This window comes from Phragmites australis, chromosome 8 (assembly GCF_958298935.1).
Source record: "Phragmites australis chromosome 8, lpPhrAust1.1, whole genome shotgun sequence".
NCBI lineage: Eukaryota > Viridiplantae > Streptophyta > Magnoliopsida > Poales > Poaceae > Phragmites > Phragmites australis.
In genome coordinates, this window is record NC_084928.1 from 32,328,028 (window position 1) to 32,459,367 (window position 131,340).

Genomic DNA, 131,340 nt, shown 5'->3' on the forward strand with positions numbered 1-131,340 from the left:
CTCTTTCTGGCTGCTGAAAATGACCATAAAGGTGGAAACTCAGTTGTGTAAATTTAGACGTTCACGTCTCTCCTAGCGCTTAATTTCATACAAAACACATTATTATTTTTCGAGATCTCTCTCAGTGATGTGGCTAATATGTCGATGTAAAGAATAGAGTCTCTTATTTTATAGGTCTACGTCAGTAATAACTTGTTGGTAGTAGATAATATTAAAAGTTGACTCTGACGCGCACGTCTGACAGAGCTTGTGTGACCAGTCCCTATATCGTTGAAGTAAACCCCACGACCAACCTTGCTTTACATCGATACTGATCGTGAAACAAGTATTCACCTAACCAGTCTAATCTCATTTAATGCTACCTACTCAAGTGTTTTCATTCCCTAGACACCTCATTTCGACGAGCAAAGTCGTGACCGGCGCAGTGGTGCAATGGATTGTCTCATTGCAATTAATGCTATAGGAGGACCCTGCAGACGAGAGCGACAGTCTCGTAAGTGGGCGTGGCGACGTGCGGCTGATAGGACAAGACGCGCAAGACGACCCGACAGAGCAGCCATGACCACTCTCTGTAACAATAGCCTCGTAGTAGGGGTTTTCGATAGGAATGAGACTGCCATAGTTCCGGCATGTACTGATTGTATATATGACTCTCCTCTTATACTACATAAAGGAGAGAGGGCTAGGCTTGTAACGAGAGAGACTCTTTCTGTATCCAATTGATCCCCATCATAAGAAAATACATATGACATATGACTGTAATCCCACAAAAGGTCTGAACCTGGATAACCTCTTGTATTCTTGAGTTCATTCTCTTTGGCCACCAGCCTCTCCAGGTCCGCCACTTCCTTCTTGGCGATCAATCTTCAGATGGAGGCGGGAAGGCTGGTGACCAAGGAAAGCAGGTCAGAGACTGGAGTAGGCTCCATGATCAGCTCCGCAAGTGTGGATGCCACGATCAGTGCTCTCGGTGCCAGAACTGCTGGAGGCTAGGGGGCTAGAGCATCTTGCTGAGGCACCGAAAGAGTCACAACCAGGGTCTGTGGGGGATTTGAGGACCTGCAGCGACAACAAATTATAGAGTTAAGAAAGAAAAGATAAATCAGAGCACCTAAGCCTAACCAAGAAGCTTATCGCATGGGAGGAGGGATGAGCACGAGCCTTGTCCTTGTGAAACCGCCCATGACCGGTGTCCCACGAGCGCATTTGGACGCTTCCGTGAAAGCATAGTCCTCTGCCACTCTCTTCCTTGTTGACATAGAGCATTGGCCAGCATCAGTCTTATCTCCCCTGGCTTGGTCGGAGCTAGTTTGGTCAGGGCAGCTCTGGTTAGGGCGGACCTGGTCGGTACGGGCTTGGACGAGGCGACTCTGGCCGAGGCGGGTCTGATCAATGTAGACCTGGTCGGTACAGACCTGGTCAAAGTGAGTCTGGACCGGGCAGGGTTGGTCAACCCTCTGCTGACCAGCACCGCACGTAGGACCTCCACCCACTGTCGATATCTGGCTCCGAACAGCTTAATCATCATCGCGACCAAGTTGATTGCCAACCAAAGCGGCACTAGACGACGGAGGGGGTTGGGTGGTGTCGGTGATATGGGATCCAGGGGTTCCCGAGTCCCGAGGCCAGGACAGCGCGGTGCCACATGGCACCTTCCCTCGGGGACCCGAGGGAAGCATGATCCAGGAGTGGGTGCTCGGGGTCAAGAACAGGTGGTCCCCGAGCACTCAGAGAGCCCCGAGGACCCGATGGAAGCAAGGTCCGGGAGTGGGTGCTCGAGGCCAAGAACAATTGGTCCTCGAGCACCCAGAGAGCCCTATGCCGGTGGACCCCGCAGGGACTCCACGATGAGGTGTCGGTCGGTGGGAGGCCCGATGCCGCATTTAATGGGGAGTGTGGACGGTCACATCCAATTACTCTCCCCCATGCCTACCGTTCTGAATACGTCAGTCCCTGTCGCCACCTGACGGGAAGACGTGGGGACAATTAATACGGCAGGTCCCATCGCATGTCCCCTCGCGGGGCCCATGAAGAAAGATGGCTTGAAGATATCTCTGATGGGCTTGAAGCTTATCGTCCTGTTACATCAGACCGCGTCAGACCTGCTCTGACCAAACGGGCTTGAGAGAGTACTCAGAAGCTGGCCGGTGGGCGCCCCTGTGCCTGCTAAAGCTAGAACACGAAGACCGATGGAACCGTTCGAGGGATGTATTTTCAACCCTATGTAACATCAACTGTAGACCAATGATTATCATATTCCATTTATTATTTATGGGAACTTGTGCCCTCGTTCTGGGCACTCCCTGAAGGGCCTCCCTCCGGTAGATAAAAAGGGGGGAGCACTTTGAGGAAGGGGGCTTGATAGAAGAAAAAGATAGAGATGAAAGGAGAGGAACATTGACAACATACTGGATACACAGGAGTAGGGTATTACACCTCCGTACGGCCCGAACTTGTCTAAAATTCTTGGTGCATTCATTTCTACTAGCTGACGACGATCCATCCTGCCTAAGTCCCACTCGTATTAATCTCGCGTACGAGGTAGTTCCAGGACCAGCCCCCCGACCAAATCTTAAAGGGGGTCCCTTAGGATCCCTGCTCGCGGTGTTCATCCACCGACAGGTGGGCACCAGAGTTGATTTCCCGGATGACCCCCAAGACCTCGTCAATCACAGGATGTAGGACGTCGACCTCAGGGAGATCCTGCAACAACGCGGACCATAAAACCCTCGCCCAGGAGAAACCTTGGAGGTAAAAATTATGAGAAAATACTAAACATACCAGTCTGATCCAAGTCCTCTCCGACGAAGGGAGATCACACAGTGGAGGTGTATCATGAGGAGGGCCACCCTTCCTCAGGGTAGCCGCCATTAGGAATTTAACGTGTGAATAGATGGCCTCGTTAGGGAGATTTGGGTAAGAGAGGGGTACTTGAGATGTCGCACGGCTAAAACAAAAAATGCTTAGTATGCAGCTGTGGTATTACCTGCGGAGCTCTCTTGGGCGACGTCATCGCTCCTGGTGTACTTGTATGACGGATGTGCTCTCCTCCGCAAGAGGCACAACCGGCGTTTGATGTAGTCACGGACAACATCTGAACCCGATAGCATGGCATCCGCAAGTCGCTTAACCTGTGCCATGAGAACCAACAACTTTGAAGTTGCCGCCGGAGCGCTCCCCCAGTGCTCGGTGGTCTGCACCGGTCGGCTCGGAATGCGAATGTTGTCCAAGTAATCTTCCATCGCAAGATAGAACCATTACTCTCTCTAGCCTAACCACGACAACTTAAGACCCATCTCGAGATAGGCAGGGATTCTATTCTAGTATAGAGATCACCACTTGTTATGCCATGGTCTCCTTTTTCTAGTTGAACGAGAGTTGTTGAAACTAGCATATTGGAAGATTAATCGACCAAATAACCGTGAGCAGCAACAATATTATAAGTCTCTTCCTCTCGACCAAATTTGTAACCCTCTCGCGACATCGTCACAGAGGCATAATCTGTAGCTCCCGGTGGCCGCCCCGATCTGTACCCTGGCCGTGTAGAAGAACCTGAGATGGTTGAGGCATGGCTTAACCCCAATAAAATTTTCACACATATGAGCAAAGATGCTCAACTGATGATGGAATTAGGGTTGAGATAGAGGTGGTAGATATCATAAAAGGAAATGACGGTGGTGAAGAACTCGAAAAAGGAAGGAATGAGGTCGGCCAAAAACAAGGAGACGAACATCACGATTTTCCCTTCACGGGGAGCAGAGAGGTCCTCCCCAAGGCGGTACCCCGAAGACAGGTGACAAGGGAGCTGATGGTTGTCACGCATCTATTTCAACCTCGCTGCGTTACACTTGAACTTGGGAAAGTCTAGCTCTTTGCATGTGCGCGGTGCCATCAGGATACGACGAAGTGGGCAGCAAAAGCATGAACGACAACGAAAATAAGGGGCTTTGGGTGCGAAGGCGTGGAGGCTGGGAGAGATTAGAAAAAGGTCATGGGAAACCTTTAGCTTTCCAATTTGTAGGGCCGGTGCGATATCCCAACTATCACGGAGTTCACCGTTTTGATATGAAGGGGCACGCGTGGGGAACCAAAATTCTCTCGGGTCCGGTGTCAGTTAATGTTTTCTCTCCCACGATTCTCTTCCACTTACATCTTTTTTTTTCTCTCTATATACATTTAAACTCCCCTCAGGAAGCGGTTTCTTGAGCCAATCATGTGAGGTGGCGGCGTCGATGGTCATCCCCTAGGTTGAAACTTATGTTCACCTGGGCCCAAGTGGTACAACCAGACCACGACCACAACCACGTGACAAAACCACTTAGTCTCCCGCATCCTCAGGGGAGCTTGGGGGCTACTGTCGATGTAAAAAATAGAAGGATCCCCTGTTCTATGGGTCCACACCAGCAAGGCCTGCTGGCAGTAGATATTACCAAAAGTTGACTCTAGCATGCACGTCTGGTAGGATTTGCGCGACCAGTCCCCTGATCGTGGAAGAAAACCCCACGACCAACCACTGGTCGTGGGGTAGGTAATCACCTAACTAGTTTAATCTTATTTAATGCTACCTACTCAAGTGTTTTTCTTCCCCTAGGCACATCCTTTCGGCGAGCGAAGTCATGGTCGGCGCAATGGTGTAGTAGCCTATCCCATAGCAATTAATGGTACGGGATGGCCCTGCAGGTGAGGGTGACAGTCTCGCAAGTGGGCATGATAACGTGCGGCTGATGGGACAGGACGCGCAAGATGACCTGGCAGATCGGGCATGCCCACTCTCCATAACAATGGCCTCATAGTAGGAGTTTTCGACAGGAATGAGACTGCCATAATTCTGGCATGTACTGTTTGTATATATGTCTCTCATCCTACTATATAAAGGAGAGAGGACCAAGCTTGTAATGAGAGTGACTCTTTCCGTATTCAGTTGATCTCTATCATAAGAAAATACACAGGACGTAGGGTTGTTATACCATTAAAGGTCTGAACCTGAATAACCTCTTATGTTCTTTAATTTCATCATCACACATACACACACTCTCACTCATAGGAAACGTTGATTACACTCTCATCGACCGGTATACCTTAGACACATTATCTGGGATTAACCATCGACACAATACTTAATACATTTCTCTATGTAGCCTTACTATGAGTAAGGAGAGAAGAATACTAAATAACTCCTATGATACTGGCACAAGATCATTTGATTCATGCATCCTTTAACTTTCAATGAAATTATTAATGATTTCAACTCTGGTTCAGAATGACTACAAAAAATCTGGTTGAAAATGTTGTCGTATTCTGAGATAAACCTTGGCAAAAGTTGATTGCTTAAACCACTTGAATTGACATTCCTGCAAAAGTGAAATCTGATGGAAAGAAAGTTAAAAAGTTACCTTTTCATCAGAAAATCCTGCTTAAATTTGATATTTGGGCTACATGTGATCTCCAGATAGAGCCATAGAACATGTTCTACTAGAGTGCAATCTATGCACTATCTCACTGCAACTGCTTGGACAACTGGTCACACTCACAAGTCACAGCCATGGGAATTTGTGTCCTCCAATGGCTTGAGGATAAGACACAAACGGAAGGAGGAAAATGCCTGAACCAGATTGCACCTTGGGAGCCTGACAGGGACATCCTCCATCCACAGAATCACACCCCTTTTCTGTTCTGGAGAATACACGATATATATCTCCAACCATCCATGAAGCTCCATGTCTTGGGGGTTTGGATATTTGCCTCCTGGCATTTTCTTTCCATGTTGACTGTTTTTCCGAGCGCGAAAACGCTCCAAATTATCACCCATTTTTTGTTGTCGAGTTTGGAGATCAGATGAGCCATGATTCTTGGGACCGTGATCCTTTGGTGGTCCGTGCTAGCTAAGTGCAAGCGAGATATCGTCGTCTTCTTGGATGACGTCCCATGCAAGCTAAAGCTACATGCAAGAGGAATTTGGCATTTCTTCCTCTTCTTTTGCATCCCAATTTGCCTTTTTTTTCTTTTATTGGAATCTGTTCTTGAGAAAAAGATCAGAATAATATAGAAATGTAGGAAAAGAGAAGCCCACTTGCAGCAGTAAAGGCTGTGATAGGAAAGGAAAGGAAGATGATAATAGAGAAAGGGCTATTTGAGCTGTACCAACAATTTCTTCAGGCCACTTGCCGTGAACCGACAATGCACATCATAAACTAGTAAACTACATATTTTGGGGTTCCTTTCTTTTGTTCCAATCAAGAACATGTCGGTTACATTGGCACTTGCTATCCAGCAACAATAGAAATTTTTCATCGAATTCTGTTCTAGAGTACTTCCATTTCAGATCCAAGGTTGCTAATCAGGCTGAATGGAAGTTGTCTAGTAATTAATAGCCTGTCATATTGCAGTGTTACTGGACACTTTGCCCATTTTTTTTAGCGAATCGGACATCACAATTCTAATCAAATTTCGAGTTGTATTTTACGTATCTAAATTTTCTTTACCGAATCAGGCACCTGAATTCAAGTTAGATTCTGATATCTATGTCTGTGTCAGATAACACTATCGTATTGTTCCTCCTATGTTTTAACCATGATTTACTGTAGGTAGGTTTCCCTCCAAATGTGCCTAAACTGAGGCTAAAATAAAATATTAGACAACATACCGTATCGTATTTATCGAAATAGACAACATATCATCATATTTATAATTTTAGTATCCGTATTCAGCACCTTATTTATCGAAACTGACTTTCGGTACACCATATGTTGAAAAAACACGGGTCCAGTCATATTCGGCACACGAGATACATAATATGGCATTGTAGTCCATATTTAACACCTGATATGCCAAAAATTAGATATATTCAGCACACAGAGTGCCGAATATGACATTGTAGCCTATATTCAGCACCATATATGCTGAAAATCAGATGTATTCGGCATATGAAGTGTCAAATATGACCTGTACCGGCACATGAGGTTTCCGGCATAGAATAACAGCATCAAAGTGCTCGCAGCAGGTACATGCCATATTCGTCACACGAGGTGCCGAATACGGTACTGTAGCCCATATAAGGTGTCGAATATACCTGACTTCTGTCATATAAGGTGTCGAATACGGCACTGTAACCCATATAAGGTGCTGAATATACCTGACTTTTGTCATATAAGGTCCCGAATATGGTCGGGCTCGCGTTTCTTCGACATACGGTGTACCAAAAGTCAATTTTCGGTAAATAAGGTGTCGAATACAAATACTAAAATTATAAATACGATGATATATTATATATTTCAACAAATACGGTCATATATATTATCTAATTTTAGATTTTGCTCTCAAACTGATGTGCTGTATTTCCCCTTTGTATATTTGTTCCTTGTAGGGAAGAAAGTGCCGGCAACACCGTGATGGCACTATGGCAATGTGCTGCTCCCATGAATCTAGAGAGTATAGCCAGTATCACTATCAAGTGCCTCACCTACCATTAGATCAAGACAAAGTATGATTAATAAATTAATAAAAATAAACATGTATTCATTGAAGGAAAAAAATCTGGACCTGCCTACCTTACCTGGTTGTGCGTGTGACAGAGAGACCTGCCTACCATCCATGGGTGAGAGAGAGAGATAGGTCATCTTTCAACAAATGTGAATCATATGCTTGTCACGAACGGCTCTTAGCCCAGGTGACATGAGCTTTGCAGCGTTACCGGTAAGACCTGGGTTTGAGGTAGTGGTGGGGCATGGATAGCAATGCCTCACTCGCCTCGGGTTGAGTTTTAGGGAACTTGGTATGCGCACGGGTTTAGATGGTAGGGTACGCGTGTGTGTTTATATAAAAAATAATAAAGAATCATATGCTAATTAATTATATACTAGAGTTTACTTAGTGTTGAATCATTAAATAAAATATGTTAGATGTTAGTACTAACTAAGTATCTTATAAGCATATGCTCACATGTAAATAGGATCTTCTTGATCCCTTTTCTTGCCCCCAACTACCTCAGGAGTGTTCCAGCTTGTATTTATTGTGCAAAACTTTTCGTGCGTTCCTTTCTGCACAGTTCCACTACAGATTGTGTTCAGGGCTATGCACTGCAGAAAACGTTCTTGTTGATTGGATCAATCAATTGTTTTGAAGGCGCCATTGGGTCACATTCTGATCAGATGCGTGAAAATGCAACTTACAACTCAGTGCCAACTACCATGAGAATGCATTCATGCTACAGATTCACATCACAAAAGTTCTGTTTTTAAAACGTTTATTTCATAAAGAATTCCAACCAAGATTTCTTTTCGTTCTTCTTGCTTATCATTTTAGCTTAGGAAAACCACTGTGCATGGTAGAATAAGTGATACTGGCATTGCAAGAAAAAAAATGGTTTGGGGAGATGAATGAGCATGATAGATCTGCTAATGTTGCTGCAAGTACTATTTGAGCATAATATAAAACATCTTATATATTAGTCATAAATATCTGGACCTGGATCAACCTTCTGTTAGGACAACTGTTGCTATTCCAGTGATGCAGTTGATGTTTCCTCCAAACCAACCAACCAACAGCAGCCTTTTTAAAATAATTAACTCCTCACCAGCATGTGATTACATCTTCCCATCTCCTCACTACTTCCCCTTGATAACCCCTCAGTAATCCTATTGCCAGCCCATTTCTGCTATACTGTGCTGCTGCTCTTCACTAAGTGTTAAAACCATGTACCATGTCACGGCATGCACACGTACAATCTCCTTGATTATGTTGTTTTCTTAGCTAACAACCATAGTTTAGGTAACCATGTATCTCTTTGATTTGATTATGATTGTTAGGATCTTTCTTGTTGTATAAGTCTATGTCTGCCTATATGTAATTGCAACATATCAATGGAAAATTATTGGCATGAAACTATTTTCACTTTCATGGTATCAGAATTCCTATGTTTATGCGTCTAAAACAGAATGCCAACAACCAACCTTGTTGCCAATCTCCATCCTTCCACTACTTTCGCCATGGACGATCCCAAGTCATCCACTGCGCCCGCCTCCATGTCGTCTGCCATGGCCATCTCCTTGGTCAATCCTACTACCTTCATCCCCAAGCTGAACTTCCAACAGTCCAACTACGCCCAATAGCACAAGCTCCTTCTCGGCGCCGTGAGAAAGTTCTCCCTTCGAGGGGTACACAGACATCACATCCTCTATCACACTGATAGAGCAGAGTCCTTTGACCCTTCAAGAATCCACCTCTTGACTTACTAGTACCAGTGGCTCCTACCAATCCATCACCGCTTACCCTCTTCAGACAAGAATCATTCTTAACGGAGAACTCAAATAGTCACATACTTAAGATGTGACCGATACAATACGGTTGCCATCGTAACATCAAGTTTTCTTTATATAACGATTATTCATATCTATAGTAATTTATATACCATTTAATAATATTTAGAATGCACGAAGGTCATCTTCACCAGATGTCACTAACTTTGTTTGTACAAGTGGCACCCATGGATACAACACCTCATACCAAACCAAAGCAATGAACAAATATGATGGATTCATATATTGAGAACAAAACATACTATTATATGTCGAAAATAATTAGTATATCGACAGAGATTCTTCAGTGCAATAGCTCCGTGTATTTGTTGTTGTCTTCCTCGTCATCCCCTGTTGCATGCCCTCCTCACTATGACACCATCTCCGGAGCTTTGGCATCACCACCTTGGCCATCTTGGTCAGTGTCCACTTTACCATTTGATTAGTTCGCAGGCTATCATATGTAATACACCTAAGAGTGACACACCATGTCATGCGTGTCAACTTGCGTTGAATGCACACCTACTGTTCACATAATTTATTTTGTGTTCCAATAAAGCTTTTGAACTCATCCATTGTGACTGGTGGACTTCCCCTGTGCCAAGTATTTTGGGTCATAAGTATTATCTTGTTTGCCTCAATGATTATACACATCACGTGTGGATTTTCCCATGTGTTTGAAATATGATACATTCTCCACTATTTTTAATTTCATGCATATGTGTACACTCAATTCAATAATAAAATGCAGTCTATACAAAACGACAACGGCCGTGAGTTTGATAACTGCACCGCTCGTGCTTTCTTCCTCCAACATGGCATGGTCCTTCGCCTCTCGTGCCCACATATTGAAAGGACAATGATGTCGCCTAGATAGTGGGGGAGGGTGAATATATGTTTTTGCAAAACTTCGGTCCCTTTTTCAATAGTTGACCTAAACTCACAGCGGAAATAAACTACAGATTTTTCACAAATGAAAAATATATAAATATGCTAGGCTCGACTAGTGTATAATCACCATAAACAAATGTGAAGGTTATAACCCTAGGGTGATAAAGACTATTCAAATCTAGCAAGATATGCAAGAAACATTAATCAAAAGGTCTAACACTATTCATAGAATGGTCTGATTCTACTGTTCATCGGATGTTCCAATATATTTAAAAACAGCTAGATTGAATATCATGAAATTGACTCAATGCACATACAAATAAGCATACAAACAATAAAATGAATGTAATGCATAAGAGTAAGAAAATATGGAGACAAATGATTTGTTATTGAAGTTCGGATATCCACCAATATCCTACGTCTCCGTTGAGGAAGCTCGATCACACTTGAACCGGGTCACTTTCAATCCTTTTCCTCGTGAGGTTGTACAAAGCACTCCTCGTGTCCAATATGACCAACTCTTCCTCCACTCAAGAGATGGTGAGTTCCACTACTACTTCTGAGCCTCCTCACAATCTTCACTTGAGGAGATCATTTACAATCCACCACCGAGCCATCTAGAAGACGGTGGTCTCCAAGAGTAACAAACTCCAGAATTCGCGCACGATCAACAACGATTGCTCAAACACACACAACTAATGCGACACGTGCGAGCAACCCAAGCTCCACACACCTCACTCTACCTCACTAAGCCATAAAGTCTTGATTCTCACAAATTCTTGATAGAGAGGGGAGGAGGGCACTCAAAGGTAGAACACCAAGTTCTAACACCTCTCACAAGCACCTCAAAGATAGCCAAGTGACTTCTAAAGACCTGCCCCCATACAAGGAGGCAAAGGAATATTTATACCCTACTCTGAAAAACTAGTCTTTGGACAGACTCTGCACTGATAGGAACTTCCGATCCCTATATCGGAATATTCGATCCCATGTACCCCAACAGTCGAATCCTAGCGAAACTCGCTCCCAGACCTAGGAAAAACAGCACATCGGAACTTCCAATGTTTAGATCGGAACATCCGATTCAAAAAACAACTCAAACCCGAGAGCCCCATGTTCCTGAAAATTGGACGTTTTGACACATCGGAACTTTCGAAATCCGTACAACTGACTTTATGAAAAACGACGATAACTTTTAAACCCGATGTCCGATTTCGGTGATCTCGGATTCTATGGAAACCTTATTCAGAGGACTATACATTCTAACTGAATTCATGATCTCAACCATATTGGATCAAAACTAGAAACACTATGAAAAACGATGTAGACACTTTCACACATTGTACAAAGCTTAATGTCTCAAGATTAAACTAGGTACCATATGAAATATGCCAAACATCACTAAGGCTTGACCACAACCACTTTTCATCACTAAGGCTGATAACAACAAATGGTTAAATCTAAAACATCTTGTAGATACTTCGGACTCGTAAAATGAACTCTCAATATAAACCTATCTCGCACTAAGCACATGGTTTGAGCACTCGACATAACAATCAAGCAACGCTTTCTGTAGTCCCTCTTGATAGTACGGCTACTGATCATATAACCCGGTCTCTCACCAAACTTCTTAAGACTGGCAAAACTAGAAAACCTATTCTAGCTATACCTTTGCCTTGAGCAATCCCATCGGACTTAACGAACACATCATCCAACCACGACGCTTCTCTTAGTTCTTCAAGACTTGTCCTCAACTACTCTTCTCTTGATGACGATGATTATCCTCGCTTCCATCTTGATCCTCTCTTGATATTTCAAAAGCATGATGAAGCTCACTTGATTGCGCGACCGACCAGTTTTAGGAAATATACACCTCTAGATGTTATATCCCTCGCGTGACCCGTTTGTCAGGTTACCCCTTTACTCAATACACCGACATCAATAAATTCATACTCAATCTTCTATACATCACCTATAGAATAACCTACTAAAAATTCTCAACATAATTGTTAGTTTATAAGTATTATCATTAATTAACAAAACCACACTTATAGGCTAGATAAACCTTCACATACTTCCCAGCACAAGGAAAGGCAGAGCGCATGATGCACACCATTAACGACATCATGTGCTCTCTCTTGTTCCAAGCTTTCATGCCACCACCGTATTGGTACAGACCATGACCACCGCCACCTATCTCCTAACTCACCATCCCGCAAAAACCCTTCACTTTAACATGTCACATCAAGCATTACATGGCATGTCTCCGTCTTACACGCATCTTCGGGTTTTTGGTTGTCGATGCTATCCAAATCTCTCTTCAGCTGCCGCTCACACCTTATGCGTCTTATCCTCACTCCACCTTATGCGTCTTCTTGGGTTATCCCTCCAACCATAAGGGCTATTGATGCCTTGACTTGTCTACCAACAAAGTCATCATCTCCCAGCATGTTATATTCGATGAGCAATGTTTTCTGTTTGCTATGCATTCTAAAACTGCAGGTTCTCCTCCTAATGGCTCCGTGGCCTCACTAGTGCCTCCCACTGTTTTCCTCCCATTGGATTAGGGGTGGAACCAACCCTGGGCTAAGCCCTAGGCTGGCCCATTCAAATTTGGGCCAAACCTTAAAAAAACTATGTTTCTACAGTAAATACAAGGGTGATTTGGGCCCATGGCCCGGGCTGAAGCCCATCCTGCCAGGGGCCTGGGTCTGCCCTTGCAATGGATAACACAAAGCTACATTCTTCAGCCCTTGCACCCTTGTTTCCAGCACACCCCATCGCCTAGCATGCCGCATGGGGAGTCGCTTGATGTATCGATCAGTGTAGCTAACCTCCCCATCGTGCCTGGCAGGGCAGCCTTGGGCACAACCTCGGGTCCACTTACTCCACTTGGTGGGCCTTTTGGCTGTCCCCACCCCCCGACGCGACCGTTGCACCAGACAATCCACCTGACATGGCCTAGGGCGTGGCTACAGTGATGCCTGATGTGGCCCCTTGATCGGTGACTACACCCGTCTCATTGGCTTTTGTACAAATCATTCTAGTGATGCCTTCAGACAATGCACATGCCATGAATACTCGAGCCAAGTATCGTTTCCGTGTTCCACAGGTGCTCTACAACTTCATGGCATCCATGTCTTCATTCATCTCTCCCATCCTAAACAACCTGAACTAGCATGCGACAATGGTGGAAGAGCACAATGCTCTGATGGCAAATCATACATGGGATTTAGTACCTTCACCACCATGTGCCAATGTGGTCTCTAGAAAATGTATTTACCACCATAATTTCAAACTACACAGTTCGTTTAATTAATACAAGGCACGTTGGGTCCTTCACAATTTCCCCTAACAGCTTGACATCAACAACGACGAGACTTTCAACCATGTCATTAAGCCTGCCACCACCTGCATGGTGCTCTCCATTGTCCTTGCTTTGTCTTGGTCAATCCACCAGCTTAGTGTCAAGAGTACCTCTCTCAACAATACCCTTAGCAAGACGGTGTTCTATCAGCAATCGTCAGGTTTCATCTGCACTGACCATCCTCAGCACGTGTGCTACCTCAATTGGCCCTTCTATGGCCTCAAGCAAGCTTCTTGCATGTGGTTCCATTGATTTGCCTCCTTTATCACCACGCTCGGCTTCACCGGCCCCAAATGTGACACGTCGTTGTTCATCTACAAGCATGGCCTTGACACCGCCTACTTGCTTCTGTACTTCAACGATATCATCTTGACATGATCCTTTATGGCTTTTCTTCAATGCATCATCATGGCCCTTCATCAGAGTTCGTCATGACTGATCTTGGGAATATGCACTACTTCCTCAGCATCTCCTTGCTTAGAATGCCCATGAATTGTTTATCTCCTAGACGAAATATGTCATAGACATTTTGGAGTGTGCCAACATGACATCATGCAACCCTTGCACTATGGCAATTGACACTCGTTGCTGGCTTCCACACGCCCACTATGACCACGTCTTGAACTCAATAGAGTATCGTGGCTTGGCCGGTGCTTTGCAGTACTTGACCTTCATCCAACTAGACATCTCTCACGCGGTCCAGCAAGCATGTCTTCTCATGCACGACCCACATGAGCCTCACTTCCAGCTGATCAAACAAATTCTTCGCTATGTCAAGGGTTCAACATCATACGGCCTTCAACTCATGTTGTATGGTCCCTCCGACCTAGTTACCTAGATCTACGCTGACTAGGCTGGATGCCTTGACACACGACGGTCTACCTCGGGCTATTGCATCTTCCTCAGTGATAACCTCGTGTCCTGGTCCTCCAAGCGCAAAAACATGGTTTCTCGGTCTAATGCTGAGGTTGAGTACCATGCGGTGGCAAATGCTATGGTTGAAGCATGTTAGCCCCATCAGCTCCTTGTCAAACTGCATCGCCCTCTCCATAAAGTCACCTTGGTCTATTGCGACACTATTAGTGTCCTATATCTCCACAATATCGGTGCAACATTAGCGCACTAAACATGTGGAGATCGATGCTCACTTCATTCGGAATCAAGTTTCTCTCGGATCTGTCCGTGTTCTACATGTCATGTCATCTTCATAGTATGACGACATCTTCACGAACGGGTTGCCATCATCACTCATCACGGAGTTTCATTCTAGCTTCAATGTTTGTCCTTCTCCCGATTGATATTGTGGGGGAATATTAAACCATGTACGTGCATGTCACGACAAGCACACGTATGGGTCGCCCAACCCAATGCCCTCTCCCTCCCTAGCCCACCCCCCCACTCCCACATGTCGGCCCGCATGCTCGCCCCGACCGTGCCCACTCCCGCCCGAATCGGCCCCACCCATTGGCTTCGTCCCTTACCTCTCGCCTCCCTTTTCTCTTCTCTCCGTGCCCGACAACTCCATTCAATTTGCACCCGGCGAGGAAAAGGGATCACCGACAACTGTGCGTCCACGACCGAAGAAGGAAGGAGGATCCAATTTCGCGCCTGAAATTAATCAGCAAAGATGAAATTACAGTGCCAATCACACCGACCACCGAACCCTAACCCGCCCTAGGCACCCCCTCCTCAACCTATAAAAGGCACCCCTGACATCCCCTCTAGCCTCACACGCTCCCCTAAGTCCTTTCCCCTCTCTCTCTAGAGCCCCAGCACCGCCCAGGAGCTCCTATGAGTAGCTCAGTCTGCCGCCATGAAGCTTCATCGTCGCCACGCTTCTGGAAGCCACCCCGACGTTCATATATGCTCCAAATGAGATTGTCGTCGTCCCAGGAGACTTTTTCACCGCTCATCGGAGTACCTTGGCCACCACGGTGACATTTTCATATACTCCAACCATGCGCCGCCACCATCACCACACCGAAGCACAAGTAGATTCCCCCTCGCTGTCTGATCTAGCATTTACGGCCGCGATTAGATGCCTCGTACCTTTTGCCTAAGTTAAATCTCGGGCATCCACCCTGAGATCAACATCATGGATTTAAATAGCCTCGGTCCAATCAATGTGCCCATGTTAGCGAGCCACGTCGATGTTTTGCCCGATGTGGTAGTCCTAGTCAGCGCAGTCGAGCCGCGTCAGCATCGGAGTCGGCCTAGATGACATCAGCACACACAATAATCCCTTTTTCCCTAGAAAAATAATTCTCGAAAACCCGATAATCCGAAAATAGGTTTTTCTTTAAAAATAAAATTTGGTAAATTCATTAATAATTTAGATAAGGATTTTAAAAATATTTTCTTTGTTAAAATAAATAAAATAAAATGTTTTATTTCTGTTTTAATATGTTTTCATGATAAGAATAATAAAAAAATTTGAATAATGTTTTAATGTTTAAATAAGTTTTCTATAATGGTTTTAATTCTGAAAAAATAGGAAATAATTATGATAAATAAGAAAATAAGTTTTTTCTTTAGTAAAATAATTTTTAAATTCTTTTTAGTGTTTCTTTAATTCATAAAAAATTGCTAGTAAATCCCCAAAAATATCAAGAGCCTCCAAAAAATCACAGAAAATAAATTGAGTTTTTTTTGTGTGTTTTTGGCTTTTTTTTCGTGGTGTTTATTGCCTTGTTTCCTTTTGCGATTAGACGCCATCGTCCCGGAGGAAGAATTGTAGGTTTCCAGGATCAGGAGTTCGAAGATCGCACTGAGCATTAGGGTGAAGGCAAGTTATCCTTGATGCATTTTGATCCTATGTTTCTAAATATTTTTGTTTACAAAATTCCATGCTTATAGTTGTCGTTGGGAAACCTAAGTAGGACTATACGCTAGTTTTCTCATATCTACCTTGTCGCCTTGGTTTTGGTGGGATCAAGGGTAGTATTGCTTAGCAATACTTGGGAAAACAATGTAACTTGATAATGATTTTATGCAACAAGATAAAATTGTGTTTTTAGCAACATGGACTAGGGAATTGAGCAAGAGGTTAGATTGGTTGCAAAGGGCAAGTGGATAGTAGTCTTGCTCAATTCGATTAAGGATTGATTCATGGTGGGATCAGACTAAGCTTTACAGTACAACTATAAACCTGGTATGGGACGGGTCTAACCAATTAATTAGTCTCTCCCAACATAGTGTACACCAAATGGTGGAATGAGGAATGGATGAGATTTCCTTGGAACCTTAAGGTGCAAGATGAGGCTTCCGTTGTTGAGGATATTTATGTCACGTGGTAGTGAAACCTCAGTGGGAATACACTTGTTGGGTTTGTAAAGGCCTTGCAGTGAGAATCCTAGTCGCATACCTCAGAAGTGTGTAGGTGTTTGATCAACATAGGAATAATAGATGATCATGTCTTGTGGGTAAAATACATAACCTCTGCACAATGTAAACTGATATATCAGATGTGCTCACAGTCATGAGTAGCGAGGAATACCACACATGATTAGAATATACTGTTTTGGATAACTTTAGATTGGTGGTTCATTCATGGTTGTGGGAATCATATTTGAGTGGCCAACTTTGGTTGAGGTCAAGAGGATCTACTCTTGAGGTTATTTACTTCTAGTATTTACATTCATTTTTATTAAATTCTATCTTTATGCAAATAAGCCCATAAAAACTTTATTATTGCAATTGCCTTTATTTCATTACTTTACCATAACTTGTGGAATACGAGTCCTACTCACACTTGTTATAACCACACTGCTCAGTTAGAAAAATTCTGAAAATTACTCTACGGATGGAAGATTCTAAGATGGTGCTCTACATTGACTGCCTTTAGGAGATGCGGAATAAGAAGGCTGCGCTAGTTACAGTGTTTATTTGCTTTTTATCCTCGGAGGTCCTTCCTATAAGAATGACTTTTCACACTAAGTTAATGATATTATTGTTTATTATCATCTATGAAGTCTCCGTATATATGATAAGGGTATTGGTCTGTTCTTAGACCGGTCCCGACAATTCCACTCCTATGGATACATAGCACCATGTTTGTCTGAGCCGCATGTGGATTCCAAAATATGTAACACAATTTAACAAAAATTAACACATTTTATAAGCTAGCACAGACATTGATTTGTGAGCTCTGTCCAATCCAAACAATGGAATAGAACAAAAATGATGCACGTGCAGAGAGACATAGCACTCGAAAGAGCATTTGGTGAATGCATGCAAATGCAATCATAGAGCACGCTTGTTAGGCCACCCAGGATCATGCCCCCAGATGGACTTCTCACAAACAATTATGGAGTACCTAGATCATAATCCCTGCAAATTAGCAAGTGAAAGACACCATATCATGTGGAATTCGCTCTGCGGGCTCACCTTGGCCATTATAGATGCCTCTGTTTCTCCTTTTCCTTTTTTTTATGATGATTTCGGTGGTAAACATCATGATTTGTATCTCTAATCTCTTCTCTATCTCTACTAATATAAAACACACTCTGTCTCTCTCTAGACTCCCCTCCCACCTAACTAAAAACCACAAAAAAAACTATCTAATAAAACCTAGAAGAAAACCAAAACTACCCTATGTTCGCTCGGCTGTTCCGAACAGATCTCATGTGAAACTGATGACTTCTCCCTCTTTCCCAACACATGGCCACTACCCCTACGGTGCAAACCGCCCTCCCTTGCAATCAGCACTGTACGGCGAGGCACGAGGGAGAGCCGGAGAAGAATGAGGGCGATGTGGTCCTGATCAGTGAAAGAGAGGTCGGGCGGTAGGTTTGTGCAAGCGATCAGACGGGGAGCTAGGGGCTGAAGCGACCTCGCCATCGCGACTGTGATGAGGGGGAGCGCCGTGCCGTGCCGCCATATGTGGCTGTAGTGATGCGACGAGCCAGTAAAGCTAGCCAAATGCATTGATTGAAAATTTTATTCATAAGTGGCACTAACTAATTTTCTTTGATTATTGTAGTCCGTGCCAACAAATTGTGACTCTCTTACTTATCTTGACGGGTAGTTATCTCGAAGGTTAAAGAACTGGCAGTAAGCTTTTTATATTATACCCTTTTATTGAATTGTGAGAGCATGTATCAATCATACATCGGCATGGTGTTTCGAATGCTTAGTTGTCATTCTTTATGCTTTGGTCAAGTTGGTTTCAACAAATCATAAATTATGTAAGTTCTGAACCTTAATTATCTTGAATTTGTGTGCTCATTTTTTGTTTCAAGGGATTGTGAAAAGGTCTCACATGTTGCCACCCTGTAAGCGTTGGAGCTTCGAGGGCTAGCATGTTCTTTTATGAAATATACATTTTGTAGGGAAAACTGCAAAGGATTTGACATCATTATTGGCAACCTTTTGCAATGAAAAAGGTTTATCATTCAGAAATCATTGTAATACATGGTAATGCATGGGTAACTTTCTAGTAAATTTACTTTTTATATGTAAGTTATTCCTCTTCACGAGCTCCACAATTTCTGTGTGCTATCAGAGTTGTACATTAAGAGTTCTATATATCCCATTTTGTAAAGGAAAACTTGCGCTAATAATTTTTTATAAAATATTATAAAATAGTATATACATATCAGAAAATAATATACTCATATCAGGAATTTGTATATACTTTAATTATAATAGAATCAACTATGATTAAGCTGGGACTAGTTTTCAGTTCTCAAATTATATATATATTTATGTGTGTGTCACGTTTAACACGCTCGTTTTCAAATTAAGTTCGTCCCAGCCGTTCAGGCTTGGCTTGCTCGGACGCATCTGACGTGGAGATAAGTGTGATCTGCTCAGCACAAGAGCCGCCTTCACACGGGATTAATTACTACACGTCAGCGCCATGCACAGAGGTAACCGTCGCTCCCGAGTCCCAACCACTTCGCGGCGCAAGCGCAAGGCAAGGCTACCGTTCTATGTGGTGGTCGGACGCACCCACCCGTCCCTCGCCGCCACGTCGGATGCCCTTTGCGCCTGTGAGTGGGGTAACCCAAGAGGAGAGAGATGTACGTGGGTGCACGCTACCCCATGGAACTTGGAATGGATTGCCATTACTGCCACGTCACTCCGCCTCCAGTGCTTCTTCCGTTTTGCGTCGCGTCTTCAATGGATCGATATTAAGACCAACTCCAACAGTGGCTTCAGATGTGCAGAATTAGTACTTTGCGGTGGTTCTGTAGCATTAGAAATAGTACTACAGTGTTACAGAGGAGGTAGAACTGTAAATTTGCGGAGTTACTACAGTATCTGTAACACTGTAGTAATACTGTAGATAGAAGTAGCTGGTGGAGAAGAAAAGAGTAGTAGAAGGTAAGAAATAGGGTAGCTGTTGGAGATGAAAAAATAAGGGATACTGTAATAGTGATAGAGGATGCTGTAATAGTGTTTTTAGGATGAAAATTTAAAGTAACTGTTGAAGATGGTCTAAGATCCCGTTCGTTACAGATCTGCGTCTAAGTTTTTAGAGCTGGTCAAATCTATTTTAAAAAATAAAATTTTAAATCACTTTATTTTATATATAAATTTTAGATTTTTGAAACTTGAGCTATGCTAAACAGCGTTGGAAAAAATAATAGGCTATAATAAATTGAGTACTCCAATTTTTCTTGGATGCTTCAAGTGACAAGCTAGTTCAATTCACGCTAAAAAATGGAGTAAAATTCATCGTTAGGTTTGCCGTTATCTAACATGAGGAAGTGATAAGTCATCGCCTTTTTTTTCGAACCACTGTTTGAATATTGTACGAATACTAGCGCCTAGCTTGCTGCACGTTTTAGGCTTGGCCATATATTAGTGGTAGTCAGATCGTATGAGCACGGCATTAAGCGCTAGTGAAGGATTTTATATGGTACTTATGACCAGCGGCGGATCAAGGGGCCAGGGGCTCCAGCCTCCTCCGACACGAATCTTCTGATATAACTATACGACTACTGCACACTTGTTGATAGGTAGGCTCAGACCCTAATCATCCACTTACATATATAGTTTCGTAATCAATAGAAACTTTATAATATTTTTTTTACCATAGATAAAAACTTTAAAATATTTTTTATTATAGATGAGAGAGAGTAAGAAGAGAAAGAAAAAGATGAATAAGTCCTTAGGCAATCTCCAACGGACTCCGCATCTGTACCTTTTTCGAGTGCTATAGTAAAATACTGGATGGTGACATCCGGTTTTCGGCTCCAACAGAATTCATATTGGGTAAAGAGTGTTACGGATGAGAGGTGGACGGTGGTATTTTTGCGGATGGATACAAAAGCCTCTATAACTGTTTATAAGTATGCACATGGATTTAAGTGGAGGAAGAGAGTAATGAAAGGTAAAAAATAGGATAACTGTTGGAGATAAAAAAAATATGAGATACTATAATAATATTAGAGATTCTATAATAATATTATAAAAGACAAATTTTTAAAGTATCTACTGAAGATGACCCCATACTTAAACTCATCTGCATCCGTCATTAGGTATGGCGCACCACATTCACATCATCAGCTTTGAAAGTAAACAAACCTTGAAATACCCTTCTCAAACAAGTTTGAATACTGTACTAATACTACTGCCTAACTTGAAGTGACAAGTTTGATTTCCGCCAACCGCGTGTTATTGTAGTTTTTGCTTCATTTGATCCGTCGTTGGGATCCACAATCTTAGGATATCTGAGATAACGAACTGCTATGAATTAATTAAGCTCCTAAAAAAAATTGTGATGGATACACTTCCTCAAATATTTATTCCCAAAAATAAATTTACAGGTATCCTCAGACGTCTGTGGACCACAAGGGGAGGCGACGTGCTCGTCGCTAGCGGAGCTGGATTCTTCGTGAATCTCTGGTAGACGTGTGTTGGTATAGGTTCTAGTTCTAGCGTGCGCTCTAGGGGTGTGTTAGTGTGTGTAGGGTGCGTTGTTTCAGGTGTTCGTTCAGATACTACAACTTGTCCCTAGATCTGAGGAATAAAAAAAATCCGTGCCGATGAAAAAAATTGGAAAAAAGTTACAGGGTATATCCACTTTGTTATCTTAATCCTGTCCTGGCAGATGGATAAAGACGAGGTGAATCCAAGGGAACCTGATCCATGTGAAAACTTTTTCACCGCGTGATTGTTGGGGGTAACACTCCATAGGAAAAAAGTATTTTTTTAATAGAAAAAAATTCTAAGTACATAATTTACAGACATTAATTAATTACAATGTCTACTAAAAGAAGCCAACTAGAATCACAAGATGTTACATATGTTACCAATACGATCGATCATATCAAGAGATTGACCAGAAAACGGAATTAAAAATTAAAAAACAAATTTACATGCAAAACAAATTGATAATGAAAAAACAAATTTACACTACTCCCTTCAAACCAAAATAAATATCGTTTTATGTTGCGCGCAATCAACCGCTTCAAATTTTGATTGTAAATTATTTTTAATGTATTAAATTTGAATATTTAAAAATAACACGAATATATTTGTTTTAAAAAACTTTCATAATAATATACTTTTACGATATTTTATCGATATATTAAAAAATAATAGTTAAAGTTGTATTTTATGGATCGTGTTGATGTCCAAAATAACATTTATTCAAGATCGGAGGAGGGAGTTAAAAAAATTTAACACTACAAAACAAACTAAAACGGAAACAAAACAAATTAAAAAACTACCGTCAGGATAAACACGAAATTGACCAGAAAACGGGGAAAGAACGAGAACCCGGACGGCCCCCCAATTACAGAAACACCCTTCACCTCATCCACATCACTTGAACTTGCTCCTCCTCCAGTGGCCTCGCCTCCCTTTAAAGCCGGCGACTCCTCTACCCTCTCCTCCTCTCTCCCGTGCCACGAATTCTGCACGAAATTCTCCGAGCGAAGGGAGGAAACCCTAGCGCGCGCCGGATCTCGCCGCGGGGGGGCAATGGTCGCGTCGGCGTTACTGCCCGAGCTGGCCACGCAGGTGGTCGTGCCGGTCGCGGCGGCGGTGGGCATCGCGTTCGCAGTGCTGCAGTGGGTGCTGGTCTCGAAGGTGAAGGTCTCCCCAGAGCCGCGGCGCGGGGACGGGGGCTCTGCGGGGAAGAGCGGCGGCGGCGCCAGCGAGTACCTCATCGAGGAGGAGGAGGGGCTCAACGAGCACAACGTCGTCGTCAAATGCGCCGAGATCCAGAAAGCTATCTCTGAAGGTGAGAACTCGGGGGGTAGCGCGTGTTTCGTGCGTACATCTGGTGGTGCTTAGTCGTGGATCTTAGGCTCTTGGCGGTTTAGCGGTCGGTAGGTTCTACTGCTTCGAAATTGGGAGCTAATTTTGCTATTTTGTTTGCGTGCGGAAAGTTGCTTATTGGGCGCTAATGTTACCTGTGAGGAAGTTGTTTTTATATGAGGCATGCGAAGTAGATTAGCTTCTTGCCTTGCAGAGTCCGTGTTATTGCGAAAAATAATCGAATTTTCGCGTTTTTAAAGGGAATTTAGGCTAAAATTATGCTTTGGATCAACCGGTGTGTTAAGTGTTGAGTTCAGTCTTTTAGTTTGTTGCACGGATTCCTCCGTGTTCTTTCTGCTGCATGTTTTGTGTTCTTGTAGTTGTGTGCCTGGTTATAGATATCAACTGTTATATTACTCATACACGTTAGTTAGATCTATACAAACATTAAACTACTGATGTTCCCACTTTACCCAACACCTGTTATAATAATTCTTGAGTGTGCGCTAATTGCGGTAAATTAATCGTTTGTTGCCCCCCACCAAAAAAATTTTGCGAGATTTTTGTGGTGGGGGCCGGAGGTGGTCATATACCAGAACTACTAGTGCTCTGTTCTTGAGAGGTCCCCGTATTCCCTGCGGTGCCCATGCTGTGGGGATAGAATAAGTTGCTGCAGGGAGCGGATTTGTTATCGCTGCACCTGTGGTCCTTGCTGGCCGATGTAGGATAAGAAGATAACGAACTTTCTGTGTACCTGCATTATTGTGGCAGGTAGGAATTGGTTTTGTTTGAGCCTCATACGCATTCGCTTAGCTTGGGAGGAATCCTAGAAACGACGCACATGGACCAGAGATCCTGTGGTCCATTCAACAGTGTTTCATGTAAGGTAATTATTGGAGCACAGTTTCAGCCTGAAGGTGCTTGCTGATTTAAGCAGTTTGTCTTGTGTTGGGCACCTGCATTATTGGCTGGTTCACTTTGTTTTTTATATTGGTTGGGTTCTTTCTATTTCGGAGTTGCTATGTGTAAAAGCATAATTTGGAAATATGTTTTTTTAATCAGGATTGGCTTCTGATAGGATTAGTAGGCGTGCTGTGTGCCTTACTTGTGGCACCCCACCAAACACATTATCTGTTTCACAGGAAGTGCCACAGACATGCCATTAAGATTTTCTACGGCTCTGATCTTGTGATTTGTTTGTTCTAGATATTTTGGCATTATTACTGTCTTCTTGGCTTCTGTTTCTCGTGAAATAGCAGGGAACCTTTGTTTCCACTGAATTTTCAGGGGACAGAGGGTTACAATCTTTATTACTTCAATGCTGTCTTTGTTTAGAAATAGATTTGACTGGTGACCGGATCAATTCCTCTTTTCTTTAGTGCCCCTATTAATTTTCATTTACTTGTGTAGTCTTTGTTTCAATATATTTGATGTTGATGTGCTTCTTGAGTGACTCAGTCTAATTGGGTTGTAGTCAACATCACTACTACAAAATTGGTTAAGTTCTGATCAAAATCATACTGTACATTTTCATGGCCACGATGTGGAATTCTTCAGTATTTGATATTTCTGTCGTCATTTTAGTAATGGTTGATTTCTTCTTTTATTGCATAGTTTTATATGCATTTTTTGTTCTAAGTAGCCTTGCTTTGTTTTCAACAGGAGCAACATCTTTCCTTTTCACCGAATACAAGTATGTTGGACTATTCATGAGCATATTTGCCATCCTGATCTTCCTCTTCCTTGGCTCTGTTGAGGGGTTCAGCACCAAGAGTCAGCCTTGTCACTACAGCAAGGACAAGATGTGCAAGCCTGCCCTTGCCAATGCTATCTTCAGTACAATTGCTTTTGTGCTTGGTGCAGTCACCTCTCTTGTATCTGGTTTTCTTGGAATGAAGATCGCAACATATGCAAATGCCAGGACAACTCTTGAGGCTAGGAAGGGTGTTGGGAAGGCATTCATTACTGCTTTCCGCTCTGGTGCTGTGATGGGCTTCTTGCTTGCTGCAAGTGGCCTTTTTGTTCTTTACATTGCAATCAACTTGTTCGGAATTTATTATGGTGATGACTGGGAAGGCCTTTATGAGGCTATCACTGGCTACGGTCTTGGTGGTTCTTCTATGGCTCTTTTTGGTCGTGTAGGTGGTGGGATTTACACCAAAGCTGCTGATGTTGGTGCTGATCTTGTTGGGAAAGTTGAAAGGAATATTCCTGAAGATGATCCGCGAAACCCAGCAGTAAGTCTTTTCTCAAGACATCTTAAATATGCTTGAAATCCTTTTGTTTTGAAGTTTTGTAATGACTTGTTATCTCAACAACAACAACAAAGCCTTTCAGTCCCAAACAAGTTGGGGTAGGCTAGTAATGACTTGTTATCTACCATGGTAATATCTTTTTTTATAAGTATTTGATTGGCATGCTAAAATGAGCATTCCTTCTGCTCTTGCAGGTCATTGCGGACAATGTTGGTGACAATGTTGGAGATATTGCTGGAATGGGGTCAGATCTCTTTGGCTCCTATGCGGAGTCTTCATGTGCTGCTCTTGTCGTTGCCTCAATCTCTTCTTTTGGGATCAACCATGAGTTCACTCCTATGCTGTACCCACTACTAATTAGCTCTGTGGGTATCATAGCTTGCTTGATAACCACTCTATTTGCAACTGATTTCTTCGAGATCAAGGCTGTAGATGAAATAGAGCCGGCCCTCAAGAAACAACTTATAATTTCCACTGCTGTGATGACTGTTGGCATTGCGCTTGTCAGTTGGTTAGGACTCCCATATACCTTCACAATCTTCAACTTCGGTGCCCAGAAGACGGTGTATAACTGGTATTGCCATTTCTTATATGGACTTTTCATATTTTGTTCAGAAGTTTTTAAATAAATGACCTCACTTCGATCTAAATTTGGTAGGCAACTATTCCTATGTGTGGCAGTTGGTCTTTGGGCCGGACTAATTATCGGATTCATTACAGAGTATTACACGAGCAATGCATACAGGTGCTTACAATTTTGATCATATTTAACAGTGGCTGTAATCTGTAGAATTGCTTCAAGCATCTGATAACTTTAATTCCCTTTCTTGCAGTCCTGTGCAGGATGTTGCTGACTCCTGCAGAACCGGAGCTGCTACTAATGTCATCTTTGGCCTTGCTCTAGGATACAAATCGGTCATTATCCCTATTTTTGCTATTGCTTTCAGTATTTTCCTCAGCTTTAGCCTTGCTGCAATGTATGGTGTTGCTGTGGCTGCTCTTGGAATGCTCAGCACGATTGCTACTGGTCTTGCCATTGATGCCTATGGCCCTATCAGTGACAACGCTGGAGGAATTGCTGAAATGGCCGGCATGAGCCACAGAATCCGTGAGAGAACTGATGCTCTAGATGCTGCTGGAAACACCACTGCTGCCATCGGGAAGGTACGAATGCCAATCTCACTGTTGGTTGCAATGTATTTCCTTCAGAGTTGGACCACAATGCCTTCCTTGTATTCATTCACTTTTCATTTTTCTTTTCTTACAAATGTACATTTTTGAAGCACTAAATTCGCACTCCTATGATTTGTACCTGTAGGGTTTTGCCATTGGTTCAGCAGCCTTGGTGTCTCTTGCCCTCTTTGGTGCTTTTGTGAGCCGTGCTGCGATCTCGACTGTTGATGTTCTGACGCCTAAAGTCTTCATTGGATTGATTGTTGGTGCCATGCTCCCGTACTGGTTCTCTGCAATGACCATGAAGAGTGTTGGCAGTGCAGCTCTCAAGATGGTTGAGGAAGTCCGGAGGCAGTTCAACACCATCCCTGGGCTCATGGAGGGCACCACCAAACCTGACTATGCGACGTGCGTCAAGATCTCCACTGATGCATCCATCAAGGAGATGATTCCCCCTGGTGCTCTTGTCATGCTCACCCCTCTTATCGTTGGGATCTTGTTTGGTGTTGAGACCCTCTCTGGAGTTCTTGCTGGTGCTCTTGTTTCTGGTGTCCAGGTTGATACTTTTTTCATGGCTGCTTTCATCATTGTAATCTCTTACCATCTTTCATTCATAACTATGCTGTTTCTGTTCAGATTGCCATCTCTGCATCCAACACTGGAGGTGCCTGGGACAACGCGAAGAAATACATTGAGGTGAAACCCTTTGGACAATAGCATATATCAGTCAGCAGTTTCGTCCCACCCATATTTGCGTAACTCGATTAACTTTGGTTCTCTCTATGGTCTTACAGGCTGGTGCATCTGAGCATGCAAGAACCTTGGGCCCGAAAGGTTCAGACCCACACAAGGCTGCTGTCATCGGTGACACCATCGGGGACCCCCTCAAGGACACCTCAGGCCCCTCGCTCAACATCCTCATCAAGCTCATGGCCGTCGAGTCCCTCGTGTTTGCCCCCTTCTTCGCCACCCACGGAGGCATCCTCTTCAAATGGCTTTAGAGGAAGAATATCCATGGATTGAGTACTTTAATTTGGCCGGGGAGAGCACTAGAGTTACCTATGTCATAGAGAAGTTTCAGTTTACCCATATAGTGCCGTCCTTCGTTTTCGTTTCGCTCTTACAGTATTGCAGTTCATGTTGGAAGTTATCAGCATCGTGGCATCACCAGTTTCCGAGTCTAGTTTTAGCAGCCGAGTGGAACCATTCTACAGGTTTGGAGTTTGGACATGGGTGTGTTGGGAAGTGTCATATCGCCTGTGGATATATCGATGACGATGATGATTAAGGAATGCACAATTCGGATTTCCTGTCTTCGTGAAACTCTGGAGTTCCTGTTATTTTTCTGTGGGTGATTGGATGTCTGTTTCCTGTCTGCTGCCAATTTTGGGACTACCTGTTATCTTCCTTTCAACTCAATCAATAAACTCATTGGGCTATATATATCAAAAAATAAATAAAGCTTGTTGGACCGGACAAGTTTAACAAAAAAAAAATCTCAAGTAGATATCTGTGGCCCTATGGGCCTATTCTCAGTTGCAACACTGGACTTGAACATCGAAGTCCCTCTTCCAAACCACCTCCAAAAAGTTTAAAGTTTCTTTTGGAACATATCCTTCATTGATAGGATTCAACCTGCGGAACAATCGCAAAGTTTCGAAGCACACCTCGATGAGAAAATGGTCTGGTTGTGAATGGTGCAAACTTTGTGGAGATTAGGGTTTTTTACTGATAAATAAAAACTACTGGTGGACATGGTAAATATGATTTATCATATATATCGGATATATCAGACAAAATATAAATATAATTCAAATAAAATACTGCCAAAAGAAAGAAAAATGGGCACAAGAACTTGTCAAGACCTTATCGTGCGTTCGGTTTCTCTCCTCCGCCCATCCGATTTTTTTTTTTCACCTGAGCACATGCAACACCTTAATTCGATCCGTGTAACGTGAGCATGGAGAGTTCGGAGTTCCATTCCTAAACAAGATGCCCACGTTGTTTGATCGGATGTCCAAGGAATTAAATGGGCCGTCTGGTGCCGATCTCTAGCAATCACGTACACAGCCCAGCAGGGTTAACTCGCTTCCTTGTCCACAATACAATTAATACATCTACTACAGTGATTAATACATGGCCTAGGTTCAGATTACACCAACGGTGTGAATGAGGCGTCGTTTGGCTGCTTTAACGAGAAAGGGGTTATTTAGTTGTTGACATAAGCAAGCCTAATCAAATATTGGTCATGATTAATGTTAGGGTAATATTAAAATTTAGCGTAGAAAGTAACGTTTGGTTTACAACCAAGCCAAAGCTACAGCAGTACCAAAATTGTGAGTATGGCACTGGGTTCACATGTTATTACATATTTATTGCTAAAATATGGTCAATACTGGTCTTATTTTCTAGATTAAATTGCAAGAAATGCAATGGTTCAAACGGATCACAAATTTGGTGTATGGTTTAGAAGTTATAGCAATTTGAAGTAAGTAGGAGTATATGAAAAGTAGTCTTGGTGTAGTCTCAAATGCCCTGTCTCTCTATTGCGATGAATTTTTTGACGCTCAGGCACAGAACCGCTATGGCGTGATACATTAAAAACTTATATTGATTGTGTGATATGTTTATGGTAGCAATAATAAATTCGCATCTGATGATGACAAATCCAAGGCTTGTTGCATGAGGAAGTTGTGGCAACTCATTGTGATATGGTGGAGGTTCTACCACAAGAAAGAGCCAATATATAGAGGTTTAAAATATATCCGTTGAAAAATTAGTGATCGAGAATATAACCGTTGAAAAAATATCCGTTAAACATAGCCGTTGAAAAAATATTTATTAAAAAATAGCCGTTGAAAAAATATCTATTACAAAAACATTCGTTAGAAATATATTTGTACACAATTAGCCGTTGAAAATATAATCATTACCATTCAAATATTTTATAAGATTTCAATACAATATAGGAGAGTGATAAACAGGGGTTGAGATTTTTAGATCTATTGGAGACTGAAGAGATATAGATGAAGAATTTTTTAGAAAAAACCTCCAATGAGTTTTAGGAGAACGGTTAAAGATGCTTTGGGAGGAATACTCATATGAGAGGGCTGATGCGGGAATTTGGAGATTTTAATGAGGATCTACATCCAAATCTTCCTACCTGAGAGAATTAAACATTGAAACAAGAAAAAGCGAGGTCCTGACATGCAAAACCCGACATCCCATTTCGCCCCAACCTTCCTCCCTCTCGTTGTCCGCCTCAGCCTCCGGCCACGCTCCGGTTCCTCGCGAGTCACCCAGGGACGACGCAATCAACGAACGCCCAACGCCCAGTCAAACACTCCTCCTCCCCGGACCCCCGCCCCGATCCCACCCATGGCGTCGGAGATCGAGGTGCTCGAGGACACCACCACGGCCTCCTCCTCCTCCTCCATCGCCGCCTCCGCCGCGGCGGCGTCCACGGTCCCTTCCGCCGCGGAGGCGGCGGGGGACGAGTCGCTGAAGAACGACGTGTACACCGCGGCGGCGTACGGCGATCTGGAGAAGCTGCAGCGGCTGGTGGAGGCGGAGGGCCGGCCGGTCAGCGAGCCCGACGGCGGGGGCTACCACGCTCTCCAGTGGGCCGCGCTCAACAACCGCGTCGCCGCCGCGCAGTACATCCTCGAGGTTGCCCTCTCCCCCGTCAACGCCTCGTAATTCGGGCTTATATATAGTCTTTCGTTTGCGTTGCTATTGGGGGATTTGGGTAGGTTCCGGTAGCCTGCTTCGCGAAGTAATGTACTTTCTGAGCTGGAATTTTCGTATGTCACGACCGTGGGTTGCTTGTTTGATTGTTTTAAGGAGCTATGCACCTTCGGATGGTCATGATTCCGGTCAGTTTCTATGGCCGAGGTCTCCCTGTTTGTGAACGAATGAGCAGCTGCGAGCTGAATGCTTGTCATGGTGGTGGGTTTGGAATTTTCGAGTTGGTTGATGTGGAAGGGTTTGGATTGGTGTAGGTCGTTAGTACAACTGGAAATCAGCGTGCCTTTCATGTGAGGCTTTGGAGGTTTGTGTGAACTATAGATGTTACGGCTGGAGGTCTTTCAGTTTGTCATTTGGTATTTTGGCTGTAATCAGGTGAATGTCGTGGGTAGTGGCTAGGTTTGGACGGTAAAATGGTATCAGCAAGGTCTCCTTATGCATGATTTCTGCCTGATATGTCATGGATGTTATCGCTCGTGGAATTGTTGAGGCAAATCTACTTGCCGACTGTTGCAACAAGGCAGTTCAGGAAGAATGTAGATTGCTTTTGTGGTGTCGACTGGTTATTTCCATTTATGTCCTCTGCCTTTTTAATTTAAAGCAAGTGTGTGTATATGCTTAGGATAGAGTATAGACCAAGATGATTACTACTCATGCTATGCCTATTAAGTGTATGAATGAATTATCTAACACAATACCCATATTGTGACTATGCAGAGTATTTTGTATTATGATACCATAGTAGATATAAGTAGGTTATTCTGGTCAGGTGGTTGTGGTTGAAAAATATATTAGCTACTTTTGTTTGGTGACTTCTGTATTATTGTTGACTGCGTTTTGTGAATTTCCTTGGTTTCGTTTGGGGGTGATTTGGTGTTTGGCTTTGGACAGCATGGAGCAGATGTAAATGCTGTGGATCACACTGGGCAAACAGCACTTCACTGGAGTGCTGTACGTGGTCATATCCAAGTTGCTGAACTACTTCTGAAAGAAGGTGCTAAGGTGGATGCTGCTGATTTATATGGCTATCAGGTCTGTATTATCTTTCTACTGTTCTTTGGCCCTTGTTTTGCCTGTGCTCACTTTTTGCTGGCCATCTATGTACTTTTAGCTGCTGATTTAGTTCAGAACTGTAGCCAACTATGTATTTTTGGATGTTATCTACCAATTGATCAATTATATCCAATTTACTAGGTCAGAGGTTAATAGTAGACTAAAACTATACTTTGATCATATGATTTTTCTGCATTAGAAAAAAGATCAAGAATCAATGAAGTTGGTGTATGGCAGCGAATTTGTCACAGCTCTTTAAGTCAATATACCGCTGTGTTCAGGCCACACATGTCGCAGCGCAGTATGGTCAGACTGCATTCATTTACCATATTGTTGCAAAATGGAATGCTGATCCAGATGTCCCTGATAATGATGGAAGAAGCCCTTTACACTGGTTTGTACTTGTACTATTTGTTTCTCATTTGCCCATTAGTAATTTCTGTCGGTGCATTTTGTAACTTAAAGTCCTGCTGAACTTTAACGTCCCTACTTATTTCTCTTTTTTACTTTACATATTACCTTCTAGGGCTGCTTATAAGGGATTTGCAGACTCTATACGGCTCCTTCTGTTTTTGGATGCTTATAGGGGACGACAAGATAAAGAAGGCATGTTTAAATTTATCTCATGCTCATATCACTTGTAATCCTTTTTTTGGCAATTACATCGGCTTACTTTGGAGTTTGAGGTTTATTTTTAATTGCAAATGCTACCCCTAGGTTGTACTCCGTTACATTGGGCTGCTATTCGGGGGAATCTGGAGGCATGCACTGTGCTAGTTCAGGCTGGCAAAAAGGATGACCTGATGGTGAAAGACAAAACTGGTTTAACTCCAGCGCAGCTTGCTGCTGATAAGAATCACCGGCAAGTTGCATTTTTCCTCGTGAGTAACATGAACCATGGCATTTCTATTTTGTAATCTACTTGACCTCAAGAGTCAAGAGTCCCAGTGTCCTAACAGTATCATCTGATAGGGATTATGGCAAGTTTCTTACGATGATTTTGCATATAGACATGTTACAACAACAACAAAGCCTTTAGTCCCAAGCAAGTTGGGGTAGGCTAGAGATGAAACCTAACAAGAGCCACACGGACCAAAAGAGAAAGAAATAAAGAAAAATATAGTAATAAAATAAAATAGTAATATAATACTAGACTATCAGTAGTAACAATAGTTGTAAAAGATGTTTGATTTTTAAGTGATTGCTCTGGCACGTGGATCGCTAATATACAGACATGTTACTGCTAAGAAATAAGTATTTGGGTCATTGTATATTTTGTATGCCGTCTGCCGTGTCAATTTAAATTGATTAGGAATAAGATTACATGCTTTCTGAACCCGGTAAGAGGTAATTTCCCTATAAATTTAAAGTAGCAACTAGATGGTAAAATACTTAAATAGAGGTAACCAAGGAGGAAAAAATGATTTTCTTTGGTGTGACCTGGCACCTTTCTAATGCTTAAATGCTTCTCAGATATGTTTCATAGATCCCGTATGAACTTTTAGATGATCAGTTAGTGGTTTGTAATTTCTCATGTAAATGAATACCTTTCTATTAATTAGATTCATGCCATTATAAATATCACGGTTTTGATATATGCCATTACAAATACGGTATTTGAAAACATGCCATTATAAATCTCTTGAAATTAGGTCCATGCCATTACAAATCTTCTGAAAATTGGATCATGCCATTACGAATCTCTTGAAATTTGAATTCATGCCATTACAAATCTTCTGAAATTGGATCCATGCTATTACGAGATGTGCCTGATTTATAACGGTAATGGCATGGATATAATTTCAAGATATTTGTAATGGCATGTTTCCAAATACTGGATTTGTAATGGCATATTTCAAAACTACGATATTTATAATGGCATGAATCTAATTTATTCAAGGTGGATAAGAGTGATCATATTGACCTTGAGCTGAAATGACTTGTATTGCAAATATTTCAGCAGGGAGATTCTAGCTGGTGACTTGATGTGTGTGTTGTGTTGGAACAAGCAAATGATTTGATTTGGTTGATTTCTTGCAGGACAATGCAAGAAGGGTATATGACAGAGGATGTGGTGGGAATACCAATTTTGGGAAGTTATCAAAATTAGGGCTTGCTCCTCTTCTTTGGTGCATTATTATTGGCATGCTTATTATGTACACAAACTCTGTTATATCAGGTAAATTAAGTAGCATTTTAATGTAATGTTTTCCACTCACTTTGATCTTCTGTAATGTGGTATTGGCGATGTTTCCTTCTTTTCAGGACAATACGTCATGGATATGACAGCATCATTTGGGCTGTTTGCATGGTCAGGAGTTTTCTTCACGACTGCTGGGTTGGTCATGTTCTATAAATGTAGCAGGTATTTATAAAAATATTGCATTTGGTTGACAGTTATGAAAAGATGAAACCAAACCTATTATTTCTTGATCTATTGCCAGTTACTAATTATTTCTTGATGATATTTTGGGTCAGTAACAAAAGTTTGTTGCATATGCGTGCAAACTGTCTATATTTACATACCATGTGGAGTGGGGAAATATTAAAGACTACATATGATATATCTGGAGCCCATATTTTTTTAATTATCTGACGGTTTGACATAACACTTGCATGTTCAGATAGATGTCAATTTTTTTAATCACGGTATCCTTTTTTTAACATACATATCTGTTGAACTTTGTTCTATGCCTATCCTACTACTTTCATATTACACCCCAGATAGAGATAAACATGCAGCCTTTATCACTCAACACCACTATGACATTGACATTTGCTTTCTGCAGGAAAGATCCTGGCTACATCAAAATGAATATAAGGGGATCCCAAAATCAAAGGGATGATGTAAGTTTGAAATATCAGCAGCATTAATGTAGTTTCCTGCAAATACCCTTTATCTTCTGATGGAACTTTGGTACTTTCAGCTTGACGCATTTCCAGACTTTAAAAGTCAAAACATAATCCAAACTTTGCTGTCTGAATCATGAACATTTGTTTCTTCAGGAACCATTGTTGAAGATGGAGTTAGACAATCCTGCACTTCTTTCTGGTAACTGGTCACAACTTTGTATAACCTGCAAAGTAAGTAGCAGTCGATTGAGCGATTTAGTTGTATCTTTCCTTGATTGATATTCTTAGGGATCGGATTTCCTGACTTCATTACAGATAGTCAGACCGGTTCGTTCGAAACATTGCTCTACATGTGATCGCTGTGTGGAGCAGTTTGACCATCACTGCCCCTGGGTATCTAATTGCATTGGAAAGGTACTTGGTTCTTTTGTGATTCTTCCTTCTCCACCGGATTTGAATAAAGACACTCAAGCAACAAATACTGAAAACTTGAATTCAATATATGATCTACACTGAAACTTGGAATATAATGAAACAACAACAGCAACAAAACCTTCGTCCCAAGCAAGTTGGGTAGGCTAGAGATGAAACCCACATGAGCCAACTAAAAAGATGATTAGAAAACAATAATGATAATAAAGTTACTAGTAATAGTAAAAAAGTAATAACGGTACAAGGATACTGATGCATAAGTTATAGTTCTGGCACGTGGAATTGCTAGCTTCCACGCGTTTCTATCCGTGGACAATTCTTTGGAGATATTCTATTCCTTCAAGTCTCTTCTTACAAACTCCTCCCATATTATGTTTGGTCGACCCTTGCCTCTCTTCACAATATCAGCACGCCTCAGTATCCTGCTATGCACGGGTGACTCTGGAGGCCTTCGTTGGATATGTCCCTACCATATCACGTATATCATTATTTTTGGATCCAATCCTTTCTTGTATGGCCACAAATCCATCGCAACATACGCATCTCTTCTACACTTTACTGTTGAACATGTCGTCTTTTAGTTGGTCAACATTCGATGCCATACAACATCATAGGTCGAATCGTCGTCCTATAAAATTTACCTTTCAGCTTTTATGGCACCCTCTTATCACATAGGATGCCAGAAGCTTGGAATATAATGAACGTTGAGACAAAAAATTATGGTACTATCTCTCTAAGAAAATTACTCACTGTAACATTATGGAGAGCATTATAGTCCCTGCCTGCTGTTTCTTCTTTTATATGTCCTTTCTTTGAAATTTGTTTTCTCTTGAATATCAGTTTATTCTTGGTCTGATCTATAATGAACTGTAACTGCAGAAGAACAAATGGGAATTCTTCATGTTCCTCACTCTAGAAGTTTTTGCAATGATCATTACTGGTTCTGCTGCCATTATAAGTAATGTCCCAAGTCCTTTATCCTTACAATTTACATTGGAAGTTTTCGGTGCTTCATTGATGTTTTTGTCGCAGGAATTGTAAGGGATCCAGTTTCTCCATCATCCTTTGGTGCTTGGATTCATTATTCTGCTTTTCACCATACTGGGGTGGTTTCATTTCTCGCAATGGACCTTTTCTTTTTCTTTGGTGTTGCAGTTCTAACAGTTGTTCAAGCGTCGCAGGTATGTCAAAGTTGTTTTAACTTAATATTTTTTACCTAAGAAACCAGGTTATTTTGTGCAATTGTGATTCATGAATCTACGGGAGTGCTTGTATATTGTTTGTACAACCACAAATATTGTTTGATCACTAACTGTAACATCAAATTTGATTAAACATCGTTTAACTTGAAAAGGAAACTGTTACTGCCTCCATTTGGTTTTACCCTTGAAATCTTTGAAGCCTTGTTGGATTTTTTAAATCGACATACCATTTTCAGCTTGTTCACAGTTCATGAGTGCACGGCTTCTGATAGTATATACTAACCAACATTAATATTGATATCGTGGCTTTGAACACTAAAAGTTCGAAAATAATATTGCTATTTTTATTTCGGACTCAGTATGAAAGTTGAGAATCCAATTAGCTTTCTGTGAGGTTTCTACGTAGGATGGTGCTTTTCATCCTATAGCTAACCTTTCCATCAATCCATCATACATGAACGTTAGATCTGCCTCTACTGTTTGTACTGTGTTCATGCCTTGCTTCCATCTCACTTGCAGATAGCAAGGAACATTACAACAAATGAGATGGCAAATTCCATGAGATACACCTATCTCAGAGGTCCAGGTGGCAGATTCAGAAACCCATTTGATAATGGGATGCGCAAGAACTGTTCTGAGTTCTTGTTAAATGGATACAGTGAGGACATAGAGTGGCTAGAACAGACGTTGCACACTGATGAGGAAATGGGAATGGTACAGATGACAAGTGCAGTCTCACAAAATGGTGACAGCCCTTTACATCATGGTAATGGCACTGACCATGGTTGTGCTGATTCACAAGCTAACACAAAATCCCATAGCCAAATAAGTTCATCTCAGTGTTGCGACCACAGTAAGAGGACTGATAGGACGCCGTTGGGCCTAGGATTGGGCCTTGGGCGAAACAGTGCATCCCGGCAGTATGTCCGGTCTCTTATCCCGTTGTGATTCATCATTTGGAGATCTAGTGTTTGTTTCGCTGTAGATTGTAAGTGTTCACTGCTCAGGCTCCATCTTCTGTTTATCTGATCTTGCATGATTTACCGTATAGCGTTGGCTGTGTTAACACTGTTGGGGCATTAGCTCAGGAAAACTCAGCTATATCTAGTGCTGGTAATTTTGTGGTGAATACGAAGGAGGACTTGGCTCGCGAATATCAGCTGATCTGCAGTTCGGAAGTATCGGAAAGCTTCTGCAAAAAAAGAAAAAAAAGAAAAGAGATAACAATTATGGAAGATGAAGCAGCATGAAATGTCTTAACGATTGTTGTATACATCAAGTTCGGCGGCACTCCCATTGTTAAGCGTGATAAAACTCAAGAAATTGTAGCTGTAGATCCAAAAAAACTTGTAAATTGGTTAGTAATCTCACCGTGACACAAGCTGCTTCAGTATTGTTAATTTATTTTTTCACTCAGGAGTATTCTTACAAGCCACAGAAAGGTTTTGTGATTTTCCACTGTAGATGTCCAGTTGGTTTTGGTTATGAACTGGTGTTATTCGAATGCTTTGGGAATTTAGGATATTCTTGTTATGAAACGTGTTACAACTCACATGCTGATCTGTAACTTTATTGCCAGATTGATGGTTGAGGAAGTATGTGAAACTTTAGACAACTGCATGCACGGATATGGATATGCTCCTGCTGTTTACAAATATATACAATGTACAAACTGTACATCGATTGCATGAGGACACGCCATGCAAATGTGCTCAGTGATACAATCTCGTGTTATAATGACGAGTCTACTAGAATTACATTCGTTAAACCGATCTAGAAATGTACATTTACATAGTGGTGAATTCGAATGCAAATTGAGCGGCGAAATGAATATTAACTGGCAAAAAAAGATAAAAATTAGAAAGAAAAAAAAACAAATATTTGGGCTCGGTCCAACTCACCCAGGACCCGGGGCAGCTCCCATGCCCGACCCGACCCGCCTCACACGGCCCCCGACCAAACTGACCTACCCGGCTACCCCCCCGTCTCCCGCGAGTCCCGCCGCCGCTCTGCCTCCCCCTCTCAAACCCTCTCTAAAACCCTCGCCGCCGGCACACGCGCCCGCCCCACCCCCATCGAAGCGAAACCCTAGAGAAGCAGCAGCGGCAGCAGTATCCGGAGGAGGAGGAGGCGCTGCGGCCGTAGAGGAGAGGGGGAGAGGATGGGTATCTTCGAGCCGTTCCGCGCGATCGGGTACATCACTGCGGGCGGTGTGCCGTTCTCCGTGCAGCGCCTCGGCACCGAGACCTTCGTCACCGTCAGCGTCGGCAAGGCCTTCCACGTCTACAACGTAAGCCGCCACCCTACCGGCACACCCCCGTCTCTTCCGTCGTTCGAAAATTTCGTCCAGGATTCGGTGCCGGCTCACTTCGAGATGGTGTGATTTGGAGTGGGAGCTTATGTCGGGAGCTTGGCAGGAGCCTATTGCTCTTCTAGAATTTAGGATTTTGATTAGTAGGAGCAAGAGAATGTAGTAAATCACTTAATCCTATTTGGAGCTCGTGGAGAGTTCAGAGCTTAATTACTTGTTGCTTCTATGGGTTTAATGTAGTCAACCGAGCTGCTTGGCTGTTCATTTTAGCCTTACTCTGCCTCTGTTCTCACGCTTTACATGTCTCCGCTGCACTAAGTTTTGGTTCTAGTAGCTCGTTGGACTCACCTTATTTTTATTCTTCCTGTTCTGCAGTGTGCTAAGCTGAATTTGGTTCTTTCTGGTAAGCTTGTTATTTCACATGCATGTTCTTTTTAGTTTGCTGTTTCTCTTGTGGTTTATGAGCTTTTTATGTGATCAAAGGACCCCAACTTCCCAAGAAGATCCGTGCTCTTGCATCCTACAAGGATTATACGTTTGCTGCATTTGGAAGTGCTATTGCAGTTTTCAAAAGGACTGATCAGGTAAGGAAATTGTTGCGCTCATGATAGCTGAATTTGTGTTATCCATCATGTTGGTTATATTGGTCACTTAGGCTGTACGCACCGATGTTTCTTTACTGGAAGGTTTATACACTATTCTGTTTAGAAAGTTGTCAAAGAGTGCTAATATTGTATAAACTTAGAAATTTTGGATAGTGCTTATGAGTTATGACATGGTTATTTACAAACTTATAAAGGAGATCCAGACCTCACCATGTATGTCCATCAACTGGTACTTCGACAAACAATTCTTTTTTTTTGGTTCTCTCATTATCACTTTCAATCAGGTGGTTACTTGGAGTAGACATGAAGAAAAGGTCAGCATGCTATACCTCTTCGGAGAATACATTCTAAGTGCAGATATTAAAGGCAATATATTCATCTGGGCCTTCAGAGGAGCAGAACCAAACAGTGAGCCTGTTGGAAGTATATCATTGGGAGACAACTTTACTCCAACCTGTATCATGCATCCTGATACTTATCTGAACAAGGTGCTTAAAGTTATCTTAAGTTTTTAACTTTGGAGATACTTTGCATTCCAAACCTCTTGTGCATTATGTTTGTTTCTGTTAATAAGTCTGTCTCTACATCAGGTAATCATTGGTAGTGAAGAAGGCCCCTTGCAGCTGTGGAATATCAGCACAAAGGAAAAAATATATGAATTCAAGGGTTGGAGCTCGTCAGTTTGTTGTTGCGTCTCTTCTCCTGCTCTGGATGTAGTCGCTGTTGGATGCTCTGATGGGACAGTTTATGTTCATAATATACGATATGATGAAAAGTTGATGTCTTTCAACCATCAAATTCGTGGTGCTGTGACTGCACTGTCATTTCGAACAGGTGATTTGAACAATATATTGTAAATTAGAACACTTCTTTGTTATATTTGTATTTGTCCAGCTTGTTAAAAGTGACAAAAATCTTGCTTGGTTCATTTTTCCATGCATGTTGGTTCAAGTCCATAACTTCTGTTCTTGAATATGAACATTTTGACTTTTATTATTATGAAATTTTGGAAATATACCTGAGGTCCAGCTTAGGAAATATATCTGCCACGTCTTTTGACCATGTGGACTTCCGTGCTGTGATTTTTTGGGATGTATTATGTTTTTTTATAGACTTGCTAATATGTTGAAAAGAGTGCTCCCTAGTTTGAATCAAACAATAATGGTTGGCTGGTTGCTGATACAATTTAATAAAATTCTAGGGCCAATATCTACTTTATATGGAAATGCATCTGAACTTTCTGACCATGGATAGATACTAAATGTTTTCTCTCCCCAAATTTGCCTTTTCCCAGATGGGCAACCGCTTCTAGCCTCTGGAGGTTCTTCAGGTGTTATTAGCATATGGAATCTTGAGAAGAGACGGCTGCATTCTGTAATTAGGGACGCTCATGATGGTTCTATAATTTCACTTCATTTTTTTGCCAATGAACCTATTCTGATGAGCTCAGCTGCTGATAATTCAATTAAAGTAAGTGTTTGTTTTTTCGTTCAGTTTTCACTAGATGTCAATTATCATTCTCGTAGGTCCTAACAAATTAGCCAAGAAAAGTGATGTATCTTATGAGTAGCAACCTACTATTGCCTTCACGGACACTTAGAATTGCCTTGAAAATCAATTATGTTAGCTGCTGCCGACTTCAGTTTAACGCTAAAGTCAAATAATATAATATACTCTGTATCAGATGTGGATATTCGACAGTAACGACGGAGATGCTCGTCTGTTACGATTTCGAAGTGGACACAGTGCTCCACCTCGATGCATAAGGTGACAAGCGTCCTTCAATTGGTCTTGTCTTTTACTTTCAGTTTGGTTGTGGTTTTTGTGAGTCAACCTACTTTTGTGTTAGATTCTATGGCAATGGGAAATGCATCTTATCTGCTGGTCAAGATCGTGCCTTTCGACTTTTCTCAGTTATCCAGGTAACTCAATCTTTGTAACATTCCTTTTTTACAATAGCACGCCTGCTATGACCTTGAATCTGATGTTTAATCGAGCAGGAGTATGATTTATCTTTTCTTCAATTTTTTATTGTTTGTTTAATCTGATGTTTATACAATAGCACGCCTGCTACATTTTTTATTGTTTATTTTGAACATAATTTACACTGTTCAACAAGGTAATAGGGTAAGGGAAAAGTTTGTGTTCTCTTCATGTTGCTTTCCAGTGTTTGCTTTTCTCTCTTCTATTGAGGTAAAATGGAAGTTCTCTTTCCTGTGTGTTTGTCTTGGTACGAGGTAGCTTTGCTATTTTACCTCTAAGAGCAAAAAAACAAACTTAATTTGTCCTTTATGTAAACCTATTGAAGTAGTATATCTTAACAGGATCAACAAAGCAGAGAGCTTTCGCAGCGGCATGTGTCAAAAAGAGCAAAAAGGCTTAGAGTAAAGGTGCAGATTTAGTTATCAGTCATTTGTTTTTTTCATTTCCATATTCAGGGTGTTAACAAATTCTTTTTTGTGCAGGAGGAAGAGATCAAGCTAAAACCAGTTATTACGTTTGATTGCGGTACTGTTTTGCTTCATGCAGTACTTGTTAATGCTTCTGTTAATATCTGCTTTTGTATTTCTGCATAGATATCTTTCCCTTGTAGCAGTGATATAGTTAGGATGCAAAAGCATGACAAACAGCTATGCCTTTTCAATTTCAATGGTTTAACACATAACATGTCAGTCCCTGTCCATTTTTAATAGTAGTGTTGAAAAGGGAACTGCTAATATATTATCTTTTGTGTAAAAAATTGGTGTTATGCCATTCAAAACAACTGCATTTCTGGAATTTCACCGCTTAAAAGGATATTCTATACCAAACATGGATATTTAAGGAAGGAGTGGTAGGAGAGCAGAAGCTGAAATATGTGTTGGAGAACTGGAGACACTATAGTAGTGACAAGTACGAAGCAGCTTATGCTAGCTGTTACATAATGCAAACCCCATTTCATAGTGCTGTTGTATTTAGGCCCCTTGTAATGTTATGGTCATGCTGTAAGGATAGGACTTCACAGTCATTAAGGTCAAGTCAAATAAATTTTGGCCTCTGATGGTTTTCCAGGTGGGACCTTCTAATATTACCTGTTTTGTTGTTCATAAGAGAGCATTGCAATAACTGACATGGACATGTTGGCTAAGGCTTTCCTGGTGTTGCAGATGCAATCCAGAAAACTCCATTTTGCATATCAATTTTGCATCTGGTCATTTGCTTAATTCTTACACAACAAAACTATCTTACTAAATCTGGCAATTGTCTTCTATACGTGCTGCAGCCCACAGCACAACACTACACCACAATCTCATTTAGTATCAAAATGGTTTAGTAGGCTTTGTGTGTGAGAGATGATAGTTATACATCTTCTGCATGTAACTATTCTGCAGACTGGCATTTTTTTGTTTACATGTTTTCTCTACAAAATTGAACCTTTAGACTGAGGAAACTCTCTGTTTTCAGCTGACATACGTGCACGTGATTGGTGTAATGTTGTTACATGCCACACGGATACTCCACAGGCATATGTATGGCGTCTTCAGAACTTTGTTATTGGTGAACATATTCTGACACCATCATCAGTCACCAAAACACCAATTAAGGTAATGCTTGTTTTTCTTATTTATATGGTTCAAATTCTCATTGTAGACTAGATTAATACAATCTTTTCTTGAGACTTTTTAAACTCAGGGTGCTAAACGTATTTCCATATTTGCTTTTGTAATTATCATTTCTTTCTCTGACAGGCTTGTGTGATAAGTGCATGTGGCAATTTTACCATCTTGGGCACTGAAGGTGGCTGGATTGAAAAGTTTAATCTTCAATCAGGGATTAGTCGTGGTAGTTACATCGACACTTTGTTGCCTACGCAATGTGCACATGATGGAGAAGTTGTTGGATTAGCGTGTGATGCTACAAATGGATCTCTGATTAGTGCTGGATATCATGGTGATGTTAAGGTCTGATCCTTTCTGTTGCACTCTACTACAGCTATAGTAAATTCTGTAGCATGTCTAGTAGATTTATAAGCAGCCGTCTACTTTACAGTGTATTATGCACTTTATTTCATCTTCCATATCTTTCTCAAGGTTCAAGATTTGTATTTACCCTTCCTTTTAGTCCTACAATCAAGAATATCTGTTTACTGCTCCACCAGTTCTTTTCATCAATTTACTCCACGGTTACATTACTTAGCCATAGAATCCCTCTTGCAGGTATGGGATTTTAGAAGTTGCAAGCTAAAATCCAGATTGGATGTTGGTAAATCTGTCACCAAGATTTCATATCACCGGGCAAATGGTACTATTCAACATATTTGGTATCCCCTTCCAGGATTCTATGGATAATTGACAACCTGTTGCCTTTTATGACAGGTCTTCTTGCTACTGTAGCAGATGACATGGTACTTCTATTATTTGATACAGTGGCCATGAAAATGGTTCGTAGATTTGAAGGCCATACAGACCGTGTCACTGATTTATGTTTCAGCGAGGATGGAAAATGGCTTATCTCCTCTAGCATGGATGGGTCTCTTAGAATATGGGACATCAGTTTAGCAAAACAGATAGATGCAATGCATGTTGATGTATCTATAACATCTCTCTCAATGTCTCCTAATATGGATGTATTGGCAACCACTCATGTCGATCAAAATGGTGTGTATCTCTGGTAAGTTATATTGCATCTCCTTGTGCTTACCCTGTGCTTTTGTATACCTTAGATCTCAGTTTATTTGATGGCTTAATTCAGCATGCAATTTGCACAAATCTATTATCCATCTTATTTAGACAGTTAAATATTATTCTCAGTCCATCCTGTGTCAACATATATAGGAAACTAAAATTCTTCATACTGGCATTACATAGCAAGTAACCAAACAATCCAGCTACACAATCTCATAAAGGATGTGCTTATCGTTGGATAAAGATTACCTGTCTTGAAAGCTTTATTTATGATGTGCTAGCTCAACTATGCGAAAGCTCAGTAGTATGGCTCATGGCTGTATAGGTTAATTGACAGTATTTAGTTATCAATTGCTAGCTGATTGCCAGATAGAATGGCTTCTGAAAAGGTTGCCTTCAAAATACAGTCACATTGGGCACAGTTTTGTTGCTTCCAAAAGGTTGTCGCATTGAGCACAGTTTTTTCAGCACATCTCAGAAGGCCAACTTAATGTTACACATTACAGTTTTGCTTTCCAACAAGGAAATGATCTCTGAAAAGTGGCATTTGCTGTCTTTTCGGAGACAACATAAGATAGAAGTGACCTTTCCAAATATGCTAGACTTAAAAATTATGATTGGTTCTGTGTTTGAAACCAGGTGAATGCACAGAGCACGGGGAATGAATACTCAAGATAAATTACTTCAATTGTTCCTTATGAAGCTCACTTCTGCAATGTTTCTACTTCATAATCATCTCTTATTATGGATATCATGTATATACTATGTAGTGTTCTTCCATTTTTTCTCATATATTATCTACTTATTATTATAACTTTGACAGGGTCAATCAAGCTTTATTCTCAGCCTCAACAAATGTTGATAATTGTGCAAGTGGTAAGCATGTTCGGAATGTGCGTTTGCCAACTGTTTCATCAACAGAAATATCCGAGGAAGAACAAGTTCATAATTCAGGAGATTCAAATCAGTCTACTATTAAACCTTTTGTCATAACGAATCATCAAATCCCCAATCTGATCACCCTCTCTTTGCTTCCAAGGAGTCAATGGCAAAGTTTGACAAATCTTGACATTATAAAGGTGTGTAATTTTGTTTTTGTTTTAGTATTCAGGTTTTTGCGTCACAAAGTAACAAATTATGTGCTCACCATCATATTTTTGTGTCTTTAGGTTCGAAATAAACCAATTGAGCCACCTAAGAAACCTGAGAAGGCACCTTTTTTCTTGCCTTCAGTCCCCTCTCTTTCTGGAGAGATATTGTTTGAGCCCCCTGCCAGCAGTAAAGAAACAGACAGCAGTACCACTGAGAACACAAACCATAAGAAGATGGCTGATCTCTCCTCTCATTTCAGTCGGCTGTTACAATCCTGTGGAGAAACAAAGAACTGTGAGTATTTATAGTATCTTTGCTCAAGTAACTTGCCTTAATAAAACTGGGATGGTTTAGCTTATTGATGAGACTAAGAAATTGCTGTCATACTGTCATATTAATGATTTATTGTTGAGAATACTAATCTGATGTTTCTATTCTCTCTATAATACCATCACATACGGCCAGAAGCAGAAAGAAGTCCAAATATCTGGAGAGATAAATTTGCTTTTGCTGATGTTGGTGATTGTAAGCACTGACTTCGAATCTGTTTTGCAGATTCGGCTTTTACTGATTATCTGAAAGACTTGTCACCGTCATCTTTAGATATGGAACTACGAATGCTACAAATAATAGATGATGACGAGTTGAAAAATCTGGAGCAGAGACCTGAGCTCCAGTCCATTTCATTGCTGTTGGATTACTTCATTCAGGAGCTTTCCTGCAGGAATAACTTTGAGTTTGTCCAGGCTGTTCTGAAATTATTTTTGAAGGTATATAATATGTGTATTTGTTCAGGCTGGTCTAAAATTGTTTTCAAAGGCATAATGATATGATATGCCATCTTAAATTCTTAATACGTCAAGTTTGTACTTAGAAATATGTTTCTTTCTCTGATGCAGATACACGGTGAAACAATAAGGCGTCACTCAGTGCTTCAGGGTCAAGTGAAGAAGCTTCTAGATATCCAGAGCTTTGTTTGGCAGAAAATAGATAAGATATTTCAGAGTGCACGATGCATGGTCACATTCCTCAGCAACTCTCAATTTTAGTAGCTGGTGACTGCTTGTCATTCGACTTGTCAAATGGGTTAACTTCATTTACTGACAGATTAAACATTCACTCCCTTTTGGCACAAGATTTATTATGCTATATTAGTTGGAGTTAAAATATTTTCAGAGCTCAATTCAAGCAATACTGTAGTCATCTAGTTGAGTATCGTTTTGTTTAGTTGTGAAAGATTGCTTCTTCTGCAGGCGTTGTCTTCAGTAAATCATCCTCTGTTTCCTTGCCCCCCCCCCCCCCCCCCCAACATAGGTCCCAAAAATAGAGCCATTAAGGAGATGGCTATTTAGTTGTTTGTGCTGTTTAGTTTGTTGGATGAGGTGGATGGGGGGTGGCTTCTTTCATATGTTGGATGGCACAGTTCCGGTGAAATCAGCTGGATGGGCGATCCAAGTTTGCTCTGGCTCCTGTTCATGTTTTTTTATTTAAATCTCAATTTTATTTGAGAGTTTTTTTTAATTTAAATCTTGATTTTATTTGAGAGTACAAGAGTAGTCTAAAAATTCTAAAAAAAATTATGAGCAAACTAGAGCTTATTAGTAACTCATTTTAATTGATTTGATTCAAAAAAATCTGAGTTAATATTTAATTAAAATTCTCTAAAGAAACATATTTTTATAAGTTCTAACAATTTTTAATGTCTCAAATAAATTCTCAAAAATCTTGAAAAAATCACTAATATTTTTCTCGTGATATACTAATTTATAAAAATATTTTTAACCTTAGGTTATTTGGTGAAAAAATAAATTCTTTTATAATACTCTATTTATATGTATTTTTGTTGTTTCATATGTTATTATCTTTTTAATTTAATTTGAATTCAAACAAATTTAAGTATGAGCAAATTCATCAAAATACTTATAGAATGCATATAAATATAAATGTATAATCCTATCCATTTTAATCTCACTAAATAAACATAAAACTAACTCATCATATTCACTTCAATCACATCAACTAAATAGAAAGTTAGTTTATTTCATCTATTTTAATCAAACAGAAAATTAGATCATTCTATCTAAAAAAATATAAATAGTTATATCTCATCTAACATCGTCAGGGTTAAAAAACCGACAGTAACAGAAAAAAAATCACGAGAACTGGCCATCTCTGTCTGGTTCGGATTCAGAAATCGAACGGTAACTGAATTTAAATTTAAAAAAATCAAAAAATCAAAAAATCTTTAAAAAAAACTAAACACAATTTTAAGACCTCCTGTGAAAAAAAAAAATTCAAAAATGATGTCATTTGCATCATATTCTATATGGAGGAAGTTTGAAAAAAATAAAAAAAATTTAAAGCGTACGGCTCAGTTATTAACTCATATTAAGGAAAAGTTTAACATACAAATACATATTTTTCTTGTGTAGAACGTATCTTAAGAGGATCTTTAAAATTGATTTTATTTTATTTAGAGTTTTATTAATTTCTCTATGATTTTTACAAAGTTCACAAATATAAAGTGAATATGTTAAGAAACAACATTGTAATTAACTTTTTTATATCTATTATTATTTTTTCTATGTAAATCATAGTATAAATAAACTAATAAAAGTTGTTTCACTAATTTTGAGGTGTGATGGGTCAGTTATGGATTAATCTAGTCGCAATATATTTACACAATCCTGAATGTTACAATAACTAATTCATGAGTTTATGTATTTTTAAAAGACATAGGATCATATAAGAAGACTAACAAAATTAGTTTCATGATTTTTTGGATTAGCAAAGAGTAAACTATGCATTTAACTTGGTTTAACAAATACATTTTTTTATAGAAAATTTTGAATTTTTTATGAGTATAAATACTTTTATCATGTAGATCATGTTACAAAGAAACCCAACAAATTTGTTTCACTTCATTTGAAGCTCAGATGAATTAATTATTGATTTTACAAGATTGAGATAATTTTTAGGTTTTTTTTAACTTCACTGAAAATTGAGAAAACCGCTCGATAAATGAAAAAAACCGAGCGGTTACCGACAATGCGAAAATTTTGAGAAAACCGCTCGATAAATCGCAAAAATCGCTCGGTAACTGGTCCAATTCGACCGGTTACTGAGCGGCTAAAATCAAGATTTTTTCCTCAAAATTCAAAAATTTCCAAATAAATTTTGTTCGAATAATTTCAACCGGTTACCATAATAATCGCGACTTTTCGATTACCGTCGGTACTCGATAACCGAGCTCCAGTCGGTAAGCTGAACCTTAAACATCGTCCTTCAACTAAACGCGTCATGTACCTGCAGTTGGTGTTACAGCTACACAGTGTCAATTGCACGGAATCGTGACCATTATATTGACTCATCGATGGAAATGAAAGGAAATATATCTGCTCCCAAATTTTCTCAAGGGTGTTAATCCAAGCTGTTCGCACACAATCCGACTTCTAGAGCATGCAAAGCTGATCCTGGCTGTTGTATCATTCTCCTCTATCGTACCATTTTGTTATAATGGTAAGGCTGCAAGGCGTCTGTTTGTATTAACAGCGATGGCTACCAAAATTGTGATCTAGATCATGATGTAACAAATTTATAGTTCTTTTGTAACATACAGATCTATCAACACTGTTTTGCAAGAGATGCTAAGGGTTACCAAGGAATTTTAGATTTTGCCACTCGCGAGAGTGCTTCGTCGAAACACCATCTACAATGCCACTTCCAACATTGCCTCTTTGACATTATGACCTATTTACCCTCTCCAGCCATGTGAAATGATTGAATTGCCGCTTCTCCTCTCGTCTCCTCCACCGCATCCTGTTCTCCTATCTTCTCTCCTGAACTCGGCGGCATAGGAGGCAACGACGCACGGCGTTCCTCTGCCATGCCGTTTCCCTCATCGATATTGCTCTGTTGCCTGAGGTGATGTCGCAAGGGAGCTTCTTTGCACATACCAGCGCTCTCTCTCAAGTGCAGCTTTTTTAGAATTGAACCCCCTTACATGTGGCCTTCTTTGGAGGCCAGATGGGGCGTGCGACACCCGGGGATCGAACTCGGGTGGGCTCCGTCGCTCCCTGCTGCTTTGTCAATCGAGCTTTGTGCTCGTTTGCCTCCCAAGCGTAGTTAGGCCCACGATTCGTGCCTTGCATCAAACAAAGAGAGGATTTTTGGAACCAAACTAGACAAATGGAACACACAGGCTTCGGCCATCGATCCTGGTGCTCGTCACCGTTGCCACCTTGCCATCAGTTGCCACCAGCAAGCTCCTCAATCGCCCGCCACCGCCATCCCCTTTGCTCTGCACCATGCTCCGGGTCGCGTAGGCTCATGCGAGCTGCCATTTTATGCTGGAACCCGCCACCTAGAGCCTCTATTGGTCTTCTATGCAGGATGTGCGAACGGGGAAGGAGGCAAGTAGGGAAAATAAGAGGGAGGGCAGAGGATGGAGATGCTGAGTCAGCGAGGTTGCCTACCTGAAATCCATGTCAGCTCTGATACATATGCAAACCACTCTGAAATGAGCTGAGGGATGGAAATCAAACAGTTTTAAATATTGGAGGATGAAAAATTTCTTATATTAGGGTTTAAGGATAAAAATTAGACCGCGTCAATAGTTGAGACACCGGAAAATAGACTTTTCCTGAATAGAAATGGAACCGGGCGTGTCAACTATGCCGTCGTCGAGATACGAGGAGCGGAGGTCGGGCTACCAGGAGCGGAGGTCGAGTTCAGGAGTATGGGATGTGGTGAAGGAGATGAGGCTCAGTGTGTGCGGCCATTCGGTTGGACCCAGCCAACCTGAGTCTGACCCAAGGGGCAATTCGGTCCTTTCACATAGCCGGAGAGGGAAAAGGAAAATGAAATGAGATAAAAGTAGATCGTAATTAGAGATGTAAGCAGGTACATTATAGATTAGTATTTAGTTTATTTTTTAACTTAATTGAGTTAGGATGGATCTTTAGTTTATTTTTTAAAATTTTGGATCAACTCAATGACACAGAAAATACATAACTTGTATCCTAACCGTAATGGCAAAGAAACAAAGAGAAATGTTGAAAATGGCATTTTGAAGAAGCCCACCCTTGAAAGCGACAAAATCCAGAATTCCTCGTGTTTATCTTCGCTGTTTGGTGGAAGTTTCGTTGACATTATAGCGATTGCAATAGTGTCTATAGAAGTATAGGTGCTCTGATGAGAACATAGATACACCTGAAAAATGCTCAACAATTTACAGAGCTTCAGGCTGATGGTAAAAAACGCTGCAACCAATTTCAACGGGTGCACAAATGAGCAACAACCTGAAGCGTGGAAATTTTGTACTAATTTTGTATGATAGAAACATCCAGTTTCATAGGAAATTTCTTTAGGAATTATGTGTTCCAAACAAGATCTAACTTTCGTGTCATTGAGAAGCAATCTCCTCACGTTACAACAGAACCAGCTTCATGTCTTGCCTTGATCAAAACCTGACTCCAGGACCCTCATGTAAGAATATATAAGAAAATTGAAACATCAAAGAATCTGGTCCAAAGTACAAAAAGAATTCGCTCAAGAACGGTTCAGTTGCACCTCTGAAGGTAAACAAAAATTTTCTGAGATCTCTCAAATAGTATCATTGCTGAGCAGTGTATATAGTGACCATCCTTACACGATCTGTATGCCTGTCGTTGCGACACACCATATGTCATAGTGTAAAGCTTCCTCTAACCCTAGCTACTAACTTTTCATATTTGAGAGATCAGTCAGACTTACTCTTCAGGGTGTATACATTTCCGGCAACTCCGATAACACTGACGATTATGGCCAACCCCAGCAGACAAAGTGACAGGAGCCTCTCTCCGTGCCCCAGGCGACTCCCTTCCTTGTCCAGCCTCAATGACACCAGGGCAGGGAACATGAACCCCAAAGCCAGCCCCGTCGTCGCCCCGGTGAACTTGAAGGCCATCCAGATGTTGGGTATCATCGTCGAGCCGAGGTAGATGAGCGCCAAGAGCACAACTGTCAATGTGAGCGTCTTCTTCCTGCTAGGGGTCGCCAGCTCTCCGAAGATAAGTGAGTCCACCGTCTGCCTCAGCGAGAAGTGGACGACCGGGAAGACGAGGACCAGGTGGATGATATACCCAATCCTGACAATGTAGTTGAGGACCGAGCTGAATCTGATCCCAAGGTCCTTGTCGAAGTTGGTGAGCACATCGGACTCTGTGTCATCACCGAACAAGAGGTACCCTGAGATGGCGGTCAGGGCATACACCACAACACATAGCACTGTGCTGATCCTCCCAATCTTGCACATGTTCTGGGGTGTTTTCTCCTTAAGCTCGTTGTAGATCGGCTGGACATTAAAATGGCAGATGTAGGCGTTCGTCATGATCGGTATCACCACGAGCAAGTCCAGCATCGCCGCTCTTGAGCTGAAATCTGGACCCATCCTTGGCATATTGATCTTGCCCTCTGCGATCTTGATCAACGCAATGATGCAGGAGACGACCACAAAGACGACAGCAAGGGCAACCGATGCCGCGGAGGACAAGCTCAGTGAGTCAATCTTCTCTAACGCGCACAATGGCGCAAGGAAGATCACAAGAACCACCAAGATCAGCAGCCTCCGGTTATCCCACTCGCCATGGCCAATCAACTGGTCCACGACGCCGATGTGCTTCAGCGACCCGGACATCACGTCTCCGATGATGATCAGGTACACAACGAGCACCCCAGCATTGTTGATGATTACGCACATCTGCGCCAAAATACTCGCCGGCCGGCCGAGCGCCCTGTGCACGACCTCGCCGTACGACAGCGCGCCGCAGTACGCCGAGAACCTCACCAGCAGCTCGATGGTGATCTCGGACAGGACCCCCATGACCAGGATCGAGACGAGCCCAACGGCGACGCCAAGCACCTTCATGGTGGCTGGGAGCGCCATAATGCCGGCCCCGATGATGGAGGTCGCGAGGTTGAACACCGCCGCGTGCACGCTGGAACCCTCGGGCGGCCCGGCGGGACCGTGGCCGATGAGTGGCAGCTCGTCGTGCTCAACGCCGCTGCCGTCTTCCACCTCGCCCAAGAACGAATCTTGCTTGGAGATCTTGGCGTGGCCGTTGAGGACTCCATTGGCGACGGCGCTGGATTTGGCCCCGTTGGATTGGAGCTCGATGGAGGGGGAGGTCAATGGAAGCGCCGAGTAATTCGTGTTCATCTCGCCTCTTGGCGCATCAAAGATGGACCAACAAGCCAAGAACACGATGAAAAATTCTTGGCACGAGAGAATACAAGAACAAATTGTGCTAAAAATAAGGGGAGGGGAAGGGCCCAATGCCTAACCCAACCAAAAATGGAAGGAAAAATCCGCCCAATCTAAAGCCCCAAGAACACAAAATTGTTACCGAAAGGGAAGAAAAATCTGACTGCTTCTCTATTGATAGGGTAGAGAGATCTTAGAGGGATACGATAAGCAATGGTGATTGTGCTGCACAAAGCTTCAACCTTTACCCCTTTCTTGGCGAGATTTGGGCGGAAAAACAATAGCTAAGCTTATCTTCTTTGTGAAGCAAAGATTGGACGATACAACCGAATAGGAAGAGGAACCTTGGGGAGGAATGGGAGGGGAGCACCTGGGGATTGGATTGAGAGGGCTGAGGCGTTGAACCGTGGAGAGAGAGAGAGAGAGAGAGATCTGAGACTCTTATCTCTCTTGCTTATTTTGCTTTAATTTTTGTTTATTTCTGCTCCCACCCTTCTCAAAGCTGTTCTTGCTTCTCCCACATTGAAGTGTCCCTTACACCGACACCAACCATGTGACTCCGTGTTCTGCTCAATGTAATCAATGACGTGTGGGTCCAGAGGAGTTGTGGGCCCAACTGACAGTGGAGGGCAGACTGGTGATTGGTCAGCTTCTTTGGCTTGACCTGACGCGTACGGCCACGTGGGACGCGCGGGTACATCTCTTCCATCTGATTGGCCACAGTCGGAACGGGACCCACTTGCTGGCTAGCGATTACCACCAACCTTATGGCCCACCTGTCTGTCAGCAAAAATATCATTCCGCCTAATGTCTCTGGTAGAACAGCTTAACTACTTCCAATCTTCCATCACGCGATCTCATGAACGAAAATTTGTTGTTTGAAAAAAAAAGTAAAAAAAGATGACTTAATGTAGTTATGGATTTTTCTCTTCAAAGCAATGTCCTTTTCCATTGATAATTGTATCAATTTTTCAGTCTACTATTAATTCATTCTATGTCATGTACTACTAGTGATGCATTTAGATTCCAGATATTGTTTATTAGTGAAGCTGATTTCCAAATGATTTTAAGGCATATTTAGAAGAGAGAATCACTCTATGAATTTTGAGGATCTAGTTCAAATTTGTACGTAAATATCAGGTATTTAGATCCGAAACATCCTTTCTAGATATGCTCTTAGTTTTTACTTGAACATTCCCCTAAAATCCTGTTAACACAAAGTGAGTATTTAGTATGTCCATTTTTTTTCTTTTCACGAACGAGGCTCACACCCTCAGCTTCAGAGGGCTGGGATGTCTCGAAGTTGAGCGATACCGCAGAAACAAAAACGTACCACGAAGAGGCAGCGCCCCCTATGAAACGCCGGGGTTCGAACCACGGCAGCACGCAATACCCACCTTTTATTTGACACGGGCAAATGGGAAATAGTCATTCGTTGAAGCAATCTTCAGTTAGGTACAGCTCGAAGTTTCTTCGCAGCAGCATATAAATTTCGACTATATTGTCTTGTTTGACTAGCAGAATCCCTTGGAGTCCACCGTCCACCCTCAGCAGTTGGCATGTGAACTCTTTTTGCCCCTCATATTACAATCTTTATATTCGTGAATGGCCGTGCGAGATGGGAGTGACATTCTGAGAGCATGGAGTCGATCAATTTCAACTTACAGTATCTTGAGGTACCATACGAAACTGTAAATACAGATTCATCTCCGAAAATAAAACTTTTAGAATCTCGTAACGTTATTTAGCTTCAAACATATTCTTTAACTTAAACCAAGGTGGAATAGTATTTTAGGGACGATGTCTATGCCCAAACTCCAGACATCACTTTTTGTAAATTGGGAGTGTACTACTGCTAGCACCGAGCCACATGTTTCTTGGCTTTGTATGACACTGTAAAGTTGACACCAAGAAAAAGAAAATTATCAAGACATCATAACATTTTTAAAAATATATATCTTTGGCCGCTGAGTCGCCATGATCTGTCCTAAAAAAACAAGTAACTTCGCTCCCAACTTTCAGCAGATTATTCCACACCAGAGCTCTGTATACAGAAGAAAAGTTGCTCACACACACACACACACATTTCTAAGATTGCTGCATTATCCTTTTTTATAGACATTTCAAGCAAATGTTAGTGTCGAAAAATTGTTTCCTTTACAAATACAGAAAAGCACTCTTCCTTCATAATCATCCTCTATCATTACTGTTCGACTGGTAGTCTCAGCCTGCTTTACAAGAAGCACTCTGTGCCACTGTAGGGATCATGGCTCAGTTGCCACTCTGCCTCCAAATTGATAATTTCTTCGCTACATCAGACATACACCATTGGAGAGTAATCAAGTAGCATAAGCTGTGAAATCATGTTGTTCATCCGGGTCTGGAATGATGGAAATATGAGCTTTTGGAAGTGAGTCATCCTCCACAGCGGGTTCTGCTTCAGTAGGCAACTCGTTGCAGTGGATGGAGAGGGTGCGTTTTTCTTGGTGAAATAACCTACAAGCAGAACAAGATGATGAGCTGAGATAACACGAAGATAGAGGTTAATAGGAGGAGAATGCTAGCACTTACGGATTTTTGCAAAGCATCGGGCTGTAAACTGTTGCAACATATTTGCAGGAAGAGATCTCCTTGATTGAACTGATCAGTACAGCAGGCTCCGAGCAAACAAATCTAACCTGTAGGAAGAAGGCACGGTGAGCATGATCAAATGTACTGAAATGGACATTGTAGTGACCAAAATAACTTTACTCAGAAACGCAGATCATCATAACCCATAGTCTTCTATTGTATTTTCCTCACCTCTGTCTCCCGGGGTATATCTGTGAGATCACAGACAGTACCATTTGTATACAGGTGGACATGATACCTGCAACAAAACAGGAACATCAAACATTCATTCAAGTGAGGTTTGCTTCCAGATATATTATGTTGTTCATCTCCACGATTTCAAGAGATTATAATATAGCACCTCTTAGAAATATCTTTCAGGCGATGGTCTTCATCAGCAAACTCGGAGGTGCTATTCTCATGGTAAGCAGCAGTCGCATCATCATCATATTCGCCTAGAATATATTCCTGAATAACCTTCAATAAAAGAAAACAATTTACACAGCAGTTATAGATCTCTGGCAACTGTAAACTGCAAATACAACAAAGTCAAAGAATAAAGAGATAGTAACTAAATCTTTGTTGATATTATTCAAAGTAAATGCATAGTACTTTCTTTGACAGTGAAATTGAGTTCAGAACTTGTTTCTCCAGGTAAAGCTAGCAATCATTTGACTGCGACATCCCAGATTTTGTTTGAGATGATGGATAGAAAGATCAAGAAAAAATAGGATAGTTACAGGCCTAGAGAAAACAAACAGAATTCATAAGACCACCAACCTTGTCGCCCTCCACATGAACCTGTCGAATTTTCCCATGATAACAGAATTCATAAGACCACCAACCTTCATTCTGAATCAAAACAAAATAATAATTAGAATCATTTTAGGAATTGTTTTTACCAGGCACACATGCACACGACTGAAAATACGTAGTGTGTTCATGCATAAAGAAAGAGTTGCATTCTCACCCTGTGGAAGCAATGATCCTTGAGAACCTCGAGTAATTCATCTGGCTCCTTTGGCTTAATTATCCGTTCACTTTCTATTATAACATTAGTCGCATTTTGTGGGAGAATCGACTTCATGGTTTTAGTTTCTTCAACTGGTAGGAAGCATGTATATTGTTTCCCCTCATGGCTAGTCATTGGTACCGATTCCTGGCCATTCTCCTGTTGGATAAACCATAATTATCTCCTGTTAGGATAACAGGGATTACGTTTGAATTATGCCAAGCAGAGACCTCTAGAGCAAAAAAATTACTTAGAAAAGTTTTTAAAAATGGTTTTCAGACTAAAAGGATATGATTTAGTAGAAACATGGCTGATTAAAATTGCCTAAATCAGAATCACTTACTTTTCACGGCCATTGGCCAACTGTACTACAGTTTAATGTCTCATCCTTCTAACATGTAGACTACATTGACGAGTTCACATATTGCTGTATTGGTTCTAAATTTAAAACAGGTGTAAGGACTGAAGAAATCTCTTGTTTTGCTACAACAATGATCAAATGAACGACTTTCAAAAGAAATCTTACTGGATGGAACGGCGAATCAACAGAATGAAACTCGACACGGTACCTCGGCTCACGCGAACTCCGCCCAAATGGCACACCTGACAACCGGCACAGTTCAGCAATACTTCGAGCGCAAACCAGTGATAAAAAAAAGCAATTCGTGCGAAACGCGGGTAAAATCCTCAAAACAGCCTATCAAAGTATCAATCCATTAGCATATTTCCAGATCACACGCCGCAAATGAAGAGTCTTTTCAGTTACGGGGAGCTAGATCTGACCACAATAGGTACAGTACAGGGACGTCAACGAAGTCACCGTAATCGATCTAGGCAACCGATCGCTTCTTCGATCGCGAACGAAGCTATCAAGAGACATGCCAAGTGCAGCAAGGAATTTGTGGATTTGGGTTCAGGAAGACAAGAAGCCAGGAGGGGTTTAATGGCGACACCGCGGAGATCTAACTAGGCCCCTGAAGTTCTCACCTGAGGTGGTGAAGATATGGTCGGCGGCGACCGTTCCGACGACCAGGACGAAGAGCAGCGCACGCGCCCGGCCGGCGAAGCCCATCGGGAAACGGCGGACGGCTCTCGCTTCCGGCGTTTCGTCAGCGTCCGATTCTTCGAGTCGAGGTAGCAGCAGCCAGCCCTGGAGATCGGTGCGAGCACCTTCAAAGCATGCTTTACGCCTTCTTTGATCGTTAACATATTCTTAAAGCTGCCTAAAGAATACGCTTTCATAAGCAGTTCGCGTAGTTCGGCAACCCTCCCCCTCGTGCGTGGTTACCCTTATCTGGTCTCGCGTTTAAAAAAAAATACCCGTGAAAAGACCGAAATTTATAAATTTTATTAAAATTTCAGTTATTTTTCGTTATCTACTCTATCTTCCTGCATGTCAATAAAAGAATATCTTAAAATTAGATATTTTATTTTTCTTTAAAATTGGCAAAATTTTAACCCCTGACTTTTCGTACTCAGCTCATGCAAATTAGCATAGTGGAATGGCAATTAGCGAGCACAAGCAGTTCCCTAACCCCTGAACTAATAAGCGCGTGCATGCCTGTTAATTCTGAACCGAGCTGCAGTTCTGCTGCTCCTGGTGTTGCGATGATCGGTTAGAACCTCTCCAGTGTCCGTAGCCAAGCCTCGGTACCGGATCGTGTCCATTATGGCATGGTTGTACGTGGTGGCGCGCGTAACCCTCGTCCTGACTCCTGATCCATCCGCCGCAGAACAAATGCAGCGTAGTGTGAACCGCCTACAACAGGTAAATGGACGTGTTTCGTCGGTGGCTGTCGCGGGTGTAGATCGCCGCGTGTTGCATGCGCGTGCGGGATTGTAAGCTGAGTGCTTCGGATCGTTGTGGAGATAGATCACTAGATGGCGCCTGACCTTTTGTTGTTAATGTCGCCGTCGCCGGCCATCTCAAAGCCGAAGACGAGGTCGGCAGCGTCGCTGCTCTCATTGATCATAGGCAGTGCAGGAGATATGGTTAATGGGAGTATTACACGATCTTTTAAAAAGTAATGTGATAAATTAATTTGGTAAAGTTTTAACGTTGATAATCCAAATGTAACGATAGAACTAATCAAGAACTCTCGCAACCACTACACCACTACTATGTGTTTATCAATCGTGCTAAAACGTGATTGATCTTGGCAAAAAGACTTTTTTTACAAGTGAATTGAGAACACAAACAAGAACAAGATAGATGCAATATGAATATTGTTAATTACTGATGAACAACACAAGTTGACGTTTTACAAATCGATATACGACGAAACTGTCTAAAACAAAATAATCTAACTAAAACTCGAGCCTAAACTACGACGACTGCTATATATATATAGGAATAAAGAGTTTGATCTAGGATTATGCAGCCGTGGAAAAGACGTACACAAATTGGACTTCGACCCAACACGCTTATAAGACTCAGCAAGTCCTACAACGGTGACACATCACTGTATTTTATCGATTCTGATTAATCTATACGAAATCTAAGGGTGAGACCAAATACATTGGAAATGGCTCGTCTTAATCTTTACGCTTTATTGATGTGATATTCCAAGACTCCGAATTAAATTTGTTGTCCAATTAGACTTTAAAAGTGGTAGCGAAACTCACTATCTCTAGAGTGGAGGAAGAATTAGTCATAGTGAAGACGGAGAGTCCATGTGTGCAACCTCGTGAGGAAAAATATTGAAAGAGACTCGGCTCAAGTGTGACCGAGCTTCCTCAACTAAGACGTAGAATATCAGTGGATATCCAAACTTTGGTAACAAATCATTTTGTCTTAGTATTTTCTTACTCTTGCGCATTACATTGATTTAATTGCTTGTATGTTTATTTGTATGTGCATTAAATTAATTTTGTGAGATTCAATCTAGTTGTTTTTAAATATATTAGAACATTCAATGAACAGTTCGGAACATCTGATGAACAGTAGAATCGTAACATCTGATGAATAGTGTTGAATCTTCCGATTAGAGTTTCTTAGATATCTTGCTATAATTGAATAATCTTGGTCACCCTAGGACTGTAACCTTCATATTTGTTTAGGGTGATTGTGCAATAGTTGAGTCTAGCATATTTACATTTTTCACTTGTGAAAAATCTATTAGTTTATTTTCGCTACGAGATTAGGCTAACTATTGAACAAGCGAATGAAGTTTTCAAGAACTCCTATTCACTCACCTGTAGATGACATCATTGTCCTTTCAAGATGACGAGGGCAACAACTCGGATGCCACGGCCATGGCTTTCGTGTGCGCCGACCCCCGATTGTCGTTCGCGGCTACCATGTGCATGTTGCACCTTTGACCCCTGTGCAGTGTGTCTGTGTGAGTCAGTGTTGTGTGCTTGCCTTCATACATGGTGGTAGATTGGAGAATGGTGATTGGATTTTGGATAGTGGAGATTGGTGTGTGCGTGCATCCAATGCATGGTGGTGACGACGGCTAATGGAAGGAGGACCAAAGGAGTGTTCAGATTAGGGATTGAAGCTTGGAAGGAGTAGTAGCCACTGGGGAATTAGGAATTGAAAGTTGGGCCTCTCAGAAGTGAGCCACTGGGGAATTCGGGAGACCTTATAGACACCTGTGGATGAAAATTAAAACTCAAGCTCAACCCAACCCAGTTCGGGTATCCGACGCAACGGACCCGTGGGTAGAAAATGGAACTGAAACCTATACCCGTCGAGCGTAGAACTCGTTGTTACCCAAACCCATGGGTCCAATTGCCATCCCTAGAGTTAATTAAGGATCATCCATTGTTTACCGTTGGCCAAGCATTTATGTCGTGCTATTTTTATCACAATCATCGGTTCGAGGCCGCAGGTGGAACTCCATGAAGCGACGACGACGGCCCCTGGTTACTTTGACTTCAATGTCGACAACCGATCCATCCACCGTGCGACACCTGAAGATTTCCTCCTCCTACTGCTGGGCAAGATGACGACACGACGTGTGTGGAACTAACCCTAATTGGTGTTCCGGCTCATGCTTGGAGTATGACCATGACGAAAAGATTGTTGAACTCGTTCTGTTGGATCGATGCCTTGCATCCATCCACGGCGGTGCGCTTCGATCTGTTCGAATTTTGGCTCACCATTTGGTCCTGTCATCCGGAGTTTTTTTCTCGCTGAGGCTCGGTCCCCTTGTAGAAGAACCAATGGAGGTAGTAGGGGTAGGGAACATGCATGGGAAGCGAATGCTTAAGTACATGGTGGATGTTCACGTTACAAGGATCATCAGCTCCGGATCGTATCCAGGAGTTTCGCGTGCCGCAGTTCAATGAGGAAGATGACACCGTTGTGTGGTGTCCATGGTGGCGACAGCGGTGCCCTGGTTGATCGACTCGACACCCTAGCATTGCTTTGGGTGCTCGACCCCATGGTGCATTGGCCCACACATGCAGTGGCGCCTAGCCTCCCACACGTACGACCGTGGTGGCCCAGAAGCGCATGGCAGCTAACTTCGCCCCCTCGATCGCAATGCATGTTTGCACGGCAGTCGCCTCGGGCCCCCTAGCATTTGATTGGTGTGGGCCTAGGCATCCAGTGGTTTCTACGTCGACCCCAGAGCCCGCGAAGACCATGGAGGCAAAAAGATCGCCACCCATATCGTTGGTTGCTGGCGACATGTTCCAATGTTCTGGGATCCCGTGCATTGTCGCAGTTGATCCAAACCTGGCGAACATTGGTGAAGTGCTCATGGGGGTTTGCGGGAAGGATTAGAGGATGCTCCTGCACTGGTGGGGTCACCCAGACTTGCTATCCCCATTGGATTGGACCATGTATTCACGCCAGATGAAAGGATGTCATTGTCCAAGACACACTCAAGGACTTGCTCGCGAGTATACAATAGGCGTCGTTGTCGCCAAGCACAACAACAGGAGCCCAGCCCGGCCCTGGTTCTCTCAACCCCAGCCAAATCCTTCATAGTTGAGGTAACAAAAGACAACGATGATCTTTTACCAATGCTCACAATTCAAAAACGTTGAGTCAAGCAACTCTCACTCAACATCATGCTGCAACGAAGTAGCAAGCTAACAAAAGAAGGTCGCGGCGCGCCATTACCTTCAGTCCAACAAATTCAAGTGAACCTAATGCATCATCTGGGAATTATCCAGGACCATGAGACAATTGGTGAGCGAGAGCTAGAGAAGTATGGTCATCTATTTGACAAGCCCCTCTCACAGGCTCATATTTCTCCCCTTGTGGCATTTTTCAAGTAGGAGGCACCATCATCGGGGGAAGCTTCGCACAACATTGCTACTCTCTCGGTTGTGTCAACTGAGGACATGTGAGTAGTAGCTGTTTGTATGGTCGTATCTCAATCTCAATTTTTATTATGATGATGTCAAAAATTCTTTTTTGGAACGTGAGGGGCCTCAATCGCAAGGCAAGGCGTGACAACGTAAGAGACTTGTTTAATTCCACACAGCCTAATGTTGTATGCTTACACGAGACAAAGAAGGCTGCTATCTTTTGTCATATAGTCTTTCCTATGCCCGGGTCTGATTTTGATCAATTTGTGGTGTTGCTGGCAGACAACGAGAGGAGGAATCTTGTTGGCATGGAAGGGTAGTGTCTGTCATGCAATATCATCTCAAATTGATAATTTTTTTATCTGTCCAATTTGAATCTCATGAATGACCGGCATGGTGGTTCACGGGCATATATGGCCCCCAACTGGATAATCAGAAAATGCAATTTCTTCAGGAGTTGCGAGATATATGACACACGTGTCATGGACCGTGGGCAATTGGCGGTGATTTTAATCTCATATACATGGCAAAAGACAAGAATAACACTAATGTTAACAGGGCAATGGTGAGTCGTTTCCGTTGTTTTTATATATGACATGGAATTGAGAGAGATAGCACTCCTTGGTCGTAAGTACATGTGGTCCAATGAGCGAGAAACACCAACATTGGTTTGACTTGATCGGGTTTTTAGCTCAACTGATTGGGAGCAACTATTCTCTAACTGTATACTTCAGGGCTCAGCGTCAATGGTGTCAGATCACTGCCCGTAATACTTGTAATGAAGGATAACATACATGGCAAAAGGTGCTTCCATTTTGAAAGTTTCTGGTCCAAACTTGATAGCTTCATGATGGAGGTGGAGAGCTCCTCATGCAAACCGGTTGAAGACTCATGCCCACTTGAACGCCTCTCCATAAAGCTGGGTAGACTAGCTAGGGACCTACAATCTTGGATTCAAAAGAAAATTATAAATGTCAAATTGTAGCTTAAGTATGCAAGGGAAAGTATACACCAGCTAGAGATTGCACAGGACTCGCATGTGTTGTCCCAGTGAAGTGGATTGGCTACGACGACTACTAAAGCGACATGCACTTGGTTTGGCGTCCCTCGAGCACACAATTGCTTGCTTGCAATCTAGTTTGGGGTGGTTAAAAGATGGGGATGCTAATATGTCTTCTTTCATCAACATGCCCAATATAGGAAGCAAAAAAATTTCATGGCCAAGATCAAGGTGGGAGATAAGATTATCACAAGGAAGGATGTGAAACAAGATGCAGCATGAGAGTTTTACTCCAATTTACTTGGCAAGGTTGCCCATAGGGAATGCACTTTGAATTTGCAAACCTTTTATTCACATCCTCGAGACACGAGACATGTCAGTTCTTGAGCAAAGTTTCTGTAAAGAAGAGGTTTGGGCGACGATCACAACACTGCTATAAGATAAAGGTCTAGATCTAAATGGATATATTTTTACAAGACTTGTTGGAGTGTCATTAAAGTGGATTCATGGTTATTTTGAACCGATTGCTCCTGGGGGATGTTAGTAAGCTATTCCTTCTAAATTTTGTCTATATTACTCTATTGCCAAAATCACTCGAGACCATGGAAATTAAGGACTATCGATCCACCAGTTTAATACACAGATTTGTGAAGCTTGTCACCAAGATCTTGGCCAATCGGCTAGCCCCAAAACTTAAGGACCTGATTTACCCAAATCAAAGTGCTTTTACCAAGGGAAGATGCATTCATGATAACTTTAATTTGGTGCGGCAAACAATAAGAATTCTCCATAAACAAAAAGAACCAAGTGTTCTACTCAAACTTGACATAACCAAAGTTTTTGATTCTGTGTCGTGGACTTTCTTATTGGAGGTGTTGACACATTTGGGATTCGATCCAGTATGGTGCAACATTCTATCCAAGCTCTTGAGATCATCCACAACACATGTGTTGGTGAACAGAGTGTCGGGTGATTGGATTCAACACCAACGAGGGTTGCGACAAGGTGATCCATTATCCCCGTTGCTATTCATTATTGTTATTGATGTTCCCAATGCATTGATCTCTAAGGCAAGTGAGATTGTTCTACTGCAACCCCTCCTGGCACGTGATTATAGTTACCATATATCGCTTTTATGCGGATGATATGGTTCTTTTCTTACGATCTTACACAAAGGACCTACAACTTATCAAAGAAATACTTCGTATCGAGGCTGATCACAAACATCAGTAAGTGCTCAGTAACTCCAATTCAATGTCAAGAGAAGGATATTGAGACAATGCAAGCATCCATCCCTTGCAAAGTACAAGAATTCCCATGTAAATATCTTAGATTACCACTATCCATTACGACGCTTTCGAAGGCTGATTTCTATGCACTAATTAATAAGATTGCTGATAAACTACCGGGGTGGAAAGCAGCCATGATGCATCCAGCTGGGAGAACCACTCCAGTCCAGCAGTGCTCACTGCTATAACTCTCTACCAGCTCATTTCTTTGGACTTTTTGAAGTGGGTTATCAAGACAATCGACAAGATATGGAGAGCTTTCTTGTGGAAGGGTTGCAAAGAGGTGAATGGAGGCCACTGCCTGATCACTCGGGGCCGTGTAAAAAGGCCACTTGATCTCGACGGTCTTGGGATATATTATCTGGAGGTCCTTGGATGGGCATTGCAAATGAGGTGGTTATGGTTAAAAAAAACCAAACCTGATTGTTCATGGGACAACGTTGACATTCAAATACATCCTAATTCATTGGCTATGTTCTCCATCTCGGTCACCTTCATTTTGGGCGATGGGAGCAAGACCCTCTTCTGGAGTGACCGATAGATGCATGGTAAACCCTGTATGATCTTGCTTCATCATCGTGTGCACTAGTGCCAGGGAGAATTGCTAAACGAAGAACAGTTTATGAAGCATTGACAAACAACACTTGGATCCGCGACACTAGAGGTGGGCTGCAGATAACAACATTGCTAGAATACCTTCAACTTTGGGATATTTTTGTGGGAGTTGAGCTCTCACCTGGTTCGGAGGATAAACACATTTGGACACCTTCATTCACATGCGAGTTCACTGCCACATCAGCCTACCGCCGTTTCTTCGTGGGAGCTATCAAATTTGAACCTTGGAAAGAGATCTGGAGAACATGGGCTCCACCTCGTTGCAATTTCTTCTTACGGTTGGCCTCGTTAAATCGATGTTGGACTGCTGGCTGGTTGGCTTGTCGTGGTCTAGACCATCCTGACCGTTGGCCCCTCTATGACCAGGAGGATGAGAATGTGCAACATTTGTTCACGTCATGTGTGTTCGCAAGGCAAGTTTGGTTCTCTCTGTTATCAACTGTTGGCTCGCAACTGCTAGCACCAGAATCAAAGGACCAAGCGTTCAGTGTATGGTGGCGCCAAGCATTGCAGCACATTCCCAGGCAACATGGCAAGGGGTTTAACTCTCTAGTCATTTTGGTTGCCTGGTGGCTATGGAAACGAAGAAATAGATGTGTGTTTGAGGACGCATCACCTTAGTTTTAGCATCATCTTGCAATATATTCAAGATGAAGCTAAGCTATGGTGTTTGGCAGGAGCCAAAGGTATTAGTAGTTTGTGGTCGTTTGATCATGGGTCTGTTTTTTTCGATGATTTCTCATGTAACTAGTGTGGTCCTAATGGGCGCTTGTGTGTGTGGGGGGGGGGTGTTTGAGTCATCTTAGACTCATTTTCTTCTTAATATAATAATACACAGTTCTCCTGCGTGTTTGATAAAAAAAGCATTTGTCTGTACCTACCACATATCTGATTATGGGAAGATGAGTTGAATACCTCATGTTGATGTGACATTTTGGCTTCCTGGTTTATGATGTGAGCGGGTGAGCTTGTAGAGGCATCTGAGGTGTCTGAGAGTGGACCTAGGTGTCGTCCGCACCAATAGACACATGTTTAATTGGTTGGGACTAATTTGAGAAAAGTTGTCATGAATACCTTCTTATGTGATCGACGAGTTGCACAAGCCGAATGATCTTGTGTCATGTGGGTAAAGGAGCACCCCTTGTAGAGTGTGTAAACTATTTGAATAGCCGTGCTCTCGGTTATGAAAAAGCTTAGTATCTTGACACTACAATGCAGTACAACATGTGATCTTATGGTATAAGCTCATTGTGAGGTGATATTGAGGTTGTGATGATTATGGTTATAAGTGGAAATCATGAGCTATGTTCCTTGTTCCTGACTGGGAATAAGGGAAGTTGGTGGGTCCTTTATGATGTCTTTGAGTATCTTAGATCTACATATTTAGGTGCTCACTTGTGATCAATGGTTAATTGCCTTTATGCAGTGGTTAACCCTATGGTTTTGTTCTTGCTATCAATCCAAATACATTCTCCTTAGAGTCGGAACTATATATCCATATATGTAAGTCTTGCGAGTGCCTTCATATTCACGGTGATATTGCTTGTTTTTTTTTACAGGAGATGACGAGCAAGTATACATATACTTTTACCCTGACGATGTTGGTGATGGGTAGGAGTAGGGTCCGGCACTACAAGGCTAACCCCGATGGTGCTTGAGGGCAAAAACACCATTGGTCTTTTGTCATTTCATAGTAGTTTCCGTTGTGTATATACTGAACTAATTCTAGAGATAAACAATTGTTGTAAATCAAATATCTAGACCAGCTTTTGATTGATGTGAGAATTCAACTGGTTGTATGCATTGCTCTGATGTCAAAGCTTGCAATGTTGTAAACTGAATTAAGACTTGTAATGTACTTAAATTATGCACTTGGATATTGTCTTGTGATGAATGGATATGCTGTAAATGATATGCGTGTTGATCTTGGGCTAGTCTTGGAATATCGAAATTTTGTTCATTTTAATTAATTTCTTGCCTTATTGAGCTGTCATTTGAATGTGGATTAGCACGTGGTACGTCGAAAGACAAGCGTTTGCTAATTCTCATTATCTTGGACAACTAGCGGATCAATTAAACCGATGACAATCTAGATGACTCTCCATAACTTTGTCATATAGTATGTTTTCCAGCGCATTCGCGAAGTTGAACTGGTAAGAGTCCAAGCCTTTTGGCTCCAACATCTTCATCTTCATGATAGATTCTCGACTAGCTTCCTCATTTCATATTCTTCTACTACACTAGCGATCTCTCTGACCTTACAACCATGCTCTCAAGCTTGTTTATCATTATCTCGAAGGCATCCATGTAGTGAATATGGCATAGCATCCTCCACTTCAATCTTCTTATGTCAACTCTTCTTTCTCCACTTCAGATTCAACCTTTTGGTCAGATCTTGCCAATTCCATGTCTTTGGTAGAATTTTCACAAACAATCCTTCCACTACTTTGCTAACTAGTAGACCAATTCTCAACAGCATTGTTTCCTCCCTTTTGGTCCTTAGGTGGGTGTTGAGTAACATTCTGACCAGTTTCCATTTGCTCTTTATTGTTATCCTCTGACCCTTCATCATTCTCATCATCATCTCCATCACCATTGTCCTCAAATCCTCAGGTAACTCTAGCATAAAGGAGCCTTCAACCTCGAGATTAAAGTACAACTTAATGCCCATTCCCATAGGAATCTTGGAAGGATACTTGCATGCTACCTTTATTTTGATTATCTCTAAAAAAACTAGAGAGCAGAGAGTTACAACCTATATCCACCAGCTTCCCCAGAGTTGAAGCAACCTGTTGAAAGGTGTCTGAGTCACTCCACTTAGGGGTACCTCTATGACTTCAACCCACACCTTATGATGATCTCCACTAGGTTTTATTTCTTCTTTTCAAGTTTTCAAAGAAACAAGCACACCATACTTTTAATTGCATATGTAGTGTATATACTCGATAAATTCAAATAATTTTGGTTACTTCGTCTCAACTGGAGCTAATAACCTATGGCAGATCCATGCTTTTAATATTATCAAGCACGTAAAATAAGTAAATTGCACTGTGAGTCTGTAAACTTGCTTAGTTCACATGAGCGAGTATGTGGGGATTATTGGAATAGGTGGATTGGGCCGAGCTTACATAATCGTAAGTACAATTTTTTTTGTCTATATTTGGAATTTTATATATTTTAATTTTCGTACAGAATAGATGATGAACACATAAGGTAGGGGATCAATGGCAAATCAACTTAATTTGACCTATTTCAATGATAATGAGCTTTGTTTGATGACAAGACTCATATCAGCGGGTTATATCAATGCCAAATATGGCAAATTAGTCTCTCTCGGTGGACACGCTCTTTATGTGATAGGAGCTCAATACGTCGTCACCCTCTGGTGGTCTCTTCCATGCCACCATCATCCACACCTAGAGCTTCATTGTTACTTATTCCTCTCCCACCACCAACCTCATATACACATGTGGGCAACGTGGAACAACGCAACGCTATGAGATTTGGGGATATATGATACTTACAAACACAGGGCAACTTAGCTCGTTGACACAACGATGATGCTCCTTAATTCCTCATCGTCTTAGCCGTGCCTGGTGTCGTGGTGGCCCTTGCACTAGTGCATAGGGGTGACCGATAGTTTTAGGTAGTTGATATGCTCTCATTGCTGTGAAGTTATTATGCATAGTTTTTATGTGCTTTTGGCTGGTGTATCTCTTGTATGTGTACTTTGATATCCCTCTGTTGGTTCCATATAATCAAATCGGTTTCATAGTTTATCATCCAAATAGAATAGTGAATTACATACGTGAATTGATAACCTATGAAATCCATACGATGCCCAACATTTAAAGGGTTTGCTGCTAATACTAGCAATATATGCAATTTCAAGACTTAAAGGGTTACTTGACTACCACTGCACCGACGAGAAGAAATAAAGTTACTTGGGGTGTGTTCGGTTTCCCAAATCTCCCCTAGTCCGGGCCAATGGATGCGTATAGTCTTATAAAGAAATATGATTAATTGCCCGTATCCAATGTTCCATCTTGGCCCAACGGATGTAAATATACGACCTCATCTTGGTCTAACGGATGCAGGCTATCACAAAATCATCTTCATGTGAGTAACCAATCACAATATAAACTCTTACATTCACTCATGCAGTCTCAGATTCAGTTAATCAAATAGAAACTCAGTTTAGCTTGTCTACTTGTTCAGACATATTACGAGTGGCAACGAGACGGGTCGGATCAAGCGAGAACGCACCTGACCCAAAACTCAAAATATAAAACCCAACATGGACCCAAAACTCAAACAGGGTGCAAAACCGCCCCTCCCCTGGCCCTGACAGTGACTTGAGACCCGACGGAGGACTCGTAACCCGAAACCTCCACTCCCCGCGTCCTCATCCTCTCCGCCCCGATCCTGGAATCGGCCCCTCTTGGCAGCATCATCGTGGGCGTTGTGACGGCGCTGCACTCGTCGGGGTGCAGGATGAGGCAACACCCAACGATGATGTGGCTGCGGTGGTGGTACGGAGCGATAGGGCGGTGGCGGCGTGGTAGCGTTACACCTCATCAGGGTGTGGGACGAGGCGGTGCCCAACGACATTGGGCCACGGTGGGCTGGTGGTGGTCCAGAGCAACGACCGACAGGGTGGTGGTGAGCGAAGTGGCGGTGCTACATCTCATTGGGGTGCAGAACGAGGTGACGTCTGACGGCGCTGTGGCTGTGGTGGTGGTCTAGAGTGATGGTCAACGAGACGGTGGTAATGGGCGATGCGATGTGAAGTACTAGAGTCGTGGACATGAATTAGCTTGTGGAGCGTGGAGCACGTGGGCTATGAGTTACCGGAGTAGTAGTGTAATATTGGGTTTTTCTTAACTCAGGGTCCATGAGGCACCCCGCGGAGAAATGAAGCCTCAACCTTGAAATCGATTCGAGTTGGGGCATCGTTCCGATGGCTCCGCAGAATGAATTCTGCACTTGAACCCACCCCTGTCAGATTTAAAACATGCAGGGCCCTGACCCGGCACCCGTTGCCACTTTTAAGACATATACAACTAACCAATCATTCTTCTTTTCGATAAATATAATTTTGCTCAGCCTGCTTACACTCAGACTGTTTATACTATATAATTTTATAAAATATTATCTAAGGAAACAAACACACCCTACTGAAAAAGGAAAAAAAGGTTTTACTTGCCTATTAGTACTGTAGAGGTCAGACCGTCCAGCGTGAGGGATCAAACTGAAATTTCCTTCCCCTAAAAAAAACACCGAAAATTTCCTTCACCTAAAAAAATACTGAAAATTTCCTTCGGACGGCAAGGGAAGGAAGCACGCCCGCAGCACGTGAACTCCAGCTCTAAACCCTCGTCTCCCTCTCCCAAGCATAATCCCACCCCTCGCCGCCGCAGTCTCATCGTCCGAAGCCCTAGCCCCTTTTGCCGCCGCCGCCGCCGCACTCGAAATCCGATTCCCATTCGGCGGCGCCGGCGGCGGAGAGGAGTCCATGGATGACGTGTGCGAGGGGAAGGATTTCTCCTTCCCCGCGCAGGAGGAGCGGGTGCTCCAGCTGTGGTCGCAGCTTGACGCCTTCCACGAGCAGCTCCGCCGCACGGAGGGCGGCGAGGAGTTCGTATTCTACGACGGCCCGCCCTTCGCCACCGGCCTCCCCCACTACGGCCACATCCTCGCCGGCACCATCAAGGACGTGGTCACCCGCCACCAGTCAATGCGCGGCCGCCACGTCTCGCGCCGCTTCGGATGGGACTGCCACGGCCTCCCCGTTGAGTTCGAGATCGACAAGGCGCTCGGCATCACCAACCGGCAGCAGGTGCTCGACCTCGGCATCGGCAAGTACAACGAGACTTGCCGCAGCATCGTCACTAAGTACGTCGCCGAGTGGGAGGCCATCATCACGCGCTCGGGGAGGTGGATTGACTTCAAGAACGACTACAAGACCATGGACCTCAACTTCATGGAGAGCGTCTGGTGGGTGTTTGCACAGCTCTGGGAGAAGGACCTCGTCTACAAGGGTTTCAAGGTCGTTTCTCTAATCTCATGCGTGGTTAATTTGTTTGCTGCTGTACATTGTTCTGAGTTTGTTACGCGAAGTTGGACAAGCTTAGGATTCAGGGAAATGGAAATTTAATGGTGTTCATGAGTGCGACGACTAACTATTTCATTTATTTTGGGTTTAAAATTTCCATGTGTGGCAGTTAAAACCATAGGAAACGATTAGGAGTTAGGACATTGCAATTTTTGCAGTGTCTGAATGCGAGGAGGGCCTCTCAAATAGTTGGTACTGTGCAGCTTTTATTGTTTAGCACTTTAGCTTGAGCTGGGGCTTGCGCAATCGTATGTTTCTTTTGGGGCAGGGTGGTGTCATCATTCACAGTAATTAACTAATTATGTATCGAGTTTAGGGCAATTTGTGCATCGAAGTTGTCTCTAATGATCTCTATTTTTATGCCCTTCTCTACTTGTAAACTGCTGTTTGCTTCTCCTGTTTGAGGATATTTACTGTGTACAACAAGTATTGTTTCTGTTCATGCCTTAATCTCCTTTCCTAAAGAGGAAAAGAACAAGAAATGTATAGAGTATCTGGCGATCTAAGTTGTCCTCTCTAAAAGGAGGAAATGTATCTGAGTTTTGTTTTTGTTCATTATAGTGTAGGGAATCCCTTAAAACCTCCTGAACTCTTGTTCTTTTTCCAGGTGATGCCTTACAGCACAGGCTGCAAAACTGCACTGTCAAACTTTGAGGCAGCGCTGGACTATAGGGTTGGTTATTATCTTCCTTCCTGATCTAGCTCGTTTATTGTTTTTGCAGTTTGTAATAACTAATTTTTACATGGTATCATAGACTGTTCCAGACCCAGCGGTGATGATATCTTTCCCTATTGTTGGTGATCCGGACAATGCAGCTCTTGTTGCATGGACTACAACACCTTGGACACTTCCGAGTAACCTAGCATTGTGTGTCAATGCCAACCTTATGTATGCCAAGGTTGGCGCTTTTCTGTTTCTGTACCTTTTTTTCTCCATGTTGTCATATTTGACATGACTTTTGTCTATTATGCTCTTTGTCGAGATACTGCCCCATGTTGTTTTGTTACAAGAGATTTCCATTATTCATGTCCCTCTCTACTTGTTTGCTGTTTGCTTCTCCTGTTTGAGGATGTATGCTGTGTTACAAACAGGTTAAAGACAAGTCAAATGGAGCAGTATACGTTGTTGCGGAATCTAGGCTTGGTCAATTGCCAGTGAAGGCCAAAGCTTCAGGAAAGAAGCAACCATCTTCTAAGGGAAGCAACGCTGAAGCTGTTCCGGATGGTTTCGATAAGGAATCATATGAATTATTGGCAAAGATTCCTGGTTCATCCTTAGTTGGCCTAAAGTGAGTAGTTTTCTTTTGATCAATCTTATGTTTGTACCTGATTGCATGGGATCAAATATGAAATATCCACTACATAATGGAAACTGCTTTTGAATTACATGCATTGCCTTTTACCTGATCTTGAGTATGTGATTTGTAGAACTCTCAAACTAAAATTCCCATTGCTAGATACAAGAGTTGTGGCTGGAGCATAAAGCTTTTCCATAAATCTAGCTGCTTCTGGTTATCCCTTTGTTAACCATGAGTTGGTTTTGTAAGACTTCACTGCTAATTTTTGTCGGAGTAAACAATCCACGATGCTTTCGATATATGATGTTCAAGTGTAACTTTAGAATTTTTCTGCCTGTGTGGAGATGCTACTTTGGTCAGTAGCTTATTAAAATAATGTGTTCCACTTTTGCTGTGTGCCGTTTTATGAGTGGTGGACATTGGGGCTGTTTGTTTCTCGCCCCGAAGAATCCATGCCAAAATTGGGGTCATGCCAAAATTTGGCCATGCCAAGTAGTGTTTGGTTTGAGGCCAAGCCCAAATTTTGGTTGGCCAAAAATCGGGGCGGTCATTTTGGGCGCCAAAATCTTGCCTACCTTTGCTATAGAAAATTTTTGGTCAAACAGATTTTCGGGGCCGAAATTTTTCAGGGCGCTGCCAAATTTTGGCCTTGATCCAAACGGAAGCCAAATGTCCTAGGCATGGCCAAATTTTTGCTTGGCTTCTTGGAGGCAAGAACCAAACATTATTCTTTTGCTCAGCTATACTAATAATTGTTACTCTTAAGTCTCATTTACTGAGCATTGTGTGAGAAACTCAATTTCATGTGATAACCAAGGATAATTGCAATAAACATCTGTATTTTTTTATTCATTTTACTGTCGCTTTTTTCCTCTGGTTGCAGATACACTCCCCTGTTTGATGTTTTCACGGAGTTTCAAGATACTGCCTTTAGAGTGATCGCGGATAACTATGTAACCGATGATAGTGGAACTGGTGTTGTCCACTGTGCTCCTGCTTTTGGTGAAGACGACCATCGTGTTTGCCTTGCTGCTGGGATAATTGAGGTTGGATTAATTCTTCTTTACTCTATGAATATCTAGCGTAATTGATATTCTGCTAAGGTGTTTAAGGTTGAGAGAAAAGAGAAGATCAGTAGACCAGTGAAGTCATTTTTTTAGAAGCATGAGGCAGTAAAGCCCCCATTTCCATTTTTATTAAGTGAAACCATCAAACAACTGATGAACATTAGAACAACTTCGGAAGAGGGCCATAGTTGCACTATGGCTCTCCCCTTTACCAGTGTTGACACTAGCAGAGCATCCATCAGCGCGCTACAACTAAAGATAGCTACATGAGAAGCTTTGACAGAACACTCCCAGTATTTTTTAACACCTCAAAGCTGTTCTTTTTTCTGACAACTCATGTTTGAAAGTACTTACTAAGTTACTATGCACATTTAAGTTGTTGAAAAATATAGAACACAATGCCTATTTTCCTAATGCGCACAGTTTGTCTTGAAATCTGGGAGATCTACTTCCTGTTTTCCAAAGCATTGTTAAATTATCAAGGGATCATGCACTTCTCATATTGCTTCTTTGATCCATGCAAACCATCTCTTTGGTGTTGGGGTGCAATGCACCATTTGATTCTTTTCTCTTATTTCATTGTCTAGTATGACTCGCCTTGTACATCTTCTTTTTGTACCTTGTATCTCTGGCTAATCATTGCTGCTTATGCAATAATGACCTTGTTTTAATATTTCATTTATTTTTTCTGATGGCTTCTTCACATGCAGGCTACTGGACTTGTTGTTGCTGTTGATGATGATGGTTGCTTTACAGAAAAAGTATCTGAGTTTAAAGGGCGACATGTCAAAGAAGCCGATAAGGATATCATCAGTGCTGTTAAGGCACGTTGTTATTTCAGTTTTCAATGGACTCATAACTGTAGTTTGTAAATAATACTTTTGCTTTTAGTTGCCGACCAGCATTTCTGCAACTACCGTCTACAGATTTCATACACTAGTGCGATCAAACACTACATATATAGAGTTTCTAATGTTAATATGACTCATTGGGTATACTTATTTTCCTGTGGATCGCACTATGAAAAGTGATTAACAACATGAACAGGATAAAGGAAGACTTGTTAGTAAAGGGAGCATCGAACACTCTTATCCATTTTGTTGGCGCTCGGGTACTCCTCTTATTTATCGGGCTGTTCCAAGCTGGTAATCTTCTGCTACTATTGTGTAAATATATTGTCTATATACTGACAATTGATTTTGCCATTCTGCCTGATTTAAGTTAGTACCGATGCTTTTGTCTTTCATATTCTAATAATGTGACACCTCCAGTTCATCTACTTGCTTCTCTTACGACATGGAGCAATCACTTTTAAAAAAATGATTCACCATGTTATATTTATGAAGAACCGCTGATGCATAAATAAGCCTTTCTTTTGAATCTTTCTGTTTCCTTTTTGTTACTTTGTTTCATCTCCTTTTCATACACATTATGGTCTTCCTGTTGCATTACTTGATTTTATTTGAGGAATGAAGGCCTGAAAAAGCTATTCCATAGGTTTGTCAAGGTTGAGAAGATTAAGGAACAGTTGCTGGAATGTAACAAGGAGACCTATTGGGTGCCTGATTATGTTAAGGTATTTTATGGTTTCCTGCCCCCCACGCAGTTCTTTCGGGAAGAAACTTTTGTAGGACAGATCCCATGTGGAGGTGCCCCTCATAGCCCGTTAAATTGTGTATTGATATTCATGAGATCATGATCAGATGGCTATGAGGGCATCCTCAGGTGGGTTATATCCCCATAGAGGTTGTTTCTGCCCTTTCAGTGCTTTGCGTTTATGGAAGTATGCATGGTGATTTGTATTGAGGGCACACAACTAATTAGCACAGGGCAATCAGAACTCATCATCACCTGTTACACTGGGTTAGTAGACTTCTGTTTTCTTGTCATCTTGAAGTTGGCTGAACTGTGCTTCTTGAAGGATCTGTGGTTGGATGTTATGAGTGTGGGTCAAGACCCAATCAAGCCAAGTAGATGCATGGCAACCAATTAAAGTAGCTCCTTTAAGATTAGATAAGATAGTTTGTTTAGGTAAATGTGTTTACCTTTGAGTAGATTTGGTTGTTAGGACTGGCTCTATATAAAGAGTCTAGGCGCATCAATATGATCAAGAAAGAATGAATTGATCTTGTTTCTTTCCCCAAGTTCTGTCATCCCAGTCTTAGTCTTGCCCTTTTCAAGAATGCCTACTCCGCCCAGCCATCCTCTTGGTGGTGCGGACCTTGTTATGATCTAAGGTCCATAACATTACTTGGCCTTAAACGTTCATGTAGACATTTGATTGCATGCACTGTTGGGCAGTGCTAATTGCAAGGTTTAGAATCCTTCTGAAGTGTTATCTCAAATCCTCTCGCGAAGGAATTATCAAAGGTTTGAACTTAAGCTAATGTTAAGTAAGGTTTGTTAGGAAATTAATCTTAATTAATGACCAGGAGCTTATCTAATCACATGAACACATGCTAATTAATGCGGAATTAGAGATGATTAACCTGAATTTGGCGAAGCCATCCCCTTTGAGTTGATGAAGGTGCTTGATCACCCCCCTGGGAGACACCCCGGTGGCTTGGATTGGCCTTCATATCAGCTTAGCGCCCTCCTGATTGGTTTGGAGAAGGAATTTTGGGGACAGTTGCTAACTGAGAGTTAATAACGTGATTAAACTCGAGTTCAGGGCTGCCCCCTCTTATTTATAGCGCTAACTGACCTAGGACCTAACCGTTTTGCGTTTAGCCCCCCCAATCAAAGGCGCGATTGCTGATTAACCCTTAATGACAGCTTAATTACGTAATTAAGTTATGCTGTACATTAAGTCATGGGCTAACTTTAGCCAAAGATCACATTGTGGTCTAACAAGGTCATTCATTGCTCAGTCTGTATTGGCTAGAGGTAGTATGTAAAACCTGTGATTTTCCAGTGTAGAGTAGTATCCGCCTAACTTTTGCTGAAATCCTTTGAAGATATGGCAGCTTGTGACTAATTCACAGTGGCTCTTGGAAGTATTTTAAGTTATATAAGTTCTGTAATAGCAACTAAATGAAAGGTCAACATTTGGTCTCTGGGTATTTGAAAACGACCAGGTTGCTGGACAGTGTTTCCAGCCAGTAAACCCTACAAAGTTAAAAAAGCCCAGAAGGCACTATTTGCATTTATTCAGAAACTAGGTCTGATGTGTTTTAAGAACGCCTGGTGGGGAGCGTTAGAGCAATATATGTTACCTCATTATGACAAATCCAAAACACAGACTAGTGATGTTATTCCCAATGATAAGGTTGGCTGACCTGTGGTTTGTACCTGAGACATATTTAATGGTTTCATCTTTTATATTCGGATAATGTGCTTCATACTCATATGTGTTTGATCCGGCCCTCTTAGCTGCATATTGATTATCATGAAACTGTTTTGACACTTAGGTGTAGCAACAATATATTAATGAAGGATGATGTGATATGTGTATGTTTTAACTTGATTTATCGGTAACAATGCATGAATGCAGGAAAAAAGATTCCATAACTGGCTTGAAGGCGCCCGTGATTGGGCTGTTAGCAGAAGTAGATTCTGGGGTACTCCACTTCCACTGTGGACCAGCCAAGATGGTGAAGAAATTGTTGTTATGGATTCGATTGAGAAACTAGAAAAATTATCTGGTGTCAAGGTTAACATCTCTACTGTACACAAAAATATTTTTGATGATGACATAAATATTCTTGTGATTATATATTATCTTTATTGAAGATTTGAAACAATGGTGAACTTTTAACATGCTCTCGTTTTTGCTATTTTTACTATTACTAGTACCTTTATTATTATTATTGTTGTTGTTGTTTTCTCATCATCTTTTTAGTTGGATCTTGTGGGTTTCATCTCTAGCCTACCCCAACTTGCTTGGGATAAAGGCTTTGTTCTTGTTGTGGACATCTCTTATATCATACTTCATATTAATAGGCATTTGTTATTTTTGGATTGCCCTAATACCACCCCAGACTTGTTGCGGCAACCTTTGCTTTTTTAATGAAAAAATGTCATCAGGTCACGGATCTTCACCGACACTATGTTGATGATATTACGATTCCCTCTAGGAGAGGACCCGAGTATGGGGTGCTCAAACGTGTTGAGGATGTAAGTTTCTTTTGGACCCATAACTAGGGATCCTTGCAACTGCATGTGCAGTACATCTTCTTTTAACATTACAATGATGTCCTGGTGCATTTTTCTTATCTATTGATTTACTACCTTTCCATTATGAAGTAGAATAAGTAGAGCAAAGAGAGTTGGAAATGGTATATTGGGATAATAGATATGAGATGATTTAAGTGCAAATGTTTGCTCCTAGTAATCTCTAATATGGGTGAAATGTAGCAATTTTGGCCGCAATAAAATATACTTGCGTTTTAAACTAAAACTTATACATATCAGTCAAGTTCTTGAATTTAACTTAGACGTGGTGAAGTAAAGTAATCTCTTGTAAGCGTCTTGGTGAGAAACTCTTGTGGGGTTGTGCCTTTTCCTCTTATTGTACCTTGGTTTTGCTTAAGTGGTTGCTAGTATTTTAGTTCCCACTGAAGTTTGAATGCCAATAGAAAAGTGATGTGCAATAGATGGTTGAATTGTTGTACTTAATCTCTGCTGTGTTGTAAGATTACACCCATGTCTGCTTGTTTACCAGTGTTATTCATGTTCAAGATGCGCATGTGAGCATGTGGCTTGTCAAATGTCGATGCGAATGTTTGAGAATATGAGTGTTTTCTTCAATTGTGAAATGGTTTTCACTAAGCAATTATGGTGTTCCCCAGGTTTTTGACTGCTGGTTCGAGAGTGGGTCCATGCCATATGCCCACATTCATTATCCATTCGAGAATTGTGAACTATTTGAAAAGAATTTTCCTGGCAATTTCGTGGCAGAGGGTTTGGATCAGACACGAGGATGGTTTGTTACTCCCTTCAGAATATTTGGAAGCTTTATAATTGTTTCACTAGCCAGTAATGATTTGATGGTGCATTTTCTTCCTTCTGTTGTTTTCATTTATGGCCTCTTGGTGATGTTTCATGATTATACACCATGTACGGTGTTTTTTGCTGGCATATTTGTGTAAATAGTTAGAGAAAATTTTAAATGAATTAAAAAATTAAATTTACAAGTACCAATCAAGACCTGACCATTCATTTTGAAGCCATGTACTTCCTAAACTCTTTGCACCGCTTTGCCTCAAACCCTGCTTCCTTGCTTGTGCAGAAGACATGATCATTTTATTCTGATAGCAAGTCCGATATCGTTTTCTCGTTTGCTCAGTAGTCTTTGGCAATCATTTTTAAGTTAATATACTATGCTAAGTGATGTTTGTGCTTTTGTAACCTGGTTCCATTTTGTACTGTCATGGTCGTCTAGTTATCATCTTATCATCACCATTCTTTTTCAAAAATTCATTCCGTACTGGCTGTGATGCTGCATTTTCCCGCAAAATAAGTGAACATCCTTCATTTCTCTGAAGACACGCCCTCTATTTTCTTATGTTTTCAGACAAACTGTCCTACATACAAATATGTGTAGCTGATGGAGAATTTATCAAATGAGAAGTAGATTTAAAATGGGGTAATAGGGACTAACAATCATATATAACCGTTAGACATGATATTTTTTTGAACCCAACAATTAGACATGATATTACTGATATTATGCACTAAAAGGCCCCTGAATTATTCCACTTCATACTTATGCGTTCCACCTTACGACACGAGTAGTCTGCATTGATCTACAGTTCTACACATTTGAATCTGATCTAGTTCTTTATATTTTCATTTTCTTTATCCTATATAAGTTAGTTCCTGCTAGATGTGGATGTGTTCCTGCAGCTGATAAGAACAGAATCCTCATTTATTTTGGTATAGAATGTATATTGTGCTCAAAGCTTGCAATTGTGACTAATATGATTTGCTTCATGCCATTCTAATTAATTTCACCTTTATGTTGCAATTTCATCCTGCAGGTTCTATACTCTGATGGTGCTCTCAACAGCACTGTTTGGGAAGCCTGCATTTAAGAATCTTATATGCAATGGTCTTGTCTTGGCTGAGGATGGTAAGAAAATGAGCAAGAGTAAAAAAAATTATCCTGCAGCCACAGAGCTCATGGATGAGTATGGAGCGGTATGTTATGGTTGCTTTGAATAAGTCAATGGCTATTATCAGAAGATACATGCATATCGACTCTGTTGCAATTTGTAATTAAATTGAAATTTCGTTTCTTTCCAGGATGCTTTGAGACTATATTTGATAAATTCTCCAGTTGTACGTGCAGAGTCTCTACGATTTAAACGTAGTGGTGTTTATGGTGTTGTAAGTTGATATCATGAAAACTTTTTGCTCTATTAATCATTTGGTCAGGCTACTGGTCTGCATATGTATCATATGATAGCAATTATCAAAATGCTACTATTTAATTGTTGCCTTGAGGAAAAGAACATTACCCCTAATTTAACATGCTTTAAATTGATCAGGTGAAAGATGTCTTCCTCCCGTGGTATAATGCTTATAGATTTCTTGTCCAAAATGCAAAGAGACTTGAAGTTGACGGTTTTGCTGCATTTTCTCCAATTGATCAAGCGACCCTTCTGAAGTCATCCAATGTGTTAGATCACTGGATAAACTCTGCAACTGAAAGTCTAGTCAGCTTTGTTCACCAGGAGATGGATGCATATCGGCTTTACACGGTCGAACGCTTAACAGATTTTCTGGATATTTGTTCCCTGGATCTATGAATTCATCTTTCCTTATTATAACCACTTGATGTAATTTTTTAGCTTTCCTACACTGCAGGTTGTGCCATATTTGGTAAAATACATTGACAATCTTACTAACATATATGTGCGTTTCAACCGCAAACGGTTAAAAGGACGTACTGGAGAAGAAGACTGCGGAATTTCTCTCTCAACGCTCTACCATGTAAGTATATATGTCCAGCAACTCGCATTTTCCAGCTTCATTTGGTCAATACTGCTGCAAATTGTCCATGAATTGCTCAAAGAAAAATTATATTTCAAAGCTAGCTCATACATCACTTCCTGTTAAGGTGCTGTCTTCATCTGTTCATGCCATCTAGGATTGTATCAAGACTTAATTGTAATCTCCCTGATGCTGATGTGTCATTTCCTTAGTAGTTTTTTTGCCCCCTTCCATTACTTCTGTAGTTAGGGTGCTTTACCAGCCGTCAGACGGCATTGTGATGATTCTTTTGCTACTTCTTTGCTTCACTGTGATAAGAAATTAGTCCGAGCCTCCGAAATAATCCTGTGGTACCAAATACCACCTATTACATTCTTTCTGTACTTTATATATATTTGTAATCCCCTATCGCATACACTTTATTTTGTTGGTGGTTCTTTCTCCAATTCTCTAAGACGTTATAATCATGAAAATGTAGGCACTTGTAACAACTTGTGTGGCGATGGCTCCATTTACACCCTTCTTTACTGAAGTTCTTTATCAAAATCTGCGGAAAGTGTTAAGTAAGTCAGAGGAGAGCATTCATTTCTGCAAGTTCCCTTCTACAAGTGGGGAGGTAACTGTCCTTCATCTAAACGTTCTATTATGTCTTGTTTTATCAGATTTACTTATGACTTAATGTGCAACTGATTTTGTCACATTATCAGAGAGATGAGCGTGTTGAGCAAAGTGTAAATAGGATGATGACCATCATTGATCTTGCACGCAATATTCGTGAGCGGCATAACAAAGCTCTCAAAACACCACTCAAGTATGCCCAGTCTCCCTTAAATTTTTGCATGTGCATATTTTCTATAACAATGTGTATCACTCTGGCAGATTTTGGTTTTACATTTTTGTCTTTGCAAGCATGAAATGTGAGGAGTTTCGGTTGTAATAGTTGTCATAACATTGATGCGATTTGAGTTGTGTCTTTGCACTACTTTACATGGAACTGGAAGAATTATATGTGTATAAACATCAAGAGGTTTCCAATTGAAGTCTGATGGAAATGCAGTCTGAGTTTATACTAAATGCTATTTTCTGTGATCCTTGTTTAAAAGCAGCATGTTGTGTTTAGTAGCATTCAACTTTGCCATACGGCTTAACTGGTTTGAGTTTCAGGGAGATGGTGGTTGTGCATCCAGACAATGAATTTCTTGAAGACATCACTGGGAAACTAAAAGAGGTTTGTTTGTTAGACTGAAACCTATCAACAACGCGTTTGTTAATCTTCCATTCTGAAATTATGTAACTTTTTTGCAGTCACCAATTAGATGGATTTAATTCGTATAAAAAAACTAGATGGATCAATTGTTTTCAGTTTTTTATACTTAGTTTTCATTACATTTTATTTCTTCAGTGTTGAATGCTGACGCCATCTACTTTGTACCATGTAGTATGTTATGGAGGAGATGAATGTTAAGACTGTCACTCCATGTAATGACCCCTTAATGTATTCTTCCCTGCGGGCTGAACCCAATTTCAGGTATGCATACTTCAATGTAAGAATTACTGGCTTATTTCACATTCTTATCCATTGCTGAATGCTTTTGGTATTTTCATAGCGTGCTAGGCAAAAGATTAGGAAAAGACATGGGCAAAGTATCAAGTGAGGTGAAGAAAATGACTCAGGAACAGATCTTAGCCTTTGAGAAACATGGAGAGATTTCATTCTTTGGTCATTGCTTGAAGCTAGATGATATTAAGGTAATATTCCATACACACAGTTCTTAGTTTGATGGCACACACAATTGCCAGCGATATCATTTGAAGATTAACATCTGATAAGTGCTAGTTTAGTAGGTTATCTCTCCTCAAGAATATGCGTAAGTGTATAACTTATAACTTATATTGTGTTGATTTGTTCTGTGTAGTACATAAGATTAATAAATAATGTTATTTATATATAAGATCTGTCAGCTCAGAAGTAATTTTTTTCAATCTGCTGCATCTTCATTTATACAAAATTTACCAGTTTGACTTTATATCTGTAGGTTGTCCGACAATTCAAGCGTCCTGAAAATGTGTCAGAGAAGGAGATTGATGCTGCAGGAGATGGTTTGTCATAAATATGCTACTTGTCTTGATAGTTTGGCTAATCTTTTTTGATAACTTCGTTTTCTTGTTTTTGTTATAGGTGATGTTTTAGTCATTTTAGATCTACGAGCTGATCAATCATTGTTTGAAGCTGGAGTTGCTCGAGAGGTTGTTGATAAATTCTTTATTTGTGTCTAAGCTTTGACACAGATTGTTTCCTGTACTGAAATGGAAATATGAGGGTTGTTCCTGTCTGCTGTATCATAAGCTCATTTCTTATTGCCTGGATTTAGTTATTATGCCGGATATACATCATAATGACATAGTACCAGAACACATGAGCTGCTGAAACTTCAATCACACAGAAATGAAAAAAATAAACCATGAATGTTTTGTGCAGAAACTTTCATGATCATTTGATTGCTGTTGCTAAAGTTATAGTTTAATATGACTAATATAAGCATCTCTGTCCAGGTTGTGAACAGAATCCAAAAGTTACGGAAGACTGCTCAGCTCGAACCTACTGATCCAGTTGATGTGTATTACAAACCTGCGGACAATGAGAAAAATACGCTGGAAGAGATTTTGAAGTCACAGGTCAGTTAGAATCGGTTGATCTAAAGGATTCTTGTTTTGGAACAGGTTGATCTAAAGGATTCTTGTTTTGGAACATCTTTCCACGACCACTACCTTTATTCTGTACAGGATCAGTATATTAGAGAGACACTTGGTTCATCACTCGTTCCGAAGGAAATGGCACCATCAGATGTGGTGAGTTTGGATCTTCAACTTATCTTCAAATTTAACTCAAATAATGCATCCTACCGAACCATTTTGCAGCCCTGATATCTTCACCAATAATAGTTTTAGGTTGTAGCTTAGTTTTCTGCATTTGGAGATATGTATTCTGATGATATTTTTCAGTTCTATGACAACTGGCCTTCTTTAAGATTTAAGTTTCTCATAATTTCTAAGTAGACCCAACAAATCTTTCTTTTGCTTGGCTTAATTGCGAGCTGGAGCAGCTATTTGAAGGACAAACCGACATGGGTAGCATTTATCTTGTAGCCTGTCATTTAGTTTTGCATGGGCGATATTTAGAGTTCATTTCGTGAACTTGTAGATTTATCAAGTTGACCTATGTTAAGTAATCTGGTGTTGAAAGAATCCAAAATGCTCATTAACATTTTGCCTAACTGCAATGTTATTGGTTGGGTTTGCAGGTAGTAATTTGCGAGGAGTCACACAATGTACATGACATGTCGTTTGTCATATACATTGCAAGGTCCGCCCCTGTGCTTTCACCAGATCTTCCTCATGCCTCAGGTAAATCTTGCCGTTTCTGCTCTAGAGTACAATTGTGAATTACCCATGCTGATACTTGCTATTTCAGTTGTTGATCCTGTGCGATCCTGTGGATATTCTGTGAATAATTCATGCATGTACTCTAATGAAACAGGCAACAGTGACCATGTGGAGGCGTTGAGAGTATATCTTTTGTCAAGGTCTATTTCCAGATTGAAGAACGAGTTTCATGCTGGAAATGGCATGGTAAGCAATGGTCGTTGCCTTTTTTTTTCCCAGTACGTTTGCTCCTCAATCCTTGTATTTTTGTCTGCATTCTTTCAGATTACGGTTGACTGCATTGAAGGTTATCCACCAATCAGCCTACAACTAGGAAAACATGTTTTTTTTAGTGTAGGGGATTTCTATTTGGCTAGTCGATCCTGATTTTTGTTTGCAGCATCCCGATTTTGAGTGATTTGTATTTTCTCAACGCAATCAGTTCAAAGGGCCAGTTCTACTGACGCACCTCACCAAAGTGTTGTATTTACATTCATTGGCTGTTAAAGACGAAAGGGAGGTGAAATATTCAGTGTATGCTATAGCGAAATTCACATCTGCTCCCCTGGTCACATGTGAATTAAAATATACAAAGAGCAGACTATGAGTTCATAGCTGTTGTGAATTGTGAACAGTTTGAAAGATTGAACTCCACATACCGTTAGAGTGTTCCGCCTCGTACTTGCTAGACATCTTTATTTGCTGCCATGTCTTAGTTATTCTCCTGGCCTGTGGTCGCCAGCTGATGTTACTTTCGGATGAAAACCAATTGATGTCACAGCAAGTCTCAGTTCTCAAAATCTGTCGTGGTCGAGCTTAAGCTGCTGTTGCAAATTGCGTCGTGGGATGCCTGACCTGTTGGCCCCAGGGTGCTGCCCCATCTCTATTCCCATTCCGATCCACTTGCCGTTCTGTACTCTGATGACGGCCTGAATGAGTCATCGCTGAGACTGGTCTGCCATCGAACATGCATTGTCGACTGCCATGTGGGTGGATCGGTGGCAGTTTGGCCAAGAACTGGTAAAGACCAGCCTTCTAGCCACTAGCCGACCAACAACTGGAGAAGTCTTGCTACAGCTCGAGCTTTTATCTTAAGATATCTTTTAGTAGCATCATAGCCCATACCATGTTTTCCTCTCTCCTCTCCCATAGAATAGCAATGCCTTTATAACATCATTATGAAGGAGCAATAACGATGTTGTGTACTCGATGCTTGTTTTGTTAAGGGGATGATGTCGTGTGCGCAATGCTCGCAATTCATAATTTGTTTTTTTGGCCATCGTCCAGTCTTTGTATAAGCTGGAGACACTTTTTTTTTTGACAATGGTAAACATGGTCTTGCATTCGTCGGGGAAATGTGCAATTCTGAACTCTTGAAAGGCAGGTATGTTCACGGTGCAGTAATCCATGGACCTTGGTGCAGTTTTAGACGTAAGCGAGGGAAGTTCGCCATGCATTGGCAATCTCACATTTACACTCCATTCTGTAATTCCATTGACTGCTAACAATGAGGGCATACTTAACCTTCACTCTCACTCAAACTTGAACCTCAATTTCTCAGAAACTATAGTTCTTTGACAGAATCAAACGATATTGGCGTTGGACATTATTAGCTGAACATTGCCAAATGTACATTCCCATGTTCTTCAGTTCTTCTCTCCTGAAGGACACACAACGCACCATTCAAGAGAGTTGTAAAAATTCTCTCCCACAACAGCCTAGCCGCAAACGAACAAATTACGCAAGAACACCAAACCAGCAGCGCAAGATCGAAGAGGACGTAATTGAGCTTGACCATCACGTTGGTTTCAGGTCCTGAAACATGGAGTCCCACTTGATCTCCCTTCCGGTGCCGTCCTGTGAGCACCGTTCCTCCTCGTCGTCGCCGCTGTCGTCCTCGTCGCCGTCGTCGTGGTAACAGTCATGGAACATCAGGCTCGCCTTCTGCGATGACGCTGACAGCCGCGCGCCGCCCCTCAAACCCTCGCCGCCGCCACCGTCGGTGATCATGAGCATCATCTTCTTGGCAGCGCTCTTCCTCTGCACGGCGCCGACGTGGACGGCGTCGTCGCCGCTGCAGATCCTCGGCACGACGGTGACCGACGACGCGCCCCTCCTTCCCCCGCCGGCCAGCCGGCGCACGCACCGCGTCAGGCACCCCCTGGCCCTGCGCGCGAGCCGCGCGGCCGCCGAGGCGTCGCCGGCGCCGTCCTTGCCCTCCGCCGCGGCGCCCTGCTTCTTGGCCAGCTTGAGGATCTCGAGCCGGTGCTTGGCGATGGCGATGCCCATGCTCTTGAGCAGGTCGTGGTCGAAGTGCGTCGCGTCACAGGGCTCCAGCTCGTTCCGGATGAAGAGGAGCCCGTACTCGTACGTCAGCGACGGCGCCAGCCCCGTCCTCGACAGCCACGAGTACCAGTCCATGGCAGCTCCTGATCCGCTCGCTTCGCTTCTGTGGCTAAAGCGTCAAAGACCCATCTCCCTCACTGCTCACTGCCGCTCCTCGTGATGCGTTAGGATTTATAGTAAGGGAGAGGGAGACTGAACTGGAAGACAGCATGCAGTTGCCGCTGCACGGTCAGCTCACATGCCTGCCCCGGCAAAAGGATTACTACCACTTCTACTACCAGTCTACCACCACCACTCACTACCTAGCTGTGGCAGCAGCAATGGCTGCCACCTTACAGAGATTTTTGCAACTGCAGTGAGTAAATTTGGAGACGTATTGTTATGACACCTATGCGCATACTGCATGAAAAATCTTGTGATGTACACAGCTTGGATCTGTGCACCAGTACAAGATCCAACATCACATGAAAAGCTTCAATGTACAGTGGTTGGTAGCAAATCGTAAGCCGAGAAGGGCAAGGGAAATACAGCAACAAAACTGTAAAGTTGTCGGGCTGATCTGACGCAAATCGCTCCATCCTGGGTCCGGCGAGGCTGTTCACATGCCCCTGCAAAGTGGTGCCACAACTTTTCCTTTTTATCATATACTACTGTGAAGGTTGTTAAGTTGATGAACACTTGCATCGGCCTTTATGTATGATTCAGGCCATGGTACTTTTCTTTGAGAGAGATGCATGTAATCTATTCACTTAGGATTTCTTTTGGAGGGAAAAGATCACTTGTGATGTTTGAGGCACGTATGATGATGACTGATGTGTTCTATTCCAGGACCACGTATGATCAACACAAGTAAAGGCTATAAGGACGCGAGTAAAGTGATAAAGGGTGGCAGGTTAGAAGGAATGTAAAATTCTACTAGCCTTTGTAGACGTGTGTTCTATTAGAATCGTTCATTTATATTAAAATTTATGTCGAAAGGATAGGTAAAAAAAAAATAGTATATATAAAAGAATCAATGAATGGATGGACATCAAGTGAGAGAAATATACGGATGAGATAACCCGTGTATCCACACCCCTATGTAGAGTTTTCTTTCGCCAAGGTAGAATGTGGGTAGGGGGACTATGGTTATTCCCTTCGGTCATAAATACTTGGCTCTTTGAAAGATACAATCAAACTTTTAAAATTTTCATCTTAATAATTTTCAAAATATTTAATTAGAAATATAAAAATCATATGTGTAGATTTGTCTTGAAAAATATTTTTTATAATATTATATTTTTATTATATATTATAATAAAAATAGTGGTCAAAATTGCATATCAAAAATTGTAAAACATAAAAAATATCTTATATTTTTGACCAGAGAAAGTACTCTGTTACAGTCCTACGAGGAGGCAGCATGCATGTAGACAATGTAGGGGAAGAAAAACTGTGACAAGTCTTTGGATTCACTTTCATGTGTGGACCTTTCTTGTCGTGTTATAGGAGTGTTAAAGAGGTCACGAGGTTAGGCATGGGCAAAAGTAAATTGGGCAGTAAATTATCAAGTGCGGCGTGGTGATAAACAGGTAGGAATCTAGGGTGATTCTAGCTAGCTGACCCAAACAAATGCTACCGCTATGTAGCTTGTTTTCGTATGCGCGCTGTCCGAAGAATCTTCACTTTATAAATATATTTTTTGTAGGAGTCTACGTACGTGTTTCTTTTTTATCTGGTATACCGCTACATAGATGAAAAATGAGGCTTGGTTCATCAATTTATTCAGAGAGGGTTGGACTGTTGGGGAACACAACCGTTCGCGCGCGATCCAACCGAGAAATGACCGTGATGGATCGTCGTTGCACACCACGCAAGGATCTCTCTCCTCCTCCCGGCGTATCGCGCGCAACCAAGGCAGGCGTCAACGGCGGCACGAGACGAGTAAATCGAACCCCGTCCGCGCGCATCCGTCGGGCAGATCCGCAGAGCGCGTGCCATCAAATCTGGCGTCCTCGTCCACGCCGATCTCTCACGCCGCACCACCACGCCATCAGCCGCACGTACGTATGCATGCACGGGCTCCGGGCTCCGGGGGCGTACCCGGCCGGCGCCCCGGTTTCCCACCGCGCCGCGCATCGTCGCGCCGGCCGAAACCCGCGAGGCGCTCCGAACGCGCGACGCGGTTTACCTACGGGCCGCGTGTACCGGTCGGTGGACGTGCGAACAACTCAGGCAGGGGGATACGATCTCCCGCTTGATCTGGCGTTGGCATCGCCAAGGGACGGCAGGATCATTGCGCCCGCGCACTGGTGTCGTCGTGGCGGCCGGCCGGGCCACAGGTAAAGGAGGTTCATGCATCATGTGCATGGAGTGTTCCGGTGTTAATGTACGCTTGTTTGCTATGTTATCTTGTGTACTACGCGTATCATCACGTTACCGTACAGGACATTGCTTTTCCCCCAATGTTATATATATTTCCCGCATGGGCGTCAACGGAGCTGGTGCAGAATGGCAAACCAAACTAACCACTCTCTTTCGGGGATATCTCTTGGAGTATTCTAAGAACATCTCCAACGATTTTTCTTTAAGGATCAAAATCCCTCTACGATAGGATTTTTATTCCCTTCAGCGTTCCAACAATTTTTCTTTACGGTTCCCGTCACAACAGGATTTCTAAGGTCATTCCCTTCAGGATGGGATTCTCTCTTCTTTCCCTTCACGATTTCCCTTAAGGGGAAGCTGTTGGAGATGAAAGGAAATAAATGGAATGAGAACAGGGAAGGAAATCGGAAAGAGAACGAGAATTTAGTTGGAGATGATCTAATGTCTTGCCAATTATGAGTAGTAGAAGAAAAATGCTGCTGGGGGTACACCTTCACTTCACTGCATGAGTAATGACAGCAGGAGGGTTTATGGGACGCATCTTGTTCGCTGCATGAAAAACCAAGAAAAAAAAAATCATATACCACCACTACTACTGAAACACTCATGGCAGTCGGTTTTTAAGCCGTATCCTTTCCTTTCCATTTAAAAAAAAGCGTCTGTGATAACCTCACTAATGATAGATCCAGTAAATTTGTTTGTAGGCTACATGTCATTTTTGTTTCTCTCCTTACAAGTTGTATTCTATGTTAATTTTTCTGGGGGTAAAAACAACATCATACCCTATGTTACAAAAATATTTAGATTTTTTATTACTTTCATAGGTTGGAAACATTTAATACTTATTTAAACCTCGAAAATGCACATTGACTGTCTTTGAAATGCGGATGCCGGTATATCTGATTTCCTCAAGTACAAATTAGTTAGTAACTCGGATATTGAAGACTGCACTGGAATCGAAGATGCTAAACATTACTACAGCAAAGATCATTACTGTCAATTTATAAGTCAATTTAAGTCTTAAACCGGCAGTGATAATCTAACTATCACTGCGGTTATAGCCTCGGATATTAAAGACTGTACTAGAACCGAAGATACTAAACATTACTACAGCAAAGATCATCATTGTCAATTTATAAGTCAATTTAAGTCTTAAACCGACAGTGATAATCCAACTATCACTGCGGTTATAGCCTTGAACTGATAGTGATAATCCATTTACATATGCAAAAATATTTTACCACGAACTCTTCAGTATGAGAATCTATCTCAAGTTTGATCTATCTCAAACTTGAGACAAAAGCCCCAAACCAAAATATTTGTGGTAGAGTATTTTATATCACATTCTTAATGACAAATAGGAATGGATATTGCAAAGCTGCTGTACCAGGAGCTATTCGACATTCCAAGTCAAATAGCTCCTCATACAGTAGCTACGCGCCATCAATTTTACATCTTGCGCTATCCGAGTGACAATAGTAAGTCTAAATGAATGGTGAAAACACAATCATTTTAAAATAAATTGGTTTCCTTCCAATCGTTTAGATCTACCTATTGCCACAATCTTTAACCCTCAAACTTGCCACTTGTTTAGTTGGGGAGATAAGGAGAGGTCGATGATGGGCCCAGAGGCAGTGAGGGTTCGGGGAAACGAGGGAAACCGTGAGTTGGCTCAGGAGAGGCCCAGCCTAAGGGGTAGAGGCAGTCATAGTGGTGACACTGACCATCGTACCACTTTGACCGCCACTACTCATTGGGAGCGGTTTCTGGATATAGGGAGCGTGATGGGCTCGGTAGATGACGATCGCGAGTGGCTTGGGTGGTCGGAAGGTGGCTTAGGGAAATGAGGGTGGTCGCGAGGTGGCTCGGGCTTGAGAGACGGCAAGGAGCTTGGAGGATGTGAAAGTTGAGCACAAGGGGTATATGTCCCTAGGTAAGTGGGAAGTGTTTCGATGATTAATGATAAACATATTATTATGACTAACAAGTTTGGTTTGAAAGACAATTAAAAGATTAGTTCATAATGTTATTGGGTGATCTTGGTCCCTTAATTAAATGGTTAAACGATCAAATGTGAACGTTAAGATTAAGGACCTTCTAGTTCTAAGTGTCATAAGGAGATGAATAACACTTAGAGTAGTATAGACTCGCTTTTTTTGTTTTTTTGACCACACTATAAAGAGGAGTTAAGAGTAGTAGTTTGACCTAGTTGAGTCTAGATTTGATTAGATGTACACTTATAAAATTCTAGCACTAGATAGCTCAAAGGAGCCCATGGATGAGTTAAAAAGAAGATAGATTTTAACGAAGTTTGAATTAGACAAGTTCTGAAAAGCCTATATATGCTAGATGGTCCGGTGCTAAGGAGTTTGTACACGTTGGGTTATTTGTTTAGAAGTGGACCCCAATGTTTGTACACGCTGGATGATCCGACAAGGTTAAGTTGGCTACATCGGAGTATTTTTTTTTTCAGAAGAGAGATTTCAAGTTGTACACATCAGATGGTTCGGCATACACATTGGAGGCATTGCTGGAGTAAAGTCCAGAGGAATTTACTTCAGTTCAATGGAAGTTGGACTCATACATGCCAGATGATCCGGCGTATGTATCGGAGGTTTTACCGGAGGATTCAATGCTTGCAATGGCTAGTAATGACTAGTTTCGGGTGGACGGTTCACACCGGATGGTCTGATGTTTGGAGCATATGCACGCCAAATCATCCGACATTCACGAAAAATGTGGGTGGTTAGGCAATGGCTAGTTTTGGACCTCTAACCTATAAATACCCCACATTTCGTTTGTAGTCTAAGCTTGATTTGGATCAAGTGAAGCTATTGGCTTGTTACTCTTTATGGTTGGAAACATTTAACAGATCTTGGTGATTGGAGATGTCTTAATGAGCTCTTGGAGTTCTTGTGGGAGCCTCAAGAGGAAACTTTGTGTTTTGTTTGAAGCCCACCAATCCGGAGATAGAGTAGTGGCTATCACTAGGGAGCACTTGAGACTTGGTGACTCAAGAGTGAGCAATATCCTTAGTGGATGCTCCAATGAGGATTAGGGAGAGAATGCCAACTCCTCGATATCTTAGGGAAAAAATTTTGATATCTTCTTGCGCATCTCTTTACTTTCCTGTAGTTACTTTCTTGCAAGTTTATGTTCCGCAATTCACTTCTTGTTGTAGCTTGCATGTTTCTTCAGCATTCTATCAAATTTAGTTGTTGTAGTTGCTTTACAATTTATTTAGTATAAGGTTGTTTACTTGTTCTAGAGTTTGATTGAAATAGTTTTAATTAGGGCCCAATTCACCCCCTCTTGAACTATTCGATCCTTTCAACATGCTCGAGATTTATATAAGAATTATCACTGGTGGCTTGAAATACAAATTGATAGTGATAATAATTAACATTGTCGGTTCGTATTCGCTCAATTACTGCTCCGTTGGTGAGCATCTGAACCGGCGGTGATAATTATCATCACCGTCAGTTTGGAATACAAGCTGACAGAGATAAAGATTATCACTACTGATTTGTATTGGCTCAATTATTGATCTGTCGGTGAGCTTTTGAACTGGTAGTGATAGTTGATATCACTGTTAGTTCTAGCTACGAACCGACAGTGATATCAACTATCACTATCAGTTCGTAACAGCTCATGGTTAGATCTGTCAGTTTAGCTTATAAACCGGCATTAATATCTTATAACTACTAGTTATTTTTGAACCGGTAGTGAAACAGGGGCAGGGATGACCATTTCTATAGTAGTGAAAGGAAATCGCACAACATAAGTTACTGAAGACCCTTGTGGTATCCAAGAATAAAAAAACTTCTATTATTTGTTTTTTTATCTTCCCATTCATCTCCACCATACCCCTCCACTTTCACTTCCTTCCATTCAACCAAGGAATTTTCCAAAATAATTAGCAAATACAAATCCCCTAATTGTCCTTTAATACCACCTACTCCTATCGCAATTTTCTAATTTTAAAATGTTGCGAAGCCTAGGGTAAAAAAAGAGAAATATTGCGCTTACATGATGAAATTTCATCTTTGAATAAACCTCGTAATTGCAAAAAAGTAGATTTTTTAGTGTTGAGCCTAGCAAAAGAGAAATTGCCGTATACTAGGATCTCCAATTTCTTAAGGGGTTTATCTAAAAGATTCACGATATAACTAGAAAGACATTTTAAATACCGCACATGAGTCACTGGACATGCTAGTTTGATGTATCCCATTTGATATCTTCGTACCTAGAATCAACAAATTCCACCCCGCATTTTTGGCAAAATCTTTCGTCTTTGTTTTCAGCTATGCTTGCTCAAGAATTTCTACAAGCACAAATTCCACTATTTATGGATCCAAATATTCTTTCACAAAACAATCCATCTTTTTTGGGTTTATCGGTTTCATAATGAAAAGTGGATGGCCTTGTGACTTTGCCAATGACTTCCTCATTAGGCAGGATTTTGTTAGCCAAAAAACATTTCCACACTTTAGGATACGCATTTACACTTTTTTTAGGTTTAAAATCCTACTTGCTTGATTGGAATCTATTTACATTTAGAATAGCTGAAGTGCTACTTAAGTTCATGGAAACATGAGGATGTGAGATTGAAGCAAGAAAATCTCTTCCCTCCCCTTCCTATGCAAGCCTGATTAGCTAATGGAGACAGAACAGAGTCATTTTCTCAATAGAGTGATAGATAGAACCAAGACGAATCTCTGTGTTAGACATGATGACTACGCCATATTTTCTTTTGCTGGAAAGCATCCACTCGGCCTTCTTCCCTAGTCTACCACTGATGGCAGACTAATCCCTCAATATGAAAACAATATCAGGAATAAGAAAGATGTAAGATTCCAATGTGTATGGTCTATGAATTACATCATAAAAGACAATGTGATAAAACATCAATATAATAAAATAACTTGGGTTAATAAAACTGAGAAAATTGACTCAGAAAGCATTTTTTGGAAACTCCATTGCAGGATTCAAACCTAACCATTAAAGTAGAAGATGTGAGAATGACAAAACCTATGACCGCATAAGATTTTATTGAAATGAATCATAATACTTCATTGGGTGGGATGGCTGATGACATTGTAATGGAATGACAAACCTATTTCTTCACTTTTTCACCAACAAATCCAAATTATCTTGAAGAATCACTACTACAGAACCAGCCTTTTATGCTAACCCATCATTGTCGGCTCCTAATAAGCCGACAGTGATGGGGCATCACTGCTGGTTTATAAACCGAGCAGGAAGAATCAGTCATCATGGCTTATGAACCGGTAGTGATAAGAGTCACCACTGCCCGCCGATGACTTGAGCCAGCAGTGATGCCCTATTTCCTCATCATTACTGACTTAAGCCACCGACCGGTAGTGATAGCTTGACATCACTGTCGGCTGGTTATATGAGTTGGCAGTGATGTCTTGGCTATATAAAAGCCGCCCTCTTCTTCCTCAAGCACAAGAGAGAGGAGCTTTGTTCTTGCTCGGTGATGGTCATTTTTGGTCACCTAGTTCTTGAGGGCTTTAAATTTTTAAGGAATTCTCATACCCTAGGTGTTCATCTCTAATCCATTTTTAGTTGAATTTTATTTACTAAATTGCTCTACATTTTGAAATGATGGAGATAAACCTATGGCTATGATGTTTTAAAGCTTCAATTAGCTTATGGTGGAAAGTGTCTTTATTATTGCTTACATTAGCTATAGGTATGAACATATTTTTTTAATGAATTAGAAAAATTAGCCATAAAATTAAGGTATATAGCAAGCCCTAATTATATTTTTTATATTTTAATTAATTAGCAAGCTCCAATATAGAAACTTTAGGTATAAGCATATTTATTTTTTATTTTTAGAAAATTAGCCATAATATTTAGGTATGTAGCAAGCTCCAATTATATTTTTTATATTTTAATTAATTAGCATGCTCTAATATGGAAACTTTAGGTATGAGTGTATTTATTTTGATTTTTAATGAATTACAAAAATTTGCCATGAGATTTAGGTATGTAAAAAGATCCAATTATATTTTTTATATTTTATTTAATTAGCAAGCTTCAATATCAAAACTCTATGATGAGCGTATTTATTTTTACTTAATTAGTTCTACATAAGGGTTGAATAATAATAAAATTTTCTAGAGATGACATCAACAAACACTCATCGGAAGCAGACGTGAAAGCATATAAAAGACAGCTCCTCCAACCTGGGCCAATTGCCGGTAGAAGATGGTGAAGTAATTTATTTGTTGATGAATACAAAATCTTCTAGATATTTGGAATATAGATTTGTAATAATGATATAATTGTAGATGGACAGAAGATGGATGTACGATGCAAGCCGTGTGAGCGCAAAGTACAAAAACGGTGTGGAGTATTTCCTGGTAGCAGCCGTGACGCCATATGCTGTCCATACGTCGATTGCGAGGACAAGAAGTAGATTTGCACCACCCAGGAGATACATCACCACTTGACGCCAATGCATTTTATGCCTGACTATACCTATTGGACCGAACACAATGAAGCTGAGATCGTATAGGAAGGGAAACACATTGGCTGAGAAGACGAAGACTTGTGCACTGATATACCGGCTGATGAATACATTGACATGCCGCTTGTTGGAGATACATTGTTCGATGATGATCTAGAGCAGATGTTGGCTGACGATGACGATGATGATCTGGAACAGATGTTGCGCGATAGGGAGGGAAACTTCACCAATGAAAGAGATTTTTAAAATTTTTAGTGTATGGTAGATGACTCTAAAACACCATTATTCCCAGGCTGCGAGAAGGAGCATACAAAGTTGCATATCGTGCTTTTATTGCTACAATTAAAGGCAAGTAATAGGTGGTTTGATACAAGCTTCATAGAGTTGTGACTGTTCTTGAAGAAATTTCTTCCAAAGGGAAATGTGCTGCCAAAAAACATGTACTAGACCAAGCAGGTTGTGTGCCCATTAGGGTTGAAGGTACAGAAAACACATGCATGTCCAAACGATTGCATGTTGTATCTCGAAGAGTATGTAAAATTGGAAGCATGTCTTATCTGTGGTGCGGCACGGTACAAGCGTGACGGTGATGATATCGATAGTGAAAGAAAGAAGAAAAGGTCTCTCATCAAGGTGATGTGGTATTTTCCTATAGTCCTCCGTTTGAAGCGTTTATTCGCGAACAAAAGGCATGCCAAATTGATACAATGACACACCAAGGAGCACAATGATAATGGAATGCTGAGACACCCTGTTGATTCTACGCAGTTGTGGAACATCGATAGAAAATACAAGAAGCCATTTACAGAAGATGTGAGGAATATACGATTTGGGTTAAATGCGGATGGGATGAATCCATTCGGCAACATGAGAAGTAGTCATAGCACTTGGCCAGTGACTCTATGTATCTACAATATTCCTCCTTAGTGTGTATAAAGCGGAAGTACATTATGATGCCAATATTGATACAAGAGCCGAGGCAACCTGACAATGATATTGATGTCTACCTAGCAACAATATCGACATCGATGTTACAATCTTGTAACACTATAGAACGATGGTGTGCGAGTATGTGATGAATACAAATGAGAGAACTTTACCTTACGCGCAATGCTGTTTGTAACAATCCAAGATTGGTAAGCCCTTGGTAACCTATCGGGCTAGACTGTCAAAGGCTACTTTGCATGCGTATATTGCTTGGTCGAAACAGAGAGCTTGTGGCTAAATAATTACCATAAAATAGTGTATCTAGGTTATCGTAAATTTCTTTGCAAAAATCACTCATACCATAGCAATAGAAGAGCTTTTGATGGGAAAGTTGAAACTCGATCACCTCCTAAGCATCGCACTTGGAGACAGGTATATGAGATGGTAAACGAACTTAGAGTTATCCTTGGAAAGGGACACAAGAGTACATCGGTTCCAAAATCTAATCTTAGAGCTCCTATGTTAAAAAAGAAATCTTTTTTTAGGACTTAGCTTATTGGCCAGATTTGATGATTCGATACGCAATCGATGTCATGCACATTGAGAAGAATGTGTGCGATAGCTTGATTGGTACATTACTAGACATTCATGGCAAAATAGAGGATACACTCCAAGCATGGAAGGACCTGAAACGTTTAAAACTCAGATAGGATCCACATCCCGAAGATATGGAAGAAAACGACAAATGTCTTGGTCCTGCTAGCTATAGTCTAAGTAAGGTGGAGAAAATTGTAATGTGCAAATGCTTGCATAGAATATTCCATCTGGTTACTTCGCCAACATAAACAGACTAGTAAACATGAAAGATTTGAAATTAACTGGTATGAAGTCTCATAATTAACATGTGATGATGACACGGATACTTCCAATTGCAATTAGAGGTATTCTGCCGCTGAAGGTATGAAACCCAATCATAAAGCTGTGTTTATTATTCAATGTGATATCACAGAAGCCCATCGATCTGACCAAGCTAGATAAGCTGTAGGAAGACGTGGTCAAGACTCTATAGTAGCTTGAGGCATATTTCCCTCCATCATTTTTTGATATCATGGTGAATCTCATTTTTCACATTGTGAAAGAGATACATATTCTTGGCCTCGTGTTTCTGCATCAGATGTACCCTTTCGAGAGATTCATGGGAGTTCTGAATAAATATGGTCGTAACCAAAATCGATCGGAACACTGCATGGCCAAGAGCTGGGGAACCGAGGAGGTCATTAATTTCTGCGTTGACTACATGAATCTCAAATTGATTGGTGTGCATGTATCTCACCATGAGGGGAGGCTATAGGGGAAAGGGACGATAGGTGCAAACTCATTCTGCACTAATAACCCTGTTTCATTCACTCAAGCATATTTTTTAGTTTTGCAATAGTCAGTTGTAGTGAGCCCGTATTCATACAATCAGTTGTAGTGGGCCCGTATGTCGAAGAATATCATAAGATGCTATGCACCAAAAACCCAGGGAAGTCTGATGTTAGGATCGCGTGAGAGCACTGAGATCATTTTGGCACTTGGTTACATACACAGGTGATGGATAAGCAGATAGAGTGTGTTCGGCGATGGAGATGAAGATTACATCGGATAGTCCGATGTTCATAGAAGCTTTCAGTGGAGTTTCAACGGCTAGTTTTTGGAAGATGTACATACCGGATGGTCCGATGTGTACTGTGCTATCTACACCAGATCATCCAGCATATGCAATGAATTTGAACTACTGGGGCAACGGTTAGTCTATGGGGTTAAAGCTATAAATACCCCTCCACTCGGTTATTGGAGGGTGTTGGAGTCTAGAGAATCTCATATACACCTGAGAAGATATCCAAGCCAATAAGCCATCAAATTCTTAAAGTGATCATTCAAGATAATTAAGCATAAGATGATAAGATTAGAGAGTGATTAGTGCTAATAGGCCTAGAGAGAGTTGTTGCTAGGTGTTGCTACTTAGAGAGTGGATCAAGGAGTGATCCAACCTTGTAGCAAGAGGTACGTCGGTACCTTAGAGTCTTAGTGACTCACCGATACCTTGAGCCTTGGTGGCTCAAATTTGTTGACCCTTCGACTTGGTGTGAAGTGGCAATAAAAAACTTATATGGAGACACAAAGACCCTTGCCTTGATGGCTCAAGCTTTGAAATGAAGACGGTGTACACATGACTAAAAGAAAGGTTAGTGATGAGACCTTACCTTGGTGGCTCATCGTGCTTTAGACCTTACCTTGGTGGCTTGATATCTTAAGAGTTGTGACCGGAAGAGTCTTGACGACCATGAGTATATCATTTGTGGAGCTCCAACGTGGATTATTGGTGGCTTATGTGACATTGATATCACGAGATAAAAATCTATTGTGCCGAGTTTACCCTCTCTACCTTATTTATATTTTCGCACTTACAAACTTGCAATTTAACTTTCTAGAGTAGGTTGCAAACCTATTGAACGGTAGAGTAAACACACTAGACAAATCTAAAGCATATTTAGATAGAAATTGATATAAGTTTATCTTGTGAAGTTTTTGAAACCATTTAGATTTTTAAATGTCATAATTCACCTCTCTTAAGAAGTCGCCGGTCCTTACATGAGCGCTCATGGCCAACTCATGCATGACGCGTGGCCCATGACAGCCCAAGTCCCCGGCCAAGTCGTGTGTAACTTTTTCTTAAAAAATCTCGAAAGTTTGACCTAAACTATTCCTTGGAAAGTTTTTTCTCAAAAATTCGAGCTAAATTTTTTCCTCAAAAGTTTTGATAGAGTTTTTTTAAAACTTTCCAAAAATAGAAAGATGCGGAAGAAAAAATATTTCAAAAAAAGAAGGGGAGAGCTGTCCGCAAGAGGGCACGGGTTCGCATGCGCGCATGAGCGAATTAGCATGATCCCTCCCTATGCATCATATAATGCGAACAAAGTGCTTCATTTTTCCATAACAGGGTGATCCCGAATTTCATTACCAGAAGCAACGAAACCACGCAGGATTTGATCCAACATAACGATTACCAGAAGTGTGACAAAAATAAAGAAAAAATAGTGCATAAGAGGAAGATTCAAACAACACAGAGGGTTGCATAACTACAAGTTGTGCACGCAGGCACTAACTATCACCGATTGACCCCGGCAATAAGTAATGCGAACAAAGTGCTTCATTTGAAGTTTGAAGCTTTATTTATTGATCGTAGGGATCCCCAGGAAGGACACATCCAAAAGGTCGCGCGTGAAGTTATCTATAGATCATATATAATTACATCTTTAGGTCGTGCAGTTATCTATAAATAGCATATATGTAATAATATATTTAGTTATTTTCTGCTCCAGCGCTGTTCTGTGTGGCTGCCATGCATCATCTCAACCAGATCCATCTCCTCCTTCACATGCGCAGTTTTGACTTGAGCTGATCTTCAAGCTCAACACAGTCGAGGGCGTCGTCATCCCACGTCATTTCCATATCTATCCCATGATCAACCTTGCTAGAGTAATCGAGATGGTTGAAGATATAGTTCATGTCGACATCATCTATGCTGCAAACTTGGAACGTCTCCTCCTTTGTGTCAAACAGTCCGTCACACATGTCAACTGAAAAGTCATCACAAATTGGAGCTAGAAGTTCTTCACAAGAGTGAGTCTCGCCGCAACTGTTCTCATGTATGCTGAGTATTCCTTCGGTATTCAGGATGTTGGATGGGCTTTGTTCAGGACTCTCATCATTCATCTTTGCTGGCTTTGCTCTGGGAGGTGCATGTGAAGATGGCGACATTGTAGGTTGAGCAAGAGGTGCAACGATCCTGCTTGGACCAATTCCAAGGTTTTTGATGTAGCTTTGTAGAAGGCTACCTGATTTGAGGCCCTTGGAGCTAGCACGGCTCCGTCTCCGTGCAAATTACAGTTCTCTTCGTTGCATTCCAGTGATTCTTTATGGAGTTTTCTGTTCTACCCGGTAGGCGCTTAGTTATCTCTGCCCATTTGTTGCCAACTTCCTTGTGTGCATGTATTAGAATCATGCCTTCCTCATCACTCCAAATATCCTTCTGCATTTGTGGTTCATAAAAAGGAGGTTACTCCATGCATGAATGGTACTATTTAGATATCATCATGTCATGAAAAACCTCTAAAATTGTAAAAATCTGAATGACCAAATTTTGAGCTTTTAGTTTCGTTTGTTTCCCCCTATTTTTTCTTACATTTTGTAGGTTCCTAATGGCGATTAACTCGTTAAGGAAAAAATATAATTAAACTTTTATTAACTCCCCATGGTTTCTAATGGATTTTAAATGTGCTTTGTTTCTGGGTTTTCCTAAATGTAGTGAATATCTTTCGTCTATTTTCTTGCATTTTCAGTTTCCAATGTAAGCTAAAAAGAATTTTCCTTCAGTGTTTATAACTGGACCAGTAAAAAAACATATGGCTGACATGTTCAAATTAAAGTATCTTATATTTTAAGGCGAATTAGATACTAAGCGACAGTAAAAGGCCAATTTGGGTGTGTACATCTAAAATGCATTAACATGCATGTTACTACAGATAATAGTATAGTACTCTGTGTCCCTATCTCTCTACCTCTCTCCTCTCAAGCTCTTAATTCATCTAATACGCAACCAAAAAACTTACTAAGGTTGACTAGTAACTCCCGGTATTTAGTGCACATAATTCATTGCTTGTTGGTCCTATGCCCTTTGCCAAATATTAATGAATATGTTCTGATCAGTTCCCGCAACTATTTAAGATCAAAATTTCATTAAAGCTGGCCAAAGTAAAAGAATGTCAAGCACTGCAATATGGGAGCTACAGTATAATCGACAAGAACACTCCCCTTTTACTTTGCTACAGATCGAAAAGCGACAAAACAGTACTGGTTATGCGCCATCAAAAGTGAAATGAAGACTGTGGGGTGTACCTTGATGTTCGGCCTCAAATGGTTGTGCCATCTTTCTCTGCATTGCTTTCCTACTCGTCCAGGTAGAATTTGTGCTATGCAAGACCACTTCCTCAGTCCAAATCCTTCGACTAATTTTACCACCTTCCTATTAAAATTACCAAGAATGAAATGTGTCTTGAAGAGAGAACAAGTCATGACTTAAACTTACAGTGGAACACCTTTAACTTTTAGGAGGAAAAAAGAAGAATCTGTGAACAAATTTTACGTATCTTCCTCTGGTGTCCATTGCCCTTTCACAACATTGGCTTTCTTCAGTGAATTACTACAGGTCTTCCCTGTTGGCACAAGCCTGCCATTCATCTCGTATGCCTTGTATGATCCAAGGCCACTTCCCATGAGATGAGAAACCTCAGTTTTGGGCGTCAGCAAAGGCAGGTAAGGTCCAACTAGGTTGACGACAAGCCTCTTGGTTTCTCTTTCTGAATAGTACTGGTGACCAAGGTCGTTGAAGACCGCAGAGGGTACCATAGAACCAGCAGATGTATATTCCCCAATGCCTTCAAATGGATGCTCAACAGGATGTAGATCGTAGTGTCCATTCGGCTGCATGTACGAATCAAATGGCATGCGGTTACAGCTCGCTCCATGGGGATTTCAGAAGCTGCTATATAACGTGGAGAGAAATAGATTGAGTAGCAATTTTCACTACAAGGAAAATGAGCTTTTGCCATGAAACATATGGCAACAATATATGAATTGTGGCAATACATAGCTGATATTGCCATGATTAGAAACTTTGTGGCAATATATTGACTAAATTTCCATAAATTTCTAGTGTTGCCATATTTCCAACTTTCGTTGCAAGAGGTCGCTATGTATTGCAACGGAAAAATATATCGTTGCATTAAGCTGATTATTTTGCCACAATTTGAAATTGTTGTGATAGTTTTGTTTTCGTGGCAATATATCATTTTTTACTGTCACACTTTGTTTTGTCATGGTAATAAGAACTTTTATATTGCAACGATATATTAATGTGGCAATATTTCATGAATTGGTTGCAATATAGATATGTTATTGCCACGAGTCAAGAATTGATGCAATATAAAGGTACTATTGCAACGTTTTATATGCATGCCCACTTTTAAGAGAGAGGTCAAAATGATATTATCTACATTTTATACATAAATAATAGCTTGGGCGTGGTGGTAAAGCATTCTGTGTACAACTACAAGGTCTCAGGTTAGCAGTGAAACCAACCATAAAATTATCATAATTTTCATTTACAATGATTTTATTGCCACAAACTAATATCGTTGCAATAGTGACTTTATTGCCACGATTTTATTTCTATTGCCACAATATTAGTCATTATAAATGGAGCCTATTGCCATGCTGATTTTGTGGTAACATAAGCAATTATCACAACAAAATAAAAAATGTTGCAAAAACTTTAGAGCACGCTACTACTTGCAACGGCTGGCACCGATTTTGATGTTGTTGCGATATGCACATATTGCAACAATTTTGATCCTATTGCAACGATTTCTCGCCATGGCAAAAGCTCAATTTCCTTGTAGTGTTGTTGTCTGCCTGCATCTCTCGGTAAACAGATTAGTACTCCTACAACATGCCGTAATATATAGAGTCCTAGAGAAGACTTGTTCCCTTCAAACCCACAACTTAATGAAGCTTAATATATTATTATTTATGACAAAGTTAATGACCTTCTTTACTTTTACTAATGCTAAACGACTTCTTGTATTCCATGTATAAGAGGTAATAAATTGCCGTTTAATCTCAAACTTGGCGCGCACACACATATCTTACATATATTAGTACGTACGGTATCTGATGGAGTGCATGCCATGTGATGACACAATGCAATTTAGATGCAACATACGGTAAACGAAACAGAATCGTACAATTTCAGCTCCGATATATGATAGTTCAAACTTCGAACGCTTGAACACGAGGAAAAGGAAAGGAAAATCAAAGTTTGTACAAGCTGATGTGATCAAGAACCGGTCAGGAGGACCAGGGGCAGGGTCACGAGTGTAGGCGACAAGATAGGATTGCATTTGCCTGGTTATGTTTAATACAAAAGAAACGTTTCTTGCTCCCCTAAATTCCGGAGTTAATTAAACCAGTCTCTACAGACACCAAGCTGGTCACCGACGAACAAGCAAGTTCTTAATCATATCGTAGACTATTGCCATCAGTTGCAATTAACAACCATAGGCAAATATTTGAATCACACTCTAAGCACTAAATAGTAAGAAATAGACAACTTTCCGGGGAGACTAACTCTTTACGCAAGAAGAAAACTCAACTCTTTATTGCAAATAGTTCTTTTTTTCGATAATAGAAACTTTATCAACTCCTATCGTTGCATTAAAAGGATACAATAACATAAGAGTTTGTCATCGGCCTCTGTATAGCTAAGAAGCACATAACCACGTTGGTTAAATAACGGAAAACCGAGTACAAAACCGCAAACATAGTGGGCAGACTATCTAGCTAAACTAGGCCCAGAGCACCGCATCACCTGACCAGCTACCTAGTTAAACTAGGCGATATATGGTAAACAACGGCGCAGAACAAACCAAGGATGAACCCAAGCCGGTTGTCACCCAAAAATGCGGGGAAGAAACTCCCAGACGATTCCTCTAAGAAGGGCATGGCACCAATTATACCGCCGTCACCCATCCGAAATACCGAAACTGGGTTTTCACCTGGATAACTTCCTAAAGAATGCAAGAAAACACCAAAGCACTATCTTCAAGGAGAGAACGGCACCCGAGAGCGTCATTAGCGCTGGTATTGATAGGAAGCCGATAAGGGCTTTCACCTAGTGTTCCTGCACCCAACCAGGATGAAGGGGCCAAAATGTGGGAGGAGTTGAAGCAGTCTAGGGAGGCCAAAAAATGGCAGCGAGCGCCGCCCAAGACCCTCTCACCAGAACTACGCCTTAGCCGCCCAAAGCTGCTTGCATCAAAACACCACCTAGTGGATCATACCAACCACCATGAAGATACCGTGAAGCGCAATCATGAGGATCCTGACAGTTGGCCATGAACACCCAGCCACCACCACGAAGGAGTCAACCGCCCACATGCTGACACTAGACAAGTAGTGCCTGGAGCTCGAACTTGTCCGCCCCCCCCCACCCCGCATCCCCAGTGACGCAGCCCACGTAACGCGCGAAGATGACATGCAAGAAGGGGATGATCTATGGGACGGGTGCCCTGGGCACTGGCAAAGCGTGCGACGGTGAGCGGACTCAATCTGGATGGAGCAACAGTCTCAATATGGATGTGCACAATAGTGAACGCTCAACCACCAACACCCATGGAGATAGGCCACCGCCAGGCAGGATCCCTTAGATCCAGGCTGCCAATGTATAGGGTGGTGAGCTCAAATGTCGTGACCGCACCGAATGCAAACGCGAGCAACACCCGAAGGATGAACTTGTCCGCCCCCGCGACCCCATCACCTTCGCATGCGCAACGCTTGAAGACGACATGCAGGAAGGGGCCGGTTTGCGGGATGGGCACCCCAGGCACGTCAAAGCTCACGACAAGCGAACTTGATCTGGATAGCGCGGCAATCTTGATCTGGATGTGTGTGATGGCGAAATCCTGCCCACTGCTACCCACGGAGACAGGCTGTTGCCGCGCCAGATCCCTTATATTCGGGCCGCCGATGTTTAGGGTGGTGAGTCTGAACACCGCAACGAAGGCTAGGGAGACCAAGCGATGGCGTAACGGTAGCCGGCTTGGCACCGCCGCATGCTGTTGCCGTCGACACTCACTGGCTAACAGCGATGGCTAGAGATAGGATTTCGGAGGAGGAGGTTGGGCTAGATCCAGATCACCCCCCATGTTGCAAAGGAGACGACACGGGAGTTCCGCTTTTTCGAAAGATTTTTTCTTAGGCAACTACTCATCGTGATATGGCTACTTCTATATATTATCCACTAGTCATGCTATCCTACCATCTCTCCATGTCATGGTAACTTTAATATATGGTACCTCATGGTGGCTTTGTCCTATGGCATGGTGGCAAGGTGAGAGAGCACCCCTATTTAATTATAGTGTTTACAAGAGTGCGTCGATAATTAATAAAATTGATTATGTGAATGCTTATTTAAAGTAAGGACATCTGATCATCAATTATGCGTATTAAAAAAATGACACGTGATTTAAAGTAGATACTCATTCTAAAGATTTACCATATTTCTATTAAATATATATAATTATTAATTATTTATTCTTTGTTAGAGTTCAAGGCCATTAGGGTGTGATACTTGTTATCACCACCACCATTCTACTGCACAAATATCTCAACTATAGAAGCATCAAACATATATATCTCTAGATAATTTCTAACTTTGCGAAGTAAACTATGTATTCTATAAACTTTAATGGCAAATATATATACCCATCATGCACGCTTCCTAATCTTCTGGAATGATCTTTGCAAGTATGCATTTGCCACTTCCTCGACAACACCTCAATCTGCTCTTGGATCACTCATCGGCCGCAATATCAGTTTCAAGTGCGACTGTGTCTACAAGCAGGGGCGGAGTTTCCTTGTGGTCAAAGGGGGTCATGGCCCCCCTGCTCTCCGGCTATTCTATTCAGATGCAGTGCTTGCCGGCCAGTCACGCAACTAACATATGCATGCTTGGCCTCCTGCAATCCTCGTCAAGCTCCTCCACTGTCTACAAGGATTATTGTATTTCAAGTGCATGCGGGAGTACGGGACTTGGATGGTGATGATGATCTCTGCGGCTCACGGTGCTCTACATGTTGGGATGAATCCGTCAGACTTGGATTTCCATGTACCACACCCAGACTATAAGAATCTACATGGCATGAGGTTTGCCAGGTCGTGATGCACGTTCAAGTGGAATAATATTTCGCAAACCATATTTTCTCAGTGTCAATGCTAGGGATTTTAATTTCATTTTTTCATTGATGAAAATATCAAAATTTACAAAATTCGACTATTTTTCGTCGTATGCTCCGTAGGTCCTATATATCAATAAAAAAAATTCCAAAATTATATATTTCTTTCCCGCCAAAATTTTAATCCATGTGCTATGTATTCGCAGTGCAACTCTACACGGGAGTAGGGAGCGGGAGCAAATGCGAGCATCGCGTTCGAGAGCGGCGGCTACTGGCAAGCGGGGGCGCGGGCGAAGCCGTCGCTGGCGCGGCAAGCCGAAAATTGCACAGAAACTGATACGGATTCGGAGTTAATTTCCATCTTGTCCCTTCTTTATTGGCGAGGAAGACTCGGAATCGGACTCGGCTGCTGACACCGACTCGGACCTCGGACTTGCAGGGATCGCCAATAAAAGGAAAAGCAGAGTACGCCCTTGTCCGTCAAATTAAACCAGAGCGCAAGCAGCGATCAGCGATAGAACAACAGCAGAGAAGCTTCACGTACTCGAGGTAACAGCAATCATGGGGAGCTGCACGTTCAAGCTGGCTCTAATCGTGATCTCGGTAATCGTCCTGCTGTTCCTGCCCTGTACCGCCGCGGCCGGCGTAACGAAGGCCATCGACGCCAGCCGGACCCAGCGTCTGAATCTGCCCGGGTCGCTGGTCGGCCCGGAGAGCGTCGCGTTCGACGGCCACGGCGCCGGGCCATACGTCAGCGTCTCCGACGGCCGCGTCCTCAGGTGGGGCGGCGAGAGCGCCGGCTGGAGGACGTTCGGGTACAGCCCGAGCTACATCAAGAACAACTGCTCGGCGCCGTCCGAGCTCCCGCCGGTCGCCACGGAGAGCTCGTGCGGCCGGCCGCTAGGCCTGCGGTTCCACCGCGGGTCCGGCAACCTCTACATCGCCGACGCGTACATGGGGCTGATGCGGGTGGGACCCAACGGCGGGGAGGCGAAGGTGCTGGCGACGGAGGCCGGCGGCGCGCCTCTCCGCTTCACGAACGGGGTGGACGTCGACCAGGTCACCGGCGACGTCTACTTCACAGACAGCAGCACCACGTACTCGCGCGCGCAGCACCAGATGGTCACCGCCACGGGGGACTCGACGGGGCGCATCATGAGGTACAACTCACGGACCAACCGGGTCACCGTGCTCCAATCCGGCGTGACTTACCCCAACGGCATTGCCATCAGCACCGACAGGACCCACCTTGTCGTCGCGCTCACCGGGCCATGCAAACTGCTCAGGTACTGGATCCGAGGGCCCAAGGCTGGCACGTCCGAGCCGTTCGCTGACCTGCCGGGTTACCCGGACAACGTGAGACCCGATGGGAAGGGAGGGTACTGGGTGGCGCTTCACCGGGAGAAGAACGAGTTTCCCTTCGGTGTGGACAGCCACTTGGTCGCCATTAGGATCGGCGCCGAAGGTGAAAAGCTTCAGGAGATGAGGGGTCCCAAGAACGTGAGGCCGACCGAGGCGGTGGAGAGGGAAGGCGGCAAAATATGGCTCGGATCTGTAGAGTTGCCATACATCGGCATTGTTAGCACGTAGGAGTAGCTAGTATTTGATATGTATTAGAACAGTTTTCATTGATCTTTTGGTGTTTATCTTTAATATACTTTGTAGTTCTATGAATAAATATGTTGGCTATGAAGAGTTCAAAGTTATCATAGTGAATCAAGCTTTTAATCCCTAGATCCAATGATATAAGCAGCACTCACGAATGTGCTTATGTTATCTCTTGCAAAGTTTGTGTTTATGTTATCTCCGTGTTGTTTTCAATGTGTAGTGCTGTTTAGCTTTTGTTTGTTGGGGGCGTTTATGTCGTTAAGATTTTTTGACCTAATTTTTCTCATAAACGAAGTTAACTCTCTTCTTCTATAATAACATCGACATCGCTGGTGCCGTTCTTTTGAAAAAAATATTGCAACACACAAGCATTTAGCAAGTATTTTAAAAAGTGATATATCACACGCCTCATTTGTAAATACTACAAGGCGAAGAATGCCAACCTCAAGAAGAATGCCGGGAACTAGGCTCAGTTGTTTGATGTGAATGTAGTCTAGATCATTCAAGTTTGAATTCTTTTCAATGTGAATTTGAGTTCTTTTTAAAAAAAAAATGGTTATGTGCATCACGTTTTGCTGGTGTAAAGACTAAAAGTTATATTTATATTATCAAAAATCTAAAAGAAAAGAATGTCACTCACATGAACAACACAGAATCAGAATTCATGAAAAGAACAAGAGAAAAGTTGAATGGAACAAGCTGATAGCAGGTGTGGATTTTCTTTCTTGCTCTGATAACTTTGTCCTTCACTGTTAGACATATGAGGATGCATGTATATGCATGTCCTTTATTTATCATATGTCTAACATTCACGAGTCTGCCCTGCTCCTCGTATATTTTCCCTTTCCATATGATGCGACTCTTTACCTGCCATTGGATCGATCTTCGACACAACTTTTTGCATTCTAATGAGTGTTGAATACTTGAATGGTTCTTGTTGGCAGGACGGCTGTGTTACCATATTCTTCTTCAAATCTGTCGGAACTTGGTCATGATATTTCAATATTAACCTTATTTCCGCATGGAAGCAAATTTTACAACGGATGTATGTGGCAAACGTCCATGTGATCATTCGATCCCAAAAGCCAGAAGGTTCATAGTATTTGCTCTGTTTCAGGAACTTGTGACAAACACATGCGCTGGGAATGATAACAATTTATTCCCAAAATTATTTCTAAACAACTCCTATCATAACACCTAGGGGTGGATCTTCAGGGGGCGCGCGGGGCTAAGCCTCCTACCTTGTGGTGCTCCATGAAGAGGAAAGAGATATTAGAGAAAGAAGAAAAGGAGGGGCTGAGAGAGAAAGAATGAGATGAGCCCTAACAATTCATCCTGTGTCCGCCACTGATAGTATCAGAACATATATTACTAGTAACCGTACATATCACTCCTAAAACTGCTATGTGCATACACATCCAAATTAGTCCTAATCAGGAACACAAGAATTGCCCTTGATTAATACGGGAACTACACCATTTCTTATGAAATTCAAGTGAAATTCCTGCTCTCCAAACGGGGACGGTAACTGATTATATGTTCTTCTACCATACGAGCATGCAACCTCGGATGAAGCTGTTACACTCGCCTGTACGGCCGTCTTGGGCTGTTGAGCAGCACCTTCTCGGAATGGGATCATCTGACATGACGGTGGAGTGAAGTCACACCTTCTCCTCGATGAGGAGCCTGTACGGCGACACCCGAAACATCTCGTTCTCGCGCCGCCTCCTCCTCTCCCGGGAGTGCGCTACCCACGCCGCCGCGGTGAACATGGCGGCGACCGACGCCGCCAGCAATTCCTGGTACACCCATCACCCGGCCGCTGTGCCACCGCAGCGCGGGGCAGTAGGTGTCGCTCACCGTCCGGAACGCCCGGCGCAAGGTCGCGCAGCTCGCGAGGTCGGCGACGACGGGAGCTTGGCGGCGCAGCCCGTCGCTGATGCTGGCCACGTAGAGCATCTGGGAGTACATCCCAGGCGTGAGGCGGCCGGCCGTCGCGCACACCTCCTGCCCCGACCGCGGCGCCGCCGTCGCGCGACACACGTAGCGCTGCCAAACCTGGTGCGCGCGCGCGCACGCATTGCAAGCAAGAACGGCGGCTTCAGACATCAAGAACTCATCAGCGACATGTCATGGACGCCAGTTTTGTTCTCCGTACGTACCTGTGGCGCGTCAGCGGCGGCGACTTCGCCGGCGGCGCAGGAGCGGGTGGTGAGGTCGGCGCGGTAAGGTTTGCAGAGGATGGGCACGGGAGGGCCTGACTGGTTGTAGTAGAGAGGCGGGCCGGCCTGGGGTGGCACGTTGGCGTTGGATACGTTGGAGATCAACCGGTTGAGCGTGTCGACGAACTGGTAGATCACCTCCCGCTCCGGCGCAGGGCCTCCGTCGTCGCCGCCGCGTCGGCCCAGGGGAGGATATCGTCAAGCGCGGTGCGACCCTGCGGGCGCAGCACCCACTCGTCCATGGCGACGAAGGTGTCACCTATCACGTTGAAAGATTGTGCAAAGGTCGTAGTGTGCATTGTAAACTTGTAACTAAGAAATGTGAGATGCAAATGCAATGAGAGAAATGCTGTGCTACGCTGTAGCTAGTAGCAAGCAATGTTAACACAACCGGTATAAAAATTTACCGCTGGCCGACGGTAGAACCGGTACGGCCGTGACCGGCGGTTACCGGACAAAAGCATTTGAAACCAATTTTATATTTTGGACGAATTTTCTCCAAATTTTAACCAAATTTGATCAAAATTATCCGAACTCAAACTTTACTAGCAAGTAACAAGTAGCAAGAACATGTGCAGGAGAAGAAAAGTGCCGGACAGTATTAGCGTTGCGGTAACTATGATCCATCCAAGAAACACCACTCTGCCAAAATAAAGCAAATGAAAGTTAGAACACCAATCTCTGAAAGAACATGTTCAACCAACTGCAGTCAGAAGAGGATGTATGTTCTCTGTATGCTGTGCTAATGTGCTTTCGTGTACACAAGCGACTCCAGCCCGGTCAACGAGAACACTGCAACAAGTTGATGGGAGAAATTTGTGTTATAATTTCAAAAGCCTGAAGAAAAGATAATGATATCGTTGCAATTTCAAGGCAATCAGGTCAGAGCAATCTGTGCTCACCAAAGCCAAGAAACACCAGAACCAGCATCACGGCTACAACACCGACCAGGACCTTCCTTCTACAATCAAGTAAAAGAAAGGAACCGATGAAGATCATGGATGGTACCATAAGTTCATCTCTCTTCGATCAAGAACCGAATTTATTGACGCTTTCAGGAATCAGTTGTGACATACATGGTGTCGAGCGCGGTCCGGATCCTGCGCGAGTTGCCGGCCATGCACGCGGCGAGCTCGTCCGAGGCCGCGTCCACCCTGCACGCTGTCAAATATTCAGTTTTGTCAGACTTACTTCAGTCTGCTTGTCAGTTACTGTGCCGTCAGTCTGCTATTGTCAACAACGGCTCTTCAGCGCCTCAGCTCAGTGTAGTCCGAGTCTTCAGGCCATGATCCTCTTTCCACTGCATGGATGACTTAGTGGCGCACTATTCCGGACATTTCTCCGATCTAATCCTTGCTTAGATTCCGTTGGTTGTTAGCAGCATAGCTGCTCCTGTATCTATATAAACTCATGTACTATCAGTAATCAAATATATGCTGCAATTTGCATCCGATTGCCTGCTAATCTTTAAGATCCATTCACAATGGCCAATACCAGCGGGAATCAAACACTCACCACAACCCCTTCCTCCTCCTCAAACCAGGTCGGCATCCTGCCAACTCCAGCCTTCAATCACATGATTAATATGAAGCTATCCCAGAACAATTACTTGCTCTGGCAACACAGCTCCTTCCCTACCTCAGAAGCCAGCACTTGATAGGCTACATCGGTGGGACAATTGCTCGCCCAAACTCAACCATCATGGAGAATGGTAGCGATGGCGTGCCTCGGATTGCCGTCAGCCCGGAGTACAACAATTGGTACCAGCAAGATCAACTGGTGCTTAGTGCTCTTCTTTCCTCTCTCTCTCTCTCTCTGAAGAGGTTCTCGCCAGTGTGGTCGGCCGCTCGACATCGCACAAAGTCTAGACGACCATTGAAAGGATGCATGCATCAAGCTCCCGAGCGCGTGTGATGCAAATTCGCATGACGCTCGTCACCATTTAGAAGAACGACCTCGACATCACTGAGTATCTTTGGAAGGTAAAAGGCCTATCTGACACCCTTGCAGTTATAGGCAAGCCATTGGAGGATGAGGAGCTGATTGCATATATGCTGCGTGGACTCGGGTATGAATATGATCCGTTGGTAACGAGTATCACCACATGGACTGACACCGTCAACATCAGTGATGTATATGCTCATATGTTAAGCTATGAGCTTCGGCTTGAACGACACAACACCACAATATAGGTATCTTCCGCTAATGTTGTTAACAGGAGTCGTGGAAGAGGCAGTGGGAGGAATGGATGTGGCCGCAGACGTGGTGGTGGTGCACGATTCTAGGGAGGCCGTGGTGATCGCAACAACTCCACTGCACAATCCAATAGTTCTGGTGACCGCGTTGTCTTCTGTCAGGTATGTGACAAGATTGGGCATGATGCTCTCCGTTGTTGGCACAAGTTTGACCACAACTATCAAAACGATGACAACATCAAGGTTGCTGCTGCTGCGACAAACAACAGTTACACCATTGACAACAACTAGTACATCGACAGTGGGGCAACAGATCATATCACACATGATTTGGAACGACTGGCAACAAAGGAGCGATACACTGGTGGTGAGCAAGTTTAGATGGCCAATGGCGCAGGTTTGTCCGTCTCTCACATTAGGAATTCTTTTATTACTGGTTCTACTCGTCCCTTACTCTTATATCATGTCCTATACACTCCTCATATCAAAAAATATCTCATTTCTGTATACAAACTCACATCTGACAATAGCACTTTTGTTGAATTTCACCCGAATTACTTTTCTATCAAGGACAAGGACATGAAGAAAATCATCCTCAAAGGCATGTGTAGCAATGGTCTCTACATTCTTCCAAATAACTATTCTCAGGCGCTTTTGTCAATCAAAATCGATCAACATGTGTGGCACCAGAGGTTCGGTCACCCATCTGCTCCTGTTCTTTAACAGATTCTTCAGAACAATAAGATAGTTGTAGGTTCAGTAGACATTTCTAGTCAAATATGTGATGCTTGTCAACAAGGCAAGGCTCATCAATTGCATGTTTCTTCTTCTACCCATAAGAGCACCACTCCTCTTGAAATTGTCCACATAGATGTATGGGGTCCTGCTATTCCATTTGTCAATAATGCAAAATACTATGTTTTCTTTGTTGATGACTTCAGTAAATTTGTGTGGATCTATTTCCTCAAGTGTAAGTCTGAGGTTGAACATGTTTTTCTGCAGTTTCAGAAACTTGTTGAAACCTCTCTTAACACTAAAATCAAATGTGTTCAATCAGACTAGGGAGGGGGATATCACAAACTTCACAGCTATTTTGCTTGCTCAGGGATCACACACCATATATCCTGTCCTCACACACATCAACAAAATGGTGTTGTTGAAAGAAAACATCGTCACATAGTTGACACAGGCCTTACTCTTTTAGCTCAAGCTCATATGCCCTTGCGTTTCTGGGATGAAGCCTTTAACACTGCATGTATTTGATTAATCGAATGCTCAGCTATACCCTAGGACATGACAATCCTATACACAAGGTATTCAAGTCATAGCCGGACTACACTCTCCTACGTGTTTTCGGTTGTGCCTGCTGGCCAAATTTGAGGGCTTACAACACAAGAAAACTGAGCTTAAGAACCAAACGTTGTGTGTTTTTGGGGTACAGTTCATCTCACAAGGGGTATAAGTGTTTCAATCCTTCCACTGGCTGAGTATACATTTCTCGAGATGTAATCTTCGATGAAACAATTTTTCCTTTTGCTAATCTTCCCACACCTACTGTCCAACCTCCAGTAGTTGCACACCATCCTACTATCTACCGATGTTGTCCAAAAACACTGAATACAGTGAACAAGCTCTCACCAATGCCTTAAATGCTTCCAATAGATCCCTAAATTCCTCCTTAGATAATCCAACAATAGAGAATTCTTGTGTGGGTAATGATCAACCTAACCCTGAGGCTGACCATGGATTGTCTTCTGCTAGTGGCTCTCCTGCATGTGCTATGTCTAAAGAATTTGCACATTTGTCAGGCAATAGGGTAGACATCGACACTGAACCAGTTGAGCTAGACTTGGGCATTGCAAGCCAAAGCACACATGATCATTCTTCTGCAGTAAGACATCATCCAATGTGCACAAGATCACAAGACAACATGTGACATTCAAAAGAATTCACCGATGGGACTGTCCACTGGACATGTTCAGCTAATGCTGGAATTCCGACAACAGACTCAGAATCCGCCATTTTTTCTTAGGCTTCTAAAAATCCACGATGGAGGGAAGCAATGGATTCTGAGTATTCTGCATTACTCAAGAATGACACCTGGACCTTAGTACCACCAAAAAGAGGTATGAACTTGATTGATAGCAAATGGGTGTACATGGTGAAAAGGAAAGTTAGTGGGTCGATATATCAGTTCAAGGCACGACCGGTGGCAAAAGGATTTAAGTAAAGGTATGGAGTGGATTATATTGATACATTCAGTCCAGTTGTGAAGCCTACAACCATTCGTGTCATCTTGTCCTTGGCAGTTTCAAAGGGATGGCATATGCATCAAATTGATGTGCAAAATGCTTTCCTGCACGGCATACTGGAAGAAGAAGTGTTTATGAGGCAACCTCAAGGGTACGAAGATCCTAAATATCCTCCTGATTATGTCTGTCACCTGAAGAAGGCATTATATGGTATTAAACAAGCACCTCGGGCATGACATTCCTAATTTACTTGCAAGCTTGAGGAACTTGGATTTAAGCCATCTAAAGCTGATCCTTCTCTGTTTGTTTACAGCAATGGCCGAGTGACACTCTATTCTTATATATGTGGATGATATAATCATTGTAAGCTCCTCACAACAAGCAACCACTCAGCTGATCACAAGCTTGAAGAATGAATTTGCAGTTAAGGATCTGGGATCCCTGGAATATTTTTTGGGCATTGAAGTGAAACCAGATAGAAATGGTGTCTTACTCTCTCAAAAGAGATATGCCATGGATCTACTCAAAAGAGCAAAGATGGATACTTGCAATTCAGTTTCGACACCCATGGTTTCTAGTGAGAAATTGGGAGAAGATCGGGATCACCACTGTCTGAATCTGAACATTTTCAGTACAGAAGTATTGTTGGTGGGCTTCAATATCTGACCATCACTCGCCCTGACATCTCATTTGTAGCTAATCAAGTGTGTCAATTTTTACGAACACCCACAGATGTACATTGGGCTGTTGTGAAAAGATTGTTGAGGTATGTTAAAGGAACACTTGATCTTGGACTAAGGATTCAACCTTCAGCTACAATACACTTGAGTGCTTTCAGTGATGCTGATTGGGCAGGCTGTCCAGATGATCGAAGATCAACAAGTAGGTTTGCCATGTTCTTGGGACCCAATTTAGTGTCCTGGAGCTCACGCAAACAACAAACAGTCTCAAAATCAAGTACTGAAGCCAAATACAAATCAATTGCAAATGTCACGGCTGATATTATTTGGCTGCAGTCTCTACTGAAGGAACTTGATATTGCAATGTACAAGGCACCCATTCTTTGGTGTGATAACCTTGGGGTGACATATATTACGGTTAATTCGGTGTTCTATGCTCGCACAAAGAATATTGAAGTGGATTTCCACTTTGTTCGAGAACAGGTAGCGCGGAGAGCAATGGAGGTTCATTTCATTTCGTCTAAAGATCAACTAGCTGATATATTCACTAAGGCTTTGCCTAGAGTTCCTTTTGTTGCCAATTGTCGCAATCTCAACATGAAGGATCATGTTGTGATTGAGGGAGGCTATCAAATATTCAGTTTTGTCAGATTTACTCCAGTCTGCTCGTCAGTTACTGTGCCGTCAGTCTGCTATTGTCAACAACGGCTTTTCAGCGCCTCAGCTTAGTGCAGTCCGAGTCTTCAGGCTACGATCCTCTTTCCACTGCATGGATGACATAGTGGCGCACTATTCCGGATGTTTCTCAGATCTAATCCTTGCTTAGATTTCGTTGATTGTTAGCAGCATAGCTGCTCCTGTATCTATATAAACTCATGTACTATTAGTAGTCAAATATATGCTGCAATTTGCATCCGATTGCCTGCTAATCTTTACACGTCGTCGACCCTCCGCACGAGGTCGGGAGGAAGGGAGGCCACGCCGCTGCCTGCCGCCTTCGTCGTCTCCAGGAGGCCGGTGAAGTTGCGCAGGGTGGCCGCTGCGTCGTCGGACTGAGGCACCACGTAGTCCATCGTCGCCGTCGTGCTGCCGCGGAACCTGCCCTGCCCGTCGTACAGAACGGCGCACCCGATGCTGCAGCAGTCCATGGCTCCATATGAGAATCGTAGCACCAACAACTTGGCTGTTTTGTCCATGTTTTGGAAGAAGAACAGAGGTAGCAGTGAGTGAGTGAGTAGGAGCACGAGCGAGAGCGCGAACACCGGGCGCGAGTAGGAGTAGCTCGCGGCAGCAGCAGGCGACGAGCGCCGCGGAAAGACCGGCGCCGCGCTGAAACCTGCCGACTGCGTGGCACGGAACACTCGCCGGCGTGAGCACAACAACTGCATGATTCGACGGCTAGACCACACACACAGACGCACAACACGCGTACGCTGCAAGAACAGCTGGAGACGACATGGACAGGAGATCAAGAACTCACCGCCAGGTAGTGCCTGTCGTTGATGTTCCAGCCGCCCGTGTAGTACCTCAGCCCATCGAGGGGATCCTTCCGCCGCCAACACGCTCGTGTTCGGCGCCGCAGCTGCGATTCGTCGATTGATCCCCATGTAGGTTCACATTGGTCGATCAAAAACTTGACCACAAGAAGTCATTCAAGTGAAGAAAAAAAAGCTCCATGATACATCGGCACAGAGGGACGCAGAGAAGATGAGCAGTACGAGACAACGCCCGCGAGATGATCCCATGGCTGCTGCGGTGCTGCCTGACACAACCCAAGCTCTGAGCCAACGCCGATCAAACGAATTGTAAAATCTTTTACATGACCAAACGGCCTATATGGTGCTGCAAGCCTGCAATGTTTTGTTTGTCCGTCGGAGATGTGGATGCATGGGCATAAGCCATAATGTGTGACCGTGTGCGAAGGGTGGCCGGTCTTCGTATGTTGCTAAGTTATACATCACTAGTTTATGAGCTGCACTATCAGAGTAAATAGTTTTCCTTGTCCTGACCGGACGATCCAAACGCCACCGTTCGCTTCAAGGTTTTCTGAAGGCTTCCTCAGCAGTAGGGAACTGTTAAGTGAGCATCTCAAACCGAATAAGTTACTGATACATGTACCTGGTTGTATATAGTTTATGTAATGGGTCAACATCCTAGATATAAATACGACAACCATTTGTGCCATCAAGTAAGAGAAACCGACACTACCGGAATCTGAAGGTTTGCCGAGTGTCCTATTATTTGCCGAGTGCATTTTGTCGCGCACTCGGCAAACGACCCCCTAAGCCGAGTGCTGCACGAAAGCACTCGGCAAATAATTAGGCACTCGGCAAATTCAAGAATATACACTCGGCAAAGAATAGCACTCGGCAAACTCAAGAAAATACACTCGGCAAAGTCGGGCACTCGGCAAACATCACGCCATGTGTCCCTCCGGATGTAATCTGACGGCGCATCCCTCCTTTGCCGAGTGTCGTCTAATGGACACTCGGCAAACATTTCTTATTTTACTTTTTTAGGACACGAAAATATTTTTCTCTTTTATTTTCTTTTTGTTTTCTTTTGTTCTCTTTTATTTTCTTTCCCCCTCTCTTTCCATGTTAAAAATTGGTATTTTTCTGGATCCGTTTGCAATTTTTATGTCATTAAGTGCATTTCTAGGTTTTTAATGAATATAAGTCAAATTTGTACTGCAAGTACATGAAATAATGGAAAAAAATGGGTAGAAAAATCATATTTATGTTGTTGAGTCTATTTTTAGACCTTACCCAAGAAATGGAAAGAAATTTGAAACATCTGGGTGGCAACACTTGACCACCAACATGTAGCTTATTGGTTTTTTAATTCTAAAAAAAGCAAACGAAATCTGAAAAATATAAGACTTGCCATGGTGTCATGATATGATACGTAGAGGCTATAGTAAAAATTTGAGAAGGTTTCACAAAAGTTGTCACGTACGATGCTTAGAAACCGAAGCATCTCCGAGGAAGGATCGTGGTTTCGAGACGGAACGGATCAGGTTTGAAGCCGAAGTGATGATTGAATCATCGTTTGACCTTGAAACTTTTTCTACACTCAACATACAACATAGCATATTCCATATTAAAATTTGGTATTTTTCTGGGTCCGTTTGCAATTTTTAATTCATTAAGTACATTTCTAGGCTTTTAATGGATATAAGTCAAATTTGTACTGCAAGTGCATGAAATAATGGAAAAAAAAATGGGTAGAAAAATTATATTCATGTTGTTGCGTCTATTTTTAGGACTTACTCAAGAAAAAAATGTAGCTTACCATGGTGTAAAAAAATAAATAGATGAAAAGAAAAAAACATAAAACAAATAAAATAAAGAAAGAAAAAACAAAGAAGTAAAGAAAAACTAAACAACACTTTTGAAAGAAAAAAACATTCTTAAAAAAATTAGTTTTTTACCGAGTGTCCGTGTTTTAACACTCGGCAAACAATGAAATAATTTTTTTCCCGTGACCGCGTCTTTTTTTTCGTCGGCCGCGCCTTTTTTTTTCCCGGCTGCGCGTTATTCATTCGTTCAATTCCTGTAGTTAACTGTTCATCGCTGTACGTCGCGCAACAAACCGTCGGATGGAAAGACCAGCGTGGATCGCTAGCACGTGTTCCCGCACCGACGCTTCCAATCAGATATTTTCCCCACCGGTGATTCCAAGGCAGCAAAAAAAAAAAGCAGAGAGCCCCTCCCCACCTGAGCTTCCACACTCTTCTTCTCCATCCCCCCCCTCCCCACCGGACCAACTCTGCTGTCCACCTTCATCGACCCGACCTCCGAGTTTTCCCCGTGTAGACGGCATCAAGCCGCGCAACTGGACGCCGGGGGAAGCCGTTCATCGATCTGGAAGCCGAGCAGCTGCACGCCAGCGGAAGCAACGCCAACGGAAGAACTTCGGGGAGCTCCTACCGCATCAAGCCGAGTATCTGTAGGCAGGCGTTCGTCGACCCGGTGGGAGCTCCTGCCGCATCAAGCCGAGCAGCTGATGTCGGCGTTCGTCCACCCGATGGGAGTTCCTGCCGCATCAAGCCGAGCAGCTGCACGCCCGCGCCGAGCAGCTGCATGCCGACAGAAGCCCTTCATCGACCCGGCCTGGGAGCTCCTGCCGCGTAGGCGCCATCAAGCCGAGTAGTTGGAAGAAGCATAAAAGGTTGGGCCTCCGTAGCTGTGAGGAACCGTCCAAATAATATTCTAATTAATCACCAGGAGGATCATTATTCATAATCACAACCTCGATGATTAACCAAAATATCATCCCGGTAGTCCCGGCACGTGTTTTGTGCCCAAGATCGGAACACATGCCTTTCCAACATGTACATCACAACAAAGCTTAAGAAAGAGCGAGTAATTAACATTATATTACAAGTTCTTAAGCATGCAATAAGTTATCATAATTTACAGCAAAAGAGAATTAGGAGGAGACTAAAATCTGCTCAACTCCTAACCAGCAAAAGAACTAAGCAGCGGAAGACTAAAAGCTATACAACAAAAGGATATGGAGCCACATGCCCTTAGGCTCCATACCCGAACACCGAGTTCGGAGTAGAATGTGCTACTCCTGCCCGCCACCCTGATCGGCAGGCACAAAGTAGCCAAACACCGCCTCTTCCTCAACAGCAGCACCTGAAACGCAGGCATGAGTACGAAGGGTACTCGCAAGACTTAAACCATATAGAGCACATAAACATAGCTCGACTCCAAGGATTATGCATTGAGCCATTAGCAAGGATAAAGCCATATGGTTATGTTAAACATTAGCGGTAAGCAATCTAAACATCTATGTGTGAGCAACTAACTTAACCAACAACATGATTCTACCCTACATATACCAACTGAACATAAAGGTAACTGTAACCAACATAAACATAAAACTAGAACCAACATGAGTATATATGTAACCAAGAACCAACTCGCCCATCTCCCACATAACCAACCACAACCACAATCGAAACTCTACGACCGGGTGCAAATGAAACAATAGCATGCTCATGACCGAGAGCGCGGCAGTTCGAACTGTTTATACACCCTGCAGGGGGATACTCCTGGACCCACACGACTCGGGGACCATACGGCTTGTGCCACCCGCTAAAGTGCACACAAGGGGGTACCCGTGTCAACCTTTCCCAACCAGCCCCAACCGTGTGGGGCATGCATCGCTCGGCGCGGCGATACTAGAACTACTCCCGGAGCAAACTAGTACCGCTTACAAGCCCGCCCGCTCACACCGTCGATGTCCACGCCCACAAAGCCACAGCTGCGAAGGTATTCGGCTCGCCTTACCATTAGATCGGCATGTGGTGAGTAAGGTAAGTGCTAAAGCCAACTACCCCGACGATCGGCCTTAAACGATGCAAGCGGTCTACGGTGTCCGGTCTTCCTCTACCGGCCTACCCAGGGGAACTCCACATCCGGGCAGGACAAAACACCATCCTAGCACCGCCCACATCTCGTCTCATACTCACCACTCATACAACCATCACCAACCAATCTCCAACATTGTGATCATAACAACAGTAAATAATGCCTATGCTCGCGAACGATGAAACCATTCACCGCTCGACTTCTACCGAAAGACCTATGCATTGCTAAGCATTTCGATTAATTTGTAATCTAGACAACAACATATTCAAGGCAACAAGGGTATGGATAAACAACATATCAAGGTAGAGGATATGCAATTCAACATAGGATCTACCCATTTATACCCGACAATAACTCACTAAACATGCAAACATACACAAGCATAATTTATCAATTTTAGACTTCATTCAATTCGATTAAATGGGTGCAATATGCAAACATAATAGGTTGCTTGCCTTGATGCACTGGTTCACAAAGGTGCGGCGCCTCGGGATCGACCTCGGTCTCCGGGATCGATGGATCAGCGCGTTCTAAGAAACATAACGCGTGCAATGATAAGCATAAATGAAATGCAACAATCTAAGCCACAAGGTGCAAATGATGAAATATCATGAAAATGTACTTTAAAATGTAGGAAAATATTTTTCCTAACTAGAACAAGTCATAAGAAGACTAGCAAAATTGGTTTCATCCATTTTGGATCTGTAAAGAATTAATGGTGAATTAATGAAGCTTAAGCCTAATTAATTAGCCTCAAAATTTTAATTCGATATTAAATTGCTGGGGATATTTTTAATAGATAGAGTAGTTTATTATGAAACCAACAAAATTGGTTTCATGATTTTTGGAGTTCGTATGAATTAATTATGAATTTTACAAGTTTCAGCAGAGACTGATGAACAGTGCACCCGGATACTCCGGTGAAGGCCGGATACTCCGGGGTACCGGAGACTCCGGGAGACTCTCCGGCAGCACCCTCTCTGTTATTTTCGGCTGGAGCTCACCGGAGACTCCGGGGAAGGCCGGATACTCCGGGGAAGCTCCAGAACTGGGCTGTTTTGAGGGGAAAAATGCCCGGAACGAATTGCAATCTTCTCCAAACCAAAAGGGAACATGTTTGAGCTAGTTCAAGGGTTCTAGAACTCATTTAACAACTTAGAAACTCCATTCCTAACTCAAATTCATCCAATTCCTCAATTTAGGGTTAAACTCACAAAAACTCATGAATTTCACTCTTTTGCAAAATCGACCAATCGAATCACGAATTCCTGCTATGGGGAGCCTAAGAGACTTACCCACAACACTTGTGAAGGTTAGTGGCCGCCGGGTGATGAAGAAAACGGTGGGAAATCGAAGAATTCCGGCGTTCTTCACTTTTCAACCCTATCACCAAAAGACATCCAAATCGGCTCAAATCCTTCGGGAATGAGCAAACAAATTGGAGGAATGGAATGCTTGTGAGCTTGTGATCGCAATGGTACCACATGCATACCTTGATTCGGCTCCTAGAGCACGGATTTGAGGGAGAAAGGGAGAGGGGCTTGAGAGAGTGAGAGAGGGAGGTGGCTCCCTTGCTTGCACGGGAGAGGCACGGGAGTGAGGTGGGGCTGCTGTGGAGTTGGCAGCCGAGTGAGGGAGAGAGAGTGAGGTGTGGGGCCGGCCAGCTGGTGGGTCCCACATGGTAAGGAAAGAGTCCGCTTTGACTGCGAAATTCATTCTTTTCGCTCCCGAATTCGATTCTCTCATCCGATTGACAAGAAACGAATTGCGCTAGAGTTATAAAACAAAATTACACAAAATTAAACATAATGCTTAAGAAGCATAATTATGCTTAATTATGTGATTATGGAATTTGGGACGTGACAAACCTCCCCCCCTTAAAAGGAATCTCGCCCCGAGATTCGGTACGAGTCGGGGAAGAGCACGATGAGTCTAGGAACCACGCTGTGAGAGGTAGGATCCAATGAACATTTCCATTTAACACGGTGATGAACACATACATGCGAAATGTTCCAACTGTGCAAAATTTACAACGACTTTTCCAAGCCTGCAAAGAGCTCGGGATACTCGGAGCGGATCTTATCCTCACGCTCCCAAGTTGCCTCGTCTTCCGAGTGGTTGCTCCATTGGACTTTGATGAATTTGATGGAACTTCGCCGTGTCTGGCGTTCGGCTTCGTCCAAGATACGGAGTGGCCGCTCACAATATGTCAAGTCCGGTTGCAACTCTTGGGGTGCAACATCGACAACTTCCGTTGGGACTCGGAGACATTTCTTCAATTGTGACACATGGAACACATTGTGCACGGCGGAGAGAGACGGAGGTAAGTCCAGTTGATATGCCACCTCTCCACGACGAGCAACAATCTGGAATGGTCCCACGTATCGAGGCGCTAACTTGCCTCGAACTTGGAATCGGCGAACACCCTTGAGCGGTGAAACCTTGAGGTATACATAATCTCCAATTGCGAACTCGAGGTCTCGGCGACGACGATCCGCATAGCTCTTTTGCCGGGATTGAGCCGTGAGAAGACTCTTGCGGATATTTAGAACATGATCTTCCGCCTCCTTGACCAAATCCGGACCTAGATAAGCACGTTCGCCGGATTCGGACCAATTTAGCGGCGTTCGACATCTCCGGCCATAAAGAGCCTCAAACGGCGCCATCTCAATACTAGCTTGGAAGCTGTTATTGTAGGAGAATTCTGCGAATGGCAGGCATATGTCCCACTTCTTCCCATAAGTGAGAACACACGCTCGGAGCATGTCTTCTAGAATTTGGTTCACCCTCTCGGTTTGACCGTCTGTCTGAGGATGATATGCCGTGCTGTGAAAAAGCTCGGTTTCCATAGCCTCTTGGAAGCTCCTCCAGAAATGAGAAGTGAATTGCGTGCCTCGATCGGAGACAATCTTCTTCGGAATACCATGAAGGCAAACTATCCTGGTGAGGTACAACTCCGCATATTGCTTGGCCGAAAATGTGGTCTTGACGGGCAAGAAATGAGCGGACTTCGTAAATCGGTCCACAATCACCCATATAGAGTCGTACCCATTCGAGGTCTTCGGCAAGCCGGTAATGAAATCCATTCCAATTTCCTCCCACTTCCAGGAAGGAATGGGCAAAGGCTGAAGTGTACCGGCTGGCCTGAGATGCTCGGCCTTCACTCTTCGGCAGACATCACACTCAGCTACATATCGAGCGATCTCTCGCTTCATGCGAGTCCACCAAAATCTCGGCTTGAGGTCTTGATACATTTTTGTGCTTCCCGGATGAATAGAGAGCAATGAATCATGAGCCTCATCAAGAATCTTCTTTCTCAAAGCCTCAACCTTCGGAACCACGAGACGGTTCCCAAACCATAGAATGCCCTGCTCATCTTCAGAAAAGCATAAGGCTTGACCGATCTTCATCTTCTCTCGGATTCGAGCCATGCCTTTGTCATCCTTCTGAGCTGCCTTGATCTCATCCAGAAGAGTGGATTTGATCTCCAGGTTGGCAATGAATCCATCCGTGACCATCTCGAGCCCAAGCCGTCGGAACTCATCACAAAGTGTGGAATTTCCGGGCTCGACCCTAAGACAATGGCAATGAGCTTTCCGGCTCAAGGCATCGGCGACCACATTCGCCTTGCCGGGGTGATAATGAACTTCCAGCTCGTAGTCCTTAATCAGCTCGAGCCATCTTCGCTGCCTCATATTCAAATCTGCTTGAGTGAAGATGTACTTCAAACTCTTGTGATCCGTATAGATACGGCACAAGTTTCCCAACAAGTAATGACGCCAAATCTTCAGAGCGTGCACGACAGCAGCAAGCTCTAAGTCATGTGTCGGATAATTCTCCTCGTGGCGCTTCAACTGTCGTGAGGCATAAGCGACAACCCTACCTTCTTGCATAAGGACACATCCGAGGCCCATGCGAGAAGCATCGCAATAAACATCGAAACTCTTGCTCATATCGGGCTGAGCGAGAACTGGAGCGGTCGTGAGCAACTTCTTCAAAGTCTGAAAGGCGGACTCACACTCACTTGACCACTCGAACTGGTTGCCCTGCTTCAACAACTCAGTCATTGGCTTGGCAATCTTGGAGAAGTTCTCGATGAACCGGCGGTAATAGCCCGCAAGTCCGAGAAAACTCCGGATGTCAGTGACATTCTTGGGCTGCACCCAATTGAGCACATCCTGCACCTTGCTCGGGTCGACTGCAACACCGTTTTCTGATAGAACATGACCCAGAAAAGCTACCTTCCTAAGCCAAAACTCACATTTGCTGAACTTGGCATAAAGTTGATGATCTCTGAGTCGGCCAAGGACAATACGGAGGTGCTCAACATGTTCTGCATCAGTCTTAGAGTATATAAGAATGTCGTCGATGAAAACCACGACAAACTTATCCAATTCCTCCATGAACACCGTGTTCATCAAGTACATGAAAAATGCCGGTGCATTCGTCAATCCGAAGGACATGACGGTGAATTCATATAAGCCATAGCGAGTCGAGAAAGCCGTCTTCGGAATATCCTCCGGTCGGACTTTGATTTGATGATAGCCCAGTCTTAAGTCAATCTTTGAGAAAACCCGGGCTCCAGTCAATTGATCAAACAGAATATCAATCCTAGGGAGAGGATATTTGTTCTTGATAGTGACCTCATTCAACGGACGGTAATCAACACACATCCGTAGGGTACCATCCTTCTTCTTCACAAAGAGTGCCGAGCATCCCCAAGGCGAGGAGCTCGGACGAATGAACCCCTTCTCCAGCAACTCCTTCAATTGTTTCTTCAGTTCCACTAATTCATTAGGTGGCATCCGATACGACCTCTTTGAGATTGGAGCTGCACCGGGCACGAGATCAATAGAAAACTCGACTGCTCGGTCGGGCGGCATTCCTGGCAACTCATCCGGAAAGACATCCGGGAATTCCCATACCACAGGAATACTCATCATGTCTACGGTGGGGATAGCCTTCAAGGCAAAAAGACAAGATTTGTCACCCTCAAGCTTCAATTGAATACGAGTGTTGGACGGACCATTTAGAGTAACTGTCCGCTGAGCACAACCTAAGACTGCCTCATTCTTGGTGAGCCAGTTCATCCCCAATATAATATCTATTCCCTTCGAGTTCATCACTAGCAAATTTGCCCCAAAAGATATCTCATTGATGATTATCGAGGCGTTGGACACGCATTGCTTAATAAGGACCTTGGCTCCAGGTGCATCTATAAGATAGGGCGTAGGGGTGGTGCTGACTGTCAACCCATGACGCTGAGTATAACTTGCCGCTATGAAGCAGTGAGAAGCTCCAGAATCGAAAAGAACAACTGCTGGAGCTATGACAGAATGTGAATGCACAATCAACGTACCCATCAGGACGGTGTCACTCTCGTGAACGTCTTCAGCGGTGGTGTGGCGTGCTCGGCCACGCTTGGGGACGTGGGTCGCCTGAGAGGACTGTGGTCCAGATTGAGCCGGTGGTGGCCTTGGAGCGGTCACCACGGCTCCCGACCTCGGGTAGGGGCAATCCCGCGCGTAGTGGCCGACACGGCCGCAGTTGTAGCATGGGCCGCCAGGGCCACCAGTCACGCTCACTTGCGAAGCGGTCGGTCGTGGAGGCTGTCCCTGTGGAGCTGAGAACGACGGGCGTTGCACGAGCCACATCGGACGAGGAGCACTTGATGCCGGCACGCGAGATGGTGGAGGTAGACTCTCCGTGCGGGCGCGCTGCAAGCTCCCGCCCACAGAAGGCGAGGGACCCCTCTTGCGCTTCTTCTCCTCCTGGTGGTTCTTGAGCTTGAACTCCACCGTGAGCGAGGTGCTCACAAGTTTGTTGAAATCGGCGAACTCGTGCGCCGACAACCGGTCTTGCATCTTTGAATTGAGACCGTTAATGAAGCGGTATTGTTTCCGCTCGTCAGTGCTCACTTCATCTTGAGCATATTGTGCAAGGTGGTTGAACACCTGCACATATTCCATCACCGATCGGCCTCCCTGCTTGAGGTCCATGAATTCCCGTCGCTTGATCTCCATAAGACCCTTGGGAATGTGGAAATCCCGGAATGCCTGGCGGAACTCCGCCCAAGACACCTGGTGGTTGGCAGGGTGCATGGCCAAGTAGTTGGACCACCATGCGCCCGCCGGGCCCTGAAGTTGGTGGGCGGCGAAGAGCGTCTTCTCGTGATCCTCGCATCTGAGGAGAGCAAGTTTCTGCTCGATAGTCCGGAGCCAGTGGTCGGCATCCAGAGGATCCTCAACCCGCGAGAAAACCGGCGGCTGAGTCCTCAGGAAATCCGAGAAATCATCTCGGCGCCCGGCTCCACCCCCTCCATGAGGAGTCGTGTTGCGCACGAGAGCCTCCAGAAGCGCCTGATTAGTCTGGCGGTTCTGCTCAATCTGCATGAGCACTTCCGCCATTGTTGGCGGCGGGGGAGGGTTATTCTCATTCGAGCCCTCGGGATCATCCGACTCACGACGAGTTCTCACCATACTGTACCGACAAAACAAAAAAGGGAAACGTCAAATTCCAACATAACCTAAAAGCATTCGCCGGATATCATTTACTAGCCCCCCCATAATACATGTATATAGATCATGCATGCATGAATGCAGTATGAGAATGACGCTATGCTCGATCCTAGATACCGTTTCTTTCCCGTGCACTTCTCTCCACAACAAACATCGAAACTCACAAGCAGTTATACTTAGGGGCATAATATAGCAGATTCATACATATTGACAGGAAAATGTATAAGTAAACTTTAGTTGGTTGCTTAGTGGGTTTGACACACTTACTAAACAACGTTCTAATTGTGTTTAGGCTACTTAATTAAACCAAGCTCTGATACCACGCTGTGAGGAACCGTCCAAATAATATTCTAATTAATCACCAGGAGGATCATTATTCATAATCACAACCTCGATGATTAACCAAAATATCATCCCGGTAGTCCCGGCACGTGTTTTGTGCCCAAGATCGGAACACATGCCTTTCCAACATGTACATCACAACAAAGCTTAAGAAAGAGCGAGTAATTAACATTATATTACAAGTTCTTAAGCATGCAATAAGTTATCATAATTTACAGCAAAAGAGAATTAGGAGGAGACTAAAATCTGCTCAACTCCTAACCAGCAAAAGAACTAAGCAGCGGAAGACTAAAAGCTATACAACAAAAGGATATGGAGCCACATGCCCTTAGGCTCCATACCCGAACACCGAGTTCGGAGTAGAATGTGCTACTCCTGCCCGCCACCCTGATCGGCAGGCACAAAGTAGCCAAACACCGCCTCTTCCTCAACAGCAGCACCTGAAACGCAGGCATGAGTACGAAGGGTACTCGCAAGACTTAAACCATATAGAGCACATAAACATAGCTCGACTCCAAGGATTATGCATTGAGCCATTAGCAAGGATAAAGCCATATGGTTATGTTAAACATTAGCGGTAAGCAATCTAAACATCTATGTGTGAGCAACTAACTTAACCAACAACATGATTCTACCCTACATATACCAACTGAACATAAAGGTAACTGTAACCAACATAAACATAAAACTAGAACCAACATGAGTATATATGTAACCAAGAACCAACTCGCCCATCTCCCACATAACCAACCACAACCACAATCGAAACTCTACGACCGGGTGCAAATGAAACAATAGCATGCTCATGACCGAGAGCGCGGCAGTTCGAACTGTTTATACACCCTGCAGGGGGATACTCCTGGACCCACACGACTCGGGGACCATACGGCTTGTGCCACCCGCTAAAGTGCACACAAGGGGGTACCCGTGTCAACCTTTCCCAACCAGCCCCAACCGTGTGGGGCATGCATCGCTCGGCGCGGCGATACTAGAACTACTCCCGGAGCAAACTAGTACCGCTTACAAGCCCGCCCGCTCACACCGTCGATGTCCACGCCCACAAAGCCACAGCTGCGAAGGTATTCGGCTCGCCTTACCATTAGATCGGCATGTGGTGAGTAAGGTAAGTGCTAAAGCCAACTACCCCGACGATCGGCCTTAAACGATGCAAGCGGTCTACGGTGTCCGGTCTTCCTCTACCGGCCTACCCAGGGGAACTCCACATCCGGGCAGGACAAAACACCATCCTAGCACCGCCCACATCTCGTCTCATACTCACCACTCATACAACCATCACCAACCAATCTCCAACATTGTGATCATAACAACAGTAAATAATGCCTATGCTCGCGAACGATGAAACCATTCACCGCTCGACTTCTACCGAAAGACCTATGCATTGCTAAGCATTTCGATTAATTTGTAATCTAGACAACAACATATTCAAGGCAACAAGGGTATGGATAAACAACATATCAAGGTAGAGGATATGCAATTCAACATAGGATCTACCCATTTATACCCGACAATAACTCACTAAACATGCAAACATACACAAGCATAATTTATCAATTTTAGACTTCATTCAATTCGATTAAATGGGTGCAATATGCAAACATAATAGGTTGCTTGCCTTGATGCACTGGTTCACAAAGGTGCGGCGCCTCGGGATCGACCTCGGTCTCCGGGATCGATGGATCAGCGCGTTCTAAGAAACATAACGCGTGCAATGATAAGCATAAATGAAATGCAACAATCTAAGCCACAAGGTGCAAATGATGAAATATCATGAAAATGTACTTTAAAATGTAGGAAAATATTTTTCCTAACTAGAACAAGTCATAAGAAGACTAGCAAAATTGGTTTCATCCATTTTGGATCTGTAAAGAATTAATGGTGAATTAATGAAGCTTAAGCCTAATTAATTAGCCTCAAAATTTTAATTCGATATTAAATTGCTGGGGATATTTTTAATAGATAGAGTAGTTTATTATGAAACCAACAAAATTGGTTTCATGATTTTTGGAGTTCGTATGAATTAATTATGAATTTTACAAGTTTCAGCAGAGACTGATGAACAGTGCACCCGGATACTCCGGTGAAGGCCGGATACTCCGGGGTACCGGAGACTCCGGGAGACTCTCCGGCAGCACCCTCTCTGTTATTTTCGGCTGGAGCTCACCGGAGACTCCGGGGAAGGCCGGATACTCCGGGGAAGCTCCAGAACTGGGCTGTTTTGAGGGGAAAAATGCCCGGAACGAATTGCAATCTTCTCCAAACCAAAAGGGAACATGTTTGAGCTAGTTCAAGGGTTCTAGAACTCATTTAACAACTTAGAAACTCCATTCCTAACTCAAATTCATCCAATTCCTCAATTTAGGGTTAAACTCACAAAAACTCATGAATTTCACTCTTTTGCAAAATCGACCAATCGAATCACGAATTCCTGCTATGGGGAGCCTAAGAGACTTACCCACAACACTTGTGAAGGTTAGTGGCCGCCGGGTGATGAAGAAAACGGTGGGAAATCGAAGAATTCCGGCGTTCTTCACTTTTCAACCCTATCACCAAAAGACATCCAAATCGGCTCAAATCCTTCGGGAATGAGCAAACAAATTGGAGGAATGGAATGCTTGTGAGCTTGTGATCGCAATGGTACCACATGCATACCTTGATTCGGCTCCTAGAGCACGGATTTGAGGGAGAAAGGGAGAGGGGCTTGAGAGAGTGAGAGAGGGAGGTGGCTCCCTTGCTTGCACGGGAGAGGCACGGGAGTGAGGTGGGGCTGCTGTGGAGTTGGCAGCCGAGTGAGGGAGAGAGAGTGAGGTGTGGGGCCGGCCAGCTGGTGGGTCCCACATGGTAAGGAAAGAGTCCGCTTTGACTGCGAAATTCATTCTTTTCGCTCCCGAATTCGATTCTCTCATCCGATTGACAAGAAACGAATTGCGCTAGAGTTATAAAACAAAATTACACAAAATTAAACATAATGCTTAAGAAGCATAATTATGCTTAATTATGTGATTATGGAATTTGGGACGTGACAGTAGCTGCTCTGGAGACTCTTCCTGCGTAGCCTCCGTGAAGTTCGGCCTCCGTAGCTAGCTCCAAAGAAATAGCCTGAAGAAGCATAAAAGGTTAGCCTCCATTTTCCTCACGCCAACTTCAGCTGTCCATTTTTAGTGCTAGACGTGTTCATAACATATTGCATAGTAAAATCACTGCCTGATGGTTTGCCCTGAATCAATGTCTTTAATCTATCAAGACATTACCATAATTCTGAAGACCGTAGGATCTAAATTTCGCTTGAAACTGGGAGCAGCTTTTACAGTATAATGACCATGATTGGCTCTCTGAGAGAATACCTTTCATTGATAATATTGGAATCCACAGTGCAATGGTTAGAGTTGTTCTTCTTAATACAATGGCCAGAATTACCTCTCTGAGTGAATATCTTTCATTGATAACATTGTTTAATCTGTGTCTAAAATAGTATGATAGATAAATTTACATTTCCCCTTCTGAGTCAAAATAAGGGGGAAAAAATCCACATGTATTGCTAGGCATTAAGCTTGACAGTGCTTAAGATACATGTACATAACATATGATCTCACTCCAACTTCAGCTGTCCATTTTTAGTGCTAGACGTGTTCACAACATACTGCATAGTAAAATCCCTGCCTGTGGTTTGCCCTGAATCAATGTCTTTAATCTATCAAGACATTACCATAATTCTGAAGACTGTAGCATCTAAATTCCGCTTGAAACTGGGATGTCCTTCTTCTTTGCCACAATTCATTACTACTTTTGAGTCCTGAAGCAATTGAAGTAGTGTGAACTGTCAACTATAGTTCTTTTCATATGTGAGATTGTGTGCGCCAGGTTAATGCCTTATTGGAACCTGCAAAACTGCTGCCTGTTTGGGATTTTTTGAGAGTCGCCAGGTTAGCATCCAACCATCTGAAGCAGATTTACATCTTTACAATATATATTTATGTTGAAAGAAATACATGTCCACTGAGGATCCAAGAATATTGAAATTCATGCTTCCATTTTTTTTCTACACTAAGTCTCACAGTTCTGTCGCTGATAGTGATTTTTGTAGTTATTCCCTTTGGATGATACTTATTATTTGTATATGTCATGCTTCTGTCAACATGTAATAATACTTATCGGTCAATTGTAAGTATTTCCTGATCAAAATGTTGTTTTTCCTGTAAATTTTCCACCCCAGACTTAACCACTAGGTTTACTCACCCTCCTTCCATTGTTTTGCAAGCTTCTTCCTCTTTTTGTAGAACCGGAAAGGAATCTCAATTTGTATTAAGAAAAATTTGGGTGAGTTCAACCTGTCAACGTACAATATTCTAAATTCATTTGATAGTTTTTGTTATGTTACAGAAATGCAATACAAAAAATGATGCATATTTTTCTTAGTTGCTAAAAAGGTTAATCCAAAAAATATTCCTAAAGATGTTTGGCTTGCCTGTTGATCGTTAGATAAGGTTCTCATGGGTTTGACCTGTTTAACTTCAGCAACAACTTCAAGTGTAAAACGAGCTACAATCATACAGAGATCAACTCATATGGATATTTGGATTGAATTGTAAACTAAGTTGTTAAGTCAAGAAAATTCTCCCTGAATGGAGTTGCCTAGAGCTCCGAACCACTCTGTAGTTTACTGCATTTTCCTTATGCTATTTTACACAGGTTTCGTTGATTGAAGTTGTACACATGTTTCAACAATTTTTACTCAGTTGGGTTTCCTTTCTTTTCAGGTTTACATGTATGGAAGATCTCCTTGTAGCAGTTGTTAATGTCTAGAATGTACTGTATATGATCCTTTTCTAGTGCTTAAATGTGATACCCATCATGTCCTATGTAAGCTATGTAAACATGAATGTGCTATGTAAACATGAATGTGAAGTTGTATTTGTCAAAGTTGAATCTGGATGTGATGTATCTGCCTTGTCTAGTGAATTTCGAATTTATTATGTGATGGTATGAAATGCAGTGATATATATATATATATTGTTTTGAATTGTAGCGATTTTTGGAAACGAAATCAAAAAATATATATATATATATAACCCTTTGCCGAGTGTAAACACTCGGCAAAGAGTAAGGGTTTGCCGAGTGTAGACACTCGGCAAACCGGCCGTTACGGCCCTGCTGCCGTTTAGTCGCTTTTTTTTGCCGAGTACCGGATTCGACTCTCGGCAAAGAGTTTGCCGAGTGCGCGATAGAAAACACTCGGCAAACAGCTGTTTGCCGGCACTGTGTATGCCGACAGCTGTTTGCCGAGTGTTACACTCAGCAAACACTTTGCCGAGTGTTTTTAAGCCTTCGCCGTGTGCCGTAGGCACACGGCAAAGTACCCAAATCCGGTAGTGCGAAGTATGTAGCACAATATTTAAAATGATGATTACTCACCCTGTTACATCACCAACCATGAAGTATCATCCAATCACATCGCCATGAGTTCAAGGTACGCACATCATTCAATATCTCACACAATGTTAGATAGGGATGAAAACAAAACGGTAAATCTCGGTATTCTGGTGATTGTTTTTGAACTTTTTGTGGCCACTGAAGCCGAAACCGATATATCAGAAAAAAAAATGGAAAAGGAAACAGTGGAACTTTGCATAATCGATAGCGAAAATGATTTAGGCTACTTCTGATTGTTTTCAAGTTCTTCTGTTTTGGGTTAGGAATTCTCGGATCTCCTTCCCGGTCCACCCACAGCCCTTTTACAATTGCCTTTGGGTTGATCTTATAAGTAATTTTCACAAAACAACACTTAGTCAAAACTATCACAAAATAACACTTTTAGATATTGGGTTTCAAAGAACCTGGCTTCTGTATGTTTTTTTTTTTTTGAAAACTCATATACTATAGTTAGAGAAGAGCAACTGCACAAAGGTATATGTCGTATGTCATGCGGTGCCATAATTGCTAAAGCTACAGTTTAGTTCTTTCAAATTTGAATTATCAATACCCGATCAATATTTGCATGTTTCCATCCCGATAATACCGCTTCCTTTTTTTCTCGTATTATCGATGTCATATTCGTTTATAATATTATCGTTATCAATTTCGTTCTCAAGTGAACATGTGAAATTAAAAGTGATTTAAGC

The 131,340-nt window shown here is 42.5% G+C and overlaps 8 protein-coding genes, 1 non-coding gene and 2 pseudogenes across 10 annotated transcripts; 6 read left to right on the top strand and 5 right to left on the bottom strand.

The window, feature by feature from the left end:
* Positions 1-22,356: 22,356 nt before the first annotated feature.
* Positions 22,357-27,515, top strand: LOC133927103 (pyrophosphate-energized vacuolar membrane proton pump-like). Its single transcript, XM_062373403.1, has 8 exons — positions 22,357-22,747; positions 24,427-25,001; positions 25,214-25,593; positions 25,678-25,764; positions 25,853-26,183; positions 26,338-26,748; positions 26,829-26,888; positions 26,987-27,515. The coding sequence occupies exons 1-8, from the start codon at positions 22,486-22,488 to the stop codon at positions 27,191-27,193; spliced, it is 2,313 nt and encodes a 770-aa protein (XP_062229387.1). The 5' UTR covers positions 22,357-22,485; the 3' UTR covers positions 27,194-27,515.
* A 1,896-nt stretch (positions 27,516-29,411) lies between these two features.
* Positions 29,412-37,031, top strand: LOC133927105 (protein S-acyltransferase 24-like). 2 transcript variants are annotated; one of them, XM_062373406.1, is made up of 13 exons: positions 29,412-29,861; positions 30,831-30,971; positions 31,274-31,386; positions 31,519-31,598; positions 31,710-31,873; positions 33,033-33,171; positions 33,258-33,357; positions 33,782-33,839; positions 33,999-34,076; positions 34,161-34,259; positions 35,157-35,235; positions 35,310-35,458; positions 35,999-37,031. In XM_062373406.1, the coding sequence occupies exons 1-13, from the start codon at positions 29,571-29,573 to the stop codon at positions 36,425-36,427; spliced, it is 1,920 nt and encodes a 639-aa protein (XP_062229390.1). In that variant the 5' UTR covers positions 29,412-29,570; the 3' UTR covers positions 36,428-37,031. The 2 variants fall into 2 exon arrangements, with proteins under 2 accessions (XP_062229390.1, XP_062229391.1); XM_062373407.1 differs by lacking the exon at positions 29,412-29,861 and having other exon boundaries at positions 30,832-30,971; positions 31,192-31,386.
* A 386-nt stretch (positions 37,032-37,417) lies between these two features.
* On the top strand, positions 37,418-45,363 carry LOC133927104 (U3 small nucleolar RNA-associated protein 21 homolog). Its single transcript, XM_062373404.1, has 18 exons — positions 37,418-37,769; positions 38,166-38,193; positions 38,274-38,374; positions 38,680-38,883; positions 38,986-39,229; positions 39,690-39,865; positions 40,080-40,162; positions 40,245-40,317; positions 40,720-40,785; positions 40,861-40,903; positions 41,840-41,979; positions 42,124-42,336; positions 42,592-42,676; positions 42,751-43,045; positions 43,883-44,138; positions 44,229-44,445; positions 44,707-44,921; positions 45,051-45,363. The coding sequence occupies exons 1-18, from the start codon at positions 37,641-37,643 to the stop codon at positions 45,198-45,200; spliced, it is 2,718 nt and encodes a 905-aa protein (XP_062229388.1). The 5' UTR covers positions 37,418-37,640; the 3' UTR covers positions 45,201-45,363.
* A 4,089-nt stretch (positions 45,364-49,452) lies between these two features.
* On the bottom strand, positions 49,453-51,926 carry LOC133927106 (amino acid transporter AVT6E-like). Its single transcript, XM_062373408.1, has one exon. It carries the CDS (start codon positions 51,347-51,349, stop codon positions 49,892-49,894), a length of 1,458 nt encoding a protein of 485 aa, XP_062229392.1. The 5' UTR covers positions 51,350-51,926; the 3' UTR covers positions 49,453-49,891.
* A 1,553-nt stretch (positions 51,927-53,479) lies between these two features.
* On the bottom strand, positions 53,480-56,193 carry LOC133927107 (protein OS-9 homolog). The gene is made up of 8 exons (XM_062373409.1): positions 56,004-56,193; positions 55,543-55,619; positions 54,975-55,175; positions 54,785-54,856; positions 54,366-54,481; positions 54,197-54,263; positions 53,966-54,072; positions 53,480-53,890 (listed from the first exon to the last, which is right to left on the bottom strand). The coding sequence occupies exons 1-8, from the start codon at positions 56,086-56,088 to the stop codon at positions 53,734-53,736; spliced, it is 882 nt and encodes a 293-aa protein (XP_062229393.1). The 5' UTR covers positions 56,089-56,193; the 3' UTR covers positions 53,480-53,733.
* Positions 56,194-68,511: 12,318 nt separating this feature from the next.
* On the top strand, positions 68,512-82,652 carry LOC133927108 (isoleucine--tRNA ligase, cytoplasmic-like). Its single transcript, XM_062373410.1, has 27 exons — positions 68,512-69,237; positions 69,911-69,976; positions 70,059-70,202; positions 70,396-70,592; positions 71,485-71,647; positions 72,379-72,492; positions 72,716-72,813; positions 73,166-73,244; positions 75,162-75,320; positions 75,695-75,784; positions 76,459-76,592; positions 77,650-77,809; positions 77,915-77,998; positions 78,160-78,372; positions 78,479-78,604; positions 79,083-79,220; positions 79,312-79,415; positions 79,769-79,832; positions 80,044-80,132; positions 80,212-80,353; positions 80,641-80,704; positions 80,784-80,851; positions 81,158-81,280; positions 81,389-81,454; positions 81,907-82,009; positions 82,143-82,234; positions 82,313-82,652. The coding sequence occupies exons 1-27, from the start codon at positions 68,704-68,706 to the stop codon at positions 82,412-82,414; spliced, it is 3,516 nt and encodes a 1,171-aa protein (XP_062229394.1). The 5' UTR covers positions 68,512-68,703; the 3' UTR covers positions 82,415-82,652.
* Positions 82,653-83,491: 839 nt separating this feature from the next.
* Positions 83,492-84,977, bottom strand: LOC133925969 (uncharacterized). The gene has a single exon (XM_062371704.1). It carries the CDS (start codon positions 84,446-84,448, stop codon positions 83,825-83,827), a length of 624 nt encoding a protein of 207 aa, XP_062227688.1. The 5' UTR covers positions 84,449-84,977; the 3' UTR covers positions 83,492-83,824.
* Positions 84,978-97,511: 12,534 nt separating this feature from the next.
* On the bottom strand, positions 97,512-102,206 carry LOC133927753 (uncharacterized; annotated as a pseudogene).
* A 2,357-nt stretch (positions 102,207-104,563) lies between these two features.
* Positions 104,564-105,592, top strand: LOC133927754 (protein STRICTOSIDINE SYNTHASE-LIKE 10-like). Its single transcript, XM_062374157.1, has one exon. It carries the CDS (start codon positions 104,564-104,566, stop codon positions 105,590-105,592), a length of 1,029 nt encoding a protein of 342 aa, XP_062230141.1.
* Positions 105,593-107,271: 1,679 nt separating this feature from the next.
* LOC133927755 (uncharacterized) lies at positions 107,272-114,704 on the bottom strand (annotated as a pseudogene).
* LOC133927877 (small nucleolar RNA Z247) lies at positions 109,854-109,992 on the top strand. The gene has a single exon (XR_009911373.1). It is a non-coding gene; the product is annotated as a small nucleolar RNA Z247 (small nucleolar RNA).
* Positions 114,705-131,340: the final 16,636 nt, after the last annotated feature.

Coding starts and splice junctions, on each gene's coding strand:
- LOC133927103 (XM_062373403.1), top strand. CDS start 22,486: ATGGTCGCGTCGGCGTTACTGCCCGAGCTGGCCACGCAGGTGGTCGTG. Junction 25,765..25,852: donor TACACGAGCAATGCATACAG/GTGCTTACAATT, acceptor CCTTTCTTGCAG/TCCTGTGCAGGATGTTGCTG. Junction 26,749..26,828: donor CTCTTGTTTCTGGTGTCCAG/GTTGATACTTTT, acceptor GTTTCTGTTCAG/ATTGCCATCTCTGCATCCAA.
- LOC133927104 (XM_062373404.1), top strand. CDS start 37,641: ATGGGTATCTTCGAGCCGTTCCGCGCGATCGGGTACATCACTGCGGGC. Junction 40,318..40,719: donor GACTTTTCTCAGTTATCCAG/GTAACTCAATCT, acceptor ATATCTTAACAG/GATCAACAAAGCAGAGAGCT. Junction 41,980..42,123: donor TCACCAAAACACCAATTAAG/GTAATGCTTGTT, acceptor TTTCTCTGACAG/GCTTGTGTGATAAGTGCATG.
- LOC133927107 (XM_062373409.1), bottom strand. CDS start 56,088: ATGGGCTTCGCCGGCCGGGCGCGTGCGCTGCTCTTCGTCCTGGTCGTC. Junction 54,857..54,974: donor AGGATCATTGCTTCCACAGG/GTGAGAATGCAA, acceptor GTTTTGATTCAG/AATGAAGGTTGGTGGTCTTA. Junction 53,891..53,965: donor CCGATGCTTTGCAAAAATCC/GTAAGTGCTAGC, acceptor TTCTGCTTGTAG/GTTATTTCACCAAGAAAAAC.
- LOC133925969 (XM_062371704.1), bottom strand. CDS start 84,448: ATGGACTGGTACTCGTGGCTGTCGAGGACGGGGCTGGCGCCGTCGCTG.
- LOC133927106 (XM_062373408.1), bottom strand. CDS start 51,349: ATGAACACGAATTACTCGGCGCTTCCATTGACCTCCCCCTCCATCGAG.
- LOC133927754 (XM_062374157.1), top strand. CDS start 104,564: ATGGGGAGCTGCACGTTCAAGCTGGCTCTAATCGTGATCTCGGTAATC.
- LOC133927108 (XM_062373410.1), top strand. CDS start 68,704: ATGGATGACGTGTGCGAGGGGAAGGATTTCTCCTTCCCCGCGCAGGAG. Junction 69,977..70,058: donor AGGCAGCGCTGGACTATAGG/GTTGGTTATTAT, acceptor ATGGTATCATAG/ACTGTTCCAGACCCAGCGGT. Junction 77,810..77,914: donor TCATGGATGAGTATGGAGCG/GTATGTTATGGT, acceptor GTTTCTTTCCAG/GATGCTTTGAGACTATATTT.
- LOC133927105 (XM_062373406.1), top strand. CDS start 29,571: ATGGCGTCGGAGATCGAGGTGCTCGAGGACACCACCACGGCCTCCTCC. Junction 29,862..30,830: donor CCGCGCAGTACATCCTCGAG/GTTGCCCTCTCC, acceptor GGCTTTGGACAG/CATGGAGCAGATGTAAATGC. Junction 35,236..35,309: donor TGGTTCTGCTGCCATTATAA/GTAATGTCCCAA, acceptor TTTTTGTCGCAG/GAATTGTAAGGGATCCAGTT.